Source organism: Dromiciops gliroides, chromosome 5 (genome assembly GCF_019393635.1).
Source record: "Dromiciops gliroides isolate mDroGli1 chromosome 5, mDroGli1.pri, whole genome shotgun sequence".
In the NCBI taxonomy this organism is placed as follows: domain Eukaryota; kingdom Metazoa; phylum Chordata; class Mammalia; order Microbiotheria; family Microbiotheriidae; genus Dromiciops; species Dromiciops gliroides.
This window is the reverse complement of record NC_057865.1, coordinates 205,247,984-205,392,162: the sequence shown is the minus strand read 5'-3', so window position 1 is coordinate 205,392,162 and position 144,179 is coordinate 205,247,984. Positions and strand designations below refer to the sequence as shown.

General features: G+C 36.2%; 1 protein-coding gene and 1 pseudogene across 1 annotated transcript; both read right to left on the bottom strand.

Moving 5' to 3' along the window:
* Positions 1–30,261: 30,261 nt before the first annotated feature.
* Positions 30,262–142,439, bottom strand: SLC38A4 (solute carrier family 38 member 4). Its single transcript, XM_043966779.1, is given in 20 exon segments — positions 30,262–31,566; positions 34,399–34,496; positions 34,850–34,908; positions 34,910–34,953; positions 34,955–34,994; positions 39,426–39,532; positions 39,534–39,550; positions 56,614–56,700; positions 56,785–56,798; positions 61,167–61,246; positions 61,442–61,717; positions 62,899–62,957; positions 63,068–63,150; positions 63,243–63,324; positions 69,121–69,213; positions 70,444–70,517; positions 73,311–73,426; positions 74,013–74,103; positions 75,794–76,022; positions 142,311–142,439. Coding segments are annotated over 19 exon segments (1,656 nt in total). The 5' UTR covers positions 75,928–76,022; positions 142,311–142,439; the 3' UTR covers positions 30,262–31,464.
* Positions 71,090–72,726, bottom strand: LOC122728313 (annotated as a pseudogene).
* Positions 142,440–144,179: the final 1,740 nt, after the last annotated feature.

Below are 144,179 nucleotides of genomic sequence, written 5' to 3'. Positions count from 1 at the left end.
TATGGTCTGGATTCTCCTGCCCTTTAATAAATAATATAGTCTCCTTCATTGGATGCATTACTATTAGCTCCCATATCTGGATCAGAAAGTCTGCATAGCTGGTGAACAGTGTCTTTTTCTCAGGCTTTGCCTAGCTCCAAGTGTCCATCAGTTATTCTCACCTGCTCATTAGATAGACCACCTAGCTCTTCTATGAGTTGTGGTGCTTGTGGTGAATAGTCCTGATACTACCTCCTTCATTCTCTGGTGATATTTTGTTAATAGACCCATTTCCCAATCTCTCGATAACGTTATGTGGTAGGCTTTTCATTGGTCAGTCAACTTGTGAGCCCCTTGAATGCCAAGATTTACTCATTGAAAGTCTTGATACCATCTCTAGCATCATAATGTAATTGGTTGGTTTCTGAGATACTCCATCATATGCAGAGTAATTTCACTAGATATTTCTCTGAATGATCAGGAATGGATGAGCTAGATTCTCTAGCATATCCCACATTCCACCATGCAATAAGAGCATGTATGTTCTCTTGCTGAATTACAACTTGAACCCAACCTTCCTCTCTTGTGGTACTAAAGTTAAATACCTTGGGATTTATCTCAGAAAGTGAACAGTTGGGGCTCTTACGATGTTCATTGGAAATTTTTGTCTCTCTCCTCTTTTAATTAATTCTCTATACAGTCTGCATGGATGCTCAAAGTGTGTTGGTTTGGGTCCCAGCTTTTTGCTTCTAGTCAATATCCTGCTAGAATTTTGGAAAGACTGATATTAGTTGCAATCAGTGTTGACATGTCAGTGAGTATTGGAGAATTTGGACATACCAGAGCCATAGTGTTCACTTCTCTGTTGACAACAACTTCCTTGGAAAATTTCAAGCTCACCTAGAAGAATCCCAAGTATGGATAGTCTTTATCACAGAAACACCAAAAACCAAGACATGCCACAGATTCTAAAGGTATTTTACCTGTCATTTAAAAAAACTGCATTGCAGTCCCCATTCTACATTTTTACCATCACTTCTATATGAAATCCAGCGAGTTTAGGTGGATTAGACCCATAAGGAATTGATGGTAAAGTCAATGTTACTGTCCTTGGAGCCCAGGATGACCTTCTTCCCCGACCCTGCTCTGGCTTCCCGAAGCTGAATCAGAAGATTTTAGCTTCTTGTAATCTTTTTTTTTTTTTTTTTTTGGCGGCGCAATTGGGGTTAAGTGACTTGCCCAGGGTCACACAGCTAGTAAGTGTTAAGTGTCTGAGGCTGGATTTGAACTCAGGTACTCCTGAATCCAGGGCCGGTGCTCTATCCACTGCACCACCTAGCTGCCCCAGATTTTAGCTTCTTTATCACCAGTGCTACAGACTATTTGCTAGTACATCCAACTTAAGCACGGCCATCCAATTCCCAATTATAACAAAAGATGGATATGGTACTATTATGATTACCAGATGGTAATTATTTTATTTCAGCCTTTCAGGCTTTCCATTCCTTTGGTTCTCTACATCTCCAAGAAGAATAGGATTTTGTACTGTTCCATCTTTCATTTGATTATCATTGGTTCTGAGCCTGCAGTTCAGTACTGGTGGTGCTTTGCTTCTATGGCCCATACACAAGAGGGCCTATTGCCTCTTGAGCTTGAACTCTATGAATTATATTTCCCCTTAAAGCTCAAGAATGTAGACAAATCTCAAACCACTGAGACCTTATAGACTTAAAGACAGGGCCTTTTTTGTAAGAGCCTGAGGCAATTTGAGTTAAAAGGAATACTTAAGTAGTCCCACCCAGAGAAGAACAGGCTATTCTAGAAGACAGGAAAAAAAAATAGTCCAAGGCTTTTAGGGGAAAAAATCTAGCAAATAAACAGAATATCTTGCAAAACTAAGAAATCATAACTATATTCCTATGAATAGTGCTCTCATGGGTAGCATGTTGTGTCATGTGGCGCATAGTAGGGCAAGATCCTCTCCCCCTCCTCCACGGAGACATTGATTCCTGCCCAAAAGGGAAGCAGGAGATTGGGTCCAGAGGCTGGTCACTCTGTTCTCAAAGACAGGATATACTGGGCTAGAACCGTATCTAGCTACTCCTTTAAATATTATTATCTTAGGAATTGTAACTTCCTGATCAGCATTTCTCAATGGGAAAAGGAGGGCCCATGTTGTATATCCAAGATTTGATTTCTTTGCCACCAAATGTCAGTTTTACAATGAACACACATAGTAAATAGCAAAAAAAAAAAAAAATTATTCAAGTAGATAGCAAAACAAAAATCCTGGAGTAAAATAGAATGGGCAGTTATAAGCCTTTAAATAAGATACACAATAATAGCTTCAAAAATATTCAAGTCCTATTTTTAGCTAATGAGAAAGTGAGTATTAATATTGCATGACACGTTAGTGAATAAATGCAATTTACTTTAACTTTCCTTCTATGTTCCTGCCACTAGGCCTCTCCCCCATACCCCCAAATTTCAGTCTAATAAAGATTAGCATCAACAGTCAGAGTCTTAGCTGTAGGATAAACCGTATGGGTTTGGGTCTGCTAACTTTAGAAAGTTCAGGAGCAGCTAAGTGGTTCAGTGGATAAAGCACCAGCACTGGATTCAGAAGGACCTGAGTTCAAATGCGGCCTCAGACACTTGACACTTACTAGCTATATAACCTTGGGCAAGTTACTTAACACTCATTGCTCCGACCCCCCCCCCCAAAAAAAATTTCAAATTAAAACAACCTTGAGATATCATTTTATACCTACTAGATTGGCTAAAATGATTTAAGGGGAAGGCAAAAAATGTTGGAGGGGATGTGGAAAAAATGGGACACATTCATTTTTGGTTGGAATTGTGAACTGATCCAACCATTTTGGAGAGCAATCTGGAATTATGCCCAAAGAGTTATTAAACTACCTATACCCTTTGACCCAGTAATATCACTACTGGATCCATTTCCAAAGATGATTAGGGAAAAAGGAAAAGAACCTATATGTTCTAAAATGTTTATAGCAGCTCACTTTGAGCTGGCAAAGACCTGGAAACTGTAGTGATGCCCATCAACTGGGAAATGGCTTAACAATTTGATTATGATGGAATTTTACTATACTATAAGAAATGATAAGCTCAATGATCTTAGAAAATCATGGAAAGACTTGCACAAAATAATGAAGAGTGAAATGAGCAAAACCAAAAGAATATTGTACACAGTAACAGCAATATTGTTTTAAGAATGATTGCATAAATAAGTTATTTTGACTACTCTAAATACTCAAAGTAACAATAAAGGACATGTGAAGAAAGACACTATCTGCATCCAGAGAAAGAAGCGATAAATAGAAGTATGTACAGAATAATTTTATATGTATGTTTTTACATACACATAGAATAATTTCACATACTACACACATACATATGTATGTACATACATACATACATATTTGTGCCTGGGGTCATCTGGTGGAGGAAGAAGGGGGAAGAAAAAAAAAGAAAAATGCATAACTATTGTATATTTAAAAGGAATAGGCAGTTATACATAATAGATTTGCAGTTTCATGTGCAATCACCTTTTTTATTATACTATATTGTGGAAATACTTGTTTCATTCCATAAGTCAAAAATAAAATAGTTTTTTTTAAAGAAAAGGAAGTTCAATAGAGTTAATTAAAGGGTAACTTTGAGCACACTACAACAGTGAAGAAGCTCATATGTAAATATAACTGCTGGTCACTGTAACCATGGCTAGAGTTAAGCACTTTTTCAGCATTTCTCAGACAGGATAATATATTTCTATCAAGCTCCCACCCTTAAGAGAGTAAGGCTATGAGAAAAATGCATGCAACTCTGCATAGTTTTGGTGTCCTCTAGTGGTAACTTGTCATAATATTGAAGAAATTAGTCAAACTAGAAAATGAGTCTTTCATGGGGATCCCTGGCTTGTAAAGGTCATAGTGCCCATTATTTCTTCAGTTCTTCAATGTCATATGATAAACATAAATATTTTTGTGTACCCATAAACATGACTTTTTTTTTCTATGTGTATAGGAGTGAAATCAGAATATATAGACTTCTAACATTTGTAGTATTCTGGATAAATCTGTCTACATATGTATATTTACTTTGAGAAATTAGATTTGGGATAACACTGAGTGTAGAAAGTAAATGTGTCCTGTCCCCTCCCTTCCCCTTTTTTAAACCTCAGTGTCTATTGAATTCAATTTAATTCAACATCAATGACCTACTAGACACTGTGATACAAAGACAAAAACAAAACAGTTCTTCTCTCAAGGTGTTTACATTCTCTTTGATCTTAATTTGTCCATTGTTAGTTTGAGGGAGAAGGAATGACACTGATAAATAAATCCTGTAGAGATTTTACAGGCTGATAAAAATAAATGCAAGTCTAGAGTTCTTAGAGACAGACTCTCTCCCCTGGTTATTTTATTTTATTTTTAAGTAAATCAGCCAGAGGAGGAGAGGTGACTTTGGTATCACCCTGGTTATTTTAGATAATGTGGATGCATATATATTACACAGATTTCATGGCCAAGTTTTGGTAGTAAAATTCAATGCTTGATTAATCTTCCACAGTTCTCCAAAAACTCATAACTAGCCTAGGTTTTAAAAACTCCAAAGTTGGTTTGTTTTGTAGTTAATGAATTTTCTATGAAAGACTAGCTACTAAAGCAATAGTCATAGCTTGACATCTTAGATAGCTGAGCAATAAATTTAAAAGACTAAACTATTAGAGATTATTTTCCCTACAGGAGGCACTTTTAAAAAGTTACAATAACAAAAATCTTATATTTATGTAGGACCTTTTTTCTTCTGAATCATAAGATACTTTAGGAACATTTTAAAAATAAAGTAATTTATAAAGGGTAACTTCAAGGTTAGAAAAATATAAAATTTCATAGCTACAATGAATCAAGTCATTTAATCTTCCCAATTTCTAGATGAGGAAATTTATTTACATAGAAATTACATATTTGTCCAAGATCAAATAGAATTAAGTTTTGGGGGAAGTATTCTCTAAGTCTTGGCATTTTCAAGATCCTCCAGTCCATAACTGATCAACTGATAATTACGCAATTTAACGCACCTAAATTTTATATGAGATGATAAAATGAGATGCTGATTTTTCACTAAAGTTAATAGAAAATGTTTAATGGCTATAACTGATTATTTTTTTTTTGCCTTTCTTTCTTGATCTCTCTAAAGTATTTTGAACTGGTAGCCACCCATGTCTTTTGAATATTTCTCCTCTCTGGATTTTTGTGACACTATTTCTTGGCCATCCGACATACATACACACCCCCCACACACACTTGTTTGATCAATTCTTCTAAGTTGATTTTGCTATATTTTCATATATATCCAAGCCCCTAACTATAGTTGTACCCCAAGACTCTGTCCTGGGTCTTCTTGCCATATACCTCATCAGCTCCCATGGATTCAATTATCTTATCTATGTGTTAAGGGTTAAAATTCTAGCTAAACTGTCTAAAATATCTAATGAGTGGTCGCCAATAAATTATAAACTTTAGCAAGAGTTAGACTTTTAAGCATTTATTAAGGAGAATAAGAATTTGGTAAAGAGAGAGAAAAAGGCCTAGATTTCTATCTATTAAAGGGAGAGCACATTTCTAGCTCCCTTCTCCACCAGAGTCCAGAGGAAAAAAGAGCGAGACTGAGCGCCAGTCTCTTCCTTCCTCCTCCCACTAGCCCGCGTCACTTCCTGACTCCTGGTCTTGCCCTCAAAGACCTTCCCTTCATGGGCAGAACTCCTCTACAGTAAGTATCCAGCAGGTGGCGTTATTCCAATCGTTACATATGTAAAACCTTCCCAGGCCTATATAAACCAGTCCTAGTCTCTAAACTGTACTCCAATTCTACATCAACAGTTTGAACTGGATGTCCCATTGTTGTTATTGTTCAGTTGGGTCTCACTCTTTCTGACCCCATGGACTATATCATGTTAATACTGTCCATAAGGTTTTCTTGGCAAAGACACTGGAATAGTTTGTATTTCTTTTACCATATGAATGTCCCATATTCACCCCCAATTCAACATATCCAAAATAGAACTCATTATTTTATATCTTCCCCTACCCCAAAACACCCTACTTCTGAACTTCCCTATTTCTCTTGAGGAGACCAAAGTTCAAAATCTCAGTCATCCTTGTTTCTCAGTCTCAATCTCCCAAGAATCTAATCAGTTATCAAATCTTTTTGATTTTGCTTCCACAAGCTTTCTTGTATCTTCTTTTCATTCACAAGACTAGTTTAGGTTTTCAACATTTTTTACCTGGAATATTGCAATAACATACTAATTGATCTCCCTAGCTTAAATTTCTCCCCTCTCCAATTTATCTTCTACCCATCTGCCAAAGTCATTTTCCTAAAGCACAGGTTTGTGTCACTCAATAAAATCCAGTGCGTCCTTATTACTTCCAGAATCAGTTAGTTTCTCTGGTTGGCATTTAAAAGTTTTTTTCCAATCTGAGTCTGACTTCCTCTTCTGGGGCAATTATACATTACTCCACTTCCCCAGTCTTCCGTTCTAGCAAACTCATTTTTGCCTTGTGCATGGTATTCTGTCTACTTTCTCTGCACTTTTGTACAGGCTGCCTTCTATGACTCTTCATCTCCACCTCTTAGAATTCCTAGTTTCATTCAAAGTTCAGCATAAGCACTATCTCCTACATAAAGGTTTTCCTGATCCCTATACATCTTAGTGCAACCTTATCCTTATTTTGCATCTGTTTTCTATATACTTCTTTTATAAATACTTACATATGCTAACAATTAAGGAAGCTGAAGCCCAGGGAGGGTCTAAAGGATTAAAGGGAGGACTTAAACTGATATCCTTTCATCTCACAGCCAGTACCTTGTTTGTGTTCCCTGAGGGGAAAATGTCTTATGAATGCTGCTCACTTTGTCTATGAACAAGGAAAATATTCTGCTTGTTAAATATCTAATAATTAATATCTAACATATAAATATCTTTTTTCAGGTTGTATATGTACAATCACATTAAGCCTATTTCTACATTAGTCATCTTGTGAAAGAAGAATCAGAGCACAAGGGGAAAACCTCAAAAAGGAAGGAAAAAAAACCAGTCCCAAAGTAGAAACAGTATGTTTCAATCTGTATTCATAATTTACAGTTATTTTCTTCTTCATGTTGAGAACATTTTCTATCATGAATTCTTTGAAACTGTTTTGGATTGTTGTACTGCTGAGAAGAACCAGGTCTATCCCCATTGTTCATCATACAGTGTTGCCGTTACTGTGTACAATGTTCTCCTGGTTCTGCTCCTCTCAGTCAACATCAGTTCATGTAAGTCCTTCCAGGTTTCTGTGAACTCCTCCTGCTCATTGTTTCTTACAGCACAATAGTATTCTATTATATTCATATACCACAACTTATTTAGCCATTCCCCCCTATTAATTGGCATTCCCTCTATTTCTAATTTTTTGCCACCACAAAGAGAGCTACTTTAAATATTTTCATACATGTGTGTCCTTTTCCCTTTTCAATGGTCTCTTTGGGATATAGACCTAGCAGTGGTACCACTGGGTTGAAGGGTAGGAACAGTCCCATAGCCCTTTGGGCATAGTTCCAAATTGCTAAGTTCACAGCTCCACCAACAATGCATTAGTGTTTGAATTATTCCATAGATTCTCCAACATTTATTATTTTCCTATTTTATCATATTAGCCACTCTGATAGGTGGGAGGTGGTACCTCAGAGTTGTTTTAATGTGCATTTCTCTGATCAATAATGATTTAGAGCATGTTTTCATATGGCAATAGATAGCTTTGACTTCTTCATCAGAAAACTGCCTGTGAATATCCTTTGACCATTTCTCAATTGGGGAATGACTTAAATTCTTATAAATTTGGTTGAGTTCCCTATATATTTTAGAAATGAGGCCTTTATCAGAAATGCTGGCTGTAAAAATTGCTTCCCAGTTTTCTGCCTCCCTTTTAATTTTGGATACATTGCTTCTGTTTGTACAAAAACTTTTAAATTTAATAACATATAAATATCTAATAACTAACATCTACACAAGCTTTTTAAGTTTTGCAAAGCACTTTACATATATTATCTGATTTGATGCTCACAATAACCCATGAGGTAGGTTCTATTACTTTCCATACTTGCCCAGAGTCAGTGCCATAACTGAGAAAAATTAGCCTCAGAATCCCAAGAAGAGCACTCACAGATTCAACTATGTGCTCTGCTTCTGAAGCTTCTGAATTGTTTCTCTCTAAGGCTTTCCTGTCATACAGTAAGGTACAATGCAAAGAATTATAAACCTAGAGTCCAAGGACCTGTTTTAAAGTACAGACTCTAGAGTGATGAGTGAATTACTTAGGATAAAGTAAAATAATGTATTAACCTTACAATTTCTTACATTGTTCAAAAAAAGTAACCTTTAACATGTAAAATAGTCTTCTTTTGTTACAATTACTTGTTATATACAATTTCGCTTTGAGTTCACAAGATTTTAACAAAATTCTTTAAATCTTCACTATGACTTTTGCAACATTAGGTATTAATCATAATTTTTACTAACAGCCCATTAATAGTCCATATCTATGTTGGTTTTTAGTAGAATTTAATCACTTAAGTTCCTAGCCACTTAAACATATTTATCCCTATCTTTTTTTTTTCTTTTTTTAGGAGAAATAAGGTCTTTAATTGGTATGGAAAATCAAGAAGCTAGGAATACCCAAAGATGGGAACCGAAGACAGGGTTTTTATGGGGTAACAGAACAAAAGGGAACCAAAAGACTTGTTCCTCAGTCAAGTACAGAAGCCACTAACTATAATGTAAATGAACCTTCAACAACAACAAAAAACAAACAAACAAATCAACTATAGAACTGCTCCAGAGTTAAGTATAGATACTACTTAACTCTAAATAGAAACTACTTAGTGTAGGTGGACCCTTTTACATAATAACATAAAGTCCATAAAATAACATAAAGGTGGGGGATCGTTTTTTTACTTGGGGGAAGGTCCATGGTTAGCCCAGGCAATTCATTGGCCTGGGAAGGGGGAGTAGGGGGGGATCAGTCAGTTCTCAGTAAATTTCTAGTTATCACTTTCTATCCCTGTTACATAAGTAAAATCTGTAAAAGTATAGGGATGCTGTAGAGGTGGTTCCTGGATTGAGTGTCAGCTATTGGACCAAATGACCTCTAAGATCCTTTTCAGTGCTAAGATTCTAGAAGGCTTTGGGCCGAGTCAGTCAGAATGCAAAGCACCTTGTATGCTAGGGTGCCTATTTGTAGAGTCCAGGGGCCCATTCCAAATGAACTCTTTCCTTCTGATCCACTTTCTTTTTTTTTCTCAGGGAGAAGTATTTAATTATTTTTTTTCTTGTTTAGAATTTTATTTTCCAAAATATATGTAAAAACAAATTTTGAACATCAATTTTTTAAAACTTTGTGTTCCAACTTCTCTTCCTCCCTCCCTCCCCACCCTCCACCCCCAAGAACTTAAGCAATTCAATATAAGTTATACATGAGTATACATTAGCTAGGTTGTAGGTTGTGAGAGAAAACAGTTAAAAAACAAAACTTCAGATTAAGGAATTGTCAAAGAAAAAAAAAATTTTTTAACGTGTTTCCATCTGTTTTCAGATACCATCAGTTCTTTTTCTGTATGATGTGGGTAGAATTTTGGGGTCAAATTGATCATGAGTTGTCCCAAAAGAATTACAAGACTCAGTGATTCAGTTTACCAAGTTTTATTGCAATACTGTGGGTGACCACAGGGAGAAAACCAGAATAGTGGAAAGTTATCTCTCGAATAGTAATAGGAAAGACAGTTATATTTATGATATAGATAAGTGAATTATCAGTCTCATTATAATAATCTCCACCTTGGGGAGTTACAGGGGAAGGTTTATCCTAATTTGGAGTTCCTGGGGTCCTAAACCAACCCCCAAGGCTTTTTCTGTGGAGGTGTGTTTTTGGGGTTTACACATCATAAGGTGAATCTGGGGACAAATTTGGCCTTTTCTGTTCATGTCTCTTTCTGATTCCCATGTCTAGTCTCAAAACACCTTCATTTTTCATTAGAATTTCTATACCTTTGTCATTTCCTTTATTGTTATTTGACCTGACCCTTTATGGTCCCATTATGGGTACTGATCACTGTGGGTTTGATAACCTAGCATCCTGACTTGTAAGTTATCCATTAACTGGTGTCTGAATCCCTTTTGGAGCTAATATCTGAATTAGAGCTTGGATCTTAGGTTTTTTTTATTAACCCATTTTTGCCTCCTACATCATGTATATAGGTTGCAATTTTCATAATCCTTCAGGGTTATATTGGATAGCTTTGCTGAAAATAAACACATCCTTCCCAGCAGATCATTTTATACTATTGCTGTTATTTTGTATACAGTACATTTCACTTTGCTTCAGTCTTTCCAGGCTTTTCTGATAGCATTCTGTTCATCATAACTTTTATATAGTACCTTAAACTTGACAAAAATTTCTTCAAAACCCTGCAAAGTATATACCATATATTTGCCATCATAACTATTCCCTCCATCCTATTCCCTTCCCATGATATTTACTCTATTTTCTATCTTCTTTTACCCTATTCCTCCTCAAAAAGTGTTTTACTTCTGACTGCCCCCTCCCCAGCTCTGCCTTCTCTTCTTTCATCCTTCCCTCCTTATCCTCTTCCCCTCCTTCTTTCCTGTAGGGTTAAATAGATTACTCCTCCTAATTGGGTGTGAATGTTATTCCCTCCTTGAGCCCACTCTCATGAGATTAAGGTCTTTGAGATAATTCTGTGTTCTAAATTTTCTTCCTACCTCTCCTCCTCAAGCCTCCCTATGAATCAAGCAATTAAATATGTCCTACTTGTGCAGTTATGCAGAACATCTTCACCTTCCTTGAAAGTGTTTTGCTTTTTACTTCTCTTTCCTCCAATCTACCCTTCCCTCCTTCTCCTCTTCTTCCTCCCCCCCCCTGCCCCCCCCACCTTCTTCCTCCCCTCCCACTTTCCCTCAGGGCAAAAATATATTACTATACCCACTTGAGTATGTATGTTATTCCCTGTGTGAGCCAATTCTGATGATAGTAAGGTTCACCTCACTCCCCCACTCCTTTCCCCTCTTCCCCTCCCTTCCATAAGCTTTTTTCTTGTTTCCTTCATGTGAACAACCTCTTCCCAGGCCATCTCTTCCTTTCCTCCCCCTCACCAGTCTATTCCTCCTACCCACAACCCTATTTTAAAGATGTCATCATGGGTTAGCTAGGTGGCACAGTGGACAAAGCACCAGCCCTGGACCCAGGAGGCCATGAGTCCAAATCCAGCCCTAGACATAAGACACCTCACCCTGTTTTGCCCCACAAAGAACAAAACATAATTGCTTTACAGATATCATCCCTTCATATTCAGTTCAGACCCTATGTCTTCTGTGAATTCCTTACTGAGAAAGTTCTTATGAGTTCAAAGTATTATCTTCCCACATAAGAATGTAAACAGTTTAATCTTTAATATCCCTCATGAATTCTTTTTCCTGTTTACTGTTTTGTGCTTCTCCAGGGTCTTGTATTTGAAAGTCAAATTTTCTATTCAGTTCATGTCTTTTCATCACAAATGCCTGAAAATTCCTCTTTTTCATTGAAATCCCATTTTTCCCCCTGAAAGATTATAATCAGTTTTGCTGGGTAGGTGATTCTTGGTTATAATCCCAATCCCTTTGCCCTCTGGAATATCATATTCCATGCCCTCTGGTCCTTTAATGTAGAAATTGCTAAGGGGCAGCTAGGTGGTGCAGTAGATAAAGCACCAGTCCTGGATTCAGGAGGACCTGAGTTCAAATCCAGCCTCAGACACCCTGGGCAAGTCACTTAACCCCCATTGCCCCTCAAAAAAAAGTTGCTAGATCTTGTGTTATCCTGAATGTGGCTCCACAGTACTTGAATTGTTTCTTTCTGGCTGCTTGCAATATTTTCTCCTTGACCTGGGAGCTCTGGAATTTGATATAATATTCCTGGGAATTTTTCTTTGGGGATCTCTTTCTGAAGGTGATTGGTGAATTCTTTCAATTTGATTTTACCTTCTGCTTCTAGAATATCAGAGCAATTTTCCCTGACAATCTCTTGGAAAATGATGTCTAAGCTCTTTTTTTTGATCATGGTTTTCAGGTAGTCCAATAATTTTCAAATTATCTCTCCTGGATTTATTTTCTGAGTCAGCTGTTTTTCCATTTCCATGTTTTTTACATTACCCTCTACTTTTTCATTCATTTGGATTTGCTTTATTGTATCTTGATTTCTCATAAAGTCTTGAGCTTCCATTTTTTGAATTCTACTTCTTAAGCAATTATTTTCTTCAGAGAGCTTTTCCATTTGGCTTTTCAAGCTGTTGACTTTGCTGTATCACTCTCATTTCTCTTTCCATTTTTTCCTCTACCTCTCTTACTTTATCGTCAAAGTACTTTTTGAGTGCTTCTGTGGCCTGAGACCAATTCATATTTTTCTTGGAAGCTTTGGATGTAGGAGCCCTTACATTGTTATCCTCTTCTGAGGGTGCACCTCCATCTTCCTTGTCACCAAAGAAACTTTCTATGATCTGCATTTTCTGTCTGCTCCTCTTGCCAGGCTATTTCTTGACTTTTAGCTCCTTCTTAAAGTGTGGCACTGCTTCCAGTTTGTACTGTTCCAAGCTTTAGGGGGTCAAAGGTGGTACAGTTTAAGGAGAGGCAGGTTCTTCACTTGCCTAGCCTGTGTTCTGGTATGTAAATAAACCCAGGCCTACTTGCTCTTCAACCAGGAAACAAAATTTTTGTTTCTCTGTGGTTTTTAGCCTTAGTGAGCCTGTGCCCTTCCCTGACCAGGACTGCCACCACTCAAGACTGCCTCCTGGTTCCCAGCATGGGTAAAACAACCAAGTTCTGCCTCAGCACCAACAGAGACCCCTGTAATCCCCCCCAGACAACCGCTGAGCCCTTTCACCAGACTGTAAGCTTACTTCCACAAGGCCCTGGTGCTACACCTGATTCAGAGACTCCGGGGGTCTCTTTCTCGAGTGTGGTCTGCCTGGGGCTGGATCTGTGTTGGTATGACCGTGGGGTTGGGCTCCACTCTCTCCCCCAGTACACCTGACCTTTCCTGCTGACCTTCTAAGCCTTCTTTGGCTAGAAAATTATCTCACCCCTTCCTTTTGTGGGTTCTGCTGCTCCAGGAATTTTGTCTTATGGCATTATTTGGAGGTTTTTTGCCTTGACATTCTTTTTTTTTTTTTTTTTTTTTGCAGGCAACGGGGGTAAAGTGACTTGCCCACGGTCACACAGCTAGTAAGTGTCAAGTGTCTGAGGCCGGATTTGAACTCAGGTACTCCTGAATCCAGGGCCGGTGCTTAACCACTGCGCCATCTAGCTGCCCCGACATTCATTTTTATAAGATTTTGAGTTCCAAATTTTCTCCTTCCCTCCTTTCCCTCTTCTCACCAATACAATATAGGTTATATATATATATATATATATACACACACACACACACACACACACACACACACACACACACACCCATACATGTGTATGTATATATGTGTGTGTGTATACACATATATACATACATATATACACATAATCACGTTTTACATATTTCCATATTAGTTGTGTTGTAAAAGAAGAATCAGAACAAAAGGGAAAACCCACAAGAAGGAAAACAAAACAAAACAAATAAATTGAAAATAGTATACTTTGATCTGTGTTCAGGCTTCAGAGTTCTTTTTCTGCATGTGGAGAGCATTTTCCATCATAATTCCATCTTTTGGAATTATCTTAGATTATTATATTGCTGAGAAAAGTTGCCATTCACAGTTGGAGAGGAGAACCTAGAATACAACATTCCAAATGATATAGGCATAAAATCATTAAAAATGTACACAGAAAGCATGACAATGCTTTCCTAAATTGAGACTTTGTACTAGGGTCAGGGTCTGTGAACTTCTGGAGAGAATGTATCATCCTGGTTAGTAAGCTATGGGTCCTATCACTGCATTCTCTGGGTATTGATAATGCCACAGGGGAAATAGACCTTTAATGAAATAGAGGACTTTCAAGTATTCCTTTTATTTAATTTTTTAAAAACCTGAATTTTAATACTAGAAAAGAAATTTCCACACACACAACAGAAAACAAAAAGATCTATATAAAACCATTAGTTTCTATTTCCTTTTTTAAATAACTACATACTTTGAAACTTGTCATGATTGTATATACTTCTTTCTGTTCTCTTTTGTGCATTTTTCCTTCATTAAATTTCATCAATTAATTAATTAATTTATTTATTATTGGCCAGGCAATGAGGGTTAAGTGACTTTCCTAGTGTCACACAGCTAGTAAGTGTCAAGTGTCTGAGGCCAGATTGAACTCAGATCCTCCTGAATCCAGGGCTGGTGCTTTCTTTATTCACTGTGCCACATAGCTGCCCCAAATTTTATTTTTAAATAAACAAAAATTGATTTTCTCTCTCCCACACACCACAGCACTTGGGGAGGAAGAACCCTGTTAAATTATGTGTAGTTAAGCAAAACAAAATTTTCACTTGGCCATATTAAAAACACATTTCATTCTCTACCCTGAACCCATTACCTTTCTGTCAGGAGGTAGGTAGCATGGCTTCTGGAGAAAAGGTTGGGCATTATTTTGATCAGAGTTCTTAAGTCATTCACAGTTGTTTTCTTTACAATATTGCCTTCCTTGTAGAAATTATCCTCTTGGACATTTGTCAACTGCAGTTTTCTTGCTGCCTACCTGGTTTTAAGTCACAGATCTAGGGTAGATGATACCTGTGCATAAGGGTGACATGTCAGGATAAGTAGTGGGCTTTACATGCTGTACCAAGAGAGGAACATATTCAGAAGCAAACATCAGTGGTGTGGCTTGTAACCCAGGGGAGGATCAGGGTCTCAGTTCCAGTTTCCAGTCCAGTCTAGAGCATGCAGAAGGAATAATTAGGTTAAGAATTTCAAATCAAAGGGAAATTTGCAATTCTGTCTATCTGAACTAGCAGATTGATAAGCAGCTCAGTTCATCAGCAGTTTACTGTGATCAGACTTAAACTCAGGTCAGAAATTGAAGATCTCAGATGAGAAGGGCAGCAATCAGACTTTCTCATAGCACTTTGGGAAGCACTGATAGCTTGCAACCAAAGCTGTCCCTGAGATCCTAAAATAATACAATATTCAATGGTCTGAGTAAGCAGCAACAGGACCAACCTTTACTCAAGAAGTGGGCATAGCCCAGCCCTACTATTAAATTTAAAGATAAGGAGACTGGAATTATGAGTGAACAAAAAAGAATTTTATTTTTAAAAATGCTATTATAATGATAGGGATGCTCAAGGCACAAATCCAGAAGAAGAAAATTACTCCAAAATACCTACAAGCAAAAGTTCAAGCAAAACACAACTTGCATACAAATTCAACTAGAATTCATGGGAGAAATAAGGCAAGAGTTAGAAAAGGAGTCTAAAAATATCTCTTATAAATGAAAATGCTAGAAGAAAAAAATTGGAAAAGGAAAAAGAAATGTGGAAGAAAGAATTGGTAAGAGAAATGACAGCTTGGCACAAAAGATACAAAACATTGGCCAAGCAAAAAAATCCCTAAAAATTCAAATAAACCAAGTGAAGACATGAGACAATAAGAAAACAAAGCCAAAAGAATAAAATAGAATAAAATACAAGATACCTCATAGCAAAAAGAACCTCTCAGGAAAATAGATCCAGAAGAAAAAAATTTAAGGATAATAACCTTGTCTTCAGGCTATGACCAAAAGAAGAACCTATACACTATATTTCAAATAGCCTCAAAAGAAAACTCCTCAGATCTCGTAGAAGCAGAAGGCAAAGTCAAAATGAAAAGATCCACTGGTCACCTTCTAAAAGAATCCCCATAATCAAAACTCCCAGGAATATTATAACCAAAATTCAGAGCTTCCGGATAAAAGGGAAAATTCTTTGAGCCACCAGAAAGAATAAATTCTATAACTCAGAGCTACAGTCAGGATTACATGTGATTTAATAGCCATTATTATAAAGGAACAAAGAACTTGGAATACAATATTACAGAAGGAAAAGATAAAGCTTGCAGTCAGGAATAAATTACTCTAAAAAAACTGAGTAAAAAAGTTTTGCACAGGGAGGAAGTTAACCTTAATAAAATAGAGTAATAGTGTCAAAATCAAATAGAAATGGATCCCTGAAGGTCAATTATTGACTTAGAAAACCACAAATACACATTATCTATATTGTATTATATTTTTATTTATTTTGTTAAACATTTCCCAATTAGATATTAGTCTGGTTCAGGTCACACTAGGGAGTTATGTTGTCTGCGGGGAAGAACTTTAGTTTGATGCCTCTGAAACAGAATTTCCAAGATATTCCAAAGCTGAAAGAAACTTTGAGTTCAAACACAGTAGTCAAGAGAAACTTGAAATGGAAAACATGAGGGGCAGCTATGTGGAACAGTGGATAGAACACCGCCCTGGATTCAGAAGGACCCGAGTTCAAATCTGGCCGCAGACACTTAACACTTACTAGCTGTGTGACCCTGGGCAAGTCACTTAACCCCAATTGCCTCACCAAAAAAAAAAAAAAAAGAACTGAAAACATGAGTGAACAAACATAAGGCACTAAACAAAAATAAAATTTCCATTCTTAATTAGAAGCTGATGTGTGTTTTCTATCAGAACCCTATCATAATCAGGGGTCATGTAGCCTAATTAGACAAAGCTTGGGAGTAATTTTGTTATGTCATAATGATCTTAAGAGAAATGAAAAGAGATAGGAAAAGGAATATTCTACAAGAAGTAGAGAAAAGATGGTTAGTAAAAATTATCTCACATAATCAGTATGTACAAATAGACAAACAAGGATGAGGGGATTGTAAGGACAGCTATTGACAGAAGAACTCATTATGTTTTATAATTGGGTTTTATGAGAAGAAAAAACAAACATGGAGGAAGAAGTGAGAGGAAAGTGTATCAAATAAACATCATTCTGAATGAAAAGCATTGAAGAAATACATGCAAACATTCAATACATCAAATTCAATAGGAAAATAAAGCAAGGATAAGGATAGGGAACTGTGAAATTAAAATTGGCTATTAGATCATAAATCTACCCTACTTAACCTTTCCCTTAATTTATCTCCCAGACTTGTAAATGGAAGAAGCTTCTGGTTTTCTAGATAGAGCTTTTATTGTATGGTAGTCACAAGGTGATGTTGATTAGAAGGATAGGAAAGTAGAAATACAATACAAATCGTCTTAAGTCTAGGCTTAGTCTATATTCCGTATAAAACTCACCAAAAGCGGAAGGCCACCTTTGGGGCGAGAGACTGAGTCAAGCGTGTGCTGTTAACTGAGAGCCGGGCCAAGTCAAACTCCAGTCCGCATCTGTCTGTGCAGCGCAGCCAGGAGACCAGCGGAGCAGGAAAAAAAAGGCCCCACTTCCGTTCTCTCCTTGCCTTTAAGCTCGCACCCTGGAAGTCGAGTGCTCAGCAGGCAATCTGGCCTGCCTCGCAGGCGGACTGGTGTGCATAGCTCATGCTGTTGGTCTCCTCCCCAAAAGGGTGGTCCTAAAAAAAACTGGCGTCTCTCCATTATCTAACCGACTGTTAAAACTTTTTACCACAGAAGTGGTTAAGAGAATGGATAATACTGGAGTGAAAATAGTCACAAGCAAATTTCTTGATTCTGAAGGGATGATTAAAAGTAGAAAGAAAACAACTGAACAAAGGGGAGAGTGACAAATCACTTCTTAGACAATTGAGAAATCACTAAACTATTATAGTATATGGATTTAATGGAATATTTTTATACCATAATAAATTATGTAAGAGATGATCTCAGAGAAACCTGGATAATATGACATGACATGGTTAAATGAGCAGAACTAGGAGGATATTTTTTAAGTTATATTTTAGAGGAAAGGCAGTAAGCTCTCAGCACTCATGATACAATCACTCCAAAAAACCTCCAAATAATGCCATAGGAAAATTCCTGGAGCAGCAGAACCCACAAAAGAATGGGCTGAGAGCCTTTTCAGCCAAAGAAGGTCAGCAGGAGGGAGCTGTGTGCCGGGGCAGAAGTGAAGACTAACCCCACAGTTACACTGACACAGATCCAGTCCCAGGCAGGGTGAGCCAGAGAAAGAGACCCCTGGAGCCTCTGAATCAGCTTCAGTGCCAGTATCATCTGGAACTAAGCTCACAGTCTGGTGAGAGGGCTCAGTGGTTGGTCAGGGAGAGATTACAGGGGTCTCTGCTGGTGCTGAGGCAGAAGTTGGGTGTTCCACCCCTGCTGGAAACCAGGAAGTAGGCTTGAGTAGAGTGGCCCAGGTGGGAGAGGGGCACGGGCTCATCAGAGCTAACAACCACCAGCATACAAAGCTTTGCTGCCTGGTTAATTAGCAAGTTGCCTGGGGTTATCTATGGACCAGAGAACAGACCAGGTGAGTGAAGAACTGCTCCTTAAATTGTACTACTTAGACACCCCCCCCCCCCTCGAAGCTTGGGACAGTACATCCTGGAAGTAGTGCTCCACTTTAAGAAGGAGTTAAAAGTCAAGAAATAGTCTGGCAGGATGAGAAGACAGAGGAAAGATGTGGATCATAGAAAGTTTCTTTAGTGACAAGGAAGAACAAGGTGCACCCTCAGAAGAGGACAGCAACTATCAGGGCTCCCTATATCTAAAGCTTCTAAGAAAAATATGAATTGGTCTCAGACTATAGAAGCACTCAAAAAGTACTTTGAAGATAAAGTAAGAAAGGTAGAGGCAAAAATGGAAAGAGAAATGAGAGTGGGGGCAGCTAGGTGGTGCAGTAGATAGAGCACTGGCCCTGGATTCAGGAGTACCTGAGTTCAAATCCAGCCTCAGACACTTAACACTTACTAGCTGTGTGACCCTGGGCAAGTCACTTAACCCCAATTGCCTCACTAAAAAAAAAAAAAAAAAGAGAAATGAGAGTGATGAAGGAGGTCATGAAAAAAAAAAAGTCAACAGCTTGAAAAGCCAAATGGAAAAGGAGGTACAAAAACTCTCTAAAGAAAATCATTGCTTAAAAATTAAGATTGAGCAAATAGAAGCAAATGATTTTATGAGAAATCAAGACACAATAAAGCAAGTCCAAATGAATAAAAAATAGAGGGCAATGTGAAATATCTCCTTGGAAAAACAGCTGACCTGGAAAATAGATGCAGGAGAGATAATTTGAAAATTATTGGAGTATCTAAAAACCATGATCAGGGAAAGAGCTTAGGCATCATCTTCCAGGAAATTGTCAGGGAAAATTGCCCTGATATTCTAGAAGCATAAGGTAAAATAGAAATGGAAAGAATCCCACCAACCACCTCCTGAAAGAGATCCCAAAATGAAAACTCCCAGGAATATTACAGCCAAATCCAAGAGCTCCCAGGTCAAGGAGAGAATATTGTAAGTAGCCAGAAAGAAACAATTCAAATATTGTGGAGCCACAGTCAGGATAGTACAAGATCTAGCAGCTTCTACATTAAAGGATCGGAGGGCATGGAATATGATATCCAGAGGGCAAAGGAATTGATTATAACCAAAAATCATCTACCCAGCAAAATTGAGTATAATCTTTCAGGGGAAAATGGGACTTCAATTAAAAAAAAGGACTTTCAGGTATTTGTGATGAAAAGACTTGAAATGAATAGAAAATTTGACTTTCAAATGCAAGACTCTACAGAAGCATAAAAGATAAATAGGAACAAGAAATCAAGAGGGATGTTAGAAGGTTCAACTGCTTACATTCCTACATGGGGAAGATGAGAGGTCTAATTTATAAGACTTTCTCAGCATTAGGGCAGATGACAGAAATAAATATAGACAGAGGGCACTGGTGTGGAGTTGATTATGAAGGGCATGATGCTGTAAAGCATTTATTTTTGGTTTATCTTTTTGGTGTGGGGGGGGGGGTTTGGAGTTTAGGTGATATGCTTGAGGTTGCAAAATTGGTGAGTATCTTGTGCTGAGGCAGATTTGGGCTTGGATCCTCTGGGCTGAGGGTGAGTGCTTTTCCACTGTGTCACTTAGCTTGTCCCACAATGACATCTTAGGTTAAAATTGAGGGATGAGAGGAATGCACTGGGGGAGGGCAAAGGGAAAGGTAGATGGGGTGAAATCCACATAAAGAACAGGCAAAGGGCTAATTGGGAGTGGGGGGAGAGATAGGGGAGGAGTTGGGGCAGTGAATGAGCCTTACACTCATCAGATTGGCTCAAAGACCTTAATCTCATAAGAGTTTGGCTCAAGGGGGGATTACTATACACACTCTAATGGGTGGAGTAATCTATCTAATTGGGCAGTGAATGAGCCTTACACTCATCATAATTGGCTCAAAAGACCTAAAAAATTAAAAGTTATATTTTATACTTTTCAATTATCAAAAATCAACCTTTACTCCCTCCAAGCCAAACTCCATCCATTGATATCAAAAGAAAAAATTAATCCCCTATGCAAACATATTAGTCAAGCAAAACAAATTTCTGCATTGACCATGTCAATTTTTTTTTCCATTCTGTACTTTGAATCTTTTATTTTCCCTATCAGGAGGTGGTGTAACATGTTTCATCATTAATCCTCTGGAATTGTGGTTGGTCATTATGATAATCAGAGTTCCTAATTTTTTCAGAGCACCATATTATTGTTATTATGTATAAATTGTTCTCCTAGTTCTTGCTCTACGTCACTTCACACTTCATCAGTTCTTAAGTCCTTTCCAGCTTTCTCTGAAACCACACCCTTCGCTATTTTTTAAACAACACAATTTCATCACACATATTCTACAACTTGCTCAGCCATTCTCCAGTTTATGGGACCCTCTCAGATTCCCATTCTTCATCACTTCAAAAAGAGCCATAAATATTTTTGTATATTCTAAGAATTTGTTTTGTGTAAGACTAATCCCCCTTAATCTATCCTTTTCCTCTTATTCCCTCTTCTCCTTTCCCCTCCCATTTCCTGACTGAGTGAAATTTATATCTATACTCAAACATATACTAGGTCTACTTGCTCACCCTGATTAGGAGATAATTTCCCCTAATCTTTCTTCTCCATCCCCCCCCACCCCCGCCATGCCCCAAACCTATAATCCAAGGTGGAGGTTAGACAGGGTAAGATGAGTGAAGGAGTAAGGGGCAAGTAACTTTAGTGAAGACATTGGAGAGTTGAACTAGTTTTCCAAGGGATCCATATGGAAAGGGAGGATGGTGTAGTTGGTTTAAGGGATGGCCTAGGAAAAAACTGAGGAGTAAAGGAATTAGAGGTCATGGTGAGGGTGAAGAACAGGTTTGGGGTTTGCAAGGCAGAAGGAGAGATGAAATGACAACCAGATAGTGAGGACATTTAAGAACTCATGATCATAGAAAGTAGAACACTTTTGGGTATTCAAGGGTATGCACCATCTAGGGGGAGCTGAAGTAAAGGGGAACCAGGTCACATGAGAAATGACTATAAGTGAGTGAGTTGAGAAAATTAGGGTGTTTGAAGGAATATATATATATATGTATATAGCATATAAACATATGCATATATATATAATGTATGTGATATATATATGTATAAATTTATAGCATATATCGTGTGATATATATACTATATATGCATATATAGTATACACAATAATTACAAATACACATATATATGAGGATAGATGTGTTAGGGAGGAAAAATTGAGCCAGGCATTAAATTTAATAATGAAGGAAGGGGAATGTCCTGAGGTATGAGGACAACAGTCACCAGAATCTTGATTGAGGTTGATAAATTGTAAATTTAATGACCTCAAAGGAGATAAATTTGCTGGTTGATGGTGGTGAGCTTGGAAGTAGCAATGGTGAGCAATTTCCTCACCACAACAAATGAAGTCATGAAAGTTAACTGAAAGTGCAGCTAACACTAGAAATGATAGTCAGGAGCTATGTAATCAGTAGGGTGCCAGGTCACAATGAATTTTTTTTTTTTAATGGAGGGTGTACAGGAAGAAAAAAATTAATGTTAAAGCCAGATACAGAACTTAAAATCTTTGTCTTCTGACTCTAAGACCAGTGTATTCAAGTTAATATCGGTTTATATTTTGTATCTACATGGCACCCCAAACAATTGATTTTTTCTGTTAAAGTATATTTTGTATGGTTTAGGCACTTACTTGTTTATCTGGTATTTTCAGTTATTTGATGCTACAGAGAAATGTTATTGTGATTCAGTTAATGGGCATCAGTAGTATGCTCTGAAGTGAGGGTACTGGGCAAAATTTTTTTGTATGTGTCCTCAAAAAATAGAAGTCCTTGATATTATCGAAAGGCTCATTTTTTGATGGGAACCGACTTGTGCCAAGTTGTTTGTTGTTCTTGTTCTTCTTGCTGCCTCTACTGTTCAGGATTTTATAAAATGTTCAAAAAAGTGTTCTCAAATGTTAAGAAAATCCAGCTGAGTCCTCTTTTCCTAACCAAAATCCATGTTTATATTCTTGTTTTGATTTTTAAAATAATTGTGTTGCTGGGGAATATATAGGAAGGTGATAAATGATATGCATGAAAAACTATTGTTAGGGGAAGATGCCTTGATGAATTCTTCATGCCTGAATAATGAGACTTTCTTCTTGTGCGAGGAAAAACAACTTCCAGAATATGTGCATATGGGTAGCATGCAGAGTCTACTAACACCTGCACGACATTTATACAAGCACAAGAATAATTCCTGCTTACTGCAAACAATCCCCAGAATAAACACACAGATCTTTTCTTAATGATGGAACACTTTGTTTAGGTGTACAGGTTGATGTATGTTATGAGTTCTTGCCACTAGTTTCATGTTACTAGTTCTGATAGAGCAATCTATAATTTGAAGAACAATCTGTTTTGCTCTATCTGAATTTAATTATATAAAATCAGATTTTGCTTCAGAATTGTTAAGCAACTATGTCTTAGGATTCCATGTATGTTACAGTTAACCTTTCACTATCAGCAGTGGCCAGAAATGTCTCCTAAAGGGGTCACTTCACTAAAAATCTAGATTTCTTTTAATTATTGAACAAGTTGCCATTTAGAGAGAGGCACAAAAATGGTGGAGTAAAGGAGAATTCTAGCAGACCTCTCTCAACATTCACATCCAAGCGACTTTAAATAAGCATCAAAGAATTCTGAAGTGTTATCACCAACAAAAAATCAGGTGAGATGTTTTTCCAGTCTAGGACAGTTTGGAGTCAGAAGAAATTTATGACACTAGAGTAAGGGCAGTCCTGAAGCACAGTGTGGCAGTGATACCAGGTGTAGGCCTTGGAGGTAACAGCAGCAACAGAAGCATCAGTATGGGGGGGTCTTTTACCACCGAGAGCTAGTAAGGAAATTGGGGATAGTTTAGGCCCATTCTCACTTACCTTAATGCTTTTAGCATCTTTCCTAAATAGAATTGCTTCTATGTTAAAGAAGGTGATCCAAAACAATGTAAACATTTGCTGTACATAGAAGACTTCAATCTATATGGCTCGAAAAAATCCAATAGTTTATTCATCTTCTGTCTATTGATTTGAAAGTATCATTTGGGCTTAATAAATGTAAATTCTAAACCTCAGTCAAGGATAAATAGACACCAAAGACATTTTGCTTAAATGTGTAGGCCATATTGAACCAAATATCTTGATGACCTCCAGGCAAGATATATTGAGAAAGATAAACATGTATGTGTATATATAGATATAGATGTATATGTGTGTATGCATTAATCAAGTAGAAGTCTGAAGTCTATAGCCTAAGGCAGCTATAGAAAAATTAATATTTCCTTACCCATTACCAAAAAAGGAAGAAGTTGACTGCTAGTCATTTTTAAGTATGCATAATAAAATAGGTAATAAGACTACAGAAATACTTTTGAAAAGAGTGGACATTTCACCAATCAATATTAAATACTAATGGCAGGCATATATTATTGGGTTTGTTGACTACAACCAGAAATGGAGCCTCCAGATGAAATAGTTATTATCTATCAAAACTCCTTCTTTGGGCAACATCTTCATGAAGTAAGTCAATCATTTGTTGAAAGGAAAAATGAAATAAATCACTGAGTCAAGGATACTTGCTTGTGAAAACAAAAGATTATGATGACAATTCAGCACCAGGTCATTGATGGCAGATATTCTACAAGAGTTATGCTTAGGGAGCCCGGACTTTGTTATTTATGTCGATTATACAAGGAAATAGTAGAAACTGGGCAATACTGATGTACTATGGCCATAATAAAATCTGAATATCTAACAAGACATTCCTTGAGGGCTAGAATACTATATCAGAAGTTCATTATTTTCCTTAACTGGGATTCCAGCAACTAAATTATTGCTCCAGATCCCTTTGGGAGATCCTGAAGCCACTGGCCTTGGCCCAAGAATAAGTCCATAAAATCAGCTCTGGGTGTCCCCAAAAGAAGTTCTTGGTGCTAAGTTTGTGATCCCAGACTATTCCTATCATAGTTCCTATGCTTGGTCTGATCATTTACTTACAGATCAAATTTGTGATCTTGATATGAAAAGTTAACCCAATGTAGGTTCTCCTTTAATTTCCTAATTCCTACTCAGTCTGGTAGGAAGTAGATTGTGATCATTTCTGAAACTGTTGTGCTTGGGGGTGAGGGGCATGGGGTGGGGGAAGAAGGCTATACTGCTTCCTCCTACATCATCACTTTGTCTCAGTCTCCAGTGTACATTGTTTTCCTGTACATTGTTTCACTTTACATTAGTTCATGTAAGTATTTTCATGCTTTTCTATGGTCATTATGTTCATTGTTTCTTCCATCACAGTAATATTCCATTCCATTTCATTCCACAAACATGCCATTATTTGTTTAGCCATTGCCCAAACAATAGGCATCTGTTTTGTTTTCAATTCTTTGCTACCACAGACAGATCTTTTGTGAATATTTTGGTGTATATGAGGACTTTTAATCTAATTTTTTCATGAACTATTATTTCAATTTCATTATATAATTAAAATGATCTATTTTTCTTTTCTAGTTGTCTGCATCCTTTATATGGTTGAGAATTCCCCACCTACCCACTTATAAAAGGGAAAGGTATATGGTCCTGTTCTAGTTTTTTGCATTATATCATCTTTAACATTAAAATTGTGTATCTATTTTGAATTTATTGTTGAATGTGATATAAAATGTTAGTCTAAATTCAATTTTTATCAGATAGATTCCAGTTTTCCCAACATTTCTTATTAAATAGGGATTTCTGACCTAGGTAATTTCTGTTTTCAGGTTTTATCAAAAATTTGATTCAATTATTTTTGATTCTTCCTTTTCTAGTCTGTTCTATTTATAAAATTCTAACCAGTACCAGGTAATTTTTATGATTACTGCTTTAAAATAGAGTTTGAGGCCTAGAAGGGCTATTTCCCTACTTTTCCCTACCCATTCCCCATTAATCCCTTTCATAGTTCTTTTGTTCCTCTGGATGAATTTTATTATTATTTTGTTGAGCTCTATAAATCACCACTTTGGTATTGGGATTGGTATGACAATAAATTTGTAAATTAACTTTGGTAATATGATAGTTGTAATGTTGGCATGGCCCAGACAAAAACACTGAATATTTTCCTACCTAGTTATTTTCTCTTTATTTACATAAAGAATTTTTGCCATTGTATCCACTCAAGTATTAAATATTTTTGATTGATTGATTCTCGGATGTTTTATTCATTTTGTAATTGTTTTGAAAGAGAATCCCCTTTTTAATATTTCTCCTAGATTTAGTTGCACAAAATTTTACTGATTTTTGTGATTTTATTTTGTAGACTCTAAATTTACAGAAGGTATTATTAAGCCCATTGGTTAGAGCAATGAGCCTGGAGTCAGAAACACTTGAGTTGAAATCTGGCCTTAGACTTTTAAGAGCTCTGTTTTTGTGAGCAAACTGGGAGGTTAAATAATCTGTCTGCCTCAGTTTCCTCAAGTGTAAAATGGGGATAATAAGAGCATTTACCCCACAGTGTTGTTGTGAGGATGAAATGTAAATAGCCTAGTACATAAAAGATACTAAATAAATGCATATGCCCTTCCCTCCTTTTTCTCCTAATCATTAATTAAATTAGTTCCTTTGCTGTTTGCCTAGAATTTTCTCAGTAAATCATTGTCAGCCAATAGAGATATTGTTGTCTCAACTTTACTATCTTTGTGCCTTTAATGTTTTTTTCTTTACTTATTAGAATTTCTGGAAATATTCTCAAAAATAGTGAGGGAATGTGGCATTCTTGTTCTTTGCCAAACTTGTACAATGTCTCCTTTGTACATAATGCTAGGTTTTGGTTTTAGATGCATTTCTGTCATCAGGGTGAATATTGAAAAATAAATCTTTGGAAACAAACAGCACAGGGATTTGTTTTGCTTAACTATGCATAATAAGGATTTTATTTTTCATTCTTTTTAATTAGGTGAATGGGAGGGGAGAAAATAGATTTCTGTCTATTGCAAAAGATTTCTATATGCTTATAATTCTCCTAGAATTTTTAGGATTAAATTATTATTGTACTTTCTCAGAATCTTTCTCTACAGCTATTGATAAAACCACATGTTGTTTTATGTTTTTGTTTTGCATTTGATTATGTTGTTTTCCTCATATTGGATCATCTTCAGGTCCCTATTACAAATCCAACCTAAATATAGTGAATGATTTAAAAAAATAAATTGCTGTGATACTTCTAGCGGGATTTTATTTAAAATTTTTAAATCAGTATTCATTGACTATATTCTTCTTTCTTTGCTTTGTTCTTCTCCACTTTCCATGTTAGAACTATTTTTGTTTCTTAAAAGGAGGTTGATAGAATTATTTTTTCTTAATTTTTGATTATAAGTTGTGTAAAGGTAATTTGAAATAAAGGCCTTAATTGTTCTTTAAAAATTTGATAGTATTATTCTACTCTAAAATCATCTGAACCAGGAATTGGGGGAGGGGGTGAAGGAACTTTGAAAATTAATTTAGTATTCTGTATATTTGGACATTTTGCATTTTTGCAGGAATCCTCTATTTCTTTAATATTCATAGATTATGGTAATTATTTTTATTTCTCCTGGTATGATGATTTCAGTTTTATTTTTAAATTTTTATTTTCCTCCTTGTTCTTTTTAACCAGGATAGCTAATGTTTCATGAGTTTTGTTAGTATTTTTCAAATAATTTAACTTGAATTTTGTCTTTAAGTTTTGTAGTCTTTTGGATTTCCAAATTATGTATTTTCCACAGTTTTCAACATTTTCTCTTTTATAATTATTTTGGGTTTTTATTTCTTGGTTTTCTTATTTTGTTGTGTATTCATTAATTAATTCTCTCTATTTTGTTAATATATTTGTTTTAGAGATCCATGTTTTTTTCACTGAGGTCCCCTTTAGTTACATTCCAGAAATTTTCCATGTTGTTTCATCATTACCATTACCTTTCAAAAATATTAATTCTTTACTTTTATTTTTGACCCAGCTATCATTTAGGATGTTAGTGCCCTGTGAATTGATAATCTTTCAAACTGATTTTATCTGTAAGGAACATGTTTGGTATTTCTTTGTTTTATATGCATTTGCAATTTCACTATGACCTAATAAGTAGTCTATTTTCTTTTGTAAAAAAAAAAAAAAGACGTGGTACTGAGAAATTCTTTTTTGTATATTCCCACTCTTTCAGTTCCTCATTTTCCAACTTTATGTTCATTTCTATATTTTTTCTTTTCTTATCTTTCTTTTAATTTTGACCTGTACGATAGAGGAATATTAAAGTATCCTACTGCTATTAGCTAATTTTTCCTTTATTAATTTATGGTTTATGATGATTAGGGCCTATACATTAACAGTGGTAGCAGTCCATTGTCTTCATTCCTTTAGTCATAATGTAATTCCTTTTTATCTCTATTGACATGGCAAATTTGATTTTTTTGCTTTGCTCTGATATAGTGATTGTAGCTCTTGGTTTTATTTTAGCTGATATACTATAAATTTTGTCTGTAAATTTCATTTTGGTTCAATGTATCTCATTCTTTTAGATGTATCTTTGTAAAAGAAACAGTTTGTTTTTTGGTCTATTTGATTATGATGTTGTCTAGGCCAGTTGTATTTCAAGGTTATGAAGGTTAGAGTTGTGTTTCTCTCCTTTCTATTGCTAATATTAACTTTTAAAAGTATTTTGCTAAAAATTCTTTCATCTAAGTCAGTATTTTAGCCTTTCAAATATTTTTTTGCTTGCAGTACTTTCAAAAGGCTCTATTTTCATTCATTCTATTCACCCCAGTTCTATTCCCCTTTGCTCACTCTTTCCTTAGTTGGTGGGCCTTTAACTTAAATTTGTTGGGTTTTTTTAATTTATAAATCTACTTTTAAAATGTTGTTTTCTTCTTTTCCCCTATCGGTTAAATTAAAATTTTACTTCCTCTATTTTACTCCGACTTCTTTAGTTTTTTCTGTACCTCTTTTCTAAGAAAAAAACACAATGTTTATATTTCAACCATCTCATGAGAAAATCATCATTCCTCTCACACATTAAATAAAAACTATATTAATTTGAAAATTCCATTTAATTATATGTTAATATATATTTTCTGCAATAAAAACAATAAAAAGTTTTCAGTACATTGACTCACCTTACAAATAAAATAAGAAAATAAAATTTCATCTGCTCTACAAATAGGGGTTATAATTAACCAGTTTATCGCAGTAAATGCATGCTTTCTTAAAATATGTGAAGTCTCTGAGAGGTCCTAGTAGAAAAATTCTGTAGCTTACTAGCGCGTAACTGTAAAATGAATCTGAAAATTGTTCCACTTTACAATGCTGACCTTTTCAAGTTAATAATTTCAAATATAAAACCAGAATATTGCCTTTAAGTCAGAAAAAATACTTTTTTCCAAAATTTAAAAATAAATCTTCATCAAATTTCTATTTTTATCTGTTTTAATTTTATGTTTTAAAATTTAGATGAAAACTCAAATTGAACAGAGATAAGAACTCAGATTTTTAAAATCTATGGAGAAAAATAAAAACACACATAGTGGCACATGTCTTTGAAGGTGCCATTCACTGAATCAAATTTCGTACAAAAACAGAACCCTAAAGTTACAGTAGCTAATAGAAACATTCCATGTCCACAGCACCGTGCATTCATTCACAATATTACACTATTAGAAATAGCACAATGAAATGATATAGCTCAGAATAACTATTTTCAAGCAACATTTTAGTTTAAGGAAATAGAGTTAATAAGATTCCATTATCTTTTTAGCTAGAGCAGTGCTTCTTAAACTTTTTCTACTGGCAACTCTTTTTCACCCAAGAAATTTTTACATGACCTTGGGTATATAGGTATGGAAAATAGGTACACATAACCTTTTACTGTTGCCAAAATTTTCACAACCCATGTGCAACCCACAATTTAAGAAGCTTTGAGCTAGAGGACTGTACTTTTACATTATAAAATGTAAAGTGTGTATTTGTTGTGTGTGTGTGTGTTTTTGGTGAGGCAATTGGGGTTAAGTGACTTGCCCAGGGTCACACAGCTAGTAAGTATTAAGTGTCTGAGGCTGGATTTGAACTCAGGTCCTCCTGATTCCAGGGCCAGTGCTCTATCCACTGTGCCACCTAGCCGCCCCTATATTTGGGGTTTTTTTTTTTTGTTGTTGTTGTTGTTTTTTAGTGAGGCAATTGGGGTTAAGTGACTTGCCCAGGGTCACACAGCTAGTAAGTGTTAAGTGTCTGAGGCCGGATCTGAACTCAGGTACCCCTGAATCCAGGGCCGGTGCTCCATCCACTGCGCCACCTAGCTGCCCCTCCTATATTTGTTTTTAATTTGAAAATTAAAAACTAGTGAACTCCAAAATATGGGGTAGTCAGTTGTTAATGCAAAGACCATTAAGGGGCTACTTTTTGTCCCATTCAAGAATTGGAAAGATAGAAGAAGTTAGTGTTATATATTAGAATAGCACAGCCTTGAAATCAGGAGAGCTGGGTTCGAATTCCTAGTTTTGCCAGTTAGTAACCTGAGTACTAATCTAAATCATCTCTTTGGGGCCGCATTTCCTTATCTGTAAAACAAAGTGGATATAATAGATGATCTCTAAGGTTTCTTCAGATCTAATAGTATGCATCCATGGTTTCACATTCAATTGTGCAGATATCTCCATTATTTTCACAGCAAAACATTCAATTTTGTGAGAGTAATGAATCTGTAAACATCTGTCCAAACTAAAATTTATTCAGTCTAATTTTAGATATCCAAAGTAGAAAAAAGTTTATAACTGATAATTATTTTGAGAAAATGAACTCTCCACATTGCTGATTATTGTAAACATTGAGAACCTTTGACTAAACTGTAACTGGGTATTAAAATGTAAAGCTCTCCCCAATAAACAGAAACATAAAAAGTACTGTCTCATTAAATCTATTTTTCCTCAGAGTATGAAAAAAATAAAGCTATATAAAAAATAAAGTGCCATATATTAACATTAAAGTAAGTACAGAAAAGGATTATATACATGAACAAATGACAGTTTCTTGCACTGAATGTTTTTCAAATAAAAACGCATCATACATTACTGGCTCCCAGATACTCCCACATATCTGTGGTCACCTAAAAACTAATGGAAGAATGGAAGACAAGAAGGATAGCACTTGTTCAGTGACATAACTCACATATATTCCAAGGGGCCTATGACAAATAACAATAACAAAGTAGATGCATCCAGACTATACGATTTTTGTGATAAAATAGTTCTTCCTGTAGAGTTGTCATTTTTAAAGCCCCTCTCAGAATTCAATCAGGTCTCCTAACAATTGTGACAAATCCATTGCCTGGAGATTAGTTTTCCATTTGATAAATTTGATTCAATGCCACTGACAGGCTGGACAAAATATGTCATGATGACTCACTCATTTTACAAATATTGATGGAGCTCCAAGTTTTAGACTCTAGTGACTGATCCTTCTTGTGTAACAGGGTAGTTTATAAATTGTGCCAATGTAGCTGTGTTATAAAAAAACAATTCCATTAGATTTTATGGGAGTGAAGAGCCAGCAGGATGGAGAGGAGAAGAGGCATGAGAGTATTTGGGGCTGTTCTAAGAAGTGCTGCTATCAAAATATGGAGGAGAAAAATATTTCTTGATGAAAGCTTACTCTGCACATGCAGTAAAATGTTTTTGCCACCTCAAATTTCTCAATTAAAAACAGAGTAGGGCTCTTCTCTCTAGGTTTTAAATATATAAACAACTTATTGGTTTAAAAATATGATGGTTTAATATTCCACATATAGTGATATTAATGGAGAAATTATTTGGATTCTTCCTGTAATTTTCACTAGAAAACATTCTAATATAGATGTCAAAATGGTCTGTTAGAGCAGAACGCAGTCATTTCCAGAAGGGAAAATAACTTTTGCTTGGATTAATGATGCTTGGAATTTGGAGGGTTGTAAATCCAGTCAATTATAATGAGTGCCATGCTTCCAATCATAAAGATGATGCCAATAACAAGAAAAATAGCAGCCTAGAGTTGGAAAAAAGGGAAAAATATCATTAGAAAGTATAAAAAGAATCTAAAGAACTTGGGGCTTACTCACTTAGTGTAGTTTTGGTTCTATAACTTGATGAAGTAAAGTATATTGATTGATATATTGGTCTTTATTTCAGTAAGCCAGTCTTTACCTCATCTGCTCAGAGTTTGTAGAAGTTTTGTTAAAAAAAACAAAACACCTTACTACTGAATCAGTCATACAGAATATTAGCAGGCATTAGAGATCCAATAAAATCCTTTTGTTATTGATTACCCCAGCATTAGAATTAACAAGTAATTTCACTTAACATGACAACAACATAATTACCTTTTAATCTTTCTACTCAAGTCCTACTCTGGTGTTCCTTGTGGCATGATCACCTTGGCTATTCAAAGGTGATGCTAGAGAAATGATATCTCTTGCAGGGCTTAAAAGTTACAAAGGTTTCCAGTATAATTCTACTGAACAATTTCTCATCTGTCTGAGGTTTTAAGGGACTCGGCTCATCACCAGATTGCCTAGAGACTGATTACTTTGGGGGCTATAGCTATATGGTAAGAAAACAATTATCCATATTGATGAAATTTCAGGTCCTTGAAATGTCTAAATAACTTTGTTTGTGATTACCTACATTAATTTCTGGCTCTATCTAAAAATTCAATGTGAGTTTACTTGATAGGGAATTTGCCTACCTATTTGAATTAATCTAATCAATCCTACATAATCTAATAGGTCCTATAGAATCAGCAAGAAATTCCAATGAAATAGAAATTAATTTTGTTGTGTATTTATATACATGTATTCTTTCAAATGACTGTGCAAGATTGCAGTGATTCATTTGTTCACCTGACCAACTTTTTGTAGGGGTTGAAGAATTTCATGTTCCCAAAAGCAGAAAAATCCTTTGATTAAATTGTTGTTAGTTTTTATCATGCTTTTATGACAAAGGTTCTTCAATATTAACATATCCTTTAACCCAATGACATTTCTAAAATTTAATGGAAGTCAAAGGGAAAATATTATTCAACACACAAATATTCAGGTTGTAAGCAATCTTTTCATGAATAGAGCAAATATGTTAAATAAGTGTTCTTCCTTTCATTCTACCTAAGTATGCATGGATGCATTTGTATCTGCTCCCCAGTCAAATCAGGTATAACCAGTCATTACTCATTACCGTCTTTCTCTGAAAGAGGTGATGTGTGTATTTGTGTATATGAGTTTGTGTGTGTGTACTTTTATGTGGGCATGTGTGTATTTGTGTGTAATATATTCTGAAATAGAATTGGTAGAGATACTGAGGTTGCATTTTAATTAAAATGTTTCATAATAAATCAAAAAGTTGTAGCCTTTGGGAGACTGAGTTGCTAGAGGTTACCACTTCATATATGTATATACGTGGGTATATGTATATACATATATATATGCACATACATACACACACACACTATGAACACTCCATTAAAAATTCAGACATCTTCTCTGGTATGAGTGGAGGGCCAAATGATTAATGACAAGTGAAGCACTTTTCTCATTTTACTGAATATTTAATATATTATCATTATTTATAGAACATTGATAGAAATAGTCCCTAATGTAATTTTTTAGCTTATGTTCAAGAGAGATTATTATTGAAAAGTTCATGCCTAATTCAAATTAAGTGGCATGATGCAGTAAGGTTCTAATACTAGGCCTTCCACCCATTAGCTCTAGGATTTACACATCATTTGAACTTTCTTAGCCAATGTTTTCCCATGAGTAAATTGGATTTGGGGGCAGATGATGTTTTAGATTTCTCCAGAAACTGGGATTCACATTGCTTTATTTAACCAAATCACATAAATAGTTAAATCAGAGGTGAGACTAAACCTAAGTGTCCTGATTCACAGACAAAAAAGGGGCAAAGAGGGATAATGATATCATGCTTTTTATTAAGTCTAATTTCCCAATAGCATGAAAACAGATTATACATATCAGAGAAAAAACAAAAATTGCTATTACTTAAGGTCCTATGTATGGTGAGAATTTTGATACTAAGATGGCCTATAGTCCTGGAATTGTTCAGAGAAGTATCAAAACTCCAAGATAAGGACAGAGAAAAAGTTTAAAAAGACACATTCTCCTACAGCATGAGTAGAAAAGCATACCTCAAGGATCAACAGATACTACTCAGGTTGAGGAAACACTACAGAATTCCATTTTTTTTCTTCACATTCAAAGACTATTTTCCCTGGCAGTACCTCCTCATACTGTAAGGAATGTATATTGTAAAACTTATAAGTGCTGTGTAAATGTGAGTAAGGAATAGAGTTTCCTAATGTTTACCTAACTAACTAAAAAGAAAAGCCTCAGTATTTTGGGACAAATGGGAATGTCTTATTCTGAGCAAAATTCTTAACAGTATTAAATGATCTATTCCTATTTCTGGGCAACCAAAACAGTTACTGTGATTCTTTGTATTTCATCTTCCAAAGATAGTGCTCTCAATGCACATATGTACATTGAGAACAGGAAAGTTCCACCTGCCACAAAGTAAATCAGGCCTATCAGCTTTGATTTTTAAAGTTCTGGAATCATCTGAGTCTCTGAAATGTGTGTGTGTGTGTGTGTGTGTGTGTGTGTGTGTGTGTGTGTGTGTATAGGTGAAGGAAAACACCTCACCCCAAGTGGAGATATTTTCAACATGTATGTCTTTAATACACTATGCTCATAGTGCAGCATTTTCCCCCCAAACAATATGTGCCTATTCTTTTTTGATATAAGTAAGAAGTTGAAGATAACTTTTAATTGAGAGAAATCAAAAGATCCCCCTGCTGTTGACTTACCCCAATCTTCTGAGGTGATTTTAAAGGTTCTTTTTTAACTAGTCGAAGGTAAAAAGCAGCTGGGAGAATGAAAATTAGCATTGTAGCAGAAGATGCACCTGAAGAAAAATCAAGGCATTTGGTGAAATTATTAATGATACAGATGATAAATATGCTACTCCATGCCATGTGAAAGCCAAATACAAAATCACCTAACTCATTGAAATGCACTGTGGGGCACTTAATTTTTATGTTCTAAATGAGAGCCTTCATTGTAGAGAGAGCTTGCTAAGTCAGGAAAACCTGGGTTCAAGTCCTACTTCTAACACATATTGGCTGTGTGGCCCTGAAAAGTCTCTCTGCATTTCTAGATCTGTGATCCTACAATCTCAAGTAGTGCTTTGTTTAATCATTCCATCTAGAGAAGGATGAGGGTTGGAATTCAATAATTAAAAACATTTCTGAAACCTACCTATGAATCCAAAAAATGTATTTATAGTTGGCACAAGAATTACGAGGACATTATTAATGCAAGAGAATTGCTGCAATCAGGAAGGTTCTTATCCAACTGAAGGGGCCTATTGGGGAATAACAGTGTGGTCACTGAATGTGCGAATCTGTAAGGGAAACATGAAAAAGAAACAGTTTGGACTTTTGTTTTTCCTAATTATTTATTTTAAACATTTTTAAAACATATTAATTTTGAAAAATGTTGAAACCTTTCCTTCTGCCCCATTGAAAAGATCTAAAATGTTGCTTTGATGTCTAAGGATGTCCCATTGATTGTTTCTCCTTTGATGTAGCCCAATTTATTCAATGTTTCAGAACTCATTAGTAGTTTAACTTAATTAAAAAAAAAAACTTGAAGAGGGAGAGAAAAAACAAATATAACTGACAATGGTAAAAATCTTCAGGGATTGATTAAGAAACAGCTGCCTTACTCTTAAGAGATGAGCCATCAGAACAGGATTTAGTACTAAGGAGGAACAATATAATGTTTGATTTGTTATTACTGAAGAATTTGTGAAAATCAAACTTGAGATTTGGAAATTTTGTTATTCCTATTGTATGGGTATAATATATATTTAAGAAAGATCCACAGAGATTTCATCATTATTTCTTCACTTCATGTAGTTTTGAAATAAGTCAAAAAAGCCAATAACTGTTTCATTTGCCATATCAAATAACATTAATAAATTAGATAAAGAAGAGTTGCAAATGGAAGCACAGAAAACTTATAGGCCCCTAGAACTAGTTGTGAAAAAAAAAGAAGACTATAAAAAGCTTGAAGTGTTAGACATTCAACCTCACCCCCACCAGAGGTAAGTAGAGTCCAACTCTAAACAATATCCAAAGTTAAGATATTGGCTGGAAAGATGAGCCAAACAACAACAAAAAAAGAATCTGACCATAAAAAGTTACTAGGTAGTAGGGAAGCTCAAAACACAAACTCAGAAATTCTAAGACAATGATGTGGAAATATCTACAAAGCTTCAAAGTAAAATGCAGACTGGACACAAGCTCAGAACAATTCCTGGAAGAGCCAAAGGAAGGTTTTTAAAAAGCAAAAATAAAAGATTTTCAAAATCAAATAAGAGTGTTAGAGAAAAATTAGGAAAAGTTATGAAATCAATGCCAGAAAGTTATGTAAAAAGAATTAACAGCTTAGTTAAAAAGGCACAAAAATACTGAAGCAAATAACTCCTTAAAAATTAAAATTGGTCAAGTAACAATAAAACAAAGCCCAACATGAAAAAAATAGAAGAAAATGTGAAATATGTCATCAGGAAAAACAACTGACCTAGGCAATTGATGAAGGAGAGAAAATCTAAGGATTATTAGACTATCTGAAAGCCATGATAAAAAAAAACACATACATACCTATCATATTTCAAGAAATTATAAAAGAAAATTGCCTCAATATCTTCAAAGTAGAGGGCAAAAGAGAAATTTTAAAAATCCTCCAATTGCCTCCTGCTAGTACCATTATAGATAGAGAGGTATTTTAGAAAGCTGCCTGAGCAGTTAAATTATTTGTTCAGGGTTATTCAGTCAGCATGTGTCAGGGACAGGACTTGAAACAGATATCCTGACTCCAAGGCCCATTTTTTTTTTTATTTACCATGCAGTAGACAACATTAGTTGTCAAAATTGCTTAGCAATATTGGCCAGAATATAATATTGGCCAGAAAGATATAGGCAGATCCCTCAACAGTTCTTAATATTTTCAAAATACTCTAGCAAAACAAAATAATTCCCAGGCTTTATTTTCCTTACCACATTCCCCTGGTTACAATTTATTGAGTGTCTAAGTTTATCTCTGAAGGATTGTTTGGGAGCAAAGTTGTTGGAAACAACTGAAAATCATTACTAAGTTCCAGTTTACTATACCTTTGTTTGAAAGCCTAAAGTTATACACCTAAGAAAACAAAGAATTTAGATCACTGTAAGAGAAATTCATAGTCTTACAGTGACAAAATAAAGTTCATATTTTCTAAGGTATGCAATTATTATTTTCAAAAAAATTGATAGCATTTATTAAAGCAGTAATCATTATTATAAAGAAATTCTATTGTCTCTCTGCTTTCGTTGAAGATATACCAACTAGACCCAATGGAGAATGATAAAAACTGTGAATGGCACTGCTAGTTAAGATAATAATGTGCCCCTTTTCTATCCAGGAGAATATAAGACCTAACAAAGAAACTGGCTGGCAGTGAAAAAATTATTCCAGCTTTAGCTTTAGTTGACTCTAGACACTCAGCCAAAGAGAAATGCAGCAAGTAAGTTAGAAGGGAGAAGACCTCATGACTATTGTGTCATGAAAAAACACCAAATCTGAAGTTAGAAGACCTGGCTTCATATGCCTAAAGATCCATTGTAGTTCTAAATTCTATGATCTGATAGCCCCTCCAAGGTCCACAGCTCCTTGGTCAAAAGTCTTTGGCATGCACATGCACATGCATGTTTGTTATCAAGTCAACACACATTTATAATAAGCATCTATAAGTGTGGGACACAAAGAAAGGCAAAAAAGTGTACCTTCTCTCAAGGGAGATCAGTATAATGAGAGAAAAACATGCAAACAACTATGTACAGATAAGATGTATCCTGGATAAAGTGAAGATGATATCAGAGAAAAGTTGCTGTCATAAGGAATAGTTGGAGGCCAGTCTCACTACACTGCAGAGTACTAAAGGGCAGTAAGGTATAAAAAGACTGGAAATGAAGGAAGGAGCCAGGTTATGAAGAACTTTAAAAATCAAACAGGATTTTATATTTTTTCTGATGGTAATTGGGAGAAGCTGGAATTAATTAATTAAGCTATATGGTCAGATGTGCTTTAGGAAGATCAATTTGACATCTGAGTGGAAGATGGACTATAATGGAATTATTTATTAGATTGGAAGTGAGGAGAGCATTATTAGTAGGTTATTGTGATAGTCCTGGCATGAAGTGATGAGGGATTGTACCAGAGTGTTGGCAGTATCAGAGCAAAGAATGGAGCATATACAAGAGATATTACAAAGGTAAAAATGAAAGGATTTGGCAACTGGTTGGAAATAGTGAGGAGGGCAGTGAGAGAAAATGAAGAGCTGAGGGTGACACCTAGGGTTCCATTCTATGAAGATGGCTGTACCTGTACAGAAGTAGCAAAGCTCATCAGAGAGAAGAGTTAGTGTAGTGGAGGGGAGCAATAATGAATTCAGTTTAGACATTTGAGTTTCATATGTCTATGAGACATATACTTGAAAGCTCAAAAGGCAGTTGGAAATATGAAACTAGACAGGAAAGAAGTTAGGGTTAGTTCTAATTTAGACATAAAGCTGAGAATTATCTACAGAGATTATAATTGAATCTAATGCAGCCTGATAGGATGACAAATCCAGAATTAGATCTGCATCCATTGTTGAATAGACCAGCTAGTCTAGGGAGAAAGGAGGAAGAGAGGAGGAAGAGAAGGAGGAGCCAAAGAAAATTACTGGTCTTCTTAAACTACTGATGAGCCAAATGGATAAATTTGGAGAAAGTTTTATTGGACAAGAGTCCAGGAGACCTGACTTCTAGTTCTAACTCTGCCACTAATTTACTGTTTGACTTTGGGAAAGACAATTAAGTTCTAGGCCTCCATTTATGGAAAATAAGAATACCCAATAGTTATACCATCTGCCTTCTAGGATTGTTGTAATAATCAAATGGAAATATGTATACAAAATACCATGGTCCGATAAGGTCCATGTACTATGCTTAGAATCACCACCATAATCATATTACATATTCAACTAATAGTCATATGTTCAGCACTATACAAAATTTCTGGGGTTTCCCTCTCCTCTGAGAAAAAATGGGGTAAATCCAGATTTTAAAAAGGCATTAATGTGACAAAAATTCGGGTGTGCCCTGGTTCATTTTATCTGGGTCCTTGCCACCAGTTCGACATTAACAAATGTTAAGGAAAGCAGAGTCTGTTGATTCCAAGGTGAGGGTAACTCATCTGGGAGGAGATATTATTTAAGCATTGTTAACTAAATGGTAACTAATCTAAAGAAACAAATAATGAATTTACTATAACTCTTTGCTCCTAAAATGTGATTCTGATATACATTGACTTCATGGGAATTGACTTCTTATAACTGAGGGGGTAGCCCTGAAGACAGCTTTTGGATGCAGTTTGCCAATATTTGCAAAAGACCAAATGAAACACGCAGAATAGCAATTATTTGAAAATATGTGGTCACAACTTAATTATTTTTCCTACCATTAGTTGAGTCCCTAATTGTCATTTTATTAATTTATTGTATAGCTGTCCAGAATTATTTTCTGAAGTTGAGGTAAAAATCTATTAAATCACTTTTCCACATGAAAAAAATACTCCTTACACTTATGTCATGGCACATAAGGCTTGTATAGGCATTATGAAAAAATGCTAAATTCAAAAGTAAAATTATTCTTAACGACATGACTTTCTTATCACACCATTATTAAATACATATCAAATCCAGTAAACTTCTATTATGTTTCTTCTTCCGAAAGCATTTTTTACTTACTGGGAACAAGACAATAGTACTGTAAATGTGACTGCCACAAGGACTGCTAGACGAACCAGGAGAATTGGGGTGTCAAATGTATACACCTTGGTATAAGCATGGAGTAAATTCATCTTCAACTTCTCCTACATGAGGAACAAAGGAAGTCAGTAAAGTAAAATTAGCATTAGTTAATCTAACTAGGAAAACATCTCACTGTGCATTGAAAGAAATTGTAGGGGCGGCTAGGTGCACGTAGATAAAGCACCAGCCCTGGATTCAGGAGTACCTGAGTTCAATCTGGCCTCAGACATTTGACACTTACCAGCTGTGTGACCCTGGGCAAGTCACTTAACCCCCATTGCCCCGCAAAAAAAAAAAAGAAAGAAAGAAAGAAAGAAAGAAAGAAAGAAAGAAAGAAAGAAAGAAAGAAAGAAAGAAAGAAAGAAAGAAAGAAAGAAAGAAAGAATTGTAGTATATGTAACGGGAAATCTAGACATCATCTGTAGAGTAAGATCATCACTATAGTGGCAGGTTTGGGGACTAAATGAGACAATAAGAGTGAGCTAAGGGAGTCTAGCCCCTCTCATTAGAGAATAATTTCCCCATGACTAAACCTCTTCTACTCACATGCCTGGATCTAGAGCTAAAGATTCCTTGGATGGGAAACAGAACAGGAACAGTGTGACCCAGCAATAGTTTTCTCAAACTTAGAGCAAAGAACTGGGAATAAAAGTAAATATCTCTAGTTGGGTAATGGCTAAGCAAGGAATAATATGTGAATTTTATAAAATATTGCTACACCTTTAGCAATGAAGATGATGGAGAAGCATGGGAAGACTGATATGAACAAAGTAAAGTACATAACAAGGAAATACATGCACAACTGTATTATGTAAATGGAAGGAACAAGAATGACAAAATCCATAAATTGGCTTTTATATAATTAGGAATGTTTAAGCTTAGCCCTGACAAAGAAAAGAAATAATGCATCTTCTTCCCTTCTTTATGGAGATAAGAAAGAGTATGGGTATAGAACACTGCATTCACTATAAGATTTGGTTGATATCTTAGTTTTTCTGAACTGTTTTTCTTTTGTGCCCTTTTAAATTCTTTGATACAAAGGATAGCTTTCTCGATGGGGGGGGGGATATATTTGAAAATGAAAGTGATATAAAAACCAAAGATCACAATAAAACATTTTAAATGGAAAAAATAGTTCTACATTTACGTAAAAGATGACAGTGACCCCAAGAGATTACTTTTGAAACAATAAGATATTTAATGTGTGATAGAATTGCATATCTTGCCCACAATAAAAAATGAAAGGAAATGAGACAGAAGGGAGAAAAAGCTATAGCAACCAATTGCAAAAACACTTTCTGTACTCTGTCTATGATATAGTTCACATTAACAATTATTTCATATGTAACACTGTCCTGAGAGAATGACAAATAGTTAAAGTTAAAAAAAAAAAAAAGAAAGAAAAATTACCCCTTGGTGCCTTCTTACTCTGAGGTTGAACTCGATGTCTACAATTTGGTTTACCAAATGATTGGAAATTACATGTAACACCAAGTTCAAAGACTATGAATATAGTTACAATATTTTTTAGAGTTAATGGAATCTTGTGGAGTTCAAATGTAACTGTAATATAAAAAGAGGCTAAGAGAAGACTGGAAATTTAACTGTCATTCAGGAGGGACTTATAAGCAACATGTCATGAGCAAAGCTATTTGATCATAAGGATTCTGATTGATGAGATAAAGGACAAATAAGGAGACTTCTGGGTATGATGATGATTAAGACCTAAAAGAGTTCAGCTCTCTTGCAAATATCTTAGTAAACTCAAAACATCCATTAGAAGGAACAATGATAATGAAAGCCAAAGAAAAATAGCCATAAACTCCATCCTGTCTAGAACTCTACAAGAAGATTATCAGAAAACTTTGGATATTGAGTGGGGATCAACCAGGCAGAAGGTGAAGTATGTAAGTAGCCCATGTTCACGACAAAAGCCAGATCCAGACTACCTCCTAGTACAGGGCTCAGGAAGCTCCTGTTCAAGTCACAGTAAAAGAAATGGCCAAACCAACACTGAGGAAATGCAGAATCTAGGCATCTCTATCAAAGCCACAGGAGAAAGAGCAAGACAAGACCAGTGCCCAAGAATGCAAAGCATAGTAGAGTATCCACGAAGCTCAGATCTGAGTCACAGTTGGAGACAGGAACAGACAAGTGCCTGGAACACATTCATAAACAGAGTCATAGCAGGAGGTGGGGCCAGACCAGAAAGGAGGTAAGCAGGCCCAAACGAGCACCCAAGAAGTGCACAATCCAGAACCCCCAGGTGACCCATATTTAAAGCATAGCATGAAGGAGGGCCAAACCAGGTTCCCCAACTCCTAGGCAACACATGTCCAAGCCACAACAGAAGAAAGAACTTGGGAAGTACAATAGAAGATAGCAGGAAGCCTATTACCATCACAATGTACAATATCTGATTCGCATTAATAATGGTTTGTACAAAATGATAGGAGCCAACAATCAGTTTGAGAATGTAAGTAGGATATAAGTTTTATTGAGGCCAAGAAGATCCAAGAGAAGGTGATACAAATCTCATTCTTAGTCACTAAATCAGGTTGGTTGTTGTCCTCCATGCTCAAAGAGGAAAAAAATAACGTGATATTGGGGTCAAGCTACAGTGTGTCTGACTGTGGCTGATCAAACCAATAAAAGCTCAGAAGGCTGTACTGCAGGTCAGGCACAAATAGTCCCTGCAAACATTTGGAGTGGAAATGTCTCTAAATTCGCATATCTCATGTTTCTTGTGAGCTGTTGTAACTCTGCTTAGCTTATACAGCACAATGCCTTCTTTGATGTCGGTACACCCTGCTGGGTGGTCCTGTGCCAGTGTCTTCCAGGTCTTACAATATTGAAAAGTTTTTAGAGAGACTTGAGTGTGTCCTTGTATTGCTTCTTTGAAATCTCCATGTGAGCACTTGCTTTGTGTGACTTCTTCATAAAATAGTTTTTAAGCACACAAACACATTTTGGCATTCGAGCAATATGGCCAGCCTACTGGAGTTTCATTCTCTGTAACAGAGTTTGAAAGCTTGGCAATTCAGCTTCAGAAAGGACTTCAATGTCAAGTACTTTATTTTGTTAGGTGATCTCAGAAATCTTCCTAAGATCAATTCAAATGGAAGCAGTACAGTTTCCTGGCTTGGCACTGGTATACTCTTCAGATTCACAGGCATACAACAATGAGGTCCAACGCAGTGGCTCTGTAGACCTTCAGTTTGGTAGGCATTCTAATACCTCTTCTCTTCCACAATTCCTTCAGAGCCTCCACTGAACTAACTCTGGCAATATTTGCATCAACCTCATCATCTATGTGCACATCCCTAGAAAATGTACTGCCAAGGTAAGTAAACATTAAAAATTTCTCCATGTGCTGTAACCAATAGTTCTATGTATGGATGGTATGGTGCTAACTGATGGAGAACCTCTGTTTTATTGTTGTTAATTATCTGGCCAAAATTAGCAAAAAGGGTAGCTGCACTGAATGCACAATCATTTGTGAACAAAAGTCTCATACCAACTCTTCCTCCACTTGGCTTTTTGTAGCCTTTTCAAGTTAAACAACTCACTGCCAGTGTGGTAGCTGACCAGGATGCCTTTTTTGTCTTCATTGAAGGCATCTGACAACATTGCTTGAAAACAACATACTAAAAAGACTAAAGCAAGCACACAGACCTGCTTTACTCCACTGGTGAATGGGAAAGTGCAAGTGAATCATCCATTATCCAGAACCCATGCAAGAATGCTTTCATGAGACTGATGTACAATACTGATGAACTTCTCCAGGTGAGCAAATTTTGCCATGATCTTCCACAAGCCCTCATGATTGATAGGATAAAATGCCTTAGTCAAATCAATGAATGTTGTATTCAGACTTCTGTTCTGCTCCTGGCATTGATCCTTGAGTTATCAGGCAGCAAACACCATGTAAACTATTCCTCGACACTTTCTGAAAGCTACACTGGCTCTCAGGTAGATTACCATCTTCCAGGTGAAGGATCAGCCTATTAAGGAGGACTATTGACAACCTATTTCCTTTTCCTTTTATAGAAATGGACAATGGAGGCATCCTTGAACTCCTCTTCTTGCCATATAACTAACCTGAAAGATTTCAGTCAGTTTTTTATGAGAAGTAGACCCCCCCCCCGCCTTGTAAATCTCAGCTGGAATAGAGTCAGCACCAGGTTTTTTGCCACACAAAAGAGCCTAGTAGCATTCAAAACCTCTGCTTTAGTCGGAAGTTTGGCTAGAGAGGGGCTGACTTCAACCTGAGGTATTACAATAAATGGCTTCAGCATTGATTGATCATGGTCTGTGGAGAATGCCAATGGGAGTGTTCAGCCCATCTCTCCAGGATCATGTCCTCATCACTAATTGATGCGGCCCCACCAGCACTGAGTAGTTGAGATGGCCCATAAATAACATTCAGGGCATCATAAAAGTGCTTTGGGTTGTTACACTATCAGCATAAAACTGAATTTCAGCTGCCTTCTTACTGAGCCAAGAATCCTGAATCTCTTTAAGCTTCATTCCCACTTTAGTTTTGATGAAGTTAAATGCTGTCTTCTTCTTCTTCTTCTTCTTCTTCTTCTTCTTCTTCTTCTTCTTCTTCTTCTTCTTCTTCTTCTTCTTCTTCTTCTTCTTCTTCTTCTTCTTCTTCTTCTTCTTCTTCTTCTTCTTCTTCTTCTTCTTCTTCTTCTTCTTCTTCTTCTTCTTCAGTGAGGAAATTGGAGTTAAGCGACTTGCCCAGGGTCACACAGCTAGTAAGTGTTAAGTGTCTGAGGCCGGATTTGAACTCAGGGACTCCTGACTTCAGGGCCGGTGCTCTATCCACTGCGCCACCTAGCTGCCCCAAATGCTGTCTCCTTAAAGATGGATGAATTGTCCTTCTGGTAAATCCTGTGGAGTTCTCATTTTTTGTTTAGCAGCTTCTGAATTTCCCCATTATTTTTGTTAAACAAATCTTGATGTTTGTGAGTGTTCTGGCATAAATGAGTAAATGCAATGCTATACATCAAATCTCTGAAAGCTGCCCATTCATTTTCTGCTCCACTGTTGGCAAACATGTGTTGGATCAGCTTTCCCTCCAAGTTAGCAGCAAACTGTTCACCCACAGAGAAGCACTGTTGATATGTCTTCTGGTTATCTTGCCTTGGGGTTGTCGCTTTTGTTAAATACAAATGTTTAGCTTGGAGAGAATAAGTCTGTTACCATTCCAGCATTCTGTTCCACATATAATCTTTGCTGTGAAGGTACATCCATGAAGCTTTATTACATTTAGGTCAACAGAATACAGTGTTAGCAATAAAAAGGTCATGAGACACAGAAGTCTTCAGTAGTAAATGACCATTGCTGTTGCTGGCTTTGACTCCATTCCACCCAAAGACTCTCTGACATGTCTGATAATCTCTGCCTACACTGATGTTAAAGTTATCTAAAATTACAAGATTGTCCTCTTTCAAAACCTTGATAATGAGAGTCTCCAGGTCTTCTTAAAATTTTTCTTTGATCTTATCAGGGTTCATTGTGGTGGGAGTATCACCACTGATGATGGTATGGTACTTTTTTACAAGTGACAATCACATTGTCATGAGCCTCCTTTTGGGAGGTATACAAGATTGTTAACTACATTAGTTTTTATTGTGAAACCTACACCAGCTTCATAGCACTTCCCATCACTGTGGTCACTCTGAAAAACATGTATCTAGCTCCAACTTCAGGAAGCTGGCCTTCATTTGCAAGCCTGTTTCAAACAGGTATACTGTTTAGATGCAACACCTCCTGATTTCTCTCACAACAGAGATCATCTTTCAGGTCTATTGGATTTTGTGTTGTTCATAAGTATACACATATTCCATGTACCAATAGTGAGTGGAATCATCTTCACAAAATTTTTCCTACTTTTTTTGTCTTTTGACTACAGTGTGGGATCCCTACCTACTGTAGCAAGCAGGCCAAGGTTAGGTGAAGTAGATAGTTTTTAGGGCACTTTGTCTAACTCTTTCCTCATAAAAGGAGGTCAGCAGTGCAGTCCTTCAAAAATTCTGGTTAAACACCCAGGGGACTGCCAAATCCCACTGATGCTTTAGCTCATTGAGAAGATGAACGCATTCCTTGAGCTTCCTGTGTACAGGCATGTGACTACAGTTCTCAGTGTATCCAAACCTGCTGCTTTGTCATTTGCCTGTCTCCACAGGACTCTGAGGTAGGTAAAAATGACAAAATAGTATCAGTGCTGTCTTTTGATACATGTATAAATTGGATTTAAATAAGGCAAAGTTGCCAAAGCCATTGGCCTCACTTTCTCTTCCAGAGTCATCAAAGTCCAGTGGCAAGACACAAGACAAGGCAACTGTCCATAGCTTGGATGCAGTGGATGAACTTGGCATCTTCATTGTCTAACCAGGTTCTAAGTTCCCCATAGTTCCTCCTTTTTTTTTTTTTTGGTGAGGCAATTTGGGTTAAGTGATTTGCCCAGGGTCATACAGCTAGTAAGTGTCAAGTATCTGAGGACAGACCTGAACTCAGGTCCTCCTGACTCCAGGGCCAGTACTCTATCCATTTTACCCCCTAGCTGCCCCACACAGCACTCCTTCTACAACTTTAATGGCCCATTGGCACAAATTGTTCTCCTCTGCTGATTTCACCAGGGAAGTCTTCATATACGTGGGGTAGATACCCCCCTAACTTACTGCAGGATTTGAGGCCCATCAATAACATTCAACTTGGTTTAGCTAGTCTGCTGACACTGTACATGCTTCTTGGAGCCACAAATGAGGATTGGGTAGCAGGTAGACACCAAAGGTGAAAAGATACTCTGTAAAGGGCTCAGCAGCCCTCACACCAGAGGTACTAGTCTTCCCTGAATACCTATACACCCCACATCTAAATGCCAGCACATGTTAGTAGTAGTAGGGACACCACCTTACAGCTCTCAAGAACATGGAAGAAAATACAGTCTCATCTAAGCAAAGAGTTCTAATTCAGGAAATGGGGCTGGATAAATGAGTAAATAAAAGGTAATGCCAAACACCAAGAAGAAATATTATGGATTGGGGCAGCTAAGTGGCGAAGTAGATAAAGCACCAGCCCTGTATTCAGGAGGACCTGAGTTCAAATCCAGCCTCTGACACTTAACACTTACTAGCTGTGTGACCCTGGGCAAGTCACTTAACCCTCATTGCCTCCAAAAAAAAAGAAAAAGAAAGAAAAAAGAAACATTATGGATTAAAAGAAGTCCAAGGAATAAGTGCAGACAAAGAGAGTAAGTACAAAACATGTCCAAGGAGAGTTTCAGAAAAAAGAATGACCCAGGGATAAAAACTACATGAAAACTTGAAAAAACTAATGTTAAATAAAAACTAGGAAGGAGAAAATCAGGACACTGAATAGGTTAGAACAGAAGGTGGCCAACTCTACCCAAGTTTCTCCATGAAAATTAGAATGGGCCAAACAGAAAGCAACCTCCATGTGATACCCAGCAGGAAGGAGAAAGAGAAATTCCATTTAAAATAACTGCAAAAAGAATAAAATATTTGGGAGTCTACCTGCCAAGACATACATAGGAACTATGTATACAACAATTACAAAACACTTTTCATACATAAATAAAGACAGATGTAAACAATTGGAAAAGATTAATTACTCATGGATAGGCTGAACCAATATAATAAAAAAGACAATTCTACCTAAATGAATTTATTTATTTTATGCCATATCAATAAAACTATAAGAGACTCATCTTATAGATAAAAAAATAATAATTCATCTGGAAGAATGAAAGTGTAAGAATTTATTGCGATTCAGGACCCCATCTTTGGCTAAAATTAAAAAGCCTTGGGCGTGCCCCACACAGCTTCCTCCACCTCGGGCGTGCTCTGCATGGAAACCCCAAGTCCTGGGCGTTCTCCACCCCTAGCTTGGGGTGTGTGGGTGGTTGGCCCGAGTTTCCTGTGAGAGAAGAGAGCGAGCAAGAGAGGGGAACAAGTGACCAAGGAGATGGGAAGAGGAGATGAGAAGAAGACAGAGAGGGAGGAGAGTTCACAGCAGTAGGCAAGAGATGCACAGGGAGATAGAGAAGCAGCTGAATCTGGTGGGTGAGTTTATAGGTTGTATCCTGCTTTTCTTTGTCCTTATCTCTAAATTTATTCACATCGATAATGTTTTGTTTTGTTTTGTTTTTGCTTTATCTGAAAGGAGGCTTTTTAAATCTTGTTTCTTGTTAGTCTGGGAGAAGCAGTTGGGGGAGGGGGAAGCTCTTCCCATATTAAATTTGGTCCTTACAGATTGGTGGCCCATTCGGGACTTGACTTAACAAACCTGGGGGATCTTTAAAAAAAAACAACAAAAAAAAAAAACCAACCTTACAGATTGGCAAGAAAGGCAGCAGTTAGAAAAGCTAGGTCAAGAATATCTAAGGAATCAATGAAAAATTGTGAAAGAAGGTGGTTTTGCATACCAGATCTTAGACTATATTATAAAGTGGTAATTGTCAACAGAATTTGGTACTGGCTGAGTAAGACATAGAATGATTGATCAGTTGAATAGATTAGGTACATAATATATGGAAGTGAATGATCATGGTGATCTAGAATTTGATAAGTTCAGTGATCCAAGATTTGGGGTCAAGAATTAACTACTCAACAAAAACTGGCAAGCAGTTCAGGAGAAATGGGACATTGACCAACCTCTCACACAATATTCCTATATAAGGCCAAAATGGGTATATTATTTACACATAAAAGATAGCATAATCAAATTAGGGGAACATGAAAAAAAAATCTGTCAAATCTATGAATAAGGGGAGACTTTGTGACCAAATATGAGATAAAGAGGGTCACAGAAGGTAAAATGGATAATTTTAATTACATGAAAAAAGAAAGGGTTTGCATAAACAAAAGCAAAGTAGCCAAAATTAGAAGGAAAGAAGGAAACTGGGAAAAACATTTTACATCATATTTCTCTGATACCAATTTCTCAAATATGTAGAGAACTAAACCGAATTTATTTTGTTAAAATAAGGGGCATTTTCCAACTGATAAATAGTTAAAGGACATAAAGGAAGTTTTCAGAAGAAAAAATCAAAACCATTAATAGTCATGTGAAAAAAATGTTCTAAGTTAATAATAATTAGGGAAATGCAAATTAAAACAATTCTGAGGCACTACCTCACACCCATGGTTAATATGACAGAAAACAAAAATGACAAATGTTGGCAAGGGGGTAGAAAAATAGGTACATTAATGCATGGTTGTACATTGGTCCAACCATTTTGGAGAACAATTTGGAACCATACCCAAAGGGCTGTAAAACTTCATACTCTTTAACTCAGTGATATCTACTACTAGGTCTGTATCCCAAAGAGATCAAAGAAAAAGAGAAAAAACAAACATGTACAAAAATATTTATAGTAGCTCTTTTTCTGGTGGCAAAGAATTGGAAATTGAGATGTCCATCAACTAGATAGTGACTGAACAATTTGTGGTATATGATTGTGATGAAATGTTATTGGACTATAAGAAATAATTATGAGCAGGATGGTTTCAGAAAAAAATTTTGGAAGATTTATATGAACTGATATAAAGTGAAATGAGCAGAATTAGAAGTAACAGCAATATTGTAATAATAACCAACATTTAAAGACTAAGCTACTCTGATCAATACAATGATTCAAGACAATTCCAAACAACTCATGATGAAAAATGCTATCTATTTTCAGAGTGAAAATTGATTAACTCTGAGTGCAGATTGAAGCATATTTTTCCACTTTCTTTATTTTTCTTGCTTTTTAAAGAACACAGCTAATATGGAAATTTGTTTTGCATGACTTCACATGACTCACATGGGAGTCATTTTGCTTGCCTTCTCAACAACTGGGGAAAGGGGGAGAATTTGGAACTCAAAATTTTAAAAATGAATGTTAAAACAACAACAAAAAACTTCACTAAGATTTTTTAGACACTTCCTATATTAATTATTATGATCAGTTTTTATCAGAAATGAAGGAATGGTTTGTACTATGATTGCTATAACTATAAGAAATTATTTTAATGGCAAGAGTAAGATAAATCATGTGATTATATTAAAAACTAACTCTATGAGATAACAAGAAATATTAAAAGAAGTTCAAAGATTGGAGAAATCAAAACAAACGAAAATCTAAAGTGTATACTACTTTCAAAAACATCAGACCTGGAAAAATGTTGAGGAAATTTAATCATTATACAGGCTGAAAATTAGAATTGCCTCCAAAATGAAAATCTGGATGCCATGTTTAAATAAATAATAAAAGGAAACTTCTCAGATCAACTGGAATCAGAGGGCAGGGTAAAAATAGAAAACAGCCATCTCTGAAAGAAACACCAAAATGTAAACTACCAGTAATGTCATAGATCAATGGAAAAATACTGCCTCTACAAAAAGAAAGTGTTCAAATGCAAAAGAATACTTGGCATCAAACAAGATGTGTAAGCTATCACCTTAAAGAAAAGAATATCTCCAAAAATTATATTTCAAAAGGCAAAAGATAAAAGATTATAAGCAAGAATAACAACCTATTAAAGGAAAATGGATTCTTAATAGAAGAAAAGACTTTCAATCATTCCTATGACTAGAGTTGAGTATCATTGTTGTTCAGCCATTTGAATTGTTCCTGACTCTTCATGACCCCATTTGGGGTTTGCCATTTCATTCTCCAGTTCATCTTTGCAGATGAGGAATCTGAGGCAAACAACTTAAGTGACTTCCCTAGGTTAAGTAACTTGCCCAGGGTCACACAGCTAATAAGTGTCTGAGACCAGATTTGAAGAGTTGAATAGAAGCTATGAAATACAGACAAACAAAAGACTCATGGGAAAACTAGAAAGTTAAACATTTGAGTCCTTGTAAATACATTCAACAGGAAGGGAGAGGGATGATGAAGTATTTCAGACTAATAGGGGGAGAAAAAACAAGCATCTTTTCAAAATCCTAATGTTTTCAACAAACAGGGACTGGTGGTGTTTTAAGTTTTGTTTAGTGAAGAGATGGGAAACAATATACTATATAAGAAAAGAAGAGAAAGATAGAACTTCCTATTTTACAAAATTAGGAGGCACAATACAAAGATGTAACAAGGGGTGAAGCTAAGCACAGTGGTACATGTTTGTAATCTCTGTTACTATAGGAGGCTGAGGATGATGGTCAAGCTCTTGAGTTCTGAATTGCAATAGGGCTAACATCCTATTTGTGACAGCACTATATTTGACACTAATATGGTGAGCCTCCAGGAGATGATAGCAGGCTGCCTGAGGAGGGGCAATCTGGCCCAGATCAGAAATGAAACAAGTCAAAACTTCCATGTTGATGAGCACTGGGTGGTCACCAAATTTTTTCCAACCTGGGTGAAATATGGAGATCTAAGCAAAAAAAAAAAAAAAAAGTGGGTAGTGTGGAACACTTACTGTATTAACCTTAACCTCTGCAGTTCACAAAAGAGAGTTTAATATACTCACACATACTCAAATACAAGAATTTAGTGCAGAAAAAATTTAAACAGGAATAAGATTAGGAAGCGGGGAAAGTGGAGTTATAAGCCGATTATAAGCAAAAGTGGAATTATAAGCCAATTATAAGCGAAGTTAGAATTGGTGGTATAAGTAAAACAAATTCCAACAATGGAGGGTAGTTGTAATGGGGGAGATTAAAAGGAAATAAACAGTAAAAACCTATGATGAGGAGAGGTCAAGGGGAAGAGAAGAAGGTCAGTGGAAGAGGTTTGTTCCTTAGGTATCCTAAAGTAAGTAAAATATTATTAGCTATCTACAATCATTAGAAGTGAAACTCATGGTGGGGGGATGGGGGCAGGGGGTGGGGCAGAGCCAAGATGGCAGAGAGTAGCCAGCAAATCGCTTAAGCTCTCCTTCTGTTCCATCAAAAAGAACATTAAATCATGCCTCTGGACAGATTCTGAAACTACCGAACCTGCAAAGAGACAGAGAGACACAGTCTTCCAACCAGAGATAATTTAGAAGACTTCAGAAAAGGTCGGTCTCTTTGGGGCAAAAGGGAGGCATAGCACAGCACAGCACAGAGGGGGCTGGGGAAAGTCAGCAGGAAGCTGTGGGCCACAGCCGAGCAACTGAGGCCCCTGGATCCTGGCGCAACAAGCTGGTGGCACAGCAGGACACTAGCAAAACCACCTGCACCAGCTGGGAGGGCAGGTTGCCAGCTGGACAGCCACCCATAGGACAGGTGCGACCAAGCCTACCAATCCCAGTGTGCATCTAGCAGGACCAGGGCAGGGAGAAATCCACAAGCCATAGGGGCTTCAGTGTAGAAAGCCAGAGACACAGCCCCTATACCCCAGCACAAGAAGCTTGAAACAGGGGCCCTGGTGCCCCCAGAGCAGACTTCAACTTAAAAAACAAACAAACTGCAGTATGAGTAAGAAAAAAAAAAGCTCTCACCATTGAGAGCTTCTGTATCAACAGGGAAGAGGCAAACACAAACTCAGATGAGGACAATACTCCCAAATTGCCTACATTTGAAGGCTCAAGAGGGAAGATGAATTGGTCTCAAGAACAAAAAGGCTTCTTAGAAGAGCTCAAAAAGGATTTTTCTTTTTTTTTTTTCAAAAAGGATTTTAAAAATCAACTGAGAGGGGGCAGCTAGATGGCGCAGTGGATAGAGCACCAGCCCTGGAGTCAGGAGTACCTGAGTTCAAATCTGGCCTCAGACACTTAACACTTACTAGCTGTGTGACCCTGGGCAAGTCACTTAACCCCAATTGCCTCACTAAAAAAAAAAAAAAAGAAAGAAAAAAAATCAACTGAGAGAAATGGGGAGAGAAATGAAAGCAACACAAGAAAATTATGAAAAAAGAATCAGCAGCTTGGAAAAGGAAGCACAAAGATTGACTGAAGAAAAAAATTCCTTAAAAAATTCATCTGGGAGGCAGCGAGGTGGCACTGTGGATAGAGCACCGGCCCTGAAGTCGGGAGGACCTGAGTTCAAATCCGGCCTCAGACACTTAACACTTATTAGCTGTGTGACTCTAGGCAAGTCACTTCATCCAATTGCCTCACCAAAAAAAAAAAAAAATAAATAATCTAGCCAAATGGAAAAAAAAAAGATACATAATCTCATTGAAGAAAAGAATGCCTTAAAAATTAAAATTGGACAGTTGGAAGGTAATGAATCCATGAGACACCAGGAATCAGTCAAGCAGAATCAAAAGAATGAAAAAATAGAAGAAAATGTGAAATACCTCATTGGAAAAACAACTGACATGGAAAACAGATCCAGGAGAGACAATTTGAGAATCATTGGGCTGCCTGAAAGCCATGATCAGAAAAAGAGTCTAGACACCATATTCCAGAAAATTATTAAGGAGAACTGCCCTGATATTATAGAATCAGAGGATAAAATCATCATTGAAAGAATCCACCGATCACCTCCTGAAAGAGACTCCAAAAGGAAAACTCCAAGGAATGTTGTAGTCAAATTCCAGAATTATCAGGCGAATACTCCAAACAGCCAGAAAGAAGCAATTTAAGTACCATGGAGTCACAGTCAGGATTGCCCAGGACCTGTCAGCTTCAACATTAAAGGAATGCAAGGCTTGGAATATGATATTCCAGAAGGCAAAGGAGCTTGGATTGCAGCCAAGAATCTATTACCCAGCAAAACTGTGTTTTCTCTTTCAGGGGAAAAGATGGACATTCAATGACATTGGGGACTTTCAAAGTTTCCTGATGAAAAGACCAGACCTGAAAAGAAAATTCGATCTTAACATACAAGACTCAAGAGAAGTTTAAAAAGGTAAACAGGGGGAAAAAGTTGCTCAATAAGGTTAAACTGTTTACATCCCTACACGGGAAGATAATGCTTATAACTCTTGAGAACGGTAAATGTATTTGGGCAGACAGAAGGATTATACACAGAGGGTATAAATATAAACTCTCTTTGATGTGATGATATCAAGAAAATTAAGGGAATTTATGGGGAGAAGAGGAAAGGGGAGGTGGAATGAGGTGAATTACATCATATGAAGAGGTGAAAAAAAAAAACCTATTACAATAGAAGGAAAGAAGGGAGGGGTGAACAATGTTTCAACCCTACTTTTACTAGATTTGATTCAAAGAGGGAATAACATATATGGTCATTTGGATAAAGAAACTTAGCTTATTCTTTAAGGAAGTAAAAGGGTAAGGGGAAATGGGGGACCGACAGAAGGGAGGGCAAAAGCAAGGGAGAAAGGGTAAAGAAAATGGAGGGGGGTGATAAAAAGGAAGGGCAGATTCAGGGAGGCAGGGTAAGAGGCAAGACATTGGTGAGGAGGAATAGGCTGAAAAGAAGGGGGGAAAGTACAAAGCGGGTAAATAGAATGAAGGGGAATAGACAGCTAGTAATATAATAACCTGTGAATGGGAATGGGATGAATTCTGCCATAAAAACAGAAGCAAATAGAGTGGATTAAAAAACAGAATCCTACAATACGCTGTTTGCAAGAAACACATTTGAAGCAGAAAGATACAGAGTAAAGGTAAAAGGCTGGAGCAAAAATATATTATGCTTCAGCTAAAGTTTAAAAAAAAAAGCAGGGGTAGCAATCCTTTATCTCAGACAAAGCAAAGGCAAAAATAGATCTAATTAAAAGAGATGAGGAAGGAAACTACAACTTGCTAAAAGGTACTATAGATAATGAAGTAATATCAATATTAAAACATGTATGCATCAAGTGGTATAGCATCCAAATTCTTAGAGGGAGAAGTTAATGAGTTACAAGAGGAAATAGAAAGTAATACTATACTAGTGGGGGATTTCAATCTTCCCCTCTCAGAATTAGATAAATCTAGCCACAAAATAAATAAGAAATAAGTGAAAGAGGTTAATAGAATACTGGAAAAGTTAGACATGATAGAGGTCTGGAGAAAACGGAATGGGGATAGAAAGGAATATACCTTTTTCTCAGCAGTACATGACACATTTCAAAACTGACCATGTATTAGGTCATAAAAACATCATAGTCAAATGTAGAAGGCAGAAATAGTAAATTCATTCTTCTCAGATCATGATGCAAGAAAAATTACATGTAAGAAAGTGCCAGAGAAAGGTAGACTGAAAATCAATTGGAAACTAAATAATTTCATTCTAAAGAATGAGTGGGTCAAACAACAAATCATAGAAACAATCAATAATTTTTTCCAAGAGAATGACAATAATGAGACAAAATACCAAAATTTATGGGATACAGGCAAAGCAGTGCTTAGGGGAAATTTTATGGCTCTAACCTGCTTACATGAATAAAAAAGAGAAAGAGGAGATCAATGAATTGGGGCATGCAATGTAAAAAGCTAGAAAAAGAACAAATTACAAATCCCCAATTAAATATTAAATTAGAAATCCTGAACATTAAAGGAGACATTAATAAATCAAAAGCAAGAAAACTATAGAATTAATTAATAAACTAAAAGCTGGTTATGAAAAAAAAAAACAATAAAATAGATAAACCACTGATTAATTTGATTAGAAAAAAGAAAGAAGAAAGTCAAATTACCAGTATCAAAAATGAAAGGGGTGAATTCACCACCAATGAAGTGGAAATTAAAGCAATAATTAGGAATTATTTTGCACAACTGTATGCCAATAAATTTGACAATCTAAATGAAATGGATAAATATTTACAAAAATACAAACTGCCCAGGTTAACTGAAGAGGAATAAAATCCTTAAATAAGCCCATATTAGACAAAGAAATTGAACAAGCCATTAATGAACTCCCTAAGAAAAAATCCCCAGGGCCAGATGGGTTTACAGGTAAATTCTACCAGACATTTAAAGAACAATTAATTCCAATATTATACAAATTATGTGTAAAAATAGGTGAAGAAAGAGTTCTACCAAATTCTTTTTATGACACAAATATGGTGGAGATGCCAAAACCAGGCAGAGACAAAACAGAGAAAGAAAATTATAGACAATTTCCCTAATGAATATTGAAGCAAAAATCTAAAATAAAATATTAGCAAGGAATTACAGCAAGTGGTCACCAGGATAATACACTATGACCAGGTGGGATTTATACCAGGAATACAGGTCTGGTTCAATATTAGGAAAACTATTAACATAATCAACCACATTAATAAGAAAACTAACCAAAATCATATGATTATCTCAATAGATGCAGAGAAAGCTTTTGACAAAATACAGCACACATCCCTAATGAAAAACACTAGAGAGCTTAGGAATAGGTTGAGCTTTCTTAAAGTAGTAGCAGTATTTACCTAAAACCATCAGCAAGCATTATATGTAATGGAGATAAGTTAGAGGCCTTCCCAATAAGATCGGGGTTGAAACAGGGATAGTCAAGGAGGAAACAAAACTATCACTCTTTGCAGATGATATGATGGCATACTTAGAGAATCAAGTCAAAAATTACTTGAAAAAATTAAAAACTTTAGCAAAGTAGCAGGATATAAAATAAATCCACATAAATCATCAGAATTTCTATATATGACCAACAAAGTCCAGGAGCAAGAGATAGAAAGAGAAATTCCATTTAAACTAACGGTAAATAATATAAAATACTTGGGAGTCTACTTGCCAAGACAAACGCAGGAACTCTATGAACACAATTACAAAACACTTTTCACATAAATCAAATCAGATCTAAATAATTGGAAAGATATCAATTGCTCATGATAGGCCAAGCTAAGATAATAAAAATGACAATCCTACTAAATTAATTTACTTATTCAGTGCCATACCAATCAGACTACCTGAAAACTATTTTCTAGAGCTAGAAAAAAATAATAGCAAAATTCATCTGGAAAAACAAAAAGTCAAGAATATTAAGGGAAATAATGAAAAAATGCACAGGAAGGTGGGTTAGCTGTAACAAATCTGAAGCTTTACTATAAAGCAGCAGTCATCAAAACTGGTACTAGCTAAGAAATAGAATGGAGGATCAATGGAATAAGCTAGGCATGGGAGACACCAAATGCCAGTTGATGTTCATCAACAAGACGTGCTTCTTATCCAGAATCACTAAAACAATTCTGCATACTCAGGCTGCTGATTGGTCTGAAAAATCAATTTTTAAAATTTAATCAGTTTTTTTTTAAAAGAGAACATAACTAACTTACCATAGAAGCTAAGATAACCAAACAGGGCAGCAAGTAGATACATAATCAGCATTCCTGTAATGGAGATGTTTGACACAGTCTGCATTTCTTTCGCGACCGACTGAAAAGGGAGAGAACAAAATTGAACTTTTAGTTTTACAAAGGAATTTGTGAAGGCAGTTACTGTTTAACTTCTTTTCTAGTTACTCACTATAAGTTGATTTATAATGCTAATTTAAATTAGACATCTAAGAGAGGTATGAGGAACTTGTTTCAAATATAATTCCCAGACTGCTTGCTTATACTGAATAATAGTTTATTGAAGATGAAAACCTGACTCCTGAATAACTAACATAAAGATCAAATTAGTTTCAAGCCTAAGGAAACAGGAAATTTATTTTGAAGTGAACTTATTCATTATATTGGAGAAACTTTGCTATTAGAACCATATATTTCACCCAACAAAACATCTAGTTCCTTAGAGACAGTTCTTAGATTTCCATGGACACTGTACAGTATGTTATCATAACTAAGTGATTGTTATGAAAATGAAGAGATTGTCATTGATATTTTTGAGGAAAGTTCCAGAATTTATGTAGAAATGCAACTTTTGAGAATGAGCATTACAGTGCTCATTTTAATGTGCTGAGGTTCCAAATATTACTCCCACGTGGTAATGACCATTCAATTTTTAAAAGTCAAGCTCATCCAGTCATTATTTGATTCTTTTAGGTGACATCTAGAACTAGTAATTGCCAACTATGTGGCACCATAGATAGAATTCTGGGCTAAGAGTCAGAAAAATTCATTTTCCTAAATCCAAATCTGGCTTTAGAACACTAGCTATGTGGCTCTGGGCAAGTCAGTTTTCTTCAGTTTGCTCATCTATAAAGTGAGTTGGAGAAGGAAATGGCAAGTCATTCTGGTATCTTTGCCAAGAAAACCTTATATGGGTTCATAAAGCATTGGATATAACTGAAAACAAAATCAATGAACAGGGGCAGAGCCAAGATGGTGGAGGAAAGGCAATGAGCTCTCAAACTCATGACACAGTCTCTCCAAAAAACATCCACATAATGCCATAGGACAATGAGGACAATGCCTGGAGCAGTAAAACCCACAGAAGAATGTTCTGAAATCATCTTCTAACCAAGAATGGCTTGGAAGGTCAGAAGGAGGGAGCTGCTGTGCTGATACAGGAGTGGAGCCAAATCCACAGTCACCCTGACACAGATCCAGTCTCCCAGGAAGGCCTCACCAGAGAAGAAGACCCCCAGAGCCTCTGAATCAGCTGAAGCGTCAGTGTCGACTGTAACTAAGCTCACAGTCTGGTGAGAGGGCTGAGCCCTTGGCATGGGGGAGACTACAGGGGTCTATGCTGGTGCTGAGGCAGAACTTGGGTTTTTCACCCCTGCTGGGAACCAGGATGTAGGCTTGAGTAGCAGTGGCCCAGGTGGAGGAGGGGCACAGGCTCATCAGAGCTGACAACCACAACACACAAAGCTGGTTAATTAGCAAGTTGGTCTGGGGTCATCTACTGACTAGGGAGCAGACCAGGTAAGTGGAGAACCTGATCCTCCTTAAATCATACCACCTGGGACTTCTGAAGCTTGAGATAGTGCAGCCTGGAAACAGTGCCCCACTTTAAGGAGCTAAAAGCCAAGTAAAAGGAAGGCAAGATGAGCAGACAGAGAAAGGTGAGGACCATAGAACATTTTTTTCAGTGACAAGGAAGATCAGGGTGCACCCTCAGAGGAAGATGTCAAGGTCAGGGCCCCTATATCTAGAGCTTCCAAGAAAAATATGAATTGGTCTCAGGCCATAAAGGTGCTCAAAAAGGACTTTGAAGATAAAGTTAGAGAGGTAGAGGAAAAATTGGAAAGAGAAATGAGGGTGATGCAGAAAAGACATGAGAAAAAAGTTAACAACATGAAAACATCAAATTGGCCAAATGGAAAAAGAAGTACAAAAGCTCTCTGATGAAAATAATTGCCTAAGAATTAGGATTGAACAAATGGGAGCTAGTGGCTTTATGAGAAACCAAGACACAAAAAGAAAATCTAAATGAATAAAAAAAATAGAGGGCAGTGTGAAATATCTTCTGGGGAAAAATACTGACCTGGAAAATAGGTCCAGGAGAGATAATCTGAAAATTATTGGTCGACAAGAAAATCATGATCAAGGAAAGAGCTTACATATCATCTTCCAAGAAATGGTCAAGGAAAATTGCCCTGAAATTCTAGAAGCAGAAGCTAAAATAGATATTGAAAGAATCCACCAATCATCTCCAGAAAGAGATCCCAAAAGGTAAACTCCTAGGAATATTATAGCCAAATTCCAGAGCTCTCAGGTCAAGGAGAAAATATTGCAAGCTGCCAAAAAGAAAGAATTCAAGTACTGTGGAGCTCCAATAAGGCTAAAACAAGATCTAGCAGCACCAACATTAAAGGACCGGAGGGCATGGAATATGATATTTCAGAGAGCAAAGGAATTGGGATTACAACCAAGAATCACCTACCCAGCAAAACTGATCACAATCTTTCAGAGGAAAAAATGGGATTTTAATGAAAAAGGGGACTTTCGGGTATTCATGATGAAAAGACCTGAACTGAATGGCAAATTTGACTTTCAAAAACAAGACCCTAGAGAACCATAAAAAATTGGAGTTGGATGACATACCTAGGGTTGAGCAGTGCGTACCTGTCTTATGTTTGAGGCTGGGTTTTGGCTGGGATCCCCTTGCATCCAGGGGGGATGCTTTGTCCACTGTGTCACCTAGCTGCCCCATGATGACATCTTTAGGGTTAAATTGAGGAGTGAGGGGAATGCACTGTGGGAGGAGGAAGGGCAGAGGTGAAATCCTACATGAAAGAATCAGGAAAAGGCTTATGGAGTGGGGAAAGAGATGGGGGAGGAACAGGGCAGTAAAAGAATTTTACACTCATCAGAAAAGGCTCAAAGACCTTAAACTCATCAGAGTTGCCTCAAGGAGGGATTAACATACACACCCAACTGGGTGGAGTAATCTATTTAATCTGGGCAGTAAATGAACCTAACACTCATCAGAATTGGCTCCAAGACCTCAATCTCATTAGAATTGGCTCAAGGAGGAAATAATGTAAACACTCAATTGGGTGGAGTAATCTCTCTAACCCTGCAGGAAAATAGGAAGGAAAGGGGATAAAGAGAGGGGGGCAAAAGAAGGGAGGGCAGAGTGGGGGAGGGGACAGACAGAAGCAAATCCCTTTTGAAGAGGGATAGGATGAAAGAAGATGGATAATAGAATAAATATCATGGGGAAGGGAATAGGATGGAAGGGAAATAGTTAACAATAGTAATCATGAAAAAGAGAAAAGGGGGGGAAATTGTACAAAAAATATTTATAGCAACTCTTTGTGGTTGCTAAGAATTGAGAATCAAGGGAATGTCCATCAATTGAGGAATGACAGAGGAAGATGTGGTATATGATTGTGGTGGAATGGTCTTGTGCTATAGGAAATGACAAACAGGATGATCCCAGAAAAACCTGGAAAGACTCATGAACTGATGTATAGTGAAGTGAGCAGAGCTGGGAGGACATTGTGCATAGTGACAGTAGTATTGTTCAATGAGCAATTGTGAATGACTTAACTACTCTCAGCAATGCAATGATCCAAGATAATCCCAAGGGACTAATGATGAAGCTTACTATCCACCTCCATAGAAAGAACTGATAAAAAGAGCGCTTGTGGATTGTACATATATAACCTGGTTGCTCTCTTGTGGAGGGGGGAGGAAAGGAAGGGAGGGAGGGAGAAAAATTTGGAACTCTAAATCTTATGAAAATGAGTGTTGAAAACTACTGTTATATGTAACTGGAATAAATAAAATAAATGTTTGTTACAAGAAAAAAAAGAAAATCAATGAACAACAAAAGAATTAGTAACTAGTCATTTTTTTTAATTTGGAGGAAAAACAGTGGTAGTAAAAGGATATGGTGCTTATGAAAAGGACAGTAACACTACAGGTGAAGTCAAGTCAGAAGTTGTGGCCCTTCCCCTAGAGAGTCCTCAGCAGAGGACATCAATGCATCAGCAAGTGATTCAAGAAGTATGTTTCTCCTGAATGGGAACACCCTGGGACAAAGCATCATTCATTTCCTGCTAATTACAGATTTTGTGATACTTCTCATGTTCTCTAGCACATTGATGCTAGTTCCCAGTATATGACAAGGGAGAAGACTCTAGGCTTCAATGGGGAAAGAGCTCATGAGCCAATTTGTAGAGATGGCGAATCTCCAGTGACCTCATATTACAGATGAGGAAAATAAATTCCAAAAGAGAGCAAGATGGTTGACCATTTCCAAAGGGGAAATGCTGAATTAAAAAATCTTTAGTACTGATCATCAGTGAAGTTATTGGCTGTTGTTTGTGGAATGAATGCTCTGAGCTGTGAATATGTCCAGGCACTTCACTGATTATAAAACATTATAAGATATGGTCTATGGAAAATACTAAAATTATATTTCCACAGAAGGAAAGACGATGAACACATATTAAAATCAAATTATAAAGCTAAAACAATGGCAGCCTTACTCTTTAAGCTCACTGTAGATTGGGAGTACCTCAGGGTGGCATACAAAAGCAAATGCAAGAATGGGGATTGCATAGGCAGTCTGAAAAACAAACAAAAACAAACTTTAGTTAGCCTTTTAACATAGATAGCACTACTGTGCCATCTAGGTTTAAGTCTCAGAAACTTGGTGTGTCACATTACCCTCTTTCTTCCCTTACCCTCTTTCTTCCCCCCGCCCCTCTCCCGCCTTCTAACCCTCTCTGGTTAGAGATTTGGTCTAGGGACTCTCACTTACCCGTGAGTTAAATGCAAAGTATTTTGGTTGACATTTGTCCATAATCTGTGATTCATATTCTACATCCCTTCTATGAAAGGAATCTTTGTCCTGCTTCTCAGTTAGATCTGCAACATTTCCATTATTATAATCCATCATGAAATTCACTTCAGTAGTCTGAGACTTATTGGGTAACATCTTGAGGTGCATCAGAAATGTATTGTTGTATGTCATATTTCCAACATTGTGATCCAGGACAGGTAGAGGACAAGGAATTTGGAATTTCTTATAGATTACCTAATTTGGAATGTAAGGGGTGGGAGAAAATATAATGAAAAAATTGAGACCAAAAACTCTGAAAGATGATAATGGTATGTGTTATTTTTTTTAAAGGTGCTACTGAGATTGTTGGTTTAAGGATAACTATAATTGGGGCAGCTAGATGGCACAGTGGATAGAGCACCGGCCCTGGATTCAGGAGTACCTGAGTTCAAATCCGGCCTCAGACACTTAACACTTACTAGCTGTGTGACCCTGGGCAAGTCACTTAACCCCAATTGCCCCTCAAAAAAACCCAAAAAAACAAAAAAAACAAAGGATAATTATAATTAATGTTAAGGTTCCCATTGTCCTTATTCATACCTTGTATTTTCTATCCTAATGGAAACAACTATAGCATTTTGGGTCTGTATGAGACATTTCTACTCACTAAAGCCAACTGCTTCACCTCTCTCAGGATTACATGCTTAGCACTAAAGATATTGTCACTATCCTTTAAAATATTAATATGAAGGGGGAAAGTTTTCATGAGTTGCAAATGAATGAAGTAGAAGTGAAGGATTGAGGTAAATCTAACAGTCGCTTTACATCTTCCTTCTTGAAGAAATGAGAGGGTAGAAGGAAAGAAGAAAAGGAAAGGAGGGAGAAGGAGGAGGGTGGGGGAGAATGGAAAAGGAAGAGGAAGAAGAAGGGGAAAGGGAAAAAGAAAGGGAAAGGGAGAGATGGGGGAAGAAAGAGGGTAAGGAAATAGGGAGCAGAGAAGAAAAGGGAGAACTTTGAGGTTTTTAAAGTATTTCATGTACACTATTTTATTTTATTGTATTCTATTCAGCCATCAACAATGTTAGGGCTATGGGGGCTAATATGGTGTATACCTATTTCTCCTTTGAGATTACTAATTACTTTAGCTCCACCTTTTGAAGGAGGGAATGATCCCTGAATGACTCTGCTGGAAATGTTTCTTCTACCTTACCAGATGTCTGTCCAGTGTGCCTTTATTATATTATTCAAGAATTGTGCTGGTATCCTACTTCATCTATTTTCAAATGATGAGAAGATTTTTTTTCCTCATCATTTGAAATTATGATGAATAGAAGAAACTGTTAGTTGTGAGACCCATTTCATGACACCTAAACAATCAAAATATTAGAAATTCATACCACACTGAGCCATAGAAAACATGTCAAGAAATCACTTACTACACTGACAAAAAATACCATGCAGGTAAGAGAAAATCCACTGGTATAACCAAGGTAACCTACAAAAAAGGAAAACATTATTTAGTCAACAATCATTGTCAAAATACAGCCTACATAATCAAACTAGGAAAAGCAATATAGATAAAAGTTTCACTTGGGGAATGTTTACCTAAATTTTTAAGAAGAGAAAGTGGAAGAATGATCCCAATTGACACAAATATAACGAGGTAGTTGCCATTGAGGTACCATTCTCTAAAAGAGAAAAAGAAGAAAGGTGTACTAGCCGCTAAAAAGGTCAAATGGGCTGATGTAGTGGAAATCATGAGAAGAACATAAGAACATACCCAGTATTCTCTTCAAGTCCCATGAATGTCCTGATCACTTCAGGTAGCTCATATTTAATAATAAAGAGGTAGCTTGACATTGCTAAAATGAGGGGGAAATAGACAACTTAGTGTCATTAGGTTTCAGTGAAGAACAGTGGATAACATTAAAAGCATTTGCTAGGTCAAAACAGGTAATGGTATCAAGCATATATTTTCTTCTTCTCTACCACAATCAAAGTCCTACTGCAATGCTTTATCATGACATATGATGTGACTCTGAGTTTTTTAAGGTTATGATAGAAGAATGTAAGTTCTGATAGTTCTTACCAAGTTGGAAAAACTTCAAGGTCAGAGACAGTAAGAACTATGTTTCAGTCATATGATGACCAGACTTGGTAAGTCTGGAAAGATTTACAGCTAAAAGATTGGCTACATTTTAGTAGTGCCAATTTAGGCCATGGAAATTCATTAGGAGCCATCTACTAAAGCATGGATGAGATGTAATTTACATTTGTAGAGGGCATACTTGCCCTAATGAAATCAGAGATATTTTTAAAGTACTGAACAGAGTCATAACCAGCACAGCACGGAAAGGGCTCTGTCCTAGGGGCATGTTTCCATATTCCCTATTCCACACCTTTCCTCATGGCCCCTTGAGCAGAAATATCAAATATGTGGCCCACAATATGCCTGAATGCAGCCCAAACTAGATTAAAATATAATTGAGAAATATTCAACAAAATGAGTAAAAATGCTTTAAAATATAGATAATATTAATAATGTGTGGTTTTTAAAGTCAGAATGTGGCCCATAGGGATCCTTGTGTATGGTTTAGAGGTCCCTATTTTCTTTTGCTCTAGAGTAGTGGTCTTCATGGTGAGGCCTATAGCCTGATCCCAAAGACTGTGTGACCAATTGGAGGGAGATGCATTCTGCCCTCATCCCAATATCCAATCTTGGGACTTGTCTTTAATCATCTCCAACTCTCCCTAATTCTTTTACTAGTCAAGCTTCCAACCTTCCTTTTCTGAGCTGAGAATCAACTCTTCAAGGCAGTTATAACCTAACCTTACTCAGGCATCCATAGCAGTAGCTGTTCAGGTGCCATTGAATAAATTATGCCACCAACCCCTTCCAGTATATCTATCTCCCCTCCATATCACTTTCTGGTTGCAAGGGATACTCCTCAGGGAGCAGGTCCTGTGCTCTAGAGCTGGGCTTCTTAAACTTTTTCCACTTGCAACCTCTTTTTGCCTGAGAAATTTTTATATGACCCATGGTGTATAGGTATATAAAATAGGTATAAATAACCTTTTACTATTGTCAAATTTTTCACAACCTCCACACTCAGTTATGTGACTCCATATAGGGTTTCAAACCACACTTTAAGAAGCTTTGCTCTAGAGTAGTGACCCATGAGAAAGACCCATAACTCTCCCTTTTCTTGGGTGGGACAAAATGAGTCTTACAGTGACTAACATATAGTATTACTAAATACATAATGATTATTTATTAAATCTTTGTTGATCTAATGACCCATAGGATAAGGAAACATTGATTTGTTGTAAACTTCATGACAGATTTCATTACATTATCTTAACAATTTTCCAAATTTCCCTGATGTTGCTGAGAGCCTGCCAACCTTTCATTCACTCAGGTCCACCATCTTGGCATTATCTTTCTGCCTCACCTCACATATCACATATCACAAGCAGTTGTCAAATCTTCTTGCTTCTAGTCCCAAAGCATCTCTCACATCTGCCTCTTCCTCTATAGTCACTCAATCAAAATTCTAGTACAGGCTCTTCTCATCTTGACTATTGCAATAAACTTCTAATTGGTAAAATAGCTTTCATATAGCTGCTGAAGTGATTTTACTAAAGCACAAGTTTAACCATGCTACTAACCTATTCAATAAACTCTGGTAGCTCTATATTGAATTTAGGATCAACTATTATCTCATCTTTATCTCATCCTACTTATGTTAAATATTATAATGCATATAATTTTAGCTTAATAGTACATTATATAATACATAAATTGATAAGTATCTGCACATTGGATAGATATGACCAATTTTTAAAAATTATAGTAGTGTTTGATTAAAAAGTTTGTAGACCCCTTCTCTAAAAACAAAGGATGCACCTGCCCTGTGGAACAAGCAAACTGTCCCCTTCAAGAACTGTTTAGTCATCTCCCTTACCATTGAGCTACTATGACTCTTTCCCAAACATAGACAATCTTTCCCCAAAATGAGTTTGCCCCATGTATAAATTTGACTATTGTTGTTGTTGGTTTTTTGTTGTTGTTTTTGTTTTTGAAGGGCAGTGAGGGTTAAGTGACTTTCCCAGGGTCACACAGCTAGTAAGTGTTAAGTGTCTGAGGCCAGATTTGAATTCAGGTCTTCCTGAATCCAAGGCTGGTGCTTTATCCACTGTGCCACCTAGCTGCCCCATAAATTTGACTATTTATGAAGTATGCTACTTCAGTACAAGTATTCTAGTTAATATTAATGATTAACACATCATCCCAATGTAAAACAGAAAAAATAAAATGTTTTAAACTGCTTCCAAATAAATTATAAGGAAGACATTCAGTTCTCTCTGTCATTTTCTTTTGTTATGCCAGTAACCAACATATCACATTGTTGTGGTACCTTCATACATACATACATATATGTGTGTATATATATTCGGGGGTGGGGGAAGAGAGAGAGAGAGAGAACACTAAGCATCTATGAATGTATATGGATGGTGCATAGTGTCCAGAAAAAGGTTAGTAATAGTTATGTTGCACTTAGCCCTGCACAGACCACATTTGGTATATTATGTTTGGGTATGGGCTTAGCATCTGAATTAAAGTTCCAACTCTGAATCTCTGATTTTCATATGTCAGAAAGAAATTTCTACTTCTTACTCATACCTCATGTGTTTGTATAATGTTAACTAATGGAACTGTTGTTAATTCCATTTTTCAGCATTAATAATTACTGGACAGTAATCCATAGTTGGGATTGCTACCCAGTTTGTTGGATACAATTGCTAGGGTCATATGCCTAATTACTTTAGTCATCACAACAAATAAACTGAGTTAAGTATGAAACTATGCTGTTAAATTCTTGGTAATTAGCCATTTTTAAAACGTAAAAAAAATAAGAACCAAATTTAAACTAGTCAGTTTGAGTCATGTAGATTTGATCCAAATACTAGCAAGATGAATGGAATATTTTTGTTCTTGTTTCCAAACAGCATCCAATACCATAGTATCAGTATAACATATATATGAAAGGAAATGAACTTTCCCCATCTGAATATGGGGAATATTTACTCAGTATTTTTTGTTTCTCAAAAAAAATTACTAGAATTACTAGGTAATTTCGAAAAGTTACTAAGCAGGAAGATCTGAGGTTCCTCAGAACAAATAATAACTCCAAGACCTGTTTTCCTTCTCTTCTCCTAAGATATATTGGGATGTCCTAATGGAAATATTAGAGCCCCTGTGTTCCCCAAGGAGTTTGCTGCAGCTGAAAGTGGCAACTTGAAGAAAGCTAGAAACCCAAAGCTTCAGAGTACATCTTCTGGAAGGGTAAAGGAAGCTTCAGAGATTGAATCTGTATTTGGACCTTGTGCTCAGGTACCCAGAGGCAGAGCACCTTAAGACAAAAGATTTCTAGCTGCCTCTCATATAAGTTCAGAGGGCCAGGTCCAGAAACATAACACCTAATCCTCAGCTATGCCTAAAATTCTCAGTTATAAAATATGTTCAGTGCTAACCTTTCTTCATATATAGATAAATGTATTATGTTTGCAATATATGTGAATTTTGTTTTTGTTTTAAAGTAAAACTTAATCCAGAGCTAGGATTTAAAACCAACTAATTGTTTTGTTTTGTTTTGTTTTTGCAGGGCAATGGAGGTTAAGTGACTTGCCCAGGGTCACACAGCTAGTAAGTGTCAAGTGTCTGAGGCTGGATTTGAACTCAGGTACTCCTGAATCCAGGGCTGGCGCTTTATCCACTGCGCCACCTAGCCGCCCCCTAAAACCAACTAATTTTTAAGTCTCATTTTAAATTCCATTATTATTTTCTATTGTTTACAGTTATTTTAAATAGAATTTATCTTTCTATCTCTTGCTGCAGAGTTTTGTTGGTCGTGTATAGAAATGCTGATGATTTGTGTGCATTTATTTTATATCCCAAAACTTTTTTAGTTGATTCTTTAGGCTTCTCTATTCCATCATATCATCTGCAAAGAGTGATAGTTTTATTTCCTCCTTGCCTATTTTAATTCCTTCAATTCCTTTTTCTTCTCTTATTGCTGAAGCTAACATTTCTAGTACAATATTGAATAATAGAAGTGATAATGGACATCCCTGTTTCACTGTGATCTTATTGGAAATACCTCTAACTTATCCATATTACATATAACATTTGCTGATGGTTCTAGGTAAATACTGCTTATCATTTTAAGGAAAGCTCCATTTATTCCTATGCTCTCTAGTGCTTTTTTTTTTTAAATCTCTAGTGCTTTTAATAGGAATGGGTGCTGTATTTTGTCAAAAGCTTTTTCTGCATCTATTGAGATAATCATATGATTTTGGTTAGTTTTCTTATTGATGTTGCTAATTATATGATTATGCTGATAGTTTTCCTAATGTTCAACCAGTCCTACATTCCCGGTATAAATCCCACGTGGTCACAGTGTATTATCCTGATGGTAAATTGCTGTACTCTCCTTGCTAGTATTTTATTTAAAATTTTTGCATCAATATTCATTAGGGAAATTGGTTTATACTTTTCTTTCTGTTTTGGCTCTTCCAGGTTTATCAACACCATATTTGTGTCCTAAAAGGAATTTGGTAGAATTCCTTCTCTACCTATTTTTCCAAATAATTTATAGAGTGTTATAATTAATTGTTCTTTAAGTGTTTGGTAGAATTCACTTGTAAACCCATCTGGCCCTGGAGATTTTTTTCCTATGGAATTTATTGATGGCTTGCTCAAATTCTTTTTCTAAAATGGGGCCATTCAAGTCTTTTATTTCCTCTTCTGTTAATCTGGGCAATTATTATTTTTGTAAATATTCAACCATTTCCCTTAGATTTTCAAATTTATTGGCATACAGTTGGGCAAAATAGCTCCTAATTATTGCTTTAATTTCTACTTCAATTGTGGTGAATTCAATCCTTTTATTTTTTATACTGGAAATTTGGTTTACTTCTTTCTTTTTTAATAAAATTAACCAAAGGTTTATCTATTTTATTTATTTTTTCATAAAACCTTCTCTTAGTTTTATTTATCAATTCTTTAGTTTTCTTACTTTCAATTTTATTAATTTCTCCTTTGTTTTTAGAATTTCTAATTTAGTTTTTAATTGGGGATTTTTAAATTGTTCTTTTTCTAGCTTTTTTAGTTGCATGCCCAATTCATTGATCTCTTTCTCTATTTTATTCATTTAAGCATTTAGAGATATAAAATTTTCTCTAATAACTGCTTTGGTTGTATCCTATAAGTTTTCATATGTTGTCTCATTGTTGTAATTTTCTTTGATGAAGCCATTACTATTTTCCATGGCATATTATCTGTAAATACTGTTAAGTAAAGGGGGAGAGACAGAAAGACAAGGAAAGAGAGAAAAGAGAAAGAAGAGAGACAGAGGGAAAAGAGAACAGGGAGTAGGGAAGAAGGGAGGGAGAAAGAGAAAGAGGTAGGGAGGAGAGAAAGGTGGATAGCAATGGCAAGAGACAGAGAGGGCACAAATTTACTTAAGAAACATAAAGCTACTGAGAGAGGAACAGTTATCTTTCTATTTATAAAATATAGATCAAAATAGTTCATTTGTGCTGGTCAACTGAATATAAATTTTCTCATGTAATATATATTTTGTCATTTGCCTTACCTCCAATGTTTTGCATTGTAATGGAAACAAAAGCTCCAATTTTCCCAGGCCATCCAAATGCTTTTTCCCCTAATTTCTCATAAATTAATGAGCCTGTATTAAAAAAAAAGAAGAAGAAAGGTAGGAAGGAAGGAAGGAACAAAGGAAGGAAGGGAGGGAGGAGAAATTGAAATATTTATTTTAATCATTTAAAACATTTCTATAGAGAATTATCATAGCACAGTGAGAGAGCTTGATTCAGTGTCAGGAAGCCCACCTCCTGCTTCTGACAAATACTATATAAATCATTTTGTAACCTCTCAGTGCCTTAGGCAAAGCTCTAACACTGTATCTTGCAGAGAAGGTACCATTCTGCTTTGGTAGAGGATCACTAAGAGTATACCAACAAAATCATAGCTCTGGTCTCATCCCAAAACATTTTTATAGTGCAACTTTATTTATAGCATGTACAAAGACTTTAAAGAAAACTCTTAAGCACATTTATGTCATAGGACCACAGAATCATAGATCTTAAAAGAATGTTGGTCATCTAGTCCAACCCCCTTATTTTATGGATAAAGAAACTGAGGACCAGAGAAAACAAATGATTTACCAAATTTATTACAGGTAATAAAGTAGTCTAGCAGCAGCACTAGCAGCAGCAGTAGCAGTAGTAATAGTAACAGCAGCAGTAGTAGTAGCAGCTAGCATTTATATCACATTTTAAGTTTTACAAAGTGCTTTACAAATATTTCATTTCATGCTTGCAACAACACTGGGAAGTAGGTTTACAGATGAGTAAACTGAGGCTAAGTAGGGGTGGTCAAGTGGCTTGTGCAGGATTCAACAGGCAAAAAGTGTCTGTCTGAGGTTGAATTTGGACTGAGGTCTTCCTGACTGTCTGCTGTGCCACTTATCTAAAAAGTAGAGGGAGTTACATCTGAGTCTTCAAGTCCAACACTCTTGTCCCCTGTACTCTAGTACAGTCTTTACATCAGACACAAAAATAAATGAGAAATTCCAGTAAAAACAATAATAACTAATACCCTCCAGACAGGGAGGGGAGTTCAAAACCCAATTTAACAGACATATTGGAAAAAAATTAAACTCAAAATCTTTATGTGTGTCATCAACCAGTAACCCCTTTACCTCTTTTGGATCATACATAGGCCCATTGATTTGACCAAGAAACTTAGAAAGTTAGTCATTGTCATTGAGAAGAAAACAGGATAAGAAACTAAAGGAAATTAGCTTATATGGGTACCAAAAGTTCTTTCAAGAGAAAGTCAAAGAATCAGGCCATGTATTATATAGGATAGAAATCTAATATTAAGGATAACATACCTCCTTCTTTGGCTGTCTTCAGTAAAAGATGAACTGAATAGAGGGATAATAGCGCCACAGCAAGCAGCATGATTCTAGGAGTATAATAATGGATAGGAAAAGAGCAATGAGCAAGATATAATCAGTATAAACTGTATATCATAAACCCAAAGTACATAGTATACATATAATACTAATATACTGAATTTTATTTTTAAAAATGAAAAAATAAAGAGTAAAATTTTGTATTGGCATGTTGAATATCTGAGTAAAATGGCTATCCCTAATCATTTGCTAGACCATGTTCAGCCTCAACATTGCTGGTAATATTAGCAATAATGTGTGAGGCTCATTTGGCTACTTTCTTCTTCTTTTTTTAGTCCCTAGAAAAGGCTTTCTAACTGTGAATTCAGCATTCACCGTCATTCAAGAAAAACTAATGTGGATGCAGATGACACTGCCTAGAAGACCATGGACACCAAAGTTGGGGGAATCCCTAAGTAAGAGTAAAAGTAGGGGTATATTAGTGAATGTTTAACAACAGTGGGGAAAATGGAATGCCAACACACTTCAAGATTGAACTATATTCTTAACCTTTTCTTCATCATTTTTAAAAGTCTTAAATAATCAAAGAATTAATAAATGGGTTATTATTGTGTATGTAGGCATGGTCATTGGTAAGAACTTCACATGAATCACATCAAAATTAATGTCACATTTATATCTTTAAGGCCTAGAAAGCCTTCCCAATAGCAAGTATGATATCTTAACAATAACTTACAGTAATCTTTTGAGGTAGGTAGTTGCAAGTATGATCATAGCCATTTCCCAGATAAGGAAATGGAGCTTTAGAAGTAAATTTTCATGGATAGTCCAGATATTTTCTCTCTTTTTAAAGCTAACAATAGGACAATTAACTGCTTTGCAAAACTACTCTTAATAGAGTGGAAAGGCCTTTGGGTGGAGACTCTACAGACCTGCCTTCTGCCTCATAGGCTCATAGATTTAGAAAGAGGGGGAACCTCAGAAGTCATCTATTACAAACCTGTCATTTCTATGCATGAGGAAACTAAGGACCAAAGAGGTTAAATGATTTGTATAAGAACATATAGGCAATAAATATCAATGCTAGGATTTGAACTTAGGTTTTCTTATTTCAAATCCAGTGCTCTTTTCACTGCCTCTCTGGTGAGAGAATTTGGAACAACTTTAATATTACCAAGGCAGCCTATGTAGGCTAAAATAGATCCTCTTCAATTATCCCTTCCTCATCTCTTCAGCTGCCTAGACATTGTGGGCAAGATGAATGACCAGAGGAAGTGCCATTCTTCTAGTCTTTCCTCTCACCTCTCATTTGGTGGTGTGGAAGAACAGGATGGCTACTCACATCATTTAGATGACCTGTATGTAAGTCACCAATCTTTCTGACAAGGTATAAAACCATCACACCTTCTCATTTTTTTTTCTGTCATGGAAGGTCCTCACGACCTTACCATTTCTCCTGATGCTCTGCCCTTCAGACCCCTGGTCAATGCCATCCAAGCTGCCAATGCATCCTAAGAACCTTTGGCTCTTGCCATCCATTCTATAGAGACATCCTTAGGACTTTGTGGCCTTTCTATTTGCCCTGCACATGAACTCTTTTTTTTTTTAAATCCAAGAATCTTTTATTATGTTTTTTAGTCACTTATGCCATGAATTCATAGGGGAATGATTCCAACAGCTCAGGTTCCTTGCCATTCGTTCTCACACACTGTGCTTCTCTGGGTGGAGCAGGCTGACATTTCAGTTGAACCCAGGTGCCTTTTTCTTTGGCTTCCTTTTTCTTTTGGTCATTTTCTTTTACCCTCTTCAGGAAGCTATCTCTGCTCTTAGAATGCTTAATATGCTCAATATGCACATTAATTCTCTTGGCTATAATCTTGCCCTTAACCTGTTTGTTTACAACAATAGACCTGTCCAGTCTTGCCATAGTAACATTTATGGGTCATTCCTTGCTGAATTGTGACCATATTCTTGATATCTACAATATCACCTTTCTTTTCTTTCTTTTTTTTGGTGAGGCAATTGGAGTTAAGTGACTTGCCAGGGTCACACAGCTAGTAAGTGTCAAGTGTCTGAGGCCAAATTTGAACTCAGGTCCTCCTGAATCCAGGGCTGATGCTTTATCCACTGAGCCACCTAGCTGCCCCCACCTTTCTTTTATATTCACATATATGTAGCCAAAGGGACAACAACATGTTTTCTAAAGGGCCTAGAAAACACATATCACGTCCCTCCCCTTTTTCCTTTTGTGTTCGTCATTTTAGCAACTCACTGGAATATTGTGGAGCTGGTGGAAAATTCCCTGCACATGAACTCTTACATGTTTTGTCTTCCTTTCATATTTACATCCCAGTGATTGGAACCTATACCTAATAAATGCTTTTAATTAGTTCATTTGACAAACACTTTAAATTAATTAATTTTGGTTTTATATAACCTTTATTTCTAAATGTATCCCTCTCTTATTCTCTACCCAGAGACTTATCCCTATAGTGAATAACAAGAAAAAGTTCCACAAAACTAATGCATTAACTATAATATCCTGCAACCACAAACTCTGAAAAGAAGGGGTAAAGTGTATTTTCTCATATTTTATTTCCAAAAAAGTTTCAACACTAATTATTTCAAATCTGCTATGTTCAAGGTACAATGCTAGTTTATAAGGATTCAAAGACAAGGTCCCTTCCCATGCATTCTATCACTTTTGACTACTTAAGACTACTTCAATTATTGAAGAATTGGTAAAAGTAATATTGTTTCTTGATAATTTGCAAATGTATATCTTCTATCCAAAGATCATTTTAATTGAATTGAAAAACATAATAAATACATCAGACACTTACATAAAAAGTATTATCCCAGTGTTGGCCATGGCATATGACAGACCTAAGATTCCACTCCCCATAATGGCATTACTGAGGTTGAATGATGACATTCCAAAAGATGTGGTTCCAGGATGCTTGAAAAAAAAGTGATCATTCTAATCAAACACCTGCAGAAGGCAGCCCTTATTGTGTTACTGGTATTCTTGTCATTTTTCACGCAATATCTTTGCTGTTGAAAAGTCTGAGGACTGACCATGAGGAATAAAACCATGTCCTTTTTGGTGGAGTGCTATATTTTATTTCGGTAGGCTCTAAATAAATTTATATATACATATATGCATATATGTGTGTCTTTTGCTTTAATGAAGAAAAATATAGAATCTTAAGTATGATTTCAATAGGATCTGAATAAAGTAAACATTTCATACGATATTGTAAAGGAGAAAAACTAGAGCCTTAAGTATGATTTCAGTTTACATTTGGGTTACAGTAATTTTTTTTTCTTTACAAAACAACTAAGATCACAAATGAATTATACAGACATATGGTGAACAGGAAAAAAAACCAGGCCTTTATTCCAATGAAGACCTGAATAAACAAAGAATGTGCTGATGAAAGCCTTGGAAAATTTCAGTCATTTTGTTTTTCCCACAGAGATTCAGACAGACCTAACACCCTCGATTCCTGTTTTTATGTGCTTTAAAGCATGAATTAACTTACATGTTCTTCATTATAGTCTACCAACTTCTTTTTGCTTAGAAGCTCATTTGTCAGAAATTTCTGGCTCTCATCATCATCATTAGCAAATTGACTAAATGCAAACAAGAAAAAAGATATACTTATTTTACAGGCAATCTAAATAATAAAGTAGGGAGAGAGGTAATAACAAAAAGAGAACAATTTATATTAAAGAAATGCCAAGTCATTTGGAAAGTTCAGAATAAATTTAGAACCTTTATTATTTAATTATCAGGCTGAATAAATGCTGTTTTTTTTTAAGTGAGGCAATTGGGGTTAAGTGACTTGCCCAGGGTCATACAGCTAGTAAGTGTTATGTGTCTGAGGCCAGATTTGAACTCAGGTACTCCTGACTCCAGGGTCAGTGCTCTATCCACTGCACCACCTAGCCGCCTCTGTTTTTAATATTATACATCATATTAATCTATGCTTGGACCTTAGCATACTGATAAATAAAGTCTCTTCACAACTTTCAATTTAGAGAAATAGTAATTTCACATCATATATATGTGAATATATATACACATATATATACACATGTATGTATGTGTATATGTGTGTGTGACAAACACTTCCTTATATCCAGAGTGAGTCTTTTCCTAACTATATCTCCTCAAACCCTATGGGAACATAAATAGTAACTTCTGGGAGATAAGCCAATACTTTTCCTGGTGTAACTGTATCCATGATTGTATTATCTCTTTTAATCAGCTCTCTTCACTGCCACTGTTTTCATCCCAGATGAAAGAATTCTTTGTTGTGGCTCTGATTATACATTCCATCACCTTTCCTTGTAGAGACAAATACTTCTCTGGGATACCACCTTCCTCCAGTTTCCACTCCCTTCTTGAGCCAAATTTTAAATGGTTAGGTTTTAGTGTGTGTGTGTGTGTGTGTGTGTAGATATATTAGAATATATTCTAATATAACAGAATATATTCTAATATAAGAGAAAGATTGCAAGTAGGATAATGGACAGACATGGGTTGAAATCTCAACTCTGATCTTTCCTGTGTGATCACAAGCAAGTCACTTAACTTCCCTGAGTTTGTTTCCTTCTCACAGCAATCCTTTGAATTAGGTAGGGCAAGTGTTATAACAACCCCAAAGAAATTGAGACCCGTTCAGAGACATTATGTGAAGTTACTAAGTTTATATAGCTTGTATGAAACAGAGCTGGGACTTGAATCCATTCTGATTTTGTACTATATAGCTGACAATATTCTTTTCCCTAGGTAATTTTAAAATCTTTTATCAAGTATTTTAAGTATGTAATTAAGTAAAATACTTTGATGAAGCAAATAAATACTTCTTCATCACTCTTCTATTCTGATTCCTCATTGTCATATGTAGGCTTTTGAAGGTTTTTCCAGTGTAGTGTTGTCTCTGGCAGGTTCCATCAGGGTAAAAGGGCCTCAGAACTGGTGCTGGCAATGTTGTCTGAAGACCAGTCTGCCTATGGACAACATGTGATCGTTTGCGATAATTTATTCTGTCTATCGTAGGTCACCAACTATTGAATAAGGTCTAGAAGTGTTTTGATCTGTGTCAGTGGAGAAAAAACATACCTATGTAATCACAGATTTTTTAAATCTCCTCTTCTATACAGGAAGGTTTAGCAAGAGTGAGATCACTAAAATCTGTGCCCCTCTAAACCAGGCAGATAATGGAGATGAATCTTCCAAATGAACCCCTGGCTTTCAATCTCTATAAATATTACTCTCTCATTTTCATGCAGCCCCTGATTATTGTCAATGACATACCTTTTAATAGGGACCTTTACCGAATTTACCATCTCAATATAACTGTCTGGGACACTTTCTCCACTACTGTTTTTATCATCAAGTTGGATATTGATTTTCTGCTGTTCCACAGGATCCATTTGAACTGTCAGCATTTCCTAGTCTCTACAACAGCTTCTTCAGTGCAAACAATGGGCTGTACCTTGAGTCTGAGGTTCTCCCAACATATATTGACTTTTTGATCACTGTTCTGCAAAATGGAACACAAAATGAATATGAATTGCTCAGTTTGCTTATCATAATGACATAATAGAAAAGAAGCTTCTGCATATTAGGAAAGTTTCATGTGAAAACAAAGACACTTTTGTGATTTCACTTGTATATATGGTATTCTACACCCACATACACATCCACACATGTGCATACACAAACACACAGATGCCATCTAAAGATTACAGCTCATACCTGAAGACTATGATTTAATAGACCTGTAGTTCGATAAGTGTTAAGAAATGGTATTAGAAGAGAAATTCTTGAGTGCAACCCTAGCATATTATCATTACACCATTTTGACTCTACTTTTTAAAAAGCAAGGAAAAAGAAGAATTTTTAATAAAAGTTTTATGGTTTACTATTTTGCTAGATTTTTTCTCACCACCTAGTCTGGGGATAATTTAAGAAAGTCATTGTCTCAGTTCACTAAATAGTACCCCTATTTGTTGAAAAAGGTTAAGTAACCTCAAATGCTTAACAACAGGATCTTTGGATCAGAGATCTAAAGAGCTTTTTTTTTTTTTTTTTGGCGGGGAAATGAGGGTTAAGTGACTTGCCCAGGATCACACAGCTAGTGTCAAGTGTCTGAGCCCAGATGTGAACTCAGGTCCTTCTGAATCCAGGGCTGATACTTTATCCACTGAGCCACCTAGCTGCCCCCAGAGATCTAAAGCTTGAAGAGAACTCAAAGGTCATCTAGACCAATGATGTGAAAGTCAAATTGAAAAAGGATCCCTGCAGCTGCATATTAAGATAGAAAACTACAAAATAACATTATCTATGTTGTATTGTATTTCTATTTATTTTGTTAAACATTTCCCAATTACATTTTAATTCAAGCTGAGCCATACGCAGGAGTTTTGCACTGCCTGCCTCTGATCTAGGCCCACACTCTCATTTTAAAAATCAATGATTGAGATCCATAGGCTCTTAGAGTTGGAAGATGACCTTCATCAAATGCTAAAAGTTGGAAGGGACCTTAAAGATCATTTAGTATGACTTCCTCATTCTTAGATGAGAAAATTGAGGCTTAAAAAAGTGAAGTAATTGGCTCAAGTTAACAGCTAGTTAGTGTTATAGCTGCACTAGAACACAGGTTTATTTATCCAATGATATTTACAGTTTAGTAAAGTTTATGGAGTGATATTAACTATGAAACAACAATAGTGTGGGTAATTTTAAAATTAAAAATGGTAATGAACCAATGTTGACCTAATAGAATGCCAAGGGGGTGTGTCCTTGCTTCTATTACATTAATTTTTATTAATAACTTGAATAGAAATATAGATGAAATTCTTATCAAAATGCTATATGATACAAAGCTAGAAGAAATGTTTAATATGTTGAGTGACAAAACTAGAAAATGAGAAAGATTTTAACAAGCTAGTAAGATGTATCTAAAATGAAATTTCTTTGAAAAAATTTCTTTTATTTTTAATTTGTGTAATAAGTATTTTCATAACATAGTACAATAAAAATATGATTGCACATGAAACTGCAAATCTACTATGCACAACTTGCTTTTCTTTTCACATATACTACAAAATTATCATGCAAATTTCTTTTTTTTCCTTCCCACCCCCCCCCACCCTAGAGATGGCTACCATTGGCCACAAATAGTTATATACATGTAAAATTATTCTATACATATGTCTATTTATCAGTTCTTCCTCTGGATGTAGATAGTGTTTTTCTTCATGTGCCCATTGTAGTTAGTATGAGTATTTATAATGGACAAAATAACTTATTTGTTAAAAGTTAAGAAATTATTGAATTGTTGGTAGAATTGTGAACTGATTCAACCATTTTAGAGAGAAATCTGGAAATATGCCCAAAGAGTTATACCTTTACCATTTGACCCAGAAGTACAACTATTTGGAATATTTTCAAAGATTATTAGTAGAAAAGGAAAAAATTTAAATGTTCTAAAATGTTTGTAGCAGCTCTTTTTGTGGTGGCAGAGAACTGGAAATTGTAGAGATACCCATCAACTGGGGAAAGGATGAACAAGTAGTAGTATATGATTGTGATGGAATACTACTGTGCTATAAGAAATTAGTTCGATGATTTTAGAAAAAACATGGAAAGACTTACACAAAATAATGAAGAGTGAAATGAGCAGAACTAAGAGAACATTGTATACAGTAACAGTAATATTGTTTTAAAATGAAATTTAATCAATAAGATTTTTTTATTTGAATTTGACAATTAAACTGCAAAAGTATGGGATGTGGATAGTATGTCTAGATGTCAGTCCATGTGAAAAAAGATAGAGAGGTTTTACTAAACTCTAAACTCAAAGGAAGTCAACAGCTAATGCAACCAGACTATCAATAGAAATATAGCATCCAAAATGAAATTATGGTATCCCTGTAATTTATGGTGATTTGACGATCACGCCTTGAGTATCACATTCAATTTCTGAGCATTACCATTAGGAAGAACATTGATGAAATGGAGCATGTACAAAAGAGGGCAACCAGAATGGTTATCTTGCTTGAAATCACATTCCATAAGGATTAATTACAGGAAATAGGAACTGTTCTTTTTTGAGAAGACTTAGAGGGATATGATCAGGGTTTTCAAATATTTATATGATTATCACATTTATGAGAGATTAGATTTGAGATCTACTTGGTTCCATAGGCCAGATCAAGGATGTGTGGATAAAAGGTTTGGCTTAAATTCTGCCTTTAACAAAAAGAAATTTTCTCATACAAGTTTATTTCATAGATCAGTTCAAGCTGTGGAAATGGAGGTGCTATATCATTACAGATATCATTAAAGTAATGGCTCCTCAATTCCCTCCCATATCCAATGAGAAGTAAAAAAACACAAAATTTTTACAAGTATGTCATCATACAAAATTCCCACATTAGCCATAGTCCATCCCTCTGCCAAAAAAAAGGAAAGAAAAATAGCAAGAAAAAAATGTTTCAATGAGTCCATCAATTCTCTCTCTGGAGGTGGATAGAATGTTTCATGCTGAGTGTGTTGGAATTGTGCAGGGTTAATTGTGTTTATCAGATTTACTAAGGCATTCAAAGCCCTTCATAACCAAGCCTTATTCTACCTTTCCTATCTTCTCTTACTCTTTGATCCAGTGACACTGGCCTTCTCGCTGTTCCATCTCCTAGCTCTGGGCATTCTCTCTGACTGAATCCTATGCTCAGAATGCTCACCCTCCTCTGCTTCAATACTAATGTCCCTGGCTTCCTTATAAATGCTAGTGCCTTCTCTCCGTTAACCATTTTCTATTTATCCTGTATATAGTTTGCTTTGTATATATTTGTTTGCATGTTGTCTCTCCCATTGGATTGTAAGATCTTTGAGAGCAGGACTTTCTTTTGACTTTTTGTTTCTCCAGTGCTTAGCATAGTGCTTGGCACATAGTAGACTCTTAATAAATGTTTATTGATTGATTAATTACAATAATGAGTTACTATGTAGATTGTTCTCCTGGTTCTACTCTTTTCATTTTGCATCATTCAGTTCTTCCCAGGTTTTTCTGAAACCATCCCTTTTATCATTGCTTGTATCACAATAGTATTCCATCACATTCGTATACCATAATTTATTCTGCCATTCCCAAATTGATGAACATCACTTCAGTTTCTAATCTTTGAAATTATAAAAAGAGATACTATTAATATATTTGACCATATGGGTCCTTTTCCTTTTTCTTGGGTCTTCTTGAGACATAGCCTTATTAATGATATTTTGGGTTCACAGAGTATGCCCACATTAAAAGCCTAATTCCAAATTGCTTTCCAGAATATTTGGACTAGTTCACGGGTTCACCAACAGTGCATCAGTGTGCCTTTTTTTCCTATATCCCCTTGAGGATTTGTCATTTCCATTTTTGTCATTTTAGTCAACCTGATGGATATAAGGTGGTATCTCAAAGTTGTTATAAATTGCATTTCTCCAATTATTAATGATTTCAAGTATTTTATATGACAATTGATATCTTTGTTTTTTTCTATTGAAAGCTTCCTATCCATACCCTTTGATAAGTACTGGTTTGCCTATATCTCACAAATTTTGATAGGTTGTCTCATTATTGTTGTTATATTCTTTGGTCTACTCAGTTTTTTAGGATTAGATAAGTTTCCAACTGATTTTAATTTATACTTCAAAGGCCCTTTATTGAATTGTGACCAGAAAAAAAATGGATTTACAATTTTACTATTCTTTTTTCCTTGTGATTATTTTAAGCCCTAATACTTGGTTGATTTTTGTAATGATGCCACAAACCACTTAGAATAGGTATATTCCTTCCTATTCCTATTCATTATTTTTTCAGAGATCTATCATATATAACTTTTTCAAAATTCCATTCATCTCCTTAAACTTCTTTTTTCTTTGATGTTTAGATTTATCTAGCTCTGAAAGGGGTAAATTGAGGTCTCCCACTAGAAAAGTTTTATGGTCTATTTTGTCCTGTAACTCATTTAACTTCTAAAAAGAACTTATAAAGTGAGAAACAAGGGAATAAAAATTAAAAGATATTGAAATTACCAAAGATTTCAAAAGAAAAGTCAGTTAAAGATCTTGAACACAAGCAGATAGGAAAAATAATAACATAAGAAGGTACTATGACCTCCAAGTCACCCAAACACAGCAAGATACCTGTGATTAAATATTGCAAGACAAAGGAAACTGATCAACCCTTGATTACCAAGTATTGAACCATAGCAGGATGTTCCTAAATGAATCAAGAAAGAAATGAGAATTATGAAAGCCCATGTTCTTTGTAGGAAATAAGGGGGAGGGAGATATGGGCATTTAAGGGGAGGGCAGAGTCTGGAAGGAATAGTCATAAGAAAAACAGCTATCAACTTCAGAGGAATATCAACTAAAGCAGAATAAAATGAGCAGAATGAATTGAATATTTTATATAAGTACTACCATGCTTTAAACAAAAATAGCTGTGAAAGACAAGAATTATGACCAACCACAACAGCAGAAAATTGAAGTTAAATTATGGTTTTTAGCTCTTGAAAAGTGATGGACCAGAGATTCAGAATGATTACCCATAATGCAAAGTAGTGAATTGGTTTTAAGTGGGGATTTTTTCTCTCTAATTACCTTTGTAACACTTCCATGGTCAGTGTCCTGAAAGACATCTTTGTGCTGTGTGCTGTTTGTGGAGAAAGTGATGTGACTCCTGTTTGACTAAAAGAGTATTGAGTATAATGCTTTGTACTAATCTTAATGGACTTCCTTGTGTTGGATGGGAAAACTCATTCGGAGAGTACCTCTAAAAAGTCCATTGAGAGAGGACTTTTTGAAAGGTACAGACTAGAGTCCTCAGAGCCATAGACTGGTTTGAGAAGTTGACCTCATCATGTTTCTTGTCTTTCAGAGCTTACAGCTATGTATAAAGAGTACTGAGAGTGGATCTCTCCTGAGTGAGATTGTTCTCCTTCCTGGTTTGATATGAGATCTTATCTCACTCCCAGCTGAATAGCATATTTACTCTTGTGCATTATTTCATATATTCTAATCTTAGAAAGAACAGCTAGGTGGCCCAGTGGCTAGAGTGTTGGGTCTTGAAGTCAAGAAGATGCATCTTTGTGAGTTCAAATCTGGCCTCAAGCACTTATTATTTGTGTGACCCTGGGCAAGTCACTTAACCCATTTGCCTCAGTTTCCTCATCTGTAAAATGAACTAAAGAAAGAAATGGTTCCAGTGTCTTTGCCAAGAAAACCCCAAATGAGGTCACAAAGAATCAGACATGACTGAACAACAACAAATCTTAGAAATCTTATTTCTATTCACTGTTTTGCTTGGATAAATGAGTTTATTTGTTATTCATTATTTGTGGTGGTCTTTTGCCTAAACAGAGTTTGGTGAGAATGAGCTGTTGGTAAGCTACGGTCTACTCTCTCTTTCTTAAGAGCAGTCAGTCAAGTGCCTCTTTTGAACCCCTAAAAAGTATACCCCCAGACAAGATTTGAGGGGTAGCAGGTAGATTATAAATCTAGCCCAACACCCATCTTGGATGTTGAGAGAAGAAATCTCCCAACTTTGGCAGTCTTGGATTCTGTTTGCCTCACCAGCTAGGTTGCTGATAGGACCCTTCTCCTACTTTCCATAGAGATGGGTCAGACCTCAAATCATATCTACCCATGCCATCTGTGAGAATTACATCTATATTTTAAAACATGTAATATATATATATTAAACTTTTTAGTGGGGTTTTTCTTCATTTTTCCTCTTTCTGACATTGCCGAATTTTCTACACTTTCAACTTTTGTATCGTTTTGTTTACTGAGGGTTGGAAAGAGAAGGCAAGATGGGATAGTGTTTCTTGAATGCCTCTCAGTTTGCCACTTTCCCAGTATTCTTCCAACATGTTTTTCAAACTTATTGAAGTACTATTTATATATTCAGAAATATGTAGCAGTAACATGGAAGATATATAATATAGCTAACTGTAACATTAGCCAAATTTCTGTCTGATATGTAGAATAGAATCATAGTACTTAAAAGCTAGAAGAGATCTTAGAAATTATCTAGTCCAATAGCCCTATTTTAAAGGGGGAATGAGCCCAAAGAAGTGAAATACTTTGTCCACATTCAAACCCAAATTGTCTGACTTTAAATCCAGTGCTTCTTCTACAGCATTACTACTGCCTGATCCAATTCCTGTTTCATCATTTACTATGTATTGTTTCATAGATTGCTGATATTTTGGTCTTCATGATTACTAATTCTACAATATATATTAGTCCCCAAAAGCTTAAAAATTAAAATTATACAATTTACAATTAAATTATTTTTATTGAAAGCATCAGCGATTGCTTTTTAAAAATCACTATTTTTAATACCAATCCAAGCATTGCATTTACTTGATGTAAAAATCTGAAGAAATTAGGTGTTTTATATCACTTGTTTAGTTTTTATATCATTTGTCAAAATTAAATGTTCAGATTCTGTCTAATAATAGGGACTAAAAGTAAGGTTCTTAAGAAAACACCTGATGCTGTATTTAAAGTTAAATTGTGACCACTAGAAAAACCCCACAAAAGTCATTATAAAAGCCATTGTAAAAGAATTATCACAAGAGCCTTTTCTATTCATTGAAAAGTCCTCTTTCTGTAGGCTTAAAAAGGATAAGCACGATCAGTTACTTGAATTAAACTGGACTACCAAAATATCATTGATTTGGCTAGTTCCTGGATTATTTTATTAAGACCCATACCAATTATTTTGTAAGTTAGCAATAAGGTCCACAGAAAAACCTTTTTTTCTTATTTAATTTATCCCATAAAATCATGTATCTTTATATATAATTAATTTTCTTTCATCAAAATCTGGCATCATGTGTAGGTTTTGTCTATCCCATTTTTATTACAGAAGAGCAGGTTCATTGAGAACAGTATAATTCAGAAGGCAGCTTTTTCTTCAAACTGATCACAGAGTATTCTGACCTCTTGGTGCATAATGTAATCACTAATTAGATGAATTAACAAATTAGGATCTATTGAACCCATGTTATGCTGGATGGTATCTCTCTCTCTGTTCTTTAACTAAAGTGGGTTTTCAATTTAATGGAAAGCCTCAATGGTAAAATACAAAGTATATCCTTCTTTTAAAAAGATTTTTTCTAACACATTATTTTAATTCTAACATTTACAATGATTAATCAGAAGCTACATTTAACTACACATCTTATTATTTGACCATTTCCAAAGCTTTAATCTTTCCTGTTGCCTAGTACATTCATTTTGTGTCCAAACCTCCAAATTATTATCTTAAAAAACACGGAGCAATAGGGATTTGGGCCAACAAATATTAAATATAATATTTAATGGTTTCAAAAGGAGGAAAATGCTTAAATTATTTTCTTTAAGCAGTTAATTTTTAGAAATGAGAAAGATAATAATATTAAGAGAATAAGCACAAATTTTGTAAGAACATTAATTTTTTTTTAAATTAGCTTTACCTCCAAGCCAACCATCCAATCTTCCCCTCTTTTCTTAATTGTTTGGAATGACATAAACCTGTACAAGAGTTTACTTATATGAACCTTTGTGCATCTAGGCAATGATTTAAAAGACATGTGGGAGTAAACCCAACCAGCCAATCACCAATACTACTCCACTCCAACACCTCCCTTTGTCAAACTTGCGTCAGCTCTTTTAAAAAAGAAAACAAAGCAAAATAAAACCCCCAAATCAGTTTACTGGTGTACACTTAGTTTAAACATCTGTTACACCAGCTTTTATTTGCTTTCTGAATTTGGCATTAATACAAGTACACTTTGACTGAAACTTTTACATAGTTTATTGTCATTCCATATTAAAATAATATAGACAAGCTCCCAAATAGAACCTTAAAAGAGTTTTCATACAGGAGTCACCAGAACAGATTATGTTTTGGAAGTCAGGTAAAAAGAACCACCACAAAAATTACAAAGGCAAATTGTTTCCTCTATTCATTCATTTTATCAAAATGTAGAGTAAATATTTTAATTTGTCTAGAAAGTATTTTTTAATATCTACAAGCAAAATAAAGCAAGTTATAAGCAGAATGACACCAGAATTAGTACAAAATTCCACGGCGTGGGATGTTCAATGTTGTTCAATAATAAAGAGTTACAAGATTTAAAATTCAGTACCATCTTTTTCTTCTGCCATCATTCAAGTGTTATAATGAGGCAAGTTCCCCCAAAGAATGTCATAGTACATAGTACTTTAGTTTTCTCATTTGCTCCTTATAAATGTTAATAATTCACATTTGTGTATTACTTTCAGCTTTACAAATCACTTTCCTCACAACAATCTCATATGTATTGTCGTCGTTATTTTACAGATGATGAAACTGAGATTCATCAAATAGAAGTGACTTGCCCATGGTAGGTTCACAAATAATAAATGTTTGAGGGGGTGGTCCAATCCAGGTCCCTTGACCCCAGATTCTCCACTACATCCAAATGCACAGTTCTCAGTGCAGAGTTGAAAAACGTACACTTGAGTTGGAAAAATGAAGAGTTGGTTTAGTATGCTTAACTTATACCTCCCTTCAAAGAAAGACAAGAGAGCTACATTTGAAAACTCAATTTGTGGGGGCAGCTAGGTGGTGCAGTGGATAAAGCACTGGGCCCAAGTTCAAATCCGACCTCACACACTTGACACTTACCAGCTGTGTGACCCTGGGCAAGTCACTTAACCCCCATGGCCCTGCCAAAAAAAAACAAAAACAAAAACAAAAAAACTCAATTTATAATTGGTTTTTTTTGCCTTTGAAATAATAATAGTAATACATACTTGGGTATCCAATCAGCAACAATACTGTATGACAACAGTTCTGTCAATTCTCTATTGATAATTCTATAGAAAACAATAGTAGTCTAATAGTTTTTCCTTTTTAAATTGAGCCTTTTGGAGATAATTTAAAATTCATTTTGCACTCTCATACATGGGATATATTTTACTTATATTTTCATTAACATGTGCTTTATTTTTTCACTGATATTTTTTTGTCAAGTGGCAATAACTGATATATAAGGAAAAAAGAATTGCAGAAGCCCTATTGCTTCTGATAAACTGTAGTTTCAAAGAAATAAAAGTCATTTTTTTTAAAGGATGATTTCAACTTATTAAAGTGGTTCAAATAGTCCTAACAGAATGATGAAGGAGCTTTTCCCTTCATTTTGAAAGTTAATTGCAACAATATTACCCCCAAAGGATTTGAGGAACAAATGAGATAGAACAGATGAAAATATGTTGCAAACTTTAAAGCACTATATAAACGTCAGCTATTATTATTAGTATTTTAAGCAAATAAATGCCTTTGTTTTTATAAAACATAGCAGAGCTTCTATGGGAAAAGAAAATAGCTGCATAATCTAACCTCATATGAAATTCTCCAGCCTTTCCATACTTTTAAGTACCAAAGTCTAATTAAAAACTACAATGACTTATGATTTTATTGTTAGTTAATCTTGTCCTTATATGGGAGAAATATACTCCATCACTGGACACATACTGTAAACCTTCTAGTTTGGGGGTACCTACCAGAGCTTGAATTGTAACTTTTTGTAATTTTAAGCAATCATGGTCAAAAAAGTTACTAAACTGTGACCCAGCTTTGAGCTGACTATATCACTACTACGTTTATATTTCAAAAGTGCAAAGAAAATGGAAAAGAACCCATATACACACAAATATTTCTCTTTTCAAGGTAACTACAAACTGGAAACTAAGGCAATGTCCACTTATTAGAGAATGGCTAAATAAATTGTCCTACATGAATGTGATGGAATATTATTTTGTCTTAAGAAATAATGAAATGGACAGTTTCAAAAGAAACTACAGAGGAGCATGGGGTGGGGGAAAGGAGGAAGGAGTCAAAGAAAATCTCACCAATAGGCATTAGCAGACTTTGGAGACTCTAACTCCATCTTTCCCTCCCCCTTCCCTTTCCCCTTCCCCTTCCCCTTCCCCTCCTCCTTCCTCTCCCTCCCCCTCTTCCCCTTCTCTCCTTCCCCCTCCGTCCCTCCACCCTTACCACCCTCTCTGTGTCTGTCTCTCTGTGTGTTTCTCTCCCCTCTCCCCCTTTCTCATTCTATCACCCTCTTTCCCTTGCTAAGGTAGCACTATTCTCTCAGTTTATGGCTTGAGCCTGCACTGGAAAACTAAAAATCCCTTGTAAGGCTCTGTCTTGGGCCCAGGTCATCCCACTTTGCTTTCCTTTTTTCTGTCTTTCAGGTTAGGATCTTGTCTCTATCCCAGAAGAAAAATTGTCATTACCAAAACAAGCAAGACCCAGAGGGACATAGGGCAAAAGCTCCCACTCTCTTCCTAGCTCTAATCCTTGATAGCTTTTGGAAAGAGTGAGGGGGTAAGGGTACCAGAATCTTTTTAGTACCCTATATCCTGTGGCCTTCACCTTTTGTCACCACCCCCGTTGTCATTAATAGCACAGCAAAGTACATATTATAATTCAGCGGCTGCATTGAATGCCCCTGGTGCAGATGGCAACTTATTTATTTATAGATCATCCTGCTTGATTCCTGACTATGTCCTTTAAAGGATGTGTTGAATTCATCAGGACTTTCCTCTTATTGTTTCAGTTGCAAACCTCTTTGACATCTTGTGAGAGGTCAAAAACCTAAAAGAAACTGTGTGACCATAAAAGGAGCAAAGCAATGAAGAGACACCATGCCTAAAGGTGAGTAGGCCAATTGAAAACAGTGATTTGATGAGACCACAAGATGCCCTACAGCATCAAAGCCTTTTTCTCTCCTCGGTATACATGTGTCTTCATACATGATCATTACATGAACTCACTTTTTTTTACTAATTATCTAGAAATCATTCAAGGAGATATAATCATTAAACCCGTGGAAGATGATGAAGTTACCATGTGAGATTATGTAGAGAAAGAAGAAGAGGAGTCCCAGGATAGGGCCTAGAAGGTTAAGATAGTTAAAAAGAAGTGTGATGAAGCAGCAAAAGAGGCTGAGAATGTGCAGTCAGAAAAGTGAAAGAGCCAGCATGGTGCAGTGGAAAAAGCACTGAATTTGGAGTCAGGGAACCTCAGTTCCAGTGCCACCCCTACTGTTGATTCCTTGTGTGTGTGGCTTTCAGGGCAGTACTAAAGCTCCTTGGACCCCATTTCCTTCATATGTAAAATTAAGGGGTTGGACTCAATGGCCTCTGAGTCACTCAGATGAGAACATCCAGGAGGAGATGGTGGCCAAGTGTCCTGTAGGACAGAGGTCACAAAGTATAAAGACAGAAAAAAGACTTCAGATTTAGCAATTAAGACACTATTGATAATGGAATACTATTGTGCTGTAAGAAACGATAAGCAGACAGATTTCAGAAAAACATGGAAAGACATACATGAACTGATGCTGAGTGAAATGGGCAGAACCAGGAGAACATTGTATACAGTATCAACAACATTGTTTGATGATTAGCTGTGATAGACTTAACTCTTCTCAGCAATAGAATGATCCAAAGGACTCATGATGGAAATGCTCTCCACATCCAAAACAAAAGAACTGTATGAGGATTGAACCATACTGTTTCTACTTTTTTTGGTTTTGTTTTTTCTTTTTTGAGGTTTTTCTCTTTTGTTCTGATTCTTCTTTCACAGCATGACTAATGCAGAAATATGTTTAATATGATTGTATATATATATAACCTATATCAGATTTCTTGCTGTCTTGGGTGGGGAAAAGGGAATGGAGAGATGGAGAACAATTTGGAACTAGAAATTTTATAAAAACATTTTGAAAATGATCTCTACATGTAACCAGAAAATAATAAAATAATTTTATAATTTAAAAAATCCTTATAGACACTAAAAAAAATAGAGAAACCATTGAGGCATATACAATTACTCTCTAGTAGCCATGGAAAGGGTGCTGGCTTTGTGAGGCTAGTATAGGGCCTCCAAGTCTGGGGCTAAGACAGGAACTGGCCAGGTGGCATTGGGTACATAGAGGCATTGGCAGGCAAGGAGACTCACAGTGCCATTTTTTGACCAAAGTCCCCTTTCATCTACTACAGAAATGTAACAAGAAAAAAAGTCAGTATGAGCAAAGACTTGAGGCCAGATTCATATTTTTATCATTGTTCAGCATGTCATGGAGAAGGAATGTAATTATGGAGAAAAAGGAAGAGGAAGAGAGACATCTCTGCAGGTGTCTAGGATACTGATTTTGAGACTAGAGATAACTGGCTTTGTGATAACTGACTTTTGAATAACAGCAAAAAGTTAAATCACTACAACTTCACCCCCTTCCCTGGGACCACTTTGCTTGCTGACAAATACTACACACACACACACACACACACACACAGAGTCCCAAAAGCCTTAGTGCAATTTAAAGCTTATATATTAAATATGTGAGTGCATTAAATAAATCTACATATTTACATATTTTCTTTTTTTACATATTTTCTTTCATTAAATTATTTTTCTTTCCTGATTTGTGTTTTATATAAAAATGTCTTAATTCTTATCTAGACCTAGGTTTCAGACAAACTTTATTTCCCTCCCTGTACTTATAAGTCACCATCCTGTCGTACACATATCCCTCATTAACCATCCTCATCCTTTCCATTTCTGAAATTATAATCAAATGAACTCTGTCATTGCTCCTAGAAAGGATATGTTGATTTATGCCCACATGACTATAATCACCATTCCTTTAACTTTCCAAACCAAAATATCCTTCTAAGGCCACTACTCTCTTATATATTTTGTCTCTCTCTGTTAGAATATGTGTCTCAAGTGTTTTGTATTTGCATCTCCAGGGCTTATTGCAGTGCTTGGCACATAGTAAGTGCTTAATAAATTGTTTTTTTAATTCATTCATCTATGTGGAATAAATCACAACATATTTACAATTCATATACAAATATATATATATATTTGCATGCAAGGGAGAATTCCAATGGAGGACACCAATGAGGAGCTTGGTTTTCACAGGATTTAAATAGGATGGAATTCTGCATCTATGAATAAAATAGTGCAGATTTTATACTGCCTTGGAGACTGTCAGCTGTGGAAGAATTCTTATGATCATGATTTTATTTGGTTTTTTTAGTTCCTAAAATAGCAAAAGTCCCTATGGACCAGATCAATTCACTCAAAGGTTAAAATTTGGTCATTCACTGTTGTAACTAGACAAGTGTAGACCAAAGACTTCTTAGGCATAGCTCCCATCTCTAAATGAGAGTCAGGGTAGAGGTCTGTGCCAGAATATCATGCCCTTTAACCCCTTATTAAGAGAAAAAGATGTGGTCTGGAAACAATCTCTTCCTTCCCTTACCCACTGGGAGAAAGAAGTAAGAACAATTTCCTGGCCAAACTCTTTCTCAATATTTATCCTCTATTGAACTCTCTGCAGCCATGGCCACTGTGGATCACTTTCTTTTCTTTGATCCTCTCTTCTCTCTAGATTTTTGTGACAGCGCTCTCTCCTAATTCTTCTATCACATATGTGACTACATCTACTTTTTTACTTCTTTTACTAGAAGTCCCTTCTCTCCTCTGAAACTGTCATTGTCACCTCATCAGCTCTCATCACCTCAAGTGACAAAATCATTGGTAACTTCAGAAAGAGTTGTCTCAGGTGAATTACAAGGTCAAAAGCCAGGTTACAAGGTTAAGAAGTAAGAGGAGTGGAAGTTGGATTACATAGACAACTAGATGATAAATTATATGTTGGAAAGAGTGGGGCCTGGAGTCTTGAAGACCAAAATTTAAATCTGGCCTCACTTACTAGCTGTGTGACCCTGGAAAAAATATTTAACCTGTGCACCTCAGTTTCCTCAATTGTAAAATGGAATAATAATAGCACTAGTTTTGAAGGCTTGTTGTGAGGATCAAATGAGACAATATCTGTAAAGTGCCTAGCATAGAATAGATCATTAATAAATGCTTTTTTTCTTCTACCTATAGAAAGATTTTTTTCAAGAGCTCTGAGTAAGAAAGGGAAGGGAAAATCCACCTGGGGAAGCTTTTATAAGTGAGAGGAGGTGCCACATGTTAATCAGCCAATAAACATTCATTAATCACCTACTATGTACCTGGTACTGGGCTGATCAGTGGGAATACAAAGAAAGGCAAGAGAGACAGTCCTGGCCTCAAGAAAATCACAATCTAATGAGGAAGGAGGAAGGGAATAAGCATTTATATAGTGCCTACTACATACCAAGCACTGTACCTTTCTCTAAAAGGCTATTTTAGGAGCATACTGAGGCAAATGGAGGCTAAATGATGCCAGGGTCACATAAGTAGTGAGTGTAAACTTAATGAGGCCAAATTTGAACTCAGATTTTCCTCACTCCCAGCCCAGCACTGTACTCACTGTAAAGCCACCTGGCTGCCTCTAGGACAAAAACACATAAAAAGAAGGTGAAAAAGAGAGGGGAAGGAAGTGGGTATGAAAAACTCCAAAGGAGTGTAGCCCAGAAGGAAATGATGATAAGGTTGCTCTGAGTGCCCTCCCTAAATTGAGGATTTGAGATGAACTCTCCACTGACCACCCTCCACCCTCTCCAATCAGAGAGAGGGAGAGACCACAAGTAGGTACTAAGGAAATATGAGTTTCAGAGTTGATGCATTCTTGCAGGATGATGATACTGCAGAGGGGATGACGATGAAGTCAGGGCCTCTTTGAAATGAAGGATCTGGGAGGAGCTACATTGAAAGATGCCTGACTTCTGGCTTCTCTTGTATGGAAAAAAATGCATTGTTACAAAAGAACTATCTAGGACTTATTCAAAAGCTGAATTTTCCCATTTAAACATGTTTGAAAATAACTAACCATTAAGTCTCCATAATTAGTCAGTTGTTTCAATTAGTTGTTTTTTCAAATTGGTTTGCATGATCAGACTTAGACAATTAATTAAGAAACCTGCATTCTATACTACATATCTAAAAGTACAATTATTCTTCTTTGCTAATAAAAATACAAAGCTAGGGGCAGGACAGCTAGGTGGCACAGTGGATAGAGCACCGGCCCTGGATTCAGGAGGACCTGAGTTCAAATCCGACCTCAGACACTTGACACTTACCAGCTGTGTGACCCTGGGAAAGTCACTTAACCCCAACTGCCTCACACAAAAAAATTACAAATCTAGGGATAGTAGTCAGTACTCTTAAATTCATTTTATAATCATTGTTCAAATGCAAATTTCATACACAGATGGTCAACAGAGCTTTGATACTTGATTTCCAAGTAAAACAAAGTCAGAAAATTTAGAGTTCATTGTAACAGATTTTGTTGCTGAAACTTGAAAAAAATTCATGAATGAAAAGGGGAGAAAATGAAGGAGGAACATAGAGGAACAAATCTATGTGATGAAATCTTGAATACTAGTTTCTATGTAAAGAGAAACCAATGGATATTTTCTGACAACCTACTATGTATAAAGTCCTGTGAAATACACCATGAGGAATAAAAGAATATAAATATAAATACAAAAGAATAAGACACAGCCCTTGAACTTATAATCTAAAATAAATCTAAGTGAGGATTTGGCCTTTTCCCAACTTAGTTGATTACATTAATGATTAATGAGTTCTTAACACTAGATGATCCTTTAATGAAGTATGAATACCTATCTTGAGTAAATCAAAGAGGTGGGCTATGGAAAATGGCCAGGCCTTAGGTGAAATGATCCTTTCTCTCACCCTACCCCCTCCCTCTTCTGCTCATGGTATCTAACATGTTGCCCCAACACAGATACCACATCCAAGAGTTGTAAATTCCATTTTAGATGGTTTAAGGAACCATTGAGGAAGCAGTACACATACTCCAGACAGATACCTCAGAATCAAGTAATTTGATGTTCAGTCTTATGTAACTTGGTTAACACAGGCACCTAAAAACAGAATGAATGATAAGATTATTTGCTTACTTTTTACCTTGGTGATTTTGTCCTAAATTCCTACCTTTAGTGACCTCCTAAAATAAAATATACAAGCAGGATGAAATCTAAATTAGTTAACTAACTTCACTCTGTCCCACCTTCTCAACACACACACACAGACACAACCCCTTAGCTATATTATCAAGACTGTTTTGCAAGAGTTCCTAGTGATAACCTCTTGTTCTCATCATGACTCTACCCAAAGTCTGATTTGAGTCTTTTGGTCAAACACCTAATACTCAGAAATAGGAATTGCTTATAGCCAAATGAGAGTCAAGTGGGATAAAGAAGTTGACTTTATTTGGAGGGTAGATGATGTTTCCAAGATTATGCATTTCTAATTTCTGTTCTCTAAGCTTTCTTAATTCTTTGCTTTTACTATCTTCTCTGATCATAATCATAAGTTGTATCATATTGTTATTGTTCATGAGAATTATTTTCTTTTTTTCTATTACGGTCAACTCAAAATTTTGTGTGTGTGTGTGTGTGTGTGTGTGTGTGTGTGTGTGTGTGTGTGTGTGTACCCTGGTTCAAACTACTATTTTGGTACAGAATTAGGCTTGCCCATGAACTAATAATGAATGCTTCCAAAGAAGGCAGGAGTTCTTTTGCCTTTATCCCACTGTCTAAGCCTTTGTAGTAGAAAAATATTTCATCAGGACACTTTTTTCTGCTTGGCTATTACATGCAGTTTAACCTATAAGTGTTTCTTTAGGAAGGGTTTAAAAAGTGTTAGAGAGATAGTTCAGCTTTTCAATACAATGCTACTGTGTTAGCTTTTTGTTTATATTTTGCTCTTCATCCAAATGCATAAGAAAACAAAACAAAACTCCACCTGAGGAGGATCCTATACTGTTATCTTGTACTGTTAGCCAAACATTTTGTTTTTCTTTTATTTATTAAGTATAATTTGTTTTAACATTTGCTTTTTTAGTTTTGAGTTCTAAATTCTCTCTGTCCCTCCTGTTTTTCTCCAACTTAGTGAGAGGATGCAATATGATATCAATTATATAATTTGAAGTCATGCAAAACATATTTCTATATTAGCCATGTTGCCAAAAAAGCAAGAAAAATTAAGTTTAAAAATATGCTCCAATATTCATTGAGTTTATCAGTTCTCTCTGGATATGGATAGTATTTTTCATCATGAATCCTTTGGAATTATCCTGGATTGTTGTATTGATCAGAATAGCTAAGTGCTTCACAGTTGATCATTATCACAATATTGCTATCTGTGTACAATGTTCTCTTGTTCCTGCTCACTTCACTTTGCATCAGTTCATATGTCTTCCCAAGTTTTTCTGAAACCATCTTGCTTGTTATTTCTTATAATACTATTATATTCCATTACAATCATATACCACAACTTGTTCAGTTATTCCCCAATTGATGGGCTTCCCTTCAATTTCTAATTCTTTACCACCACAAAAGAGCTACTATCAATATTTTTGTACATATAGGTCCCTTTCCTTTTGTGTTCATCTCTTAAGGAAACCAAATGTTTCTATGCTCTAGTTGGGTATTGCTATTTTCTTTAAAACACTTATAGAGAAAAGAAAGCTAAACCTTTGGGGGAGTGGGGCAGTGGATTAAGTGACTTGCCCAGTGTCACACAGCTAGTAAGTGTCAAGTGTCTGAGGTCGGATTTGAACTGAGGTGCTCCTGAATCCAGGGCCACTGCTTTATCCACTGTGCCACCTAGCTGCCCCTAGAAGGGTTATAATTATGACAACAATAATAACAATCACAACAATGATAATGATGATGATACTTGTATATTTCAAACTTTGGTAATTCCATTTCAATGGGAATTCCATTGACTGAGTCAGATAGAAACCCTGTGCTCACTTGAGGAGACTTTTTCATGAATTTCCGTTGTTAAAAAATCATTGCCAGAGGAGCCGAACTTTTGATGATGAATCTCTTTGCAGTACTTTTTTGTTTTGGTTTGGTTTTTTGGTGTTTTTTTTGGGGGGGGGGTGATTTTGCAGGGCAATGGGGGTTAAGTGACTTGCCCAGGGTCACACAGCTAGTAAGTATCAAGTGTCTGAGGCTGGATTTGAACTCAGGTACTCCTGAATCCAGGGCCAACGCTTTAACCACTGCACAATCTAGCTGCCCCCAGTAGATACTTAATAAAAGCTTGTTGACTTGTTGAATTCATACTTAGCTACATCCTCTGACAACAGATATACAGGCTATTACCAGGTAAATATCCAAAACTTTTCACAGAATTTTGAAGTTGAATAAGTCCTCAGGGGTGATTTAGTTCAACATAGACCAAGCTGAGAATCCCTTCTACAGCACTGCCCCTAAGTTATTTTCTAGACTTTGCTAGAAAAATCTCTAGTGAGGGATGACAGGACCCTGTAGCCCACCTTCTTAATATCATTCCCCAAATTTGGCATGACATTCCTGATATAGTCTGATCAGGAATATGTACTTAGGTGGTTTTAACTGCCCTGTCAATATAATCACAGATCACATGCCTCTTTTTTTTTTTTTTGCTGCTATGTCACATTATTAACTCTATTAAGCTTCAAATCTAATGACCTTACTGAACCCTCATATTTTTTCAGATTACTATAGTCTAGCTGCACCTTCCCCATCCTGTATTTTTTTATTATTATCATTTTTCCCATCCTGTATTTTGAAGTTGATTTTTTTAATCCATGAAGACTTTAGAGTTAGACAGGATCAGATTGAGTTTAGGATCAGAGTCTATAAGGGCCACTCCATGATGAAGCCCTGGAGAAAAATATTTGTGGAGGATTATTATAATAAAAGCTTATATAAGTGTTTATTTAAAAAAACCAATTACTTTTACTATTTACTTTTGCTATTACTATCCTCATTTTATAGATGAGAAAAATGAGTCCCACAGCTAAAAAGCAACAGAGGATCCAGATCTTCTGACTCCAAATTCATTTTTTTTCACTATCATGCTGGTTCTCACACTGTAGAGGAATATAGTATTTTAACTGTAAAAGGTGTTTGAGTGAGAATTTTCGTGAGTGATTTTTACTTTTTGACATGACATGACACACTTTGTTGCTTCATCATGGTGTGGAAGTAATGCTGCCCTAGGTTCTCCAAGGCTACTAAACCAGACGGCTTTAACATATAGTTCAAATAATGGGCTGTGTGTTTGTCACTGGAAGATTTGTCTACTAAAGTGTAGAAAGATTTCGTGAGCAGAAGGTTGACCTGCACATCATTAATTTTTCTGCCATGACATCTTCTTAAATTGGTGTAGACAGTATAGACACTGATGAAATCACAGCTCTTTCAACGTATCCAAGCAAGATTGTATTTCCTCATCACAAAAATGTGGGAGCACATGGGGATTACCCTCAATGTACAGAGTAAAAAACTCAAGCTAAAACTGATGTTTCCCAAAGGGAAAAAAATCATGAATCAAAAATCATTCACGGGAACCAGAAGTAAAATTCAAAGACCTATGAGTTTGAGGCAGTCATAGATGATGACGATCATCCTACCTCCAAACTACTCTGCATTTTTGGAATGTTTACATAATCAGTCAGTGACTATGTTGCAAAATTAGCAAACAAGCTTTGTCCAAGTTGACAAAGAAGTGATCAGGCAGTTATTTACTTAACCATAAACCTCAATAGAAAATACCCTTTAGTTTCAACCTAAAGTGGTAGGAAGATAGAACATGTGGTAGGTCACATTTTCTGTCCTTGCCTTCCTGGTAATATAACTGGAAAGAGTTTAAGGTCTTGGCAGTTTTTTACTTCTGTTTTTGTTTTGTTATATTCAAGTAATATAACCGCACATACCAGTCAGTCTCTGAAAATGTCTGAGACATAAACACGTATCCTAGACTCTTTGTGATTTTTAACTCCAATTTAGCCCTTAAACATTGAGTTTGAACAAGATATACTTCAAATGAGAACTTGGACAAGATTGTTTTAACAAGAATACAATCCATTAAAAAGTTTATTTGAGGAAATAACACATTTAAAGAGAGCAGCCGTAATGAGGATAATTATAATCACACTTCTTAAAACAGTTAAAATCAGCTCATTATCTGAAGTTCTCTGGGCAAAATGCAATATTAATACTGAATCTAAGTAAACGACTTTTCTAATTAATTAACATTAGGGCTGTTAGCAATTAAGAGTGAAGGAAGGCATAACAGACAGATTTTCTTCAGTGTTATGCTTTCATCTTACCCATTTCAGAAAACAAATTCCTTTTAAAAATATTACTGTTAATTTTGGTATTGTAATTCTATTATAGATTTGATTTCCTAAGCCTGGGTAGCACTTACTGTAGCTTCCCAGATTCAGGGAACAGAACTGCAAGTCTTATGCTACACTTACTACATGTAAGTGCTTTTTTTTCTTTGCTTTCAGAATGTTGGAACCAAGATAGCTGGGTTTCAAAGTAAGTATAAGCTGAAGATGACAGGTATTTAAAGACATTCATCTCCAACTTTGGTGTCTTTTAAGCTAAGTGGTGTTGAATTAAGTGGGGGAAAACTCAAGGTAGAGGCAGCATTTCTGTATTGGCATCATTGAGTTAGTTTCCGTTTAGTTAATATGAGTCAGGTCTGCACATCAAAGTGAATGTGTAGTTCTCCCCATTCTTTGTCTAAACTTGGACGTGCAGATGCCTATGCTAAGATTTTTAATTGGTTCTATAAAAGCAAGGCTGTAGGTAAAATAAGGTCCTGCTTCCAGTTCAGCCCCCACAGTCATTATCTAGGCAAAGAACACCTGTGGAGAAGGGGCCAGGCATCTCCCAGCAATGGCCAAACAAGTACCGCCCATAGGCCAGACAAGCTACTCTAATTGAAACAGCAAGGCACTCTGAGGAAAAAGAAGGAGAAAGCAAGTCAAACCACAGCCATGATCTCTCCTAAGACCACAATGGAGACAGCCAAGGACCCTGAGTCCTAGAGACTCCAGAATAATAGTATCCCCTCTCCCAAGACCACTGTCTCTGCTTCCAACCCAGCCCTATTCCACTGCTAGGGAATCAACACTTGTAGAAATGCAACCTGACAACTGCTTCTAGACATCTTACAGCCCCTGAGGCAGGGGCTGTAACCACAGCTCCTGAAGATCCAGAAAATAAAGTACCTGCCGCCAAAAGTCTTGTCATTGTTACTTAGTTCAACATCAGAAATGAATATTATTGTATAGTTAAACCAGCCTTGAAGAAGATACATTATCATCTACTTTGCCACTTCACTCTAAGGACTTGCAGCTATACTTTTTCCACCTATACACTCCCCATTATAGTGTGAGCTACTTGAGAGCGGGGTCGGCCTTGCTTTCTATTGGTATCTCCAGTGCTTAGCCCAGTACTTTGCACATAGTAACCGTTTTATAAATGATTTCTCATTCATTCATTGCAAAGGACATTTGGACTCATAAGGACATAGATGTCTGATAAGAGCCACCATCTAGGTGTACTGGAGGCACAACTCTAAAAGGTACACTTGTATAATAAGGCACACTAATTAGAAACACTATCACTAATTCCAGAGTTGGTTGGTTGTTCTTTCATGCTCAAAAAGTACCAAAATGATATCACTATATCACAGTCAAGATACAGTATTTCTGACTGTGACTGATAAGACCAATAAGAGCTCAGAAGGCTCTACCACAAGTCAGACACAAATAGTCCTTATGAACATTTGGAGTGGAGATGTCTCTAAATTTGTACATTTCATGTCTCTTTTGAGCTACTGTAATGCTACTTTGTTCACAGAGCACAACACCTTTAATGTAGGCATACCACATTGGGTGGTCCTGTGCCAGTGTCTTCCAAGTCTCATGATATATTCCAAAGTTCTTCAGAGAGACACTGAGGGTATCTTTGTATTGCTTCTTCAGATCTCCATGTGAGCACTTACCGTGTGTGAATTCTCCATAAAATAGTCTTTTAGGCAAATGTACATTCAGCATTTGAATAACATGTCTAGTCCATTGGAATTGTGCTCTCTGCAATTACTTATTTAATTATTGTTTAATTATTGATTAATTAGTTATTAATTACAAGCTTGTCCTCTTTCAGCACCTTGATGATGAGGGTCTCCAGGTTTTCAGAAAATTTTTCTTTGACCTCATCTGGGTTCATCTTGATGGGAGTATATGTACCAATGATGGTGGTAGGGTACTTTTCTACAAGTGACACATTGTCATGAGCCTGTCATTCACTCCTTTTGGGAGGTATGCTTGTTGACTAGATTAATTTTTATTGTGAAACCTATACCAGTTTCATAGTACTCCCCATTACTGTGGCCACTCCAGAAAAATGTGTATCTAGCTTCACCTTCAGTAAACTGGCCTTCATTTGCCAGTCTTGTTTCATCCAGGAATGTTATTTGGATGCAATACCTTCCAAGTTTTCTTGCAACAGGCGCTGTTCATCTTTCAAGTCTATTGGATTTTGTGTTGTTCATAAGCATGCACGTAGTCCATGTATCAATAGTGAGTGGAACCATCTTCACAAAAATTTTCATACTTTTTTTTTGTATTTTGACTGCAGTCTGGGACCCTTGCCTGGTGCAGTAAGCAGGCCAGGTTTGGGTGAATCGGACGATTTTAGGACACTTTTTCTAATCCCTTCCTCATGCCAGGAGATGAGGAGTAAATTCCTTTAAAAAGGCTACTTAGACATCTAGGGGGCTGCCGAAGCCTGCTGCTGTTTCAATACAGTGATAAGATGACCCTATGCTCTAGGCCACCTGTGTGCAGGGTTGTGATAACAGTTCCCAGTGTATCTGCTTCTGCTGCTTTGTTACTTGCCTGTCGCTATAGGACATTGAGATATGTAAAAATGTGATGTCTTTTGACAAAAGTGAAGATGACTGGTGATGGTTCAAGATTCAAAGGATGACATCAGTGTCTGGTGTCTAACCAATCTGTTCACAGACACCTGTTCAACCAGGGAAGTCTTCATATGCTTGTGGTGGGTACCCCTCTTACTCCCCAAGGGTTTGAGGTCCCTCAGTCACCCTCAAACTGGTTTAACCAGCTTCCAAAATGGTTTACCAGGGTATGGCCACTGCTCTTGTTTACAGTTTCTTCAAGCAAAGCATGAAGTAGGTGACAAGTAGACACCAAAGGTGGAAAGAAGCCCTTAAAAGGGCTCAGCAGCCCTCATACCAGAAGTACTAGTCTTCCTGGAATAGCTATATACCCTATCCTAAAAATGAAACAAAAAATCCTCACTTGATCTGTCTATCCCCACTATCTATTATACCATCTCTCTCTAACTTTTGTGGCTAAATTCCTTGAAAAAGCCATATATAATCAGTGCTTCCTTTCTTCTCACTCTCTTCTTAACTCTCTGCAGTCTGGCTCCCAGACTCATCATTCAATTGAAATTGTTTTCTCCAAAATTACTAGTGATCTCATAATTGCCAAATCTAATGGTCTTTTAGGGACATCTAGGTGACACAGTGGATAGGCCTGTAGACAGGAAGACTCATCTTCCTGAGTCTAAATCTGGCCTCAGAGACTTACTAGTTGTGTGACACTGGGTAAGTCACTTCATCCTGTTTTTCTCCATTTCCTCATCTGTAAAATGAGCTGGAGAAGGAAATGACAAACTCCTCCAGTATCTTTGCAAAGAAAACCCCAAATGGGGTCACAGAGAGTTAGAAACAACTAAAGAGGACTGAACAAAAATGGGCTTTTATCAGTTCTTAATCTTTTTTGACCTTTGATACTTTGATCACCCTCTACTCCTTAATGTCCTCTTCGCTCTAGGCTTTCATTACACTGCTCACTCATAGTCTCCTCCTTCCTATCTGAAGATTCCTTCTCAGTCTCCTCTGCTGCATCTTCAGGTCATGCTAGCTATTTATAGGTGTTTCCCATGACTCTGTCCTAGGTTATTATGAGATGCTGTTCCCAGAATTGAAGAGAAGTCAACAATTACAGCTGGTGGCCAAGGTGGTTATCTCTTTCGTTTCTGATACACTGTTGAAATATTTATGTAAGTATTTGAGGCAAAACTCCATTCAGACTTTGACCTTTTCAGACCTTAAGTGGCAATATTTGCATGTGGAAAGTCCAGTAATTCACTGGACAGACCTTGTCTCCTAGTTATAGAATGCTTTTGGCCTTTTTCTCCGGATTAGTCATTTGCATGAACAAATTTTCAGCTCTTTAGCCTCATCTCAGGGGGTACCCTATATTGCATCTGGACATCAGCAAAGATGGCACAGTAGGAGGAAACAGGTCTTCACCATAACTTTACCAACAAAGGTCTAGGAAGAGCAGCAGACTGATTAATGATTAGAAAATCCAAGAGAAAAAAACCCCACAGTAAGTCTTTTTTTTTATAGCTTATGTCAAAATAGGGAGACAAGCAGGCATTGGTCCACGAAGGTACTGTTCAGAAGCTTCCACATTGGGAAATGAACTGAGACTTTCTGTTGTGCCTTACTGCACATCTAGACTTTGCTAGATCTACAGGGCCTAACACTATGTAAGGAATAGGAATAAAAGCTAACCAGTAGATGTGTGAACATGACCCCTGATCTGGATCATAGATCCAGTGGAGACTGGAGACCAATGCCAAGGTGATACTAACCTGTGGTTGTGTACCAGGCAAAAAACAGAAACAAGCAAGCAGCAGCTGTGTGGCCCTGACTCTTAAGTAGTGTCTAGGATTCAGCCCCTTCCCCAATCTAAGGCCTGTAGCTGAATAAGTAGGACAAGAAGGTCACACCAAAGGTTAATGTGCAATTCAGTTATAAACCTGAATAGCCTTGTAGCTAGTAGAAAGGGGCTGAGTATACTAAAGCTCCAGCCAGGGGAAACTTGACAGTTGTGTCATCCAGATGAAAACTAGGGTCAGGAGCTTGCAACCCATGAAAAAGGAGGGCAGCCATCAAATTTCACCCCAGATCAGAACATTGTGGATGTACTGAAAGTTTGCAGTTTCTTAATGTGAACAATTCATGAGATATTTGAACTAAGATCTCAATACCCAGAGAAAGCATTTACTTAGAGAAACTATCTATAAACTAAAAAGTAATTGAAACAATGAACAGCTTCAACAAAATTTCAGGGCCTAAATTAAACTCATGTAAATCATTAGTTTTCTGTATATTACCAACAGAACACAGCAAGAACAAATCTAAAGAGAAATTCCATTTAAAATAACAGTAAAATGGGGCAGCTAGGTGGCACTGGCCCTGGATTCAGGAGGACCTGAGTTCAAATCTGGCCTCAGACACTTTACACACTTACTAGCTGTGTGACCCTGGGCAAGTCACTTAACCCCAATTGCCTCACCAAAAAAAGCAGTAAAATGTATTAAAGACATACCATAAAAAAGACATACCATAAGAACTATATGAACGCAATCACAAAACACTTTTGATAAACATGGAAACAGATATAAATAATTGGAGAAATGTAATTTTCTTATGAGTAGGCTAAGCCAATATAATAAAATTACAATACTACCTAAATCATTTTACTTATTAGTAATTATGAAGGGATTATAAATCAAATCAAATAATAATGATTTTTATCTAAAGTTCAAGAATATTAAGGGAAATGATGAAAAAAGTAGGAAGATATAAAAGATCCAGCAGTACTAGATCTCAAACTATCTAACAAAGCAGTAATAATTAAAATGATGATTTGGTACTTATGTAGACATCAATTAGTGGTATACATTAATTACAAAACAGAGAAGCAAATTAATGTAATAGCCTGGAGTTTGATATACCCAAAGACCCCAACTACTGAGGTGGAGGTGGGAGAGTTGACAAAAACTGATAGAAAAACTGGAAAGTAGTCTCACAGAAATTTAAATTTGGACAAACACCCCACATAATATACCAAGATAAACTCTAAATGAATTAATGAATTAGACATAAAGGTGACATAATAAACAAATTAGAGAACCAAGGAAGAAATTATCTTTCCTATATGTGGATAGGGGAAGTATTCATGACCAAAGAAGAGATAATATTGATTCCATGAAATTTAAAAGTTCTGTTTTTTGTTTTGTTTTTGTTTTTGTGGGCAATGGGGGTTAAGTGACTTCTTCAGGGTCACACAGCTAGTACGTGTCAAGTGTCTGAGGGCAGATTTGAACTCAGGTCCTCCTGAATCCAGAGCCAGTGCTTTATCCATTGCACCACCTAGCTGCCCCAATTTAAAAGTTCTGTACAAATAAAACTAGTACAGCCAAAATTATGAGATAAAGAGATAACCAGGGAAAAAACTTCCTCCTGCAAATTTCTCATGTCCAAGACAAGGGAATTGATTCCAACTTATAAGAACAATAGCCATTCCCCAGTTGATAGTAAGAAGCAGTTTTTAAAGTTAAAAAACTAAGTTATCAACAAGTATATGAAAAATACTATAAATCACTAATAATAATAGAAATGCACATTAAAGAAACTCTTAGGTTCCATCTTACACCCACCAGATTAGTATGTATGACAAAAAAAGGAAAATGACAAATGTTGGAGGACCTATGGGAAAAGAAGTACACTAATATAATATTGGTAGAGCCATGAATTGTTGTAGTTATTCTGAAAAGAAATTTAGAACTATGACAAAAAGTTACTAAACTGGGTATCCCCTTTGATCTGGTAATACCACTTCTAGATCTGTGCCCCAAAGATATCACAGAAAGAGGAAAAGGATCAAATGCACAAAAAATACTAATAGCAATTCTCTTTGATTGCAAAAAAACTGGAAAGTAAGTGAGTGGCCATCAACTGGAGAAAGGTTAAACAAATTATGGCATGTGAATGCACCAGAATATTATTGTGCTGTAAGAAATGGTGAAAAGAATGGGTTTCCGAGAAGCCTGGGAAGATTTGTATTAACAAATGCTGAGTCAAGTGAAGAGAACCCAGAAAACAATTTATGCAGCAACAACATTATGAAGTCAAGCCATTTGGAAATTCTAAAGAATTCTGACCAAGATGATTCTGACCAACTTAATGGTTCCACAAGACTTATAATTAACTTGGAAAATTACTCTGTACCTGACAGGGGGGTATTGATCACAACATATAGAATGAGATATCACATATGGGCACATACACACACACACACTTGTATGTAGCTAATGCTGAAATTTGTTTTGCTTCTCTATACATATTTTGTTTAGTCAAGCAAATGTCTATATATATGTCTATGTAATTTTTGTTAATTATACATTTTTAAAGAAAAATTCCAAAATGGAAAATGAACGAGCAAAGATTATGGGGATTTACAAATTAGAAAATCATTAGTGACCTTAGAAAGGGAAATTTCAGTAAAATGGCAGTGATAGGAGCCACAGTAAGATGTGGGTGATGAGGAAAAGAAGTAATCAGGGATATATAACTTTTTGGAAAAAATTGTAAAGGTTAGGACAGAGATGAAAGGTGAAGTATATGGAGTAAAAAAGACCAAAGGAAAGGTTTTTTGGTTTGGGTTGGGTTTTTTTAGTATTGTAGATACCTCCACATGTTTGTAGGCAGACAGGTAGCAGCCAGTAGAGTCAGAGATTACGGATATTTGAGAGGCAGAAGGTGATTTCAAGGATGAAGTTCTGGAGGAGGGATGGTACCAAAGATGCATATTTTCCCAGTTAACAGACTTGTACTTTAACTGGCATTTTAAGTATGTATATCAATCAATCAACAAGAATTTGTTCAGCACATATGTTTCAAGCCCTATGTTATGCATAGGATATACAATTTGTTTTTCAAATGAAACAATGCCTACTCTCAAGAAGTCTACATTCTATTGAGGGAGATAACACATAATATATAAATATATACAAAATAAATAGAAATCATTGAATAATGGTAATTATAGAGAAGGGACATTGGCAGTTAGAAAGCATAGATGAGACTTGAGCTTTGTCTAGAAGGAAAGAGGAATTCTATGAGACAGAGTGGAGTAGAGAGTGCATTTCAGGCACGAGGGGCAGTAATTCTATTCCTATATCCTTTTTCTGTTTTGGTTTTTTTTTTATGTTCTTAATAGATGGTCTCCTGAGTACATCATACATTTGGTGATCATTTTTATGGAATTTCTCTCTCTCTTCCTGCTGGGTTTTGTTAATATTATACACAAATACTGATGTTTTTGTGGGTTTTTTGTTTAATTTATTGTTTACCCCAATTAACTGTTTATTTTCCTTTCTGGAATTCTTGAAGTAAAAAATGCTATCATCTTGCAAAAGCAATAATTGTGGTTTTGATTATATTTATCTGTTTCTTTTCCTTTGCTATTGATAGAGCTAGCATTTCTAGAACCATATCTAATTTTTTGACAGAAATGAGTATTGTACCTTTTCAAAAGCTTTTTTGGGAGGTGGGGCAATGAAGGTTAAGTGACTTGCCCAGGGTCACACAGTTAGTAAGTGTCAAGTGTTTGAGGCTAGATTTGAACAGAGGTCCTCCTGAATGCAGGGCTGGTGCTTTATCCACTATGCCACCTAGCTGCCCCTTTGTCAAAAGCTTTTTACTGCATCTATTGATATAAGGATATGATTTTTGCTATTCTAATTATTAATATGATTTATTGTGTTTATAGTTTTCCTAATATTGAATAAACCTTACAATTTTTTCATTAGGCATATTGAATAATATTTATATAATAGATGGAATTTGGTAAAGTATCATGTTTTCAAACAATTTGCATAATATTGAGATTAATTATTCTCTGAATGTTTAGTAGAATTTGTAAATACATCTGGCCTTGTGGTATTTTTCCCTTTGGAACCTTATTTAAAATTTTTTCCAAGTTATTTTTATGAGATTGTGCTATTTAAATTCTCTATTTCTTACTTTGTTAATCTGGGAATTTAATACAATATAGTCATCCATTTGTTTTAATTTGTCAGTTTTATTGGCATATAATTTAGCAGAACATTTCTAATATTTTTTATTTCTTCTTCCTTGGATGTGAATTCTTCTTTTTCATTTTTCATAACTGATACCTCATGCATTTTTAGCATTCTTTTGGATACTCTTTCCTCCCCTGTCATACTTTGCTGGTTCTCTTCCTTCTTTGTTTGTCTTCCTTCTAGTGAGTATTTTGTCCCACTTACACAAAAACTTTATATATTCAATCCCATGGCATCAGCTACCACCTTTATACAGATAATGCAAACATATTTATGTTCCGTCTCAACATGTCTTCGAATCTCTAAACTCATTTATCCAATTGCTTACAGGACATCTTCAATGGTATATCCAATTAGCACTTTAGATTCAACATTTCTAAAGCTTTTTTCCTTAAACCTTCCACTTTAATTTTTTGTGAGAAACACAACCCAATTTTCATTATCTTTGAATCTTCTCTCCCTTAAATCTTATTTCTAATTGTTCACTAAATTATGTTAATTTTATTTCTGTAATCTCTTATGCTCCTCCCAGCTTGTATATCTCTTCAAATACCATTCTAGTACAGACCCTAATTATTACTTGCTAAGATTATTTCAATAGCTTCCTAATGAGTATTCCTACCTCCACTCCCTCTCCACTTCAATCAGTCCTTCAAATCACTGACAGAATAATCTTTCTTATAAAATAATCTTATCACATCACTACTCAACTAAAAGATCACAAGTAACTCCCAATTGCCTGTTAAGTAAAATTGAAATTCTCTTGCTTGGCATTTAGAGCTCTCCACATGTGACATACTCTCCACATACTCTAGATGCCAGGCAAAATGTATCTAAACTGTATGCCCTGAACATTCCCTGTGATTTTCAGTTTCTATTCTTTTATTCACATTTTTCTCTATTTGTGACTTTATTTTATTTATCTGGTCAACTCAAATGCCATCTACTCCATGAAGTCTTGCCAAATTTATTATGAATCCCACACCTTGGGTTTAATATAGAATTTCATTTTGTAATTCTCTAATTCATTTATCATGTGTCCTTTTTATTATAATTGTCTCTGGTTGTATCAATTGTCTGACTGGACTGTAATCTTGACATGGGCAAAGAGAACATAATCTAAATTTTGTGTCTCCTTTGGTACTCAGCATAGTGCACTTCACCAAAAAATGTCAAATAAATATTTGTTGAATAGAAATGAATGATAATAATTGCCATATCTACCTAGTAGAGTTATCATGAGGAAAGCAACTTGTAAAGTGTAAAGCATAAAACTGATTTTCCTGATGTCACACAAATATGGATAACTGAAACTAGAATGCAGGTTTCCTGATTTCTATGCCAATCAAGATCAGCCCATTGTTCTCATTTCATGAATATTCTACTGTGTGAGTGTTTAACAATTTGCTCACTTTCATCCATTTTTATCAAGTGTTTATGATAAAAAAGAAATGTAAATTCTTACTTCAGCTATCCCATTTATTAAAAAGAGCTCAATGAGTTTCACCACATTTTGTTCAGCAATATATTATTACTATTCATCCAAGTAATTGATTTGTCAAATAGTTGATTTCCACATTGTAAAATGGGGAGGGGGGATGTGACTGACAAGTTGTGACCATGACCCATGAGATCTGAGAAAACAATCTCATAACAAGACATCCTTTGCAATGGATGTTTAATATTAACCCAAGAGTTAAAGCTGCATGGTGCTACGGTACATATTTGCTCCCCACTGCTTTCCCAAAGCCACTATTTAAACATGTTAATGAACTTAATGGGGTTGGTGTGTGTGTGTGTGTGTGTGTGTGTGTGTGTGTGCATGCGCATATGTCTCTGTGTGTGTGTGTGTGTGTGTGTGTGTGCATGCGCATATGTCTCTGTGTGTGTGTGTGTTCTTTGGGGGGAGGAGGTTGGTATCATCAGTGAAGCTGATAAAACAAAACCAAAATATGAGGCATTTTCCAATGCTAAACTGTTTACATATTCTACTATAAAATGAAGCTGCAATGGGTTTCTCAGGGAACTTTCACTGAGCTTAGCTTATGTCCAAGTTTGCTTGTTTGTCAGAAAGATGCCCTTTAAAAACATACGTTCTCCAGCACTTCTTTTTTTCATTTGCACTAAGCTTGAAAGTTATACACAAATGTTGTAATTACATTTGTTCAAACTCCATTCAGGTTACATGCTATAGCATTGGAAGTATTTATATTGAACTTTAGGTAACAGACGCCTTATTTGTCTCTGTCATACTATTTCTCCTTTCAGTTTTATAAATACAGAATGATTTTAGGAAGCTATACAAGGATGAGAATTCAGACTGAAACAGTGTTGCAATCAAATGTGAACCCAAAGTCAACCCACATATTTTTGCTATATATCCCTTGGGTGCATTTTCAGGAGTTCACATTCATGCTGCCTCCAAGGAATTAGACATTTATTCTCTTAAACAAGATTAGTTATAATTCTAATTGAATCCCACAAAGATTGAAGATAAAACTAAAAAGTCTTTGCATGAGGAAAATCAATGCAATTAAAATAAGAAAAGAAATGGTGGATTGAAAAAAATAAAATCTTTGCATTAAATATCTCTAATAAATATTTGCAAACTAAGATATATGGAGAATTAACACAAATATTCAAGACCAAAAACCTTTCCCCAGTGAATGTGTTCAAAGGTATAACAAACAGTTCCAAAAAGAATTACCAAGCCATTCACAGAAATATGAAAGATTGCTCCAAACCACAAATAATGAAAGAAAATACACTTTAAAACCGTTTTGAAGTTTCACCTCACACTTAGCAAACTGCCAAATGGGAATTATAATTGTTGAAGGGGTTATGAAAAGACAGGAACACTATTACATTGCTGGTGAAGCAATAAATTGATCCAATCATTCTGGAAAACAATACAGAAATACTCTAAGGAAATGACTTAATTGTCCATATCCTTTGATCCAGAGATCTCACTGGTAAGCACAAAACCCAGTAAGGTAAGAGATGAAAGGTCTAACATAAAGAGAAACATTTATAGCCACACTTTTTGTAGAACTAGAAAAGTAGTGGTGCAATATGGCATGTAGGGAATCAGGCTCTGAGACTGGAAGAGTTTACACGTAGCTGTGTGACTGTGGGCAACTCACTTAACTTGTTAGTTTACCATAAAACTCTTGGAGAAAATAATGTAGAGAGTGAATAAACCTGCATTGTTTGAAGAGGTTTCCTCACTAGGAGTTTACTACACCAATGAAATCACAGGACTGGTCCAATCCCCCCTACACTTTCACGTGAAAACAAAATAGATGCCAACCAATTGGGAGTTGCCCAAACTGTCTTACATAAATGAATGAAATATTACAATGCAATCATAAATTATAAATAAAGCCTAGGAAGACCTATGAATTGTTACAAAACAAATCCAAGAAAATAAACATATAGAGGCAACAATGGAACAAAAAAATTGAAACTGAAGCTTTGACTAAACTTGGTCTCTGAGAAGAAATATAAGAATGCACCTTCCTCCCTTCTTCACAGAGATGCAAAATAGTCATGGGAAATATTCAATACAATAGATGTGTTGTCAGAATCAGTTAATATGGTATTTAGTTTTGCTAAATTACTTTTTTCCCTCTTTGTTTTTGATTAACGATACTTTGGGGAAGGAAAGTGATATACAAATTATATAGATGATCTCTTTTGCAATACAGACCTGGGTCAAGGGGTATGTATGCATAGTTTATACAGATATCAATCATATAGATATGGAAGTATAAATTAGTGGAGACCTGGCCAATTGTAGCCCCATCCTTGGAAAATGCCTGTTATAACACCATGTATTACATAGATGGTAGAGATAGAGGAACTGAATGGCTGGGGATTAAACCCCAAATTTCTTTCTATTTTTAGTTAATAGGTGTTTTTTTTTCCAATTACCTATCAAGATAGTCTTCAACATTCATTTTTGTAAGATTCTGAGTTCCAAATTTTTCTTCCTCTCTCTCCCTTCCCTCTCCTCTCCCCAAGACAGCAAGCAATCTAATATGTTATATATGTATAATCATGTTAAACATATTTCCACATTAGTCATATAGCGAAAGAAGAATCAAAACAAAAGGGGAAAATCACAGGAAAGAAAACAACAACACAACAACAAAAAACAAAAAGTGAAAACAGTATTCTTTAATCTGCATTCAGCAGATGTGGAAAGCATTTTCCGTCATGAGTTTTTTGAAATTGTCTTGGATCATTGAGAAGAACTGAGAAGAGCTAAGTCTATCACAACTGATCATCACACAATGTTGCCTGCTACTGTGTGCAATGTTCTCCTGGCTCTGCTCACTTCACTCAGCATCAGTTCATATAAGTCTTCCCAGGTTTTTCTGAAATCTGCCTGTTCATCATTTCTTTTCTTTCTTTCTTTCTTTCTTTCTTTCTTTCTTTCTTTCTTTCTTTCTTTCTTTCTTTCTTTCTTTCTTTCTTTCTTTCTTTCTTCCTTTCTTTTCAGGGCAATGAGGGTTAAGTGACTTGGCTAGGGGCACACAGCTAGTAAGTGCTAAGTGTCTGAGGCCAGATTTGAACTCAGGTCCTCCTGAATCTGGGGCCGATGCTTTATCCACTGTGCCACTTAGCTGCCCCCATCATTTCTTATAGAACAATAGTATTCCACTAAATTTATATACCACAACTTCTTCAGCCATTCCCCAATTGATGGGCATCTCCTTAATTTCCAATTCTTTACCACCATAAAAAGAGCTGCTAGAAATATTTTTGTACATGTGGGTCCTTCTCCCTTTTTTGGGATCTCTTTGCAATACAGACCTGGGTCAAGGGGTATGTATGCATAGTTTATAGCTTTTGGGGCATGGTTCCAAATTATTCTCCAGAATGGTTGGATAAGTTCACAACTCCACCAACAATGCATTAATGTTCCAGTTTTCCCACATCTTCGCTAATATTTATCATTTTCCTTTTTTGTCATGTTAGCCAATATGCTAAGTGTGAGGTGGTACCTCACAGTTGTTTTAATTTGCATTTCTCTAATCAAGAGTGATTGAGAACATTTTTTTTATATGACTATAGATAGGTTTAATTTCTTCATCTGAAAACTGCCTGTTCAAATCCCTTGACCACTTCTCAATTGGGGAATTACTTGTATTCTTATGAATTTGATTCAGTTCTCTACATATTTGAGAAATGAGACTTTTATCAGAAACACTGGCTGTAAAAATTATTTCCCAGCTTTCGGCTTTCCTTCTAATCTTGTTTGCATTTGGTTTTGTTTGTGCAAAAACTTTTTAATTTGATGTAATCAAAATGATCCATTGTGCATTTCATAATGCACAATTTGTTGTTTGGCCATAAATTCTTCTGTTCTCCATAGATCTGTCAGGTAAACTATTACTTCCTCTCTTAATTTGCCTATGGTGTCACCTTTTATGTCTAAATATTGTACCCATTTTGGTATACAGTGAGATGTTGGTCTATGCCTAGTTTCTGCCATACTATTTTCCAGTTTTCCCAGCAGTTTTTGTCAAATAGTGAATTCTTTGGGGGGGGGCGGGCAATGAGGGTTAAGTGACTTGCCCAGGGTCACACAGCTAGAATGTGTCAAGTGTCTGAGGCCGGATTTGAACTCAGGTCCTCCTGAATCCAGGGCCACTGCTTTATCCACTGTGCCACCTAGCTGCCCCCAAATAGTGAATTCTTAACCCATAAACCCCAAATTTCTTTAAATGGCTTACACTTGGCATCATTTCTGCACTGCTATTCTGTTCACTAAAAAGAGTCAGTACATAAACAGATCAATAAATTAATCAACGAGCATTTATTAAGACTTTTTTTGTGCCAAGCACTGTTCTAGGTACTAGGAATACAAATACAAAGAATATTTTTATGTAAAATCCCTAATTGCATTGAGTTTGCATTCCAGTTGAGGAGACAAGTATATAAATATATAGATATAGATAAATAGATATACATTTATATACACACATATATAGTTATATACTGAATAAATATAAAGAAAATAAATATATGATTGTTTCAGAAGGAGGATATTAATTGTTGGGGTAGGGAGGATGGATGAAGAAGGCTTCGTGTAGAAATAGTATTTGAGCTGCATCTTGAAGAAATAGAGAAATTCTCTGAGGCACAGGTGAGGAGGGACTGTGTTCCAAGCAATACAAACCTACAGAGTATAGTACAAACAGGTCAATTTGCTTGAATGACAGGAGATGGAAAAGGGAGTAATGTATAAAAGTAAAGGTATCAATCAAGTAATCAATACATATTTATTAAATGCCTTCTATGTGCCAATGCTAAGCATTGAGGACACAAAAAGAGACAAAAGATAATTCCTACCCTCTAGGAATTTGAAATCTCATGATAGAAACAACATGTAAACAAATGTATACAAAGGAAGCAATATACAGGATAGACAGGAAATAATTAACAGAGAGGTGGCACTAGAATTAAGGGTTGGGGGAGGCTTCCTATAAAAAATGAGGTTTTAGGTGGGACTTAAAGCAGTAGAGAAGGGAAAGCATTCCAAGTATAGGGAACAGCCAGAGAAAATACCTGAAGCCAAGAGATGGTGTGTCTTCTTCATGGAACAGCCAGGAGGCCAATGTCACTGGATTGGAGAGGATGTGTCAGGGAGTAAGGTATAAGGAAACTGGAAAGATAGGAGGGGATTAGATTATGAAGGGCTTTGAATGCCAAATAGAACATTTTATATTTGATCCTGGATTCTAAAAGCACCACTGAAGTTTATTGAGTAGGGAGGTAACATGGCCAGACCTGCACTTTAGGAAACTCACTTTGATGGATGAAGGGAGGATGGACCAGAGAGGGAAACAACTTGAGACAAGCCAACCCATGAGCAGGCCATTGCCCTAATCCAGGTGTGAAGTGATGAGGGCCTGCACCAGCTTGGTAGCAGTGTCAGAAGAGGGAAAGGGAAGTATCTGAGAGCTGTTGCTAAGATAAAATCAAAAGGTCTTGGGAACAGCTTAAATATGAGGAGCAAGAGATGTAGTGGAACCCAGGATGACAGCTAGGTTGCAAGTTTTGGGGACTGGGAGGATAGTGTTGCCCTGCACAATAATAGAAAATGCAGAAACAAAGTTAGGAAGGTAAAGGGGAAAATGAAGCTGGAAAGATAGGTTGGGGCAGATCATGCAGTGCTTTAAATACCTTTGTTTGAAATATAGGGTGATCATGGAAGGTTATAAAGTGTTTATTTAGAAATATCTAGATTTTTAAATTCAAATTTTTAAAATTCAAAGTTGAAATGATCTTAGAGCCCCAACAGCTTCATTTGTGGCAGCCTCATAAGTAGAATGAGATTTCAGGTTTTCTTACTCTAGATTGCTTTTCACTATAACACAGGGAAGGGGTCAGGGTTTATATACTCATCTGTCAGTAGAATATAAACTCCTTGAGTACAGGAATTGTATTTTTTTTAATTCCAAGCACATTTATTTTGAACTCTAGTGCACACACACACACACACACACACACACACACACACACACGAAACCTGTGATTTCACTAAATGAGGTAGCATATTTCCTCAGAGGAAGTCTCTCTTGAAGTCTTCTACTGATGAAAAATAAAAAGATGACACTTACTAGCTGTGTGACCCTGGGCAAGTCACTTAATCCCCATTGCCCCACAAAAAACCAAAACAAACAAACAAAAAAGAAAAAAAGAAAAAGAAAAAGATTGTCTCCCTAAAGACTCTCAAAACCCTCTCATAATTATTTGTGTCCTCCAGGCTACACTTCATCACCAGTAAAATGAAAGAAACAAGGGGGCGGGGAGAAATCAGATTAAGAATACCTCTAAGGGGTAATAATTTACACACTCAAGAGGGGATAGTATTATCTCTTGCTCTGTGGGAAAGTGGGAGGAGAAGGGGATAAGGGGGGGGGGAGAGGCAATGGAAGGAAGAGCAGATGAGCGAGGGGGCAGTAAGAAGCAAAACATTTCAAGGAAGGATAGGGTGCAGGAAGATAGATAATAGAGTAAAAATCAAGGGGAGGGATTAAGATGAAGGGTAATACACTTAACAATAGTAACCATGAAAGAAATGATGAACAGGATGTTATCAGAAGGATGTATAAAAAATGCAAACCATCAACAGAGATAGAACTGATGGTATCTGAATACAGATTGAAGTATAATTTTATTTGTTAGCTCCTCTTTCTAAAGGTATTTTGTCTATTTTCTTTCACAACCTGACTAATGAGGTTTTGCATAACTTCACATGTATGACATATTGAATTGCTGGATTTCATAGGGAGGGATGAGGAGGGAGGGAAGAAGAAAATTTAGAACAAAAGGTTTCAAAAATCAATGTGAAAAATAATGATGAGCAGGGGGAGTTCGGAAAAACCTGGAAGGACTTACTTGAACTGATGCTAACTGAGAGGAGCAGAACCCGGAGAACATTGTATACAGTAACAGCAGCATTTTGTGATGAACAATGGTGACAGACTTGGCTCTTTTTAGCAATGCAATGGTCCAAAACAATTTCAAAGAACTTCATAATAGAAAAGGTTCTCAACATCCAGAAAAAAGAACTGTGGTTTAGGAATGCAGATTGAACCATACCGGGGTTTTTTCCCCTTTTTTAAGGTACTTCCCTTGTGCTCTGACTCTTCTGTCACAAAATGAGTAATACAGAAATTAAAAAAAGAATACCTCTAAGGTCCCTTTTTGTTTTAAAGTTCTATGACTATTTGACTCTTCAAAACCAAAGAGGGAGAGAGAGAGAGAATGAAAAGTCAGTTCAATTTTTAAAATCCAGTCAAGAGAGTTGCTTGATGATATGTAGAAACAACTATCTGACTTTTTCCCTCACTTTCCTACTAGTTTTGCTCATGTTAGGTAAAATTAACTCTAATAAAACAAATGCTTCCCATAATGAATTCCCAATTTTTGGAGTGAAATAATTAGAGCAGTATGTAAAGTGTTGAATATGAAAGAAAGAAGGATATGGGGAGTTTCTGAGAGTCCAAGGGGACCCTTATTGACCATTTTCTTGTTTGCTGTTATGTCTAAAACCTGTCCCTTACTGTATGTCTTCCAGCACTTCTTATTTGTACTTAGACTTATTGAAGGACTTAGAAATTTATTGCTCAAAGATAAATTAACATTCCCATATCATAACACCAATACACTCTCTAACTAAATGAGGTTAACCTAGCTGGGCTGCCTGTAACGTCTATAACTTTTATTTCATTTACAGAAATAAAATGTTTAATTCTTCATACATATGGAACAATAATCCACAGAGTCTTATATGTGAAAGGGTCCTCAAATGCAATCTAATCTAAATAAGAGCACCCCCAACAAAGGGTCAACCACCATTTCAGATACCTCCATTGAAGAGGAACCCACTGCCTCCTGGGGCGATCTATGATACTTTTGAAAAACTCTCAATTTTTAGGAATCATTTCCTTATGTGAAACTGAAACTTAAGTTTGCTCCTTGGAGACAGCCACCATGCTTTACCTCCCCTCCCCAAGTTTTGTGTTTTCCAAGCTAAACATCCTCAGTTCTGTGTGCTTACTGAGGAGTGTACATTAATATTTTGAGGGGCAGCTAGGTGGCACAGTGGATAAAGCACCGGCCCTGGATTCAGGAGTACCTGAGTTCAAATCCGACCTCAGACACTTGACACTAGTTGTGTGACCCTGGGTGAGTCACTTAACCTCCATTGCCCCGCCAAAAAAAAAAAGAAAGAAAAGAAAAGAAAAAAAAAGAAAGAAAAAAGAATATTTGAAAAATGCATGAATATTATCTTAGCACACCAGATTGCAGAGAAAAATGAATGGTAATATATATTCCAATAGTATGCAACCTTTATGTAAAAGGATGGTGAAAAAAGTATTTTCTTTCAAAGCTAGGTTTTATCTGAAGTTATTTTTTCATTATGTATCACAGCCCCTGAAAAGATTCCAGGATAATTTCCTACAATATTTAAATAAGACTATGCCTAAAACCACTTGTATTTTTGGTCAAGGACAACAAAATAAAATACACTTGTTTCTGGTTTAACCCTATTGCATAGCATTTGTACAATTATTTCTTATTTTCACAATTAAAACTGTTTGGCATCTTGAGTGAACACTAAACACCATTATTTATACACAGTAATTGTTTTGATGAAGTCATTCACTATCATAAGGAGAATGGTCTTGAAATAACTTTTAAATGATCGATTGTTTTATCTAGTAACTGAAACTGTTAATTTGTCATTTATCAAATAACTAATGCCCAACTCCAAGATTTTATCAAATGTTCTCAGCTGAAACCTAGTTTCTATAAGTTTTAACTCATTTCCATCCCCAGGCAAAAATGTTAGAAAAGAATCTCCTGGTTTTTACTATTTGAAAAATAAGCAGGTTTCCTAGTAAGGCATATCTTCCTTTGGTGAGTCCTATGTTTCTGTTTAGGTGCTATTCAGGTAACAGCTGGATCTGTGCTAAAAATCATAAAACAATCAGATGAAAGAGCAGGGTTATGTTGTGAGGCGGAAAATCCATTGAAAGTCTAGACTTCAGTTTAAACATTGATTATAACATTTACTGTTTCACTCTGAGAAAGTTACCTTACTTATCTGAGCCTCAGTTTTCTCATTTGTTAAATGGGAATAATAAATGCCTGTAAGAAGAGGGCTTTGTAGATTTTAAAAATTATATAAATATGACTTATTTTTAATCATAGAATGTAAGATCAATAAGGTACCTTGGAAATCATGTCAGCCTTTCGCAGATGAGGAAAAAGAGATTCATGCAGGTGAAGAAGTCATTAGCCTAAGATTATACAGCTATTTCTTAGTATGCTGTGAAAATTTTCCAAGTTAAAAACACTTGAAAACAAATATTTATAATAGAAATGCTGACATAGTTGTCATGCCTACTGCACTATCTGGGTCAGTTGCAATATCTATTTACTGTAGAGGACTGAATAAAATGTGTGAATTTGCCATAGCAACCTCTTTATCACAAAGCAAGACAAACTACTTCTGTGGCATGAAAATGTTTTTAAAGTTTACATAAATAAATTTGTTAGCTGGATATGTATAAATTTTGCATTTGTAAAATGTAAATTGCCATACATGGTAGCATTTTCACAACACCTCATAAAATATCTATTACTTTATGATTATTATAGAACTTAGGAAATTTCCAGTTTTATGCATATCTTTACATATTATGTCTCTACCGTATATCTTTATAGGAATCAATGAATCATACACGTATTAACACATAATTTGTAGTAGTGAATACTACAGTTAAAGTATCCAAGATAGAATTAATAATTTCTAAATTCCAATTAAATCAATTCAATAAATATTTATTAAAATCTTGTTGTACTAGGCTACTTTACTAGGTCCTAAAGATACAAACTTAGATATGACTCAAATATTTTTCTCAGGGAGTTTACAATCTAATTGCAGAGGAAAAAAGATATGTGCAAATAACTATGATACATGGGAAAGTGTGCTAAATGCAAAGAAGAGGACCAAGGTAAAGTACCATGAGAAGTTTGAAAGGGAGAGGGCCCTCAAACTAGAGGAAAAGAAATAAGGGAAGACTTCATAGAATATATAGAAGTACTGGAGTTTACTCTTAAAGGAAGACAAGTATTAATAACTTCATCTATTTTATAAAATATTTAAAGAATTATAAATATTATTTATAAATTATAAACAAAAATAACATAAAGGGGACAGAAGGTAGAGTAGGAAATATATTTTCTTACCCCATATATCCAATAAGTTGAACATTCTTATCAATCCTACTAACTGCACAACATCCAAAAAAAAAAATCTGAACTCATTTCTCCACTTACACAACAACCACCCTTGTTCAGGCATTTAACACCCATCTAGCCCAGCCAATTTCAATATTCTCCTTAAAGGTCTCTCTCCTGTTCTTCACCTCTCCAATCCATAAAGTGGTGGCAGAGTAGTAGAAGAGAAAGGATATAAAAAATATTATGGGGGGCAGCTAGATGATGCAATGGGTAAAGCACTGGCCCTGGATTCAGGAGTACCTGAGTTCAAATCCGGCTTCAGACACTTGACACTTACTAGCTGTGTGACCCTGGGCAAGTCACTTAACCCTCATTGCCCCACAAAAAAATGTTATAAAAAGTGTAATAGAAAGAACTTGGTAAAAGATTGGATATGGTGGGAAGTGGGGGAGAGAGAAGGTTGTGAGCACTGGTTGATTAGAAAGAGAGTGGTACCAATGACAGAAATAAGAAAGTAAGGAAGAGGGGAAGACTTTGGGGAAAAGATAAATCCCCCTTTGGACACATTCAATATGTCTAATAGGCACTAATAGATTCAAGAATTAATAATAAAAAATTAGGGCTGAATAAGTAGTTTTGGGAATCACAAGAATGATCACTGAATCCATAGGAGCTAATGAGATCATCAAACATAATTGTGTAGAGGAAGAAGATCAGAGAGTCCAGAACAGGGCTTTGGGCACAGCCAAGGTTTGTGGTTATAATTCTGAAAAGGAACAATCAGATAGGCAGGAGGAGAACAGGGTCACAGAAAGCTAGAGAGAAGAGAAAATCAAGAAGAGGGTGTTTGATAGTGTCTATGGTTATAGAGAAGTCAAGAAGAATAAGGGTTGATAAAAGACCATTAGATTTAGCAATTAAGCGATCACTTAAACTGTGGAGAACAGTTTCAGTGGAATGATGAGTTTGCAAGTAAGACTTCATAGAGTTAGAAAGAGAGTGATCAGAAAGGAAGTGGAAACACTGATTTTGGATGGCTTTTTCAAGAAGTTTAACCATAAAAGTGTGACAGAGAGAGATGGAACTATAGTTAAGAGGATGAATCAAATGAGAACTTCTGAAGATATGGGAGATATGTGTGTCTTTTGTAGGAAAAAGGAAAGTAAGCAGTAGAAAGAGGGGAAATTTTGCTGTAACAGAGAGGACAAAATGGGATTTCTTGTGCATGTAGAAAGTCTAGCATTGGCAAGAAAAAGAGTTACCTCGATATGGAATAAGGGAAATAGAAGACTTGTGAATGATATGAGATAAGAAGGGAGTAAGAAAAAGCTCTCAGTAAATGGCCTGTTTTTCCCCAGGGAAATATGAATCAAGGTTCTCAACCAAGAGGATGGAGGAGGGAGAGGTGTGAAAAGTTTAAGGAGGGATGAAAAGGTGTAGAAAAACTTCTGTGGAGAGTACAACAATAAATTGATGGGGGCAGGGCGGGGCAATGAGGGTTAAGTGACTTGCCCAAGGTCACACAGCTAGTAAATATCAAGTGTCTGAGGCTGGATTTGAACTCAGGTCCTCCTAAATCCAGGGCCAGTGCTTTATCCACTGCACCACTTAGCTGCCATATAAATTGATTTTAAAGTATGAAAAACCCTTTGATCTAGCAATACCACTGCTAAGTTTATACCCCAAAGATATTCCCCAAAAGAAAAAAGACCTATTTGTACAAAAAAAAAATATTTATAGCAGCTATTTTTGTGGTGGCTAAGAATTGGAACTCAAAGGAATACTTGGGATAGTGACTTTCCTAATTAATATCAACACAAAAAGAATTATAAACAATACTAGCAAAGATGTTACAATAATATATCACAAAGGTCATACAAAAGATGTGATTTATGCCAATAACTGACCATATCACAATAAAAATAATAGAAATGATAGAAACCATAGAAACCATATAAATAAAGACAAAACTTTTAACAAAATGCAATACCCATTCCTATTAATGAAAAACACTAGAAGGCATAGGAATAAATTGGGCTTTTCTTTAAATGATAGCTATTATCAATAGACAACTAAGAGCAAGCTTTATCTGCATTGGAGATAAACTAGAAGCTTTCCCAGTAACATCAAGGGTTAAGCAAGGATGTCAATTATCACCATTATTATATGATATTGTACTAGAAATGCTAATTGTAGCAATAAGACAAGAAAAAGAAAGTAAAGTAATAAGAAGAAATGTGGAAACTGTCACTCTTTGCAAATTATATGATGGTATGCTTAGAGGGCAGCTAGTGTGCTGGGCCTGGAGTTGGGAAGATCTGAGTTCAAATCTGGCCTCAGACACTTACTAGCTATGTGATCCTGGGCAAGTCACTTAACCCTATTTGCCTCAGTTTCCTCACTTGTAAAATGATCTGGAGAAGGAAATGGCAAACCATTCCAGTATCTTTACCAAATGGAGTCATGAAGAGTCATACATAACTGAAACCACTGAACAACAATAAAAACAATGTTTAGAGGACCCTAGAGAATTAACTAAAATTATAATTGAAACAACCAACAACTTTAGCAAAGTTGCAAGGTAGAAAATAAACTCATATAAATCATCACCATCTCTACATATCACCAACAAAACCCTGCAGGAAGAAACAGAAATTCCATTTAAAATGACCATAGACAGTATAAAATACTTGGGGGCCTACATATGAACATAATTACAAAATACTTTTTACACAAATACAGTCAGATCTCAACAACTGAAGAAATATTAGTTACTCATGGGCAGGCCAAACCAATATGATAAAAATGAAAATTCTACCTAAATTCATTTACATATTCAGTGCCATACCAATCAAATAGATCTGGAAGAACAAAAAGGTCAAGAATATCATAAGAATCAATGAAAAAAGTGAAGGAAGGTGATTTAGCAGTAAAACTGTATTACAACACTATAATCATCAAAACAATAGAATAATGACTAAAAATAGAGTGGTGGGTCAGTGGAATAAATTAGATACAAAACATACAGTAGTAAATGATTATAATAATCTAGTGTTGGATAAACCCAAAGATCAAAGATTTTTAGAATAAGAACTCATTATTTGACAAAAACAGCTGGAAAGCCTGGAAAGCAGTCTTGCAGAAACTAGACATAAAACAATATCTCATACTGTATGCCAAGATAAGGTCAAAATGGGTACTTGATTTAGATATAAAGGATGATCTCATAACCAAATTAGAGGAGCATGGAAAAGTATAACTGTCATGAATTTATGTTAGAAGTTATAACCAAATAGGAAATAGAGAGGAACATGGGAGGTACAATGGATAATTTAGATTTACATGACATTAAAAATTTGTTTGTGAAAATAAAACCAGTGCAGTCGACATAGAAAAAAAAAAGCAGGAACCTAGCAAAAGATTTTACTTCAAGTTTCTCTGAGAAAGCCCTCATACTTCAAATATATATTTATTTATGCATATAAATATATTTCTATAAATATATATGTAAATTATACATATTTTTATGTATACATAAATGTATATAATATATATAATATATGTAATATAAGTATATGAACCATGCCCTAATTAATAAATTATCAACAGATATAAATAGGCAGTTTTCAGAAGAAGAAATCAAAGCTCTCTATATTCATGAAAAATGCTCTAAATCACTAATAATTAGGGAAATGCAAATCAAAACAACTCTGAGGCACTACCTCACACACATCAGATTAGTTAACATGAGAGAAAAGTAAAATGACAAATGCTGGAGGGGATGTGGACAAAATAGGTATGTTAATGTATTGTTTTTAGAATTGTGAATTTGTCTGATTATTCTGAAGAGCAATGTGGAACTATGTCCAATGGGTTATACATACCCTTTGACCTACCAATCCATCTACTAGATTTGTATCCCAAAGAAATCAAAGGAAAAGGAAAAGGAAAAGGACCTATTTGTACAAAAATGCTTATATCAGCTCTTTTTGTAGTGGCAAAGAATTGGAAATCGATGGGATCTTCATCAACTGAGGAATGGCTGAACAAGTTATAGTGATTGTGATAGAATACTATTGTGCTATAAGAAATGACAAACAAAATAGTTTCAGAAAAACCTGGGAAGACTTACATGAAGTGATGCAAAGTGAAGTAAGGAAAACCAGTTAAATACTGTACACATTAACAATATTGCAACAATGATCAACAGTGAAAGACCTTGCTACTTTGATCAATAAAATGTTCCAAGATAATTTCAAAGGATTCATAATGAAAAATGCTACCTCCTCTCCAGAGAAAGAACTGATAAACTCTGAGTGTGAATTGAAAAATAATATTTTTCACTTTTATTTTTCTTGCTTTTTTTGCAACATGTCTAATATGAAAATACATTTTATATCATTTCATGTGTATAATGAGTATATCACTTGCCATCTGAGTGAGTGGGGGAGAGTATGAATGATAGGGAGGGTCATAATACGGAACCTCCAAAAATTTCAAATGAATGTAAAAATAAATAAAGCAAATCAATTTTTGAACAGACTGGTTGGAATTACAATTTTAAAAATATCAGAACATATACTTTACTTCCCTTAAAGCCCAGGTAAAAAATTAATAAGCAAAGAGACCAATAGAACTCAAATGCTGATATTACCCTGGGAAGCTAGGCATTCCATAAAATTCTTCCCATGTTTCTATGAGATAAATTGGAAGGTATACAAGATGAGCTGTTATATTTTAGGGGCAGCTAGGTGGCACAGTGGATAAAGCAGTGGCCCTGGATTCAGGAGGACCTGAGTTCAAATCTGGCCTCAGACACTTGACACTTATGAGCTGTGTGACCCTGTGCAAGTCACTTAACCCTCATTATCCCCTCCCCCCAAATTTATAGAATGTAAATTCTTTGAGGGAAGGGACTACTTCCTTTTTTATTTTGGTCAAAAAAAAAAGTCCCAGTGGTAAATTCTTGTTGGTTTATTGGTTGAACAGGTGAACAGAAAAGGACAAGGGTAGAGGGTTCCAATTTGATTAGAACATAGAATAGATGAAAAAGAGAGGACAGTGTAAAAGTTCAAAGTGAGATCAAAGGAGGATTTTTTTGGAGTTGGAGAGGGCATTATTGGTCATCTAATCCAGCCTCTTCATTTTATAGGTAAGGAAATAGAGGTTTAGAAGTAAACACATTATCCAACAACACATAGCAAATAACAAATGGAAGATTTGAGCCCAGAATCTCTGACTTCAAATCCATTGATTCTTGCACTCTACCAGTCTGCCAAGTTGCAGAGTATTTTGAATGCCATCAGGTTCAGAAATTTACTCTTTATTCAATAAGCTATTAAAGCTTATTTATTAGAGTGGCATACTCATCATAGTTATGGATTGGAGAGGAAAGAGAATTAAGTCCATCTGAATTTAACTTGTCAAAGGTGAATTTTAAGGACACTTTGGGAAAATCATATATACACAAATGTGTGTGTATGTAATCAACATTACCTTTATCATTGTTATAAAAATATCACCCTTTTGGGGGGGGGAGGAGTAGAGCAATGAGGGTTAAGTGACTTGCCCAGGGTCACACAGCTAATAAGTGTCAAGCGTCTGAGGCCGCATTTGAACTCAGGTCCTCCTGAATCCAGGGCCAGTGCTTTATCCACTGTGCCACCTAGCTGCCCCTAAAATATAACAGCTCATCTTGTATACCTTCCAATTTATCTCATAGAAACATGGGAAGAATTTTATGGAATGACATAGAATAAATACATCCAAGAGAACAATTTCAACAGTGACCATCATAGGCAGTCAAACTTATGAATTGAAATAAAGTATTTTTCCTGGACAACTAATATGGAAGCATACCTTCCATTTTAGAGGTGAAAACCGTGAATGTAAAGTGTAGAAAACACTGTTAGACATAGTTGAAGTATTGGTTGACTTGGCTTAAATGTTTTTCATTTCTACAAGAAAGGATTCTTTGAAGGGTAGAGAGATGAAGAGGAAATTAGTATGGCCTAAAAACAGAGCAACATGTTCTTTGAGAACTTTTAAATGTTAATTCAATAAGCATTTATTAAATAACTAAGACTGATCTCTCTGCATTTAGCTTATTTTGTGGATTAACAAAGTTTTCCTTGGCTCATATCTAAGAATGCTATTATCATTATAGATAACTCTGAGTTACTCTGTTTTCCTAAAAGGCAAATGATAAGAATGTTAATCCGAGGTAGGAAAACTAAAATACATGCCAACATTCATTCTATTTTGGTAGATCATTCTTTGAAAATATGGGTTAAGGTATGTGGGATAAGTGCCACAGAGTCATTTGCCTAGAAACTTTCCCTACTAGCCTTTTCTACAGCTTCTGAGTCCCTTTGGTAAAATTTCAGGCTACTGGGGGGTGGAAGGTGGGGAGGGCATGGGTCATCCCTATGTTTGCTAAGTCCCTTTAACACATGTGGATGTGTTAGTCCTTTCAGTCTAATTAAAGCAATTTACACAGCATATAAAATCTAGTAACCAATAAAAATTATATTTGTTTATTCCAAATTTTCATTTCCATATTAAGTACTATTTGGGCACCAAATTTGAAATTTGAGACAGTACATTGTTCTTTAGGAATGAGTTCTAGGGATCCTTGATGAAAAAAAACATTAGATTTGGAGACCTGGATTTGAGTCCCACACTTTCTCATTGTATGACCATATGCAAATCACTTGTCTCCCCCAAACTATAGTCTCCTCATCTATAAAATGGGAATGATAATACTTCCACTATATATCTAATTGAATTGTTGTGATAGCAAAATGTAAAACATAGTAGAAATCTAGGCCTATTGTTATTATTATTCATTAATATAGATGAAGCAACATGATTTAAATTTTTAAATCAATAGCTACATTAAATTAGGGATCTAAAAGAGACAAGAAAACTGGTATTTAATTTTTTTCTTTTCTTCAAAAATGGATTTGATAATCATCAACATGAATATTTCTATATCTAAAAACACGAAAAGAAGGCTACAGGTGAAAGAATGAATTTCAATTACAAATATCTTGTTTTTTCAATATATTATGAATTTAATACAGTACCAACACTAGTCTACTTGTCTTTCTCTCTGTTTGAACTTTCTGCTCTCTTCAGTATATTTTTTAGGGGGTGGTGGTAAGGCAGTTGGGGTTAAGTGATTTGCCCAGGGTCACACAGCTAGTAAGTGTCAAGTGTCTGAGGCCAGATTTGAATTCAGGTCCTCCTGAATCCAGGGCCAATGCTTTATCTACTGTGCCACCTAGCTGCCCCCTCTTCAGTATATTTTTAAGTGTTTCATTAATGTCTGATACATACTTTGACAAATATTTTTAAATGGATACCAGATTTACATTTTTTTCTCTAAATTCAGAAAAATTGGCTGTTGGCAGGAAAAAATTGTAGAGGAAACAGAAACTGCTCTGAGGAAAGGTTAGGCAGTATGGTATTTTGAGAAAATCTGGAAAAAATAAAGGTTTGGGTGGGGGCTTCTGGAGTTAATTGGATAAATTGGGGATTTTTTTTAATGATTGATTTATGAAAAATGAGAAACCAGTTAATCTTGGCTCTTTTAGAATTTTTAGACCCAAACTAATATGAAATAGACTAGATGAAGTAAGAAACCAATAAAGTCACTGTGGGCTAGGGTTACCTCTTTCCTAGAAGTTTTTCCTTTCTTAATGCCTATAATGCCCTCTGAAAAGAGAGTTTAAATCTATGGTACAAGATCTTGTGCCCTGATACTTTAAGAGAACATATGTGTCATATTTCTTTGTGTGAGTTGGTTTAATGTCATGCAGAGTATATGCTGTCAGCATTATTTGTAGCCTGTATCCTGGTAAATCCAGCTGACCCTTTTTTTCCCTTTGTGGTTTAATCAGCTAAAGGAAAAGGAGTGAAAAGAGCAAGGCCTTTTCTGATAAAAATGTCCAAGCTTCAAAAAGATATGATCTCATTTCTGTGTTCCTTATTCTAGCCAATGGAGAAATGAAAAGAGAAAGACAGACAAGAGGGAAGGAGATCCTATCCCCATTTACAAACACTTATGATCTTTAAAACTAAATAGAGATTAGGTTTACAACTGAAATGTAATATTTTAACATGTATTTCCAAACTATGATGGGAATGTGGTTTGAATGTTTTTTATACATGCCTATCCTACTAGGTTTGGGGAAGGTTTGGCTCCCTAGGATTGATGAGAATAGAAACCTCTCTATCACTTCCTCCCTCTCTTCCCTGAAGAGTGAATGATTTGTTGTTTTAGTGTAGGGGAAAGTGATTTCATCAACCTTAATCAAATTTCATCAAATACTCAGTTCTTAAACAGAACTGAAGCCCCTTTAAAGGTTTGTCTCTGGGGATTCTAAAAGCAGAGGGGGAAAAGAGCAAATGGTTTTGCAGTTTAAAGTTTTCGAGCCTAGTTTGGTGCTTAAGAACTACTGAGTGCAAACTATTAGCTCTTCTCTCCAACTTGGAAGGAAAGAAGTTTATTTAAATCAGAAAGCAAATAATTTGGGAATACTTGAAATTTCATTTTAGAATATTGTTTTACCTTTTCACTGTGGTCTTCTATGAATGATTTAGTAGAATTTACTTACAAGAAATCAAATTGGAATCATTTTTCTTGGCAATATGAGAAAATGCCTGTAAATCTTAAAGATTTCATTCTAATTAGGAAAAGGTAAATGTTGATAGTGAATTTAAGATACATAAGAAAAGTGTGCTAAATTTTCAAAGTAGAGATTCAATGGATTATAAAGAAGCTACTTATGGAGATGACTTGAGATATGATTTAGAAGCAGAGAGGGGAAATTCTGTGGTTTATAGGGCTTTGATTAGAGTTCTTACGGAGAAAGGAAAATGGAGAATTGGAGGAAGTTAGAGTTGTTTGTGAATAGGAAATGCTGTGAAAACTATGAAAAACACTGTGAAAATGAAATTCAGTTAATATATAAAAGCATACTTCAGATACGGAAAAGTTTTTAAAATGCAAATCAAATTTGATTTTCCAAAAGCAGGAATACAAAAATTGAAATTGTTAATGAAAGTCAGGACAATACAAAATCCTTAACTTGTAGCATGCAATAAAGGAACAGTCTAGGATTTAGTAAAAGAAAAAAACAATAGAATTTTAAAGAAAGTTTTAGATTCATTAATAGAAAAGGAAAATAGTATGATTTCTATACCTATAAAATTGTAACCTATGCTTCAAGAAATGTTTGTTTCTTCAACTCAGGAAGTTAAAGCAAGTTTTTTAAATACAATTTTATTTTCAGTTCCAAATTTTCTGATAGGTATGAGGTGATACCTCAAAGTTGTTTTAATTCTCATTTCTCAACCTGGAAAGACTTACATGAATTGATACAAAGTGAAGTGAGCAGAACCAGGAGAACATTATACAAAGTAACAACAATATTGTATGATGAAGAACTGTGAATGACTTAGCTATTCTCAGCAAGGACTAATGATAGCATTCTATCCACCGCCAGAGAAAGAACCAATACTATCTGAATACATACTGAAGCATGATATTTTCACTTTTTTTTCTTTCTCTTTCCTTCTCTTTCATTTTAGTCTTCTTGTACAAAATGACTAGCATGAAAATGTTTTACATGATTGCACATGTATAAACTATATCAGATTGCTTACCATCTCAGGGTAGGGAGGGGGAAATGGGAGGGAAGGATAGAATTTGGAACTCAAAACTTTTAAAAAATGTTTGAAAAAATTGTTTTTACATCGAATTAGGGGAAATATATAAAAAAACTTTCATTTCTCTAATTATTAGTGATTTGGAGCATTTTTCACATGACTTATTGATAACTTTGATTTCCTTTGCTGAAAACTGCCTATTCATAACCTTTGACTATCAATTAAGGAACAGCTCTGATTTTTATAAATTTGATTCAATTACCTATATAATTGAGAAAGGATATCTTTAGCTAATAAACTTGCTATAAAGATGTTTTTCTTTGTTTCCCACTGTTCTTCTAATTTTTGCTTCGTTTGATTTGTTTGTGCAAAAACTTAAATTTTGTAGAATCAGAATTAGCCATTTTTAGCCTCCTGTGTAGCTCCCCATCTCATTTGGTCATGAACTCTTTCCCTATCCATAGATCTGACAAGTAATTCCTTCCATATGCCACTAATTTGCTTATCTCACCCTTTATATCTAAATCATGTACCCATTTACTCTCTAATAACACAACTAAGAAGACCTAGAATCTTGATTCCATATAGCTGTGTTTATGTTCATATATATATATACATATATATGTATGTATATATAAAATCTGCCTGTTATCTATGTATCTATCTATCTATGTATCTATCTATTTATTTGTGGTGCAGCTAAGTGGCACAGTGGATAGAGTACTCAGCCTGAAGTCAGGAAGACTCAACTTTGTGAATTCAAATCTGGCCTAAAACACTTACTAGCTGTGTGACCCTGAGCAAGTCACTTAACCCTCTTTGCCTCAGTTTCTCATCTGTCAAATGAGCTGAAGAAGAAAATGGCAAACCACTCCAGTATCTTTGCCCAGATGGAGTCACAAATAGTCAGACATGACTGAAAAACAACTTAACAACAGCAACATGTACAAATATACATCCTATGAACTACTACAGAGCTTGATCACAGAGTCATAGAATCTGAGCCATTACTGCCAAGGGTTTTGAGTAAGCTATATAATGCTATCCTGAAGGAGTATGAGACCAAAATTTTCCATGGGAACCTTTGCTCCTGTTCAAGTTGCTATAACCATATCCTGTTAATATATTACTTGTTCCTAGAATGTTCCAGCTGCACCAACTTGTATTCTTTTCAGTGTACAAACTCTGCAGTGCCCCCATTTGTCTTTTTTCTTTCCAATACAGTTCAAAGTACTACAAAATGTTCATTTTTTTCCCTAGTTGAGAGAAGGACTTGACACCCAGTACTGTGTCTATAGTTTGACTCTTCCCTTACAGCTACAGGAAATTCCTTGATCAAATAAGAAAATGTGGAATATTGAGTCAATTTTCACACACATATATTCACAGAATAAAAGCTGCAGTGGGTTTTTAAAAAAAGGAAAAGGGAAAGTTTGAAATATTGATTACCTCAGCTAATTAGAAATTAGATACATACATACATGCATACATGCATAGATGTAGACATCTTAAATATATGTGTGTATGTCTATTCAGACACTGTCAAAATGAGAGAGAGAGAGAGAGAGAGAGAGAGAGAGAGAGAGAGAGAAACCTGTAATTTCATTAATATAGTAGACCCTTAGTGAGGATAATGTTGATGAGCAACTGTTTTGCAAATGTTACAGAGTTGCCTAAGGCATTGATAGGTTAAATGACTTACCCAAAATAATTTAGCTAGCATATGTCAGAGGAAGGACTTGAACCTGGTCTTGCTGATTTCCAAGACCAACTCTACCACATCATGCTATACCCTAATTCTTTGAAAACTGATTGTCTCTGATACATGCGCACACACATATACATATTCTCAAATTTTCTACTAACCAGTGTATCTGCCTAAGAGATAAAACAGCATAGTGGAAAGAACCCTGGACTTGGGTTGACAGACCTCTGAATTTGGATGTCATTTCCTTTCTCAAGAAACCTTATCTCTAGGACGAAATACAAACTCTTCAGCCAGGCATTTAAACTTCTCCACAATCTTCACCATAAGACTTCACAGAGGCTCTGCAGTCAACCCAGAATCTGGGCCACCTGCCTTCTGGCTTCAACTCCAATATGGGGCACACAACTCTGATCTCTTCCATCCAGAGACTTCTTCAGGTTTTCTTAGCTCTTTCCCAGATTTGGTCCACCTTGAACTGCCAGCTTCTGTCTTCCTCCAGGCCATACCTTCAGCTATTCTTGCCTGTACAGCTGTACTCTTCTGTACCTTTCAGTACACACCATCACAACCTGTTACAAGGGAGGGCCTTGAATAGTCTAATCAGCTTCTTCCCTCGACAGACTTCTCTCCAGTCACTGATATTCTCCGTGGACTCATTCCTGAATGGTTAGTATACTCGTGTCTCCACATACTCTCCTCATCCCCATGATTCTGTTTGTTTGTTTTTGTTGTTGTTGTTGTTGTTGTTGGGTTGTTTTGGTAAGGCAATTGGGGTCAAGTGACTTGCCCAAGGTCATACAGCTAGTAAGTGTCAAGTGTCTGAGGCCAGATTTGAACTCAGGTCCTCTATCCACTGTGCCATCTAGCTGCCCCTCATCCCCATGATTCTGAATCCTCAACTGCTGAAATACACCATTTCCCAATCCCTGCTCCCTCAATCATGTTCCCCTCAAACCTCTACCCTAAGTGTTCCACTCCAGCTCTACCCAGCCCTTTCACTGTGCTCTCTGGAATATCTGCTCCATAATGAACTCAGCTAACAAAGTTTCATGGGTTCATCCACATTCATTCATCAGCATTTGAATAGAAGGAAAAGTAGCAGATAGGAAGGTAGTTGGTGCAGTAGGTTGAGTGCCAGATCTAGAGCCAGGAAGCCTCACTGGATCAGGAAGACCCATAGATTCTGGAATGCCTGCTCCATAATTATCACATTTGTTTTCTTCTTAAACCTTTACCTCACACACTCCTATTTTCTGGTAGTGAGACCTTACCTACTCCAAACACTGCATTACTGGCTCTCCCTTTACAATCCTGGTTGCACATTAACTCATACTCCAGACTCACTAGTTATGATTGTGGAGTCAAAATACTCCTTGCTCCTCATTGCAGCTTTCAGGCAGCTGCTCTACCACCATTACTCAGAAATTTATCCACCTTCAGGGTTCATCTAATTCAAAGTTATTATCTAATCCAAGTCCTGGAAGCCAGTGGCCATTATCTATCAGCACCTAGAGCATTCTAATTCCTTCTTCAAGTTTAATGCCTGCCTCACTGTATTTCTCTCCTCCCTGACTCCTACTTTCATATGGAGACTTCAACATACATATTTATATGAAATTATTCTAAGTTCCTAGTTCTGCAATCTACTCCTTCAATCCACTTCAGCTAAACACAAAGATGGCCATACCCTTGATCTTGCTATCATCACCCACAAGTGATTTCTGTTTTCATGACATATGAAATTACTTCTAGCTTTCCTGAACAATACAAGCTACAACACAGGTCAGCATCCTCACTGTAACTTCCAAGGAATTTACCCTTCACTTATTTCCCAGGCCATCACCCCTGCATTTGTTGTGCCCTCTTCCCTTCCCTTCCCTTCCCTTTCTTGATGCATTGGTGAAACAGTTCAAATCTTTAATATCTGTTACACTTGAATCTTTTGCCCATTCTATCAGTGATCATTCCTTAGAAAACCCCAAATTTATATTACTTTTACTATCTGTTATTTTGTTGTTCAGTCATTTTTCAGTAATGTCTGACTCTTTGTAACCCCATATGGGGTTTTCTTGGCAAAGAGTTGTTTGCCATTTCCTTCTCCTGCTCATTTTATAGATGAGGAAACTGAGGCAAATGGGGTTAAGTGACTTACCCAGGGTCACACAGCTTAGTAAGTGTCTGAGGCTGGTTTTGAACTCAGGAAGATAAGTCTTCCTGACTTCAGGCCCAGCAGATAGCTGTCCATCTGCTACTTTTGTTCCTATTCAAATGATAGTGAATGGATCTAGATAAATCCGTGAAACTTTGCTATCTGGGTTCACTAAAAATTCATGTTACATAATCTCATTTCTTTCACATCTCCTTCATAGGTTCACTCTCCCACTCACCATCATGTTTTTCCCAAACATTTTCAATTCCTCCTCAAACTTCCCATGACACTGCCTTCTCATCACATTCTCAGCTACAGACCTCATTTCTGATCTCCACTGAAAAATTGAGACCACTCACCATTCACCACTCATGTTCATTTCAATCGCTGACACCTTTCTCCAGTATCTCTTTATTTACACTAGTCCTGGACAAAAAGATAACCCTTTCCTTTGCCATGTCAAACCCCTCTGCAAGCATTCTTGATCCCACTCCTTCCCATCTTCTTCAGCACATTGGCCACTCTATCATTTCCACTCTCTAGTCTTCAGTTTCTCCCTATCTTTTGGCTCCTTCCCTGTTGCCTGCAAGTAAAATAGACCCAGATTTCCTCTATCTTAAAAAAAAAATCCTAGGGGCAGCTAGGTGGTGCAGTGGATAAAGCACCAACCCTGGATTCAGGAGGGCCTGAGTTCAAATCCGGCCTCGGACACTTGACACTTACTGGCTGTGGGATCCTGGGCAAATCACTTAACTCTCATTGCCCTGAAAAAAAAAAGAAAAAGAAAAAATTGGGGCAGCTTGGTGGTGCAGTGGATAGAGCACTGGCCCTGGAGTCAGGAGTATCTGAGTTCAAATCCGGCCTCAGACACTTAACACTTACTAGCTGTGTGACCCTGGGCAAGCCACTTAACCCCAATTGCCTCCCTAAAAAAAAAAAAATCCTTGCATGGTCCTCCTGTCCCTGATAGTTATTATCCCATATCTCTTCTCCCCTTTTCAGCTAAACCTCTAGAGAAAGCTATTTAAACTTACTGCCTCTACTTCTTCTCCTCTTACTCTTTTCTAAACTTTTTGTAATCTGACTTCTGACCTTGCCTTTCAATTGAAACTGTTCTCTCCAAAGTCACAATCATCTCTTAACTGCCAGATCTAATAGCTCCTTAATCGCCATCTTTTTGGATATTCTCTCCTCTCTAGGCCTTTCTAACACCGATTTCTCCTGGCTATCATCCTAGTTGTTTGACCACTCCTCAGTATCTTCCTACTCACAATGCCAGTTCCTCTTGGCTGTCTTCTCCATCTATACTTTCTTGCTTGGTGAGTTCATTAGCCTCTCTCTAAAAGCAATTATGATTCCCCATGTAAATTATTCCCATATATTCTCTCTTAATATTGTATCCAGCCCTAATCTCCCTCCTGAGCTCTGGTCACATTCCTTTTGGACATATCCAACTGGATATCCCATAGGTATCTCAAATTCAACATGTATGAAAGAGAATTCATTATCTTTTCCGCAAACTATTCCCCTTCCCAATTTCCTTATTAATGCTGAAGTCAACACCATCCTCCCAGTCAAACAGGCTTGCTACCTCAGTATTATCCTCTTCTCTCACACTCTAAATATATCTAATCTGCTATCAAGTCCTTTCATTTCCACCTCTACAACATCTCTCACATGTCCCCTTCTTTCCACTCACATAGCCACCACTTAGGTATAAGCTCTTATCTCCTCTTGCAGGATTTATTCCCATATCTACTAGTTGAGTTCCCTGCCTCAAGTCTTTTCCCACTCTAATCTATTCTGTATATTTACACATGGTAGGAACAAGGCAAAGACCAAACTCTTTAAAAGGCAGCCACATTCAAATCTTTTACACAGACTGCCAATGAATAATTAGAGTTTCCTTTAGCAAAGTACAAAATGTGTTCTTCGCTATACACTACTAAAAATGGCTCAGAGAAAAATATATATGCAGGAACCACTCTGTTTTGTGCTTTCCAGACCAGAACTAGTATATTGTCTGTAGTTCTGATACCATATTTTAAGATATGGATAAAGTGGGGCAAATTCCAAAGATGACCAGAGGTGTAAAGAATGATTATTGGAACTTGGGATTTTTAAGTTAGAGAAGAAAATCAGTGAGCAACTATTTATTAAGCACCTACTAAGTGCCAGATATTGTGATAGGCACTGAAGATACCAATACAATAAATGAGACAATCTCTACTTACAAAATTTACTTTCTAATGAAAACAGCTACAAAGACATATATAATTAGTAAGTCAGTCAGCAACTATTTATTAAGTGCATACTATGTGCCAGAGACTATGTTAAATTCTATGGATTTAAAGAAAAGCCATAGACAGTTCCTGCCCTTAAGAGTTCACAATCTAATCAAAGGAATGCCCATTAATTGGGGAATGACTAAACAAGCTGTGTTACATGATTGTGATGGAATATTATTGTGCTATAAGAAATGACAAGCAGGATGATTTCAGAAAGGCCTGGAAAGCCATGTGGTTACTAAAAATAGTTACTCTGGACCAATCAGAACTTGAAAAAAGTTACCTTTGGAGGTGGATGAAGTTGATGGATTTAACTATCCAATTCTTTCTACTGTAGTTTCCAGCACTATATGTATGGTGAATCCACTAGCTGGATTGCATAAATTTTGCATAAGACTGAGGTTTCTGATAATCAATGAGGATTTGTTGTACATACATCACTTGAATTGTGTAGCATAATGGTGTTTAGCATTTAAGCCTTACAGGGGTATAAAAGTCTGAGACCAGCACTGCTTGGGGTCTTTGGGTCCTAGAGCTGAGGCTGGCTTTATTGTAAGATAGGCCCTCTCTCAATAAACCAATTTTCTACAGCTTGGAGACTTTGTTGTTTCTTTTTCTTCATTGGACTAAGAAATTTTTGCGATAAACAATATTAGTAAGCATCAAAACTTTCTAGTATTGCTTAAAAAAAAAAGGAAAGTAACAAATGGAACACAGTAGACAAGGGAGAATTACAAACAATGGAACTCCATAACATAATGTTTAATAATCCCAATAACATAAATTACACAGGAAAGAACACCTTATATGTTTTAAAAAATAAACTGCTAGGAAAACTGTTTTTGACCAGCACTTTACACTATATTGCACAGCATGGGTAGAGAAAAATAAGTGATACCCAAGTTTCACATCAAGGGCCAGCAATGAAGGGAAGACCTCTTTTAACTCAGAAAGAGAAGAGACTACAGGAGAATAGGTGAGTAGGATCCAAGAAAGATTGAAAAATGGTGAAAGAGTCTTTACTTTGGAAGTGGGAGGGGCTTCAAATGATGAATGTTTCAATGGGTGAAAGGAGATGAGGCCCTTACACTGAATAAGACTTGTGGAATTTAGTGCCTGAAAAGTCCACTTGTCCTTTGAGGAAGGGAAGTTAGAAGCCCTGGGGATAACTTGCAATTAGAAGAGTGGGAGAGCATAAATACTGGCAGGAGATTACCAGGTATATGTAGGGGGTGGGAAGTCAACAAGAGAAGGTATAGATCAGTGAAGGAGGTAGATGCCCCTACCATGGGGCAGCATCCTCTGATACCTGCAATAATTGGGACCACAACTGTTCCAGTAGTTGATACCCTACTCCACAAGTGGCCAGGAAAGGGAGAAGATGCTAGCTGCCTTTTGAAATCTTGCAAGGCTCTATATCAAAGGAAAAAGGATGCAAACAGGACGAAGTTCTATCCCAGATATAATGTTGCCTAGGATCGCTGAATTTATGGTTTCAAGTTTAGTGAAGAGAAGGACATCACCCCCAACTCTACTCCTCACTAACCCAGAACTCAAGTATCATTCTTATATTTCAAGATTGGCAGGAAAAATAGGTTTAATGGGCAAGGACTGACTTTTAATATATACACCAAGTTCCTAAGAGGTGGTTGGAGCCAGTTCTGAAGGGGGAAGGGGAGTGGGGTTGGAAATAAGAGGTCTATACCTGAGATTTCAACAGGATGGACAACACTGTTGTCTGCAGTTTATAATCTTAAAGAGTCATGGGAGCACACACAGAATATGGGCTAGAGGAAGACCCTGAACTCTACCTCTCTATTCCAAGGTTCATCTCTATTTCAATAGTTTGAGTTGTGCCCTTTTGGAAGCATGTTCAAATAAACAAACCAATAAACACTTATATTTAGTTCAACTGAAAATGTCAAGACATATTATTCTAGTCTAAAGTCCTTTCCAGTCCTTACCCTAAAAGGACAAGAACAAAAGGTTAAAAAAAACAGGGAAATGAATTAAGGATGGTAAACAAATAGAACATAAAAAGACCCCTATGCTAGTGAAGAACCTTGTTTTCCTTTTCCCCTGGATGTATGGAAATTGTGTCTCTGCCTTTGGCCAGCACCCTCTTTCTCCATTTTGAATGGATCAAAATGTTGATGGGGAGGAGGTCCCTTTTTTTAATCCAGGAGAATATCTTGGTAGTGTGGTCAAGGAAGGAATATTAATTAAAGCTTAAAATGACTAAACATTTGGAATATTACATAATGCCCAATCATATCTATTCTTGAAATTCTTTGAACAGGTTCATTTCTATTTACCTGCTTCCCTAATCTATACAAGTTATTCTGCTCTGCCTCTACAAGATCTTGAAACAAAATTACAAAGAATTTTTCCCCAATAAAGGGAAGAGTTTCCCAAGTCCTTTCTGTGTCATTGAGACTACTGTTCAGGGTGCCCCAACTGACCCACACCTGCAGCTGGTAATAATCATTTTCCTCCCTTATTTCTACAAGGCTACCTTGTAAGAAGATAGCATCATTCGAAAAATATAGCCCCTACAGGTGTTTGGGGAAATGAACTGAATTCTCAATATGCAGAATCAATCTCTTCAAAAAACTTGCCTCTTGGTGAAATATTTTTCTTTTTTTTCTTCTTTATCATTTTGGTGTCATAGTAAATGTATCTATTGATTTAAAATAGTTCCAAATCAAATAGCAAAGTCCCTGACCTGAGGAACATATAAGGTAAAGAGCGTAAATGTTGCAAGACGAATGATACAAAGTAAGGAGAAAAAAGATGCAAGTAAAATTATGGTGGACTAAGAAGGATTTTAGATTGTTTTTAAAAGGACAAGATGACATAAACAAACTGGGGCCCCAAATTTCAAGAGTATAACAAAAATATATCAGTGGAATTGTAATGATTGGAATGATGCCACCTACTGGAGACTTAATATAGGAAAGCTCCACCATGAGGCGAACGTCTCAGAGGGCAAGGCCATGTGGCTTTTCCTTGGCGTCAGGAAGTGACGTTTGCTCATGGGTGCTGTCTATCAAGGCTACCAGCCAATCAATTTGAGGAGCCTCCTATTTTCTGGGAGGAGACAGGAAGGAGGAAAGAGGGTCTGTACGAAAAGCTCTCTCTCTTTTGGGTTCCTGATTTGATGGTGGTGGTGGCGGCAGAGGACTTCACAGGAAATTTGAGGAAAGATAGGAATGCCAGGCTGTTGGAATTCTGTTCTCAATCTTTCTCTTTCTATTTTTCAATAAACCCTTAAAAACCTAAACTTGTTTTATCAGTGATTTTAGTCAGTTTCCCCCAAAACTTGGGGAACAGATTAGAATCCACATTTAGAATCTTAAATTACACAGAATAAAGTTTGTAATTAGGAGAAAAATCAATCAATAAACATTTAATAGGCACCTACTATGTGCCAGGCATACTAAGTGCTGGGGATATACAAAGAGGCAAAAGATAGTCCTTGCCCTCAGGGATCCTACAATCTAATGAGGGAGAAAATATGCAAACTAATATATACAAAGCAAGTTATATATAGGATAAATGGGAAATAATTAAAAGAGGGAAGGCACTAGAATTAAGGGGGGTTAAGCAAGGCTTCTTGTGGAAAGTAGAATTTTAATTGGGACTTAGAGGAAGTCAAGGTTGAGAGAACATTCAAGAAGAGATGACATTCAAGTTATGAGGGATAGCCAGGGAAAATGCCCAGAGTTGAAAGATAGAATGTCATGTTGGTGGAAAAGCCAGGAGGCTTAGTGTCACTAGATTGAAGAGTACATGACAAGGAAGAAGGAAGACTAGGAAGATAGAAAGGGGCTAAGTTATGAAGGGTTTTGAATGCCAAACTAAAAATTTTGTAATTGATCCTGGAGGTGACAGGGAACCACTGGTGCTTATCAAGTAGGGAATTGATAAAGTCAGACCTGCAAGTTAGTAATTTTACCAGAGACACAAAAAGAGACATCCACTTTGGTGGCTGAATGGAGGACAGATTGGAGTAGAAAGAGACTTGAGTCAGAAAGACCCACAAACCGGTCATTGCATTAGTCTAGAAATGAGGTCATGAGGACATACAAAAGAATGTTGGCCTTAACAGAGGAAAGAAAGTTGGTAGATGTTGCAAAGTGAAATTAGTGGGCTGGGGAAAGAGCTTGCATATGGGGAGGTAAGACATAGTGAGGAGGTAAGGATAATTTCTAGAATTCAACTCTGAGGGACTTGAAGGATTGTGTAACTCTGTCTAATAATAGGAAAGGTAAGAGAGAAGGAGAGTTTGGGGGAAAGACAAGTTCTGTTTTGGAAATATTTAGTTTAGGCTGTCTACTGAACATCTACTTCAAAATATCTGAAAGGTTGTTGGAGATGTGAGATTGGAGGTCAACAGAGAGGTTGGGGAAGAATAGGTAGATTGAAGAAATAGAAATAGTAATTATATCCATGGGATCTGATGAGATGAAGTAATGTAGATGGGGGAAAAAAGAAATAATACTTTTAATGCTGGGTTGTTTAGCTTAATCAACTTGAAGGCCTAATACATCTCTGCATTCAGCTCAGTACAGTGATTGTCATAGTAAGTGATTAATAAAAGTTTATCAGAATTAAATTTTGCATGGTTTTATTCTTCTTTCCTATTTTCAAAGAGAAAAGATGAGATAAAGAAAGGTTGGATAGTAGGATGCTATGTGGACTAAAAATAAGTAGAAATGGGCAGGTATAATAGTAGAAGAAAGGTAAACAACAAAAAAGATCATGGAAGGAATTTAAAAGAGGGAAGAAAAACGATTAAAACCCTTGGTAATAATTTAATGGCTATGCCTCTGACAATGTTATTGTCAAAAGGAAGTTCAGAAAAGGGAAGGATTTAGAGTAAAAAAAATAAATTCAGACTATGATATGTTGGTTAGTATTTCATAATCAGTTTTCCCAAAAACTCTACCCAGGAGACACTTGTAAATTTAATCTGCATTATTAACATTTTCTTCATCTTAAATCTATACAACCAACAAAACAATAAATCAAGCCCTAATTTGTAGCATTTGGTTATTTTTAAGCATTAATTCTCACACTGGGAATTTAACAATAGGCTTTCTAAGACTCTCAGTCTATAGGGACTGGCTACAGGACACTGCTACTCCCTGGGGATATTTCTAGGATATCCATTTTGCAAAGTTTTTGTCAAAAGCACAGTCATCTTCTACTGTAAGCAAATTAGGAGAACAAGGAATAGAAGAAAGGGAGAATTTCTGACCAAACGAGAGAGAGAGAGAGAATTACAAGATTTTAAAAAGGATAATTTTTTATTATATTAAATTAAAAGGTTTTTGCCCAAACAAAACCAATGCAATCAAGATTAGAAGTAAAACAGAAATTTGGGAAACAATTTTTACAGCCAGTATCTTTGATAAATGCCTCATTTCTCAAATATATAGAGAATTGAGTGAATTGATAAATGGTCAAGGGATAGGAATAAGCAGTTTTCAGATGAAGAAATAAAAGCCATTCGTAGTCATATGAAAAAATACTCTAAATCACTGTTGATTGGAGAAATGCAAATTAAAACAACTCTGAAGAACCACCTCACACTCATCAGATTGGTTAATATGATAAAAAAAAAGGGAAATAATAAATGTTGGAAAATGTGAAAAAATTGAGGCACTAATGCTCTGTTGGTGGAATTGTGAACTGATCCAACCACTCTGGAGGGCAATTTGGAACTATGCCCAAAGGTCAATCTATCTGTGAATAAGAAAGGATCCACATGTACAACAATATTTATAGCAGCTCTTTTCCTGGTGGCAAAGAATTAGAAATTGAGAGGATGCCCATCAACTGGGGAATGGCTGAACAAGCTGTGGTATATGGTGGAATATTATTGTGCTATAAGAAATGATGAGGAAAGGATTTCAGAAAACCTGGAAAGACATATGAACTGATGCCGAGTGAAGTGAGCAGAACCAGGAGAACATTATACACAGTAATGGCAATATTGTACAATGATTGACAACTCTTTTTAGCAATACAATAATCAAAGACAACTCATGATGGAAATGCTATCCACATACAGAGAAAGAACTGAATAGAGATTAAAGCTTACTGTTTTTACTTTCTTTATTTTTTCATAGTTTTTTCCCTTTTGTTTTGTTTCTTCTTTCATAACATGACTAATATGGAGATATGTTTTACATGATTGCACATATATAACCTATGTCAAATTACCACTGTCTTAGGGAGAAAGGATGGGGAGGGAAGGAGAAAATTTGAAACTCAAAATTTTATTTTTAAAATGAATGTCAAAAATTATCTTTGCATGTAATTGGAAAAAGTAAAATACTATTTAAAAGGAAAAAAACACAACCGTTATTCTAGTCATCCAGATTTGCAACCTCAGTGACCTTTGACTCTTCATTCTCCCTCATCCCACACATCCAAACATTCCAAGTCTTGTCAATTCTTTGTAACATCTCTCATGTCCATACCCATCACTCATATAAAGTAGCAGGGTGTGGTGGTAGACAGCAACTCCAGTGTTTTACTATCTTATTCTCAGTCATTCAATCAGTACACATTTATTAAATGTCTTCTATGGACCAGGCACTGGGGATACTAAGAAAGGTAAAAGAGAGTCCCTGATCTCAAGAACTCACTGACTAATAAAGGAGAAAACTTGTAAATAGTTATGTAAAAATTAACTATATATAGAATAAATTGAGAATAGTCAATAAGAAGGATAGGGAAAGGTTTTGTAGAAGGTTTAATTTAAACTGTGACTTTAAGGGATCCAGGGAAGCCAAAAGGTAGAGATGAAGAAAGAGAATACAGGCATGGGATACATCTTGGAGTAGACAGATGGAAAGTCTTGTTCAAGGAAAAGTAAGGCAGCCAATGTCATTGGATTACAAAGAAAACTCAGTTTTCATTGTAAGAAGACTGAGAAGTTGTGAGGTGGAGGGATAGGCTAAGAAGGTCTCTGAAACTTAAACAGGATTTCATATTTGATCCTAAAGGGATTAGGGAGCCAATGGAGGGGGAATTGGAGTAGGGGCCATTGGAGAATTGACTGGAGTCAGGATAGACTTGAGGCAGGCTGAACAATCAATAGACTATTCCAATAGTCTTCACATGAGGTAATAAGGGTTTACACCAGGATGGTGGCAAAGGGGAGAAGTGGGTATATAGGAGAAGTGGTATATGTATTTATATATGTGTGTATACACATACATATGTGTGTGTGTTTACATGGCAACAGATTGGATATAATAGGAAGAATGAGAGTGAAGAGTTTAGGATAACATGTGAGTGGAAAGCCTAGGGGGAAAATAGTGATACTCTCAATAGTTACAGGGAAGCTTATAAGGAGAGAGGATTTTGGGAAAAAATAATGTGTTCATTCATGTCCAGCTATTGGACATGTTGAGATTAAGATGACTATAGGATACCCAGTTCAAAATGTACAATAAGTAGTTAGAGATGTGAGAGTGGAGATCAGCAGAGAGATTAGGACTAGATAAGTAGATGATTCTCAGATTATCCCTGTAGAGATGATAGTTGATATATTGATTCAGCATATACTTATAAGTAAATGTCTCCCCCAAAATAATATAACCTTCTTGAGAGCAGTGCCTGGTGCATCAAAATAAGTGCTTGTGATTGGTTGATTGATCACTTATTATATCTCCATGGCCTCAGAATGGCTGTCCTCCATGCCAAATTTTGGCTACTTGCTGTATAATCATAAAACAAAATTTGAAACTTTTGAGTATGCTTGAGCCTGAAGAGGAAGGCTATAGATATACTTTCTAAGAGAAATAAGACAATTAAAAATCTCCACTTTTCTTCCCCATACACAAAACCAACTCCAGGTATTTATAGCTTTTTCTTGGTTCTATAGGGAAATATACCTGCCTTTCTTACCTTCACCCTCTCCTTCCCCCAATTCTTTTTTACTTTTTTCCTCCACTGTGCTACATTCCTTCCTTTCCCTCCACCCCACCCCACCCCACCATGCTCTAATCTACCTCCCTCTTTGCCTGGCCATCTCCCTCCCCTCCACAAATCACTATTCCTAAGGCCAATGAGCCATGCAAGTCCTTGTGTTGTTTTGTAGAAAGAACAGAATTCAGATTATCTAGGTTCCATACCTGACCGAGAAAGTCATTATTTGTGTGACCTTGGACAAAGCCTCAGTTTCCTCATCTGTAAAAGAAGAGGGTTAGACCAAATGACCTCTGATATCTCTTCCATCTCTACAAGGTTCGAACTAATTCTTCTGAGTTTTGGGATATACCCCATGTTCTAGAAAAATCTAGATATTTGCTAAAAAGCAATCCCCAGGATTTCCTTCATCCAGCTAAAGAGAACAGCATCCTAAATGCCCAGATGAGGCAGATTCTCCAGAATCTTCAATTCTCCCGTGGTCCTTCTCCTATAAGCGCCCTTTTCATTGCCCTCATGTCTCTGGGAGGTCCCTCCTTTCCCTGCTTCTCTACTTTGGTCTTATCCCTTAATCTCTGCTGCCTCATTTTTCTGCAGCTATGTCTACTTCAGCCACAGAGCCTGAATTTCTGAACAAAGCTATGAACAAATCAATCAATCAGTCCCAAACCCCAGCCTGATCCCTCCTAGCCCTGGCACTTCCCTGGCTTTTCACTGCGTACTGTGATGGCCTTGTTTACATCTCCACTGTTTACCTACACCGCCTCTTTAAAAAACCCTCCACACCTTAAGTGAGGCTTTGAAGAATGGGTACTGGGCCAGCAGCTAGGTTAACACCTCACCAAGCAAGCCTAAGCCACATGAGTGGCCAGACTCCCAAAGGGGATCAGCCTCCGCCCCGCCCCTCCACCTCCTTTCCCCTCCCCCCTCTTCTGCCTTGCTCTGCCTCCCCTCTTCCAGGGATGGTAGTGGCAGCAGCAACAGGCGGAGCAAGAATTTTAACAGAAGGGCACCATGAAGTGCTTCGCTACAATTTCTAAAACTAGTGGTTATAGGGAAAAGGATAGGGTGAAGGGGTGGGGATGAAGGAGTGTGAGGGGAGTGAAGGGGTAAGGTAGAAAAGAGAGGAGGGAGGCTCGACAACTTTCTTTTGCTATTAACTGGCTCTCGGTGACAACACAAAAGTAGCACAAATCAATCCCTTCTCCCAAATGAGTGCCAGTACTTCCAGCGAATAGGATCAAAAGCCACCTAATAATAATCTACCTAAAGAGTAGAGATACTACAACAGTTTAAAATCAGCAATACCAAGCCTGAACTTGAACATACAGTGTCACACACGTGTGTGTGTTCTTTCTTCATGAGAACATCTCCGTTGAGATCAGACCTAAGTTTGCATACTGACAACTGTATTCGTTCTAAAAGGAAAAAAAATAAATAAATTTCAGAATCACTCACCTTTTTCCTTCTGCCCTTCCTGAACGAGTATGTAGAGTAGTACTCGAGGGGAAAAGATGGATTGAGAGCCTGCTTTCTGTTCTTTTCGCCAGTTCTGGAGTGGAAATTTCTATCAACTGATTGGGGGCCACATCCTTCGGTGTCACATTTCCTGAGGACCCTCCCTTCCAGAAAAGTCACCAATCATCAACTAGCAACCTGAGATGTGGACAAAAAGCATCCTCCCAGGTGCAGTTGAACTGTCTAGTTGAGCTGGAAGCGTGGAAGCCATCGGAACTGGAAGTCAAAACTCCGGTTTAATTGATGATTAAAATAAAATAAATAAAAATCAGATAAATAATGCTTTTGTTAATTTTGTCTGTCTGCTCCTCGCAAAAACACATTCCTTTCCTTACTTTGAATTATATATTTAAACTTTTCCAGATAATTAAAAATATTTTAACCTTAAGAGAATAATTTTATTAGTCTGAAAGAAAGAGCTTTATAACGACTCTACATATAATTATGAAAAGACACTAATGTCTATGGCATGCCTATTTATTTTCCAGTCAACAAAGGATAAGAAGACGCTGGGTTGTCTTTCTGAAATGGTTGTGGTGTTTGAAAAAGTTTTAAATGACAATGAGTACAAATATAATCTTGCTTTTAACAAATATTAGGTTATTATTTTCATGCCCTGGATGACTACCTATATTGACTCCAGTGGACATAAATTATTTTCATAGAAAAATCCAACATAACATACATGTCCTCTCTATTATTTCCTCATTTTTCCTTTTTTTAAACAAAAATATGGCAATCTCAGATCCACTAGGGTAGCAAACTGCATGAAGCATAAATAAACATTTTCTAGACTTTTCAATGGCCAATTTAGGTAGTTTTTTAAGCTATGGTAAATTCATAAAGCAAGTGACACACTTCAGAGTTTCATCCCAGAGGTAATAGGGAGATATTGGAGTAAAGGAGTGATATAGTCATTTTGGCAGCAAAGATGGATTAGGTTAGGGACTGACTTGAAGCAGAGAGATTTACTAGAAGGCTGTTGCAATGGCCCAGGTTTAAGATGATAATAGCCAACACCAGAAAGGTAACTGTATAAGTAGAGATGGAGAAATATGAGAGGTTACAGTAAAAGTTAAAATGACAAGACTTGTCAACAAATTGGGAATATGGAGTGAGAGTGAATGTTGAGGATAAAATAAAGGTGCAAGTCCAGATCACTGAAAGGATCTTGGCACCATTAACAGTAATTGGGAAATTAGCTATAAGGAAGGATTTGGGAAGGTAGAAGATAATAAGTTTTTTGCACATATTGAGTTTGAGATATCTTCAGGACTTAAGCATTAAATTGACAAATAGCAGTTTCACACCTCTGTCAAGTGTGTGGGTCACATAGTAATTCAACAAGGTGTGAGCATTAACCCAAAGAAATTAAAACTTTCCTGACTTTGGGTCATGTCCAAATAACCTTTGAGTTTGAAGGACTTTTCTATAATCTGGCAGTTATTATTGCAAATTTGTTTTTAAAATTATGCTGATATCACTGAAAGCTCAAGTATTCCTGATTGCAGAGGCACAGAAACAGAAAGATAAGAAATATAAAGTTGTCTTAAAACCCGTAAAGCTATTTGGAAACCAGTAGACCAACAAATGTGAATAAGTTCTCAAAGACTGGTGAATTTCCTCATTCTTGCACCAAGATTGGCCTATGTAGATCCAAACAAGCCTTTTGTACTATCTATAGATGCTAATTTCCAGGGTTTGAGAGTTATAATGGTCACTGAAACCAGTTGCATTTGCCAACAGACCTGAGTGACAGCTAAACTTATTATCCCCATACACAAGCTAGAGTTATTGGCTTTGAAGGGG